General features: G+C 41.9%; 3 protein-coding genes across 13 annotated transcripts in view; 1 reads left to right on the top strand and 2 right to left on the bottom strand.

Moving 5' to 3' along the window:
- Positions 1–28,694: 28,694 nt before the first annotated feature.
- ESR2 (estrogen receptor 2) lies at positions 28,695–88,557 on the top strand (the record flags this gene model as incomplete). Its single annotated transcript, XM_081229156.1, is given in 11 exon segments — positions 28,695–28,723; positions 40,639–40,708; positions 40,712–41,082; positions 42,722–42,894; positions 52,102–52,218; positions 61,581–61,880; positions 64,614–64,752; positions 65,629–65,682; positions 70,592–70,725; positions 86,452–86,632; positions 88,371–88,557. Coding segments are annotated over 10 exon segments (1,692 nt in total). The 5' UTR covers positions 28,695–28,723; positions 40,639–40,672.
- LOC308614165 (BUB3-interacting and GLEBS motif-containing protein ZNF207-like) lies at positions 59,241–61,050 on the bottom strand. The gene has a single exon (XM_081228353.1). The coding sequence runs from the start codon at positions 60,927–60,929 to the stop codon at positions 59,442–59,444; it is 1,488 nt and encodes a 495-aa protein (XP_081084479.1). The 5' UTR covers positions 60,930–61,050; the 3' UTR covers positions 59,241–59,441.
- Positions 88,558–97,419: 8,862 nt separating the features above from the next.
- SYNE2 (spectrin repeat containing nuclear envelope protein 2) overlaps positions 97,420–144,179 on the bottom strand; it is a 351,205-nt gene continuing 304,445 nt past the window's right edge. For 9 of the 11 annotated variants that reach the window (XM_081228103.1, XM_081228111.1, XM_081228104.1 and 6 more), the window contains 20 exons: positions 141,888–142,043; positions 139,590–139,748; positions 138,716–138,882; positions 119,105–119,267; positions 113,326–113,513; positions 112,686–112,836; positions 112,151–112,333; positions 110,585–110,722; positions 109,390–109,584; positions 108,577–108,859; positions 107,994–108,062; positions 106,938–107,077; positions 104,984–105,098; positions 103,838–104,040; positions 102,660–102,860; positions 101,564–101,692; positions 100,221–100,412; positions 99,389–99,472; positions 98,831–98,880; positions 97,420–98,548 (listed from right to left, as the gene is read on the bottom strand). In XM_081228103.1, coding sequence (XP_081084229.1) covers positions 98,326–98,548; positions 98,831–98,880; positions 99,389–99,472; positions 100,221–100,412; positions 101,564–101,692; positions 102,660–102,860; positions 103,838–104,040; positions 104,984–105,098; positions 106,938–107,077; positions 107,994–108,062; positions 108,577–108,859; positions 109,390–109,584; positions 110,585–110,722; positions 112,151–112,333; positions 112,686–112,836; positions 113,326–113,513; positions 119,105–119,267; positions 138,716–138,882; positions 139,590–139,748; positions 141,888–142,043 — 3,189 coding nt within the window. In that variant the 3' untranslated portion in view covers positions 97,420–98,325. The remainder of the gene's footprint in view (positions 98,549–98,830; positions 98,881–99,388; positions 99,473–100,220; positions 100,413–101,563; positions 101,693–102,659; positions 102,861–103,837; positions 104,041–104,983; positions 105,099–106,937; positions 107,078–107,993; positions 108,063–108,576; positions 108,860–109,389; positions 109,585–110,584; positions 110,723–112,150; positions 112,334–112,685; positions 112,837–113,325; positions 113,514–119,104; positions 119,268–138,715; positions 138,883–139,589; positions 139,749–141,887; positions 142,044–144,179) is intronic. The other 2 variants (XM_081228110.1, XM_081228112.1) reach the window with 2 other exon arrangements.

The following is a 144,179-nucleotide window of genomic DNA, read 5'->3' as shown; positions in this document are numbered from 1 at the left end:
GCAGGCAGACTCTCAACCACTGCGCCACCAGGGAAGCCCTACTGTCTTTTTATTATTATTGTTTTGGGGTTTTCCTTAACAGCTCTTGGCTGGACACAAACTTACTGAGGTGACTCCATCCTTTATTATGCTGCATTCAAATGCAGGGATTCTAAGCAGCCCCGACTAGATCTCAAGGAACTGGTATTGCAAGTGTAGCAGATAGTTTTGGTTCCACACCCAATAGCCATTTCCTTTTTTTTTTGCGGTATGTGGGCCTCGCGCTGTTGTGGCCTCTCCCGTTGCGGAGCACAGGCTCTGGACGTGCAGGCTCAATGGCCGTGGCTCACAGGCCCAGCCGCTCCGCGGCATGTGGGATCTTCCCGGACCGGGGCACGAACCCGTGTCCCCTGCATCGGCAGGCGGGCTCTCAACCACTGCGCCACCAGGGAAGTCCAGCCATTTCCTTTTTGTTTGCTTCTAGAGCCCCATATATGTTAGGGTTCCACCCTTTCTTTGCAGTCCTATGCTCAGAGAAGGGATGAATCCTAGCAGGTATAAGCTAGTCAAAATGGCCCTTTCCCTTAGCCAGTGATTGGTTTAGAGGTGTGAGTATGAACCAGTTTGGTCAAGGAATCATGAGAAATATGCTAGAGAAACTCAACTTTTCCTTGCTCTCAAAAAAAGACAGAGGGAGGAGATAATCCTTTTTTCTACTGAATGTCATGCCTTAATGTGACCCTTGAGCTGCTGCTGCTGTCTAGAATTGTGGATGGGCTCACCTGAGGGCAAAGTGGGGTGCACCAAGGATGGCAGAGCAGAAGATGGAAAGAACAGACCCAATGACGATGTTGAGTCTCTGATTTAGAATGAAAGTTAGAGCTGCCCTACACCTAGGCTTGTTAAGTGATGTTACGTGTCCCTCTGTTTAGTCATTCAGTCAAGATTCTCTATTACTTGAAACTGAAATGGTCCTGTGAAGATAATGTTATACCACCCTTGGCTTATGTAACATCTTCCACTTAGAAAACATACTTTTTAAAGCAGTAATGGATATCAGTCATGGGGTCTCTCCTTGTGTTCTTTAGGGAGTCTAGACATGCTAAATAAGTCCACTTTTACACCACTGTGGGGAAAGAAAGAACTTGGCAATAATAGTTACTATTTACTGAATCCTGTACATTGAGCACTGTGCCAGATACTTTAAATTCTCACAAAATGCTTAGGTATTATTTCCACCATTTTTTTCCCCCCACAAATAAGGAAACTGAAGCTCAGGAAGTTTAAACCACTTGCCCAATGTAAAAAGCTAGTAAGAGGTAGTAAAGAACTGAGCAGAAGTCTCTTTTTAATAAAACTTGTACTCCTAATTTTGCTGATTCCATTTTATTGAGCATGATATACTGGTTATTAAGGATAAAAAGAGATAAAGTCAAAGTTGTTTTATAGCTTTAAAAAATCCTCAGGACTTTCACCCAAAAGAAAACAGTTCATGCCAAAGAACTATAGAAAGCAGGCCTTTAAGGATGTGGTTGCAGTTGTTTCCGGATTACATGTGATGGTGCAGAGGAGAGGTAACTGTGATGGGAGAAGTCACACAGGTTGATGGTTAAAGAGCCTGAGCTCTGGGCCAGCCTGCTTGAGTGAGCATCATTAAGCTCTTTTACAGTGTATGGGCCATCAGGTTGGAGAACAAGGATAAATGACTATTGTATCTAGTGCTGCTAAGAACATTGTGGTGCGTGTATCTTTCTGAATTAGAGTTTTCTCCGGATATATGCCCAAAAGTGGGGATGCAGGATCATATGGTAACTCTATTTTTAGTTTTTTAAGGAACTTCCATATTGTTCTCCATAGTGGCTGCACCAATTTACATTCCCATCAACAGTGTAGGAAGTTCCTTTTTGTCCACACCTTCTCCAGCATTTATTATTTGTAGACTTTTTGATGATGGCCATTCTAATCAGAGTGAGGTAATACCTCATTGTAGTTTTGATTTGCATTTCTCTAATAATTAGCAATGTTGAGCATCTTTTTAAAAACTATTTATTTATTTATTTATTTATTTTGGGCTGTGTTGGGTGTTCATTGCTGAACGTGGGCTGCTTTCTCTAGTTGCAGCGAGTGGGGGCTACTCTTCGTGGTGGTGTGTGGGCTTCTCATTGTGGTGGCTTCTCTTGTTGCAGAGCACGGGCTCTAGGTGCACGGGCTTCAGTAGTTGTGGCATGCGGGCTCAGTAGTTGTGGCTCATGGGCTTAGTTGCTCTGTGGCATGTGGAATCTTCCTGGACCAGGGCTTGAACCCATGTCCCCTGCATTGGCAGGCAGATTCTTAACCACTGCACCACCAGGGAAGTCCCTTTTGAGCATCTTTTCATGTGCCTGTTGGCCATCTGTATGTCTACTTGGGAAAAATGTCTATTTAGATCTTCTGCCCATTTTTTGATTGGGGTGTTTATTTATTTTGATACTGAGCTGTATGAGCTGTTTGTATATTTTGGATTAATCCCTTGTAGGTCACATCATTTGCAAACATTTTCTCCCATTCTGTAGATCTTTTCATTTTGTTTGTGGTTTCCTTTGCTGTGCAGAAGCTTTGAAGTTTAATTAGGTTCCATTTGTTTATTTTTGCTTTTATTTCCTTTGTTTTAGGAGACAGATCCAAAAAAATATTTCTGCAATTTATGTCAAAGAGTATTCTGCCTATGCTTTCCTCTAGGGGTTTTATAGTATCCAGTCTTACATTTAGGTCTTTAATCCATTTTGAGTTTATTTTTGTATATGGTGTTAGAGGATGTTCTAATTTCATTCTTTTTCATGTAGCTGTCCAGTTTTCCCTGCACCGCTTATTGAAGAGACTGTCTTTTCTCCATTGTATATTCTTGCCTCCTTTGTCTTAGATTAATTGAACATAATTTTGTGGATTTATTTCTGAGCTTTCTATCCTGTTCCACTGATCTATATGTCTGTTTTTGTGTCAGTGCCATACTGTCTTGATTACTGTAGATTTGTGGTATAGTCTGAAGTCAGGGAGCATGATACTGTTACCAATTTCTAGCTCATATGCTCACCACATGACAGGCAAATAAATCGAGAGATGAGTTGTTGGGGCAAGGAATAGTGACTTTATTCGGAAAGCCTGCAAACGGAGAAGATGGTGGACTAGTGTCCCAAAGAACCATCTTTCTTGAGTTAGGATTCAGGCTTCTTTCTTTCTTTTTTTTTTTCTTTTTCCTGTACGCGGGCCTCTCACTGCCATGGCCTCTCCCATTGTGGAGCACAGGCTCCGGATGCGCAGGCCTAGTGGCCACAGCTCATGGGCCCAGCCGCTCCGCGGCACGCGGAATCCTCCCGGACCGGGGCACGAACCCACGTCCCCTGCATCGGCAGGTGGACTCCCAACCACTGCGCCACCAGGGAAGCCCCAGGCTCCTTTTATACTAAAAGGGGAAGGGGTAAAGTCAAACATTTCCTGGTTCCGGTCAGACTTCGGAGGAGATGTGTTCGTTTCTTCCTTCCTGTAGCCATTCACAGGTGGACCTAGTCAGGATGTTTTCTGTGAGCTAAACAAAGGTATTTTACCTTAACACTCACTACATGGGAGTCAGGGTTCCCAGAGGTGGAACATTTTGTATAATTTAAGCTTATAGGCAGCATACCTTTGGTGATTAACTTGTAGCAAAAGCAATAGAATACAAATGTTAAAGTAAAAGAAACAGATCCAATACGGAGTCAGATTTGTTCTTCCCTATTACAATACCTCCAGCTTTGTTCTTTTTTCTTAACACCTTATTGACCAGAGATGTACTAATATGTCTTTTGTTACCTGAACGTTATTGACCGGAGACATTTCAGTATTCATTTACATAACAAATTGCCAGCCACAGGCATTAGTTTCTGCAAAAATCCCCTGGTTAATAATGAGTTAAGGTTACTTTGGCTGTTTGGAGTGTTCTATGGTTCTAAATAGGAATTTTAGGATTATTTGTTTAGTTCTGTGAAAAATGACATGGGTATTTTAATAGGGATTACATTAAATCTGTAGATTGCTTTGGGTAGTACAGACTTTTTTTTTTTTTTTTTTTTTTTTTTTGTGGTACACGGGCCTCTCACTGTTGTGGCCTCTCCCATTGCGGAGCACAGCCTCCGGACGCGCAGGCCCAGTGACCATGGCTCACGGGCCTAGCCGTTCCACGGCATGTGGGATCTTCCCAGACTGGGGCACAAACCCGTGTCCCCTGTATCGGCAGGCGGACTCTCAACCACTGCGCCACCAGGGAAGCCCGGTAGTACAGACATTTTAACAATACTAATTTTTCCAATCCATGAACATGGGATATCTTTCCATTTCTTTGTATCATCTTCAACTTCCTTCATCAGTGTTTTATAGTTTTCAGAGTATAGGTCTTTCACCTCCTTGGTTAAGTTTATTTCTAGGTATTTTATTTTTTGATGTGATTTTAAATGGAATTGTTTTCTTGCTTTCTCTTTATCTCAGTTCATTATTAGTGTATAGAAAAGCAACAGATTTCTGTATATTAATCTCATACCTGCAACTTTACTGAATTAATTTATCAGTTATAATAGCTTTCTGATAGAAATTTTAGGGTTTTCCATATATAGTATCACATCATCTGCAAATAGTGACAGTTTTACTTCTTTTTTTCAAATTTGGATGCCTTTTATATCTTTTTCTTGTCTGATTGCTGTGGCTAAGACTTATAATACTATGTTGAATAAAAGTGGTGAGAGTGGGCATCCTTGTCATGTTCCTGATTTTAGAAGAAAAGCGTTCAGCTTTTCATCATTGAGTATGCTGTTAGCTGTGGGTTTGTCATCTATGGTCTTTATTATGTTGAGATATGTTCCCTCTATACCAATTTGGGGTTTTTTTTTGTGTTTTTTAAAACATCTTTATTGGAGTATAATTGCTTTACAATGGTGTGTTAGTTTCTGCTGTGTAACAAAGTGAATCAGCTATACATATATCCCCATATCTCCTCCCTCTTGTGTCTCCCTCCCAGCCTCCCTATCCCACCCCTCTAGGTGGACACACAGCACCAAGCTGATCTCCCTGTGCTATGTGGCTGCTTCCCACTAGCTCTCTATTTTACATTTGGTAGTGTATATATGTCCATGCCACTCTCTCACTTCGTCCCAGCTTACCCTCCCCACTCCCCGTGTCCTCAAGTCCTTTCTCTACGTCTGTGTCTTTATTCCTGTCCTGGTTCTTCATAACCATTTTTTTTTTTTAGATTCCATATATATGTGTTAGCATACGGTATTTGTTTTTCTCTTTCTGACTTACTTCACTTTGTATGATGGTCTCTAGGTCCATCCACCTCACTACAAATAACTCAATTTTGTTTCTTTTTATGGCTGAGTAATATTCCATTGTATATATGTGCCACATCTTCTTTATCCATTCATCTGTCGATGGACACTTAGGTTGCTTCCACGTCCTGGCTATTATAAATAGAGCTACAATGAACATTGTGGTACATGACTCTTTTTTTTTTTTTTTTTTTTCTTTTTGCGGTATGTGGGCCTCTCACTGCTGTGGCCTCTCCCGTTGCGGAGCACAGGCTCCGGACGCGCAGGCCCAGCGGCCATGGCTCACGGGCCCAGCCGCTCCGCGGCATGTGGGATCCTCCCAGACCGGGGCACGAACCCGTGTCCCCTGCATCGGCAGGCGGACTCTCAACCACTGCGCCACCAGGGAGGCCCGATGACTGTTTTTTAATTATGGTTTTCTCAGGGTATATGCCCAGTAGTGGGATTGGTGGTTCATATGGTAGTTGTATTTTTAGTTTTTTAAGGAACCTCCATACTGTTCTCCATAGTGTCTGTATCAATTTACATTCCCACCAACAGTGCAAGAGGGTTCCCTTTTCTCCACACCCTCTCCAGCATTTATTGTTTGTAGATTTGTTGATGATGGCCATTCTGACCAGTGTGAGGTGATACCTCATTGTAGTTTTGATTTGCATTTCTCTAATGATTAGTGATGTTGAGCATTCTTTCATGTGTTTGTTGGCATTCTGTATATCTTCTTTAGAGAAATGTCTATTTAGATCTTCTGCCCATTTTTGGACTGGGCTGTTTGTTTTTTTGATATTGAGCTGTGTGAGCTGCCTGTATATTTTGGAGATTAATCCTTTGTCAATTATCAATTAATTATCAATTATCAATTAATCCTTTGATAATTGCTTTGTTTGCAAATATTTTCTCCCATTCTAAGGGCTGTCTTTTTGTCTTGTTTATGGTTTCCTTTGCTGTGCATAAGCTTTTAAGTTTCATTAGGTCCCATTTGGTTATTTTTGTTTTTATTTCCATTTCTCTAGGAGGTGGGTAAAAAGGATCTTGCCGTGATTTATGTCATAGAGTGTTCTGCCTGTGTTTTCCTCTAAGTTTTATAGTGTCTGGCCTTACATTTAGGTGTTTAATCCATTTTTGAGTTTACTTTTGTGTATGGTGTCAGGGAGTGTTCTAATTTCATTCTTTTATATGTAGCTGTCCAGTTTTCCCAGCACCACTTATTGAAGAGGCTGTCTTTTTTCCATTTTATATACTTGCCCCCTTTATCAAAAATAAGGTGACCATATGTGTGTGGGTTTATCTCTGGGCTTTCTATCCTGTTCCATTGGTCTATATTTCTGTTTTTGGGCCAGTACCATACTGTCTTGATTACTGTAGCTTTGTAGTATAGTCTGAAGTCTGGGAAACTGATTTCTTCAGCCCCATTTTTCTTTCTCAAGATTGCTTTGGCTATTCGGGGTCTTTTGTGTTTCCATAAAAATTATGCAATTTTTTGTTCTAGTTCTGTGAAAAATGCCATTGGTAGTTTGATAGGGATTGCACTGGATCTGTAGATTCCTTTGGGTAGTACAGTCCTTTTCACAATGTTGATTCTTCCAGTCAGAGAACATGGTATATCTCTCCATCTGTTTGTAACATCTTTAATTTCTTTTATCAGCGTCTTATAGTTTTCTGCATACAGGTTTTTTGTCTCCTTAGGTAGGTTTATTCCTAGGTATGTTATTCTTTTTGTTTCAGTGGTAAATGGGAGTGTTTCCTTAATTTCTCTTTCATATTTATCATTAGTGTATAGGAATGCAAGAGATTTCTGTGCATTAATTTTATATCCTGCTACTTTACTAAATTCATTGATTCACTCTAGTAGTTTTCTGGCAGCATCTTTGGGATTCTATATGCTCTATACCAGTTTGGAAAAGAGTTTTTTTTTTTTATCATGAATGGATGTTGAATTTTGTCAAATACTTTTTCTGTGTCTATTGAGATGATCATGTGATTTGATAATGTGGTCTATCACATTGATTAATTTGCAGGTATTGAACTATCCTTGCATCCCTGCAATAAATCCCACTTGATCATGGTGTATGATTCTTTCTATATGTTGTTGAATTCAGTTTGCTAATATTTTCTTGAGGATTTTTACATCTATATTCATCAGAGATATTGGGCTGTAATGTTCTTTTTTAGTCATATTTTTGGTTTTGGTATCAGGGTAGTGGTGGCCTCATTGAGTGAATTTGAGAGTGTTTCCTTCTCTTCAATTTTTTTGGAATAGTTTGAGAAGGATAGGTATTAGCTCTTCTTTATATGTTTGGTAGAATTCCTCTGTGAAGCCATCTAGTCACAAACTTTTGTTTGCTGGCAGTTTTTTGATTACTAATTCATTAAAAAAATTGAATTCTATAACTAATTTAATTCTATTATTAATTGAATTACTAATTCAAGTAATCCCTTGAATTATTGATTGGTCTGTTCAGATTGTCTATCTCTTTCTGATTCAGTTTGGAAGGTTGTATATTTCCTGGAAATTATCTGTTTCTTCTAGGTTTTCCAAGCTTTTCATAGTATTCTATTATTATTTTATCTCTGTGATATCAGTTATAATTTCTCTTCTTTCATTGCTTATTTTGTTTGAGTTCTCTCTCTTTTTTTCTTAATGATCCTGGCTAAAGGCGTATCAATTTTGTATATCTTTTCAAAATACAGCTCTTAATTTCCTTTATCTTTTCTATCATTTTTTTGTCTCTATTTTATCTCCTCTTTGATTTATATTATTTTCTTCCCTCTGCTGACTTTGGACCTTGTTTGTTCTCCTTCTTCTCATTCCTTTAGATGATAGGTTAGTTATTTACTTGAGATGTTTCTTGAGGTAGGCCTGTATCGCTGTGAACTTTTCTCTTAAAACTGTTTTTATTGCATCCCGTAAATTTTGGAAAGCTGCGTTTTTATTTTCATTTGGCTTGAGGTGTTTTCTGACTTCCTCTTTGATTTCTCTGGACAGCTCCCAATCCACTGCCTCTGTGAGTGCCAGTAATGGCCACCCTCACCCCCTTCACATGCAATACCAGGTCCAAGCCTGCTCTGGCTGCCACAGATGAGCACTCTCCTTGGCACTGGCAGCCTTTAGCCTTCACCCTAATGGGGAGCTGCACTGGAATAAGAGGTGTCAGGGTGGGCGCTCAACATGGGCTGGGATATGCACTGGGGTGGTCATGGGAAACTGGCCAGAGCCCTGGGCAGTTTCAACCTGCCTCCTCCGCCTTGTTACTGGGAGTAAGCAGGCATATGTCCATTTGTCACGAGCTGAACCTAGGTTTCTTACAGCCCTCCTGTTAGTCCCACTGTTTTTCAAACCAGCTAAGGGTACTGACTCCTCTTCCTGGTGCCCGATCCCAGGGCTACAGTGCCCAATATGTGGTAAAATTGCTCATGCCCCAGGGAGAATCTTGAAGCCCATCTAATCCCCCTCCTCTTCTGTGTCCCCTCCTAGGCGCACAGGTCCCTCCCCGATGTATTCTCTTCCCTTCCTCCCTGACTCTGTGTGCATGTTTCTATACAGCCTTGGTTGTATAATAGTCTTTCTGCCAGTCTCCAGTTTGTTTTCAGTGAGGATTGCTCCACCTGTAGATGTACTCTTGATGTGTTTGTGGGGGGAGGTGAACTCAGCATCCTCCTGCTCTGCTATCTTGAGCTTCTCCCCAAATTAACTTTTAAATTTGTATATAGGTAGGTCTAGACATAACATGCATGCTTCTTTACTGAATCAGCCAGATAGACATTGAGTTATGATTTATTTTTATAAAATATTTCATATGATGTAATTAATTTTAAATTAAGTTTAAATAATTTTAATTTAAAATCTTTATATTTTTAAATTGCCTTGTATTTTGCCTGTTAATTTTCATAAGCAGTTTTTAAAAGTAATTTAGAAGAAAATAGCTCTTTTGAAAGCATTTAAAAACAATTTTAACTTTTCTATTTTAATATTTTAATTTACTTTTTGGGGTAAATATATATCCATATTTTGTTCCATTTGAAGTTCCAATTTAAAAAATAATTATACTATATTTTTTATTTTTTAGATAAAACACAAATTATATAAAAATTCAATTATAGCAAAATAATTGGTGGATTTCTGAAACAAAGGCAAGAAATATAACTGCTATGGTCTAAATGTTTGTGTCCCCCACCCCCCCCCCATCAAATTCATGTTGAAACCTAATGCCCAAGGTGATGGTTTTAGGAATTGAGGCCCTTGGGAGGTGATTGATCTTGAGGGTAGAGCCCTCATGAGTGTGATTAGCACCCTTATAAAAAAAGACCGCAGAGAGCTCTCTCCCCTCTTCCACCTTGTGAGGACACAGTGAGAAGTCAGCAGTCTGCACGCCAAAGGAGGGCTGTCACCAAAACCTGACCATGCTGCACCGTGATCTTGGATTTCCAGCCTCCAGGATGTGAGAATAAGTTTCTGTTGTTTATAAGCTACCCAGTCTGTGGTGTTTTGTTATAGTAGCCCAAAAGGACTAAAATCACAACTTTTAGGAAGTAATTGTGAATTATGTATGTTTTCACCTTATTACTAATTCAAGTGTTTTTATTCATCCAATCATTGTTGCCCTGTCAACAGAACCTAAACATGCACGATAATAATTAAATTTAGTCATGTTTGATATTTTGCCAACCTTCAGTCCTAGCAAACCTTACCTTTACACATAATTTTCAGTTTTGTTATTTCAAAGGTATATTTGCAAAATATATTTATTCAATAAAATACATTTTATTTAACAATTTATTAGCTTATTTATGTTTAAAATTTTAAACTGTGGCATGTGAGCTTTCATTTGTATGCTTGTGTGAGGTCCTGAAGATGTTAGGGACAGCCTGAAGGAGGGACTTTTTCAGGTCTTGAAGCTGCTTCTGTGGTCGCTGTGGAAACACCTGATCTGAGCCAACCTTGGCTAGTCTCCTTCCTTTTCTCCCTCTTGTTTTTGTTGTTGAAAACTGGGCAAGGAGGAGAAAGAATCTCCTGGAGATCAGTCTGTATGCTTTCTCTTCCCAAGAAAGACTCACAGGGGGTGAGCAGCCTCTGGAGTGGCCAAAGAGGCACTTGGGAAGACCTTCCTGTATGCATCGAGCTGCAAGGGAACCGGCTGACTTCCTAGTCCCCATCCAGTTCTCCTCAGTGCTGGAGGATGCATAAAATTCCACGCCTAGAACTTTATCTTCAATTTCAATTATTCTCTATCTTTTAGCATTTTGGTTCTTCCTGCGAACAAGTTTGATTTTGGAAAAGAAGCAGAGAGGATCTGTGTTTCCAGGGCAACAGGGAAAAAGAACCACAGAGTATAGTGGAGCTGAGATAGAGAATGAGGGGAGATGTGATGGAGATAGTGGAGTTGGAAGGAGGTGAGAGGAGGTGGATGGAGATGAAGGGAGCGGGGGTAGAGTTGGGAAGGGAGATGAGAAGGAGAAAGTCCAACTGCCCTTTCAGCTATTTCGCCTAGGACTGAAAGGAAGGGGAGTATTTTGGAAGTCAGGTTTTGGCAGTGAGAGGGAGCTAGGCATTCTGTTGAACAGCTAAGAGGGGACCTTGTGTATGCTGATACTTGAAAACATGGACTTCTGAATCAGACAGATGGGCTCAAATCCATCTGACAGTTTTTAGCTATCTGACCTTGGGCAAGTTGATTAACCTACTTGGGTCTCAGTCTTCTCATCTGTAAAATTTAGCAGAATAATTAGGACCTATTTCATAGGATTATTGTGAGGACTAATGAGGTGTCATTTGAGAAGTATTTGCTAGTGTGCCTAGCACACTCTAAGTAAATTACAGTTATTGGATAATTTACTCTCTTCTCCAGACCAAGTCATCTGACTAAAGATTCCACAAATCATCTTTAACCTGGGCTCAACCAAGCCTATTTCTGTTGTTACCCCGAGGCATTCTGACCCTAGATAACAGGTCTTCGAAGCAGGAAAATTACCAAAAGTGGTCAGACTCTACCTTGCTCTAGTATAGACTTCCTTGAATCTTCCCCTCAACATTGCCACTAGAATGATCCTTTAAAATGTGAATCTACTTGTTACTTTCCTGCTAAAGTCTTTGAATGGCTTGTTGCCTCCAGAACAGAGTGAAAACTCTTTAGCTTGGCATAGAAGGTCCTCCTTGACCTGGCCTCTGATGACCTTTCCTCTATTGTATGTGTATGTGAATTTCCTCCCAAGTAACTGAACACAGGACTTGCCTCATTCATTTCTGTCTTACTAATTTTCAATGTTTGTTTGGTTTTGATTAGGACATATCTTTACATGGTTCACAATTTTAAATATATGAAAGGAATACGGTGAAAACTCTTTCTTGCCTTTATTTTCTAGATACAGTGTTACCTTTCTAGGAGGGAACCAAGTAATATTAATAGTTTTAAAAATATTTTTTGGGAGATATTTCATGTGAGAGAGAGTGTGTGTGTGCGTGTATTCTTTCTTCTCCCTTTATAAACAAATGGTAGCATATTATTCATACCATCCTGTACTCTGAATTTTTCTCCTTAATATATCTTGGCAATCTTTCTATCTCAGTATATAGTGAGTATTCTCAATCTTTTTTGCCACTGCATGGTGTTATTCATATCTTTATACCTTAACATCTGGCACATAGTTAAATAAATGATAAGTATTGAGTGAATGAAAACAAAAGGACACTTTTGTGCTGCTTTTAGACATTAGCTGAATAAGCTACTATATGTTGTTCCAACACATGTTACATATATCACACATGACATAGACAAATCATACAAAGTCTTATCTAACAACACATAGAAATCTGACTTGTCTTATTCTTTCCTATCCATTAGAGGGAGACATGAACCTGTTGTGTAAAACCAACAATTAGATTCTCTAACTAGAAAATCTGAACCAACTCTACAGCACGTGGTCCTTTGTAGAATTTGAGCCCTTAATAAAGCTATCCAGGACTGCAGGATCTGGGATGATAAAGGAAATTAATTGCAGGAGGAGAAAGCGGAAGACTAGGAGTGAGGACACAGTTGAACTCTGCTCAGTTACTAATAGCAAGACAAATTCATCACCTTTGCTTGGTGCTGTGCTAGTAAACCAGCTCTCAAAAAAAAAAAATCCTGCTTGCTTGTCACTGTGCTGCAAATCTTTATAGCCTTTACAATACGGACTTCTGGGTATATGTTATACTGATTCTACTCTCTGCTTTTATCCTTTGGAGACTGGGAGACTCCCCATAAAGGTAAATGCTATCAAGAGTAGAACTTGGTAGCTGTAGATTAGTTACGTTTAAAACGCCTACTTGCAAGTCTTGCTTCTTTGGGATATCAAGATGTATTTTGTGATGTACTAAGGATACTGGTCCCAAAGTCTACCAAATATTATAGTGCATTTTAGCCTAATTCATTATCTGTATGAAGTTATAATAGTAGCTGTAGATGACTAGGAATTATGTCATCTGTTTTAAACCCAGATCTATTTCTGAGTATGTGGTTCATGCTGTTGTGAAAAATGTTTTACCTTTTACCTTTGTCAGTTTGTAACGAGAGGATTTCCTTTACCCTTTGTAGCTCAGAGAGCACCTGATGTATCATCTCAAACACAATAAACATGCTCCTGAAAAAAACAAAAAAATCCTGCTTGTTTATAGTGTTTACAGATTCCCTAGAGAAAAAGATAATACTCAAAGTAAGCCATGAGCCCAAAACCAGAGAACAGTCAAGAAGTGTTCATCAGTCAAGTACTGTGTTGTTCTGAAGGAAACAGACCTGAGCACCCCTAAGCGCCTCTCTGACCAAGGGACATAGGGTAACTACTCACCGGGCTGATTTCAAGCTGTGTTTGGCTTAACAACTGAATTGCAAATTCCTTGGGTAATTAACAATCAGCTCTCCTGAGTGTGACCAGGCTCCAGCATACTGCTGTGCCTTCTTGGGCTGTAGTTACCTTACCTGTAAAATAGGGACAATAAATCACCCATTATGCAGATTCCATTATACAGTGGACACTTTAGCACTTTGAACACTTTAAAGCAATATTCCCCAAACATCCGAATTATAAAATCACCCAGTGGCTTGTGGAAACTGCACATTTCCAGGATCTGTCCCAGAGCTCCTGGTTCAGAGCCTGCTGGGGAGGAGGGACCTGTGAATCTGTATTTTATTTAAATTTATTCTAATTTTTAATTGAGTTATAATTAACAAACAATATTGTATTAGTTTCAGGTATATAACATAGTGGTTCGATATTTATATACATTATGAAATGATCACCACAATAAGTCTAGTTACCATTTGTCACATTGTTGCCACAATGTTATTGACTAAATACTCATTATGTGTACATTACATCTGCATGACATTTATTTTATAGTGGGAACTTTGTACCTTTTAATCCCCTTCACCGATTTCATCTGTCCCCCAAAACCCCATCCTTATGGCAACCACCAGTTTGTTCTCTGTATCTATGAGTCTATTTCAGTTTTGTTTGTTCATTTATTTTATTTTTTAGATTCCACATGTAAGTGAGGTCATACTGTATTTGTTTTTCTCTAACTTACTTCACTTAGTATGATATCCTCCAGGACAATCCACGTTGCTGTACATGGCAAGATTTCATTCTTTTTTTATGGCTAATCTATTGTTTATCCACATCTTCTTTATCCACTCATCTATCAATGGACATTTCAGTTGCTTCCATATCTTTGCTATTGTAAATAGTGCTGCAATGAACATAGGGGTACATGTAACTTTTCGAATCAATGTTTTCATTTTCTTTGGATAAATACTCAAAAGTGGAATTGCTGAATCATTTGGTACTTCTATTTTTCGTTTTTTGAGGAACCTCTATACTGTTTTTCATAGTGGCTGCACCAGTTTGCCTTCCCACCAGCAGTACATGAGGGTTCCCTTTTCTCTACATCCTTGTCAACACTTGTTGCTTTTTGTCTTATTGATAATAGTCATTTTGACAGGTGTGAGGTGGTTTTTCATTATGTGTTTTTTTTTTTTCTTAGGCTGTGCCCCATGGCCTGTGGGATCTTAGTTCCCTGACCAGGGATTGAACCCATGCCCCTGTGGTGGAAGTGCAGAGTCTTAACCACTGGACTGCCAGGGAAGTCCCTCTTATTGTGGTTTTAATTTATATTTCCCTGATGATTAGTGATGTTGAGCACCTTTTCATGTGGCTGTTGGCCATCTGTATGTCTTCTTTGGAAAAAATGTCTATTCAGGGGCTCTGCCCATTTTTTCAATGAGTTGTTTGTTTTTTTGATATTGAGTTGTAAGAGATCTTTATATATTTTGGACATTGACCCCTTATTGGATATATCATTTGCAAATATCTTCTCCCATTCAATAGGCTGCCTTGTTGTTTTGTTGGAAGTTTCCTTCACTGTGCAAAATCTTTTTAGTTTGATGCAGTCCCATATTTTTACTTTTGTTGCCCTTGCCTGAGAAGACATATCCAAAGAAAATATTGCTAAGATGGATGTCAAAGAGGTTACTGCCTACTTTTTCTTCTAGGAGTTTTATGGTTTCAGGTCTTCAATCCATTTTTAGTTTACTTTTGTATTTTGGTATAAGAAAGTGGTCCAGTTTCATTCTTTTGCATGTAGCTGTCTGGTTTTCCTGACACCATTTATTGAAGAGATTGTATTTTCCCCATTGTATTTTCTTGCCTTTTTTGTCATAGATTAATTGACCATATGAGTATTGGTTTATTTCTGGGCTCTCAATTCTGTTCCAGTACCATACAGTCTTGATTACTATAGCTTTGTAGTATAGTTTCAAGTCTGGGAGGGTGATATATCCACTTTATTCTTCTTTCTCAATATTGCTTTGGCAATCAGGGTCTTCTGTGGTTCCATACAAATTTTAGGATTATTTGTTCTAGTTTTTTAAAAAATGCCATGGATACTTTGATAGGGGTTGCACTGAATCAATAGATTGCTTTGGGTAGTATGGACATTTAAATGGTATTGATTCTTCTAATCCATGAGCACAGTATATCTTTCCATTTATTTGTGTTGTCTTCAATTTCTTTCCTCAATATCTTATAGTTTTCAGAGTACAGGGCTTTCACCTTCTTGGTTAATTTTATTCTTAGGTATTTTATTATTTTTGATGCAGTTGTAAATGGGATTGTTTTCTTTACTTCTCTTTCTGATAGTTTGTTATTAGTGTATAGAAATGCAAGAGATTCCTGTGTATTAATTTTGTATCTTGCAATTTTACTGAATTCATTTATTAGTTTGAATTGTTTCTTTTTTGGTGGAATCTTTGGGGTTTTCTCTATATATTGCAGTATCATATCATCTACAAATATAAATAGTAACAGTTTTACTTCGTCTTTTCCAATTTGGATAAATTTTATTTGCTTTTCTTGCCTAAGTGCTGTGGCTAGGACTTCCAATACTATGTTGAATAAAAGTGGTGAGAATAGGCATCCTTGTCTTGTTCCTGATTTTAGAGGAAATGATTTCAATTTTTCACCATTGAGCATAATGTTAGCTGTGGGTTTGTCATACATGGCCTTTATTATGTTGAGGTATGTTCCCTCTATACCCACTTTGTTGAGAATTTTTATCATAAGTGGATGTTGAATTTTGTCCCGTGCTTTTTCTACATCTATTGAGGTAATCATAAGATTTTTACCCTTCATTTTGTTAATGTGATGTATCATGTTGATTGATTATGGATTTTAAACCATCCTTACATCCCTGGAATGAATCCCACTTGATCATGTGTATGATTCTTTTAATGTATTATTGAATTCAGTTTGTTAATCTTTTTTTTTTTTTTTTTGCGGTACGCAGACCTCTCACTGTTGTGGCCTCTCCCGTTGCAGAGCACAGGCTCCGGACGCACAGGCTCAGCAGCCATGGCTCACGGGCTCAGCCGCTCCGCAGCACGTGGGATCTTCCTGGACCAGGGCACGAACCCGTGTCCCCTGCATCGGCAGGTGGACTCTCAACCACTGTGCCACCAGGGAAGCCCTGTTAATCTTTTGTTGATTATTTTTTCATCTATGTTCATCAGTGATATTGGCCTGTAATTTTCATTTTTGTGTATGGTGTCTTTGTCTGGTTTTGGTATCAGGGTAATGTCAGCCTTGTAAAATGTGTTTGGAAGTGTTCTTTCTTCTTCAATTTTTTGGACTAATTTGAGAAAAATAGATATTAACTCTTCTTTAAATGCTTGGTAGAATTCACCTGTGAAGCCATCTGGACCCAGACTTTTGGGGGAATTTTAAAAATTACTGATTCCATTTCATTACTAGTAATTGGTCTATTCAGATTTTCTATTTCTTCATCATTCAGTCTTGGAAGATTATATGTTCTGATGCATTTAGCCATTTCTTATAGGTTTTCTAATTTGTTGGCATATAATTGTTCATAATATTCACTTATGATCATTTGTATTTCTGTGGTATTGGTTATAATTTTTCCTCTTTCATTTCCAATTTTATTTATTTGGGCCCTCTCTTTTTCTTGATGAGTCTGGCTAAAGGTTTGTCAATTTTGTGTATTTTTCAATTTTCAAAGAACCAACTCTTAGTTTCACTGATCTTCTATTGTTTTATTTTAGTCTCTATTTCATTTATTCCTACCCTGCTCTTTATGATTTCCTTCCTTCTACCAACTTTGGACTTTGTTTTTTCTTTTTCTAATTTCTTTAAATGTGAATTTAGATTGTTTATTTGAGATTTTTCCTGTTTATTGAGGTAGGCCTCTATCACTGTGAACTTCCTTCTCAGAACTGTTTTTTTTTTGCTGTGTCCCATAGATTTTTGGAAAGTTGTGTTTCCACTTTCATTTGTCTCCAGGTATTTTTTCATTTCCTCTTTGATTTCTTCAGTGGCCCACTGATTGTTTAATAGCATGTTGTTTAGTCTCCACATGTTTGTGTTTTTTCCAGTTTTCTTCTTATAATTGATTTATAATTTCATACTGTTATGGTCATAAAAGATGCTGGATATGATTTCAATCTTCTTAAAATTATTGAAATTTGTTTTGTGACCTAATATGTGATCTATCCATGCGCATTTTAAAAGATTGTGTATTCTGCTGCTTTTGGGTGGAATGTTCTGTGTATATCTATTAAGTTCATCTGGTTTAATGTGTCATTTAAGGCCAGTGTTTTCTTTTCTTAACCATTTTTAAGAATTGAAGTCTAATTAATTTACAATGTTAGATTAGTTTTAGGTGTACAGCAGATTCAGTTATACATATACATATATATTCTTTTTCAGATTCTTTTCCATTATAGGTTATTATAAGATATTGAATATAGTTCCCTGTGCTATATAGTAGGACCTTGTTGTTTATCTATTTTATATATAGTGTGTATATGTTAATACCAAACTCCTAACTTATCTCCCCCCACCCACTATCACCTTTGGTAACCATAAGTTTGTTTTGGAATTCTGTGAGTCTATTTCTGTTCTGTAAATAAGTTCATTTGTATCATTTTTTTAGATTCCACATATAAGTGATATCATATGATATTTGTCTTTTTGCTGACTTACTTCACCTAGTATGGTAATCTCTAGGTCCAACCATGTTGCTGCAAATGGCATTATTTCATTCTTTTTATGGCTGAGTAATATTCCATTGTATATATGTACCACATCTTCTTTATCCATTCCTCTGTCAATGGATATTTAGGTTGCTTCCAGTCTTAGCTATTGTAAATAGTGCTGTAATAAACATTAGGGTGCATGTATCTTTTCAAATTAGAGTTTTGTCCAGATACATGCCTACAAATGGGGTTTCAGGATCATATGATAACTCTACTTTTCGTTTTTTAAAGAAGCTCTATACTGTTTTCCATAGTGGCTGTACAAGCTTACATTCTCACCAGCAGTGGAAGAGAGTTCCTTTTTTCTCCACACCCTCTCCAGCATTTATTATTTTTCAACTTTTAAATCATGGCCATTCTGACTGATGCGAGGTAATACCTCATTGCAGTTTTGATTTGCATTTCTGTAATAATTAGCAATGATGAGCATCTTTTCATGTGCCTATTGCAATCTGTATTTCTTCTTTGGAGAAATGTCTGTTTAGGTATTCTGCCCATTTTTTGTTTGGAGTGTTTATTTGTTTGATATTAAGCTGTATGAGCTGTTTGTATATTTTGGAAATTAATTCCTTGTTGGTAGCATTGTTTGCAAATACTTTCTCCCAGTTTGTAGATTGTCTTTTCATTTTGTTTATGGTTTCCTTTGCTATGCAAAAGTTTTAAAGTTTAATTAGGTCCCATTTGTTTATTTTTGTTTTTATTTCCATTCCTTTAGGAGATAGATCCAAAAAAAGATTGCTGTGATTTATGTCAAAGAGTGTTCTGCCTATGTTTTCCTCTAGGAGTTTTATGGTTTCCAGTCTTATATTTAGGTCTTTAATCCACTTTGAGTTTATTTTTGTATACGGTGTTAGAGAATGTTCTAATTTCATTCTTCTACATGTAGCTGTCCATTTTTCCCAGCACCACTTATTGAGGAGACTGTCTTTCCTCCATTGTATATTCTTTTTTTTTTTTTGCGGAGCTGAGCTCATCTCCTCCCAGGGACATGCAAAATCTACACCTACATACACAGTAATTCCTCCTGAAGAAGACCTGAGGGCTGGTTAAACATTTGCACATAGGAGAACCTCACAGTAACCTGTAGAAAAGATGGAGACACATTCTCCATGGGAACACCCCCCTCACATGGAAAACTGCAGTAAGGAGGGATATTGCTGAGGGGCCCAAGTGCAAGCTTGCCAACCCTGTGACACAGCAAAAAAACAGCAGTTTAAAGGGTACCTAGATGATACTGGAAGGAAATTCATTTACTAACCCTAGAGCTTCTGCTAAACAGGCAGGGAACTGCTGGAGCCCTCTCTGGGGTCAGAGGCGCTGGCAAGTGCTACTGTTTAAGTTCCCCCAGGACCCCCTCATGCCTGTTCCAGCTCCAGATGTCCTACTAAGGCAGCCTTGGGTGCAGTGCACCCCAGGACAGCCCCAGGTCTGCACTCACTCCAGCTCCAGATGTCTCCCTAAGCTGGCCTCAGTGCAGTGCTCCCCAGGGAATTCCCTGGGTTGCATCCACTCTAGCTCCAGCTGGTCTGCTAAAGCCACCAGATACAAGCAGTCTATACAGGGGACGCTCTTACACAAGGCCACTCCTTCAAGTTAATACAAAAGAACCAACTTCCATAACAGAAACACAGTCACAGATTGAGAAATCATACTTACGGCTACCAGAGGGGAAAGTCAGCGGGAGAGGCATCAACCTGGAGTTTGAAATTGGCATACCTACCCTTACGTACAGAAAATGATTAATGAATAAGGACCTGCTTTTAGCACCTAGAACTTGACTCAACACACTGTAATACACGAAGAAGAATATGTAAGCTTGCTAGCAATCCACACAGAAATACAGAAACGTCTCTGCATAAGGGAAGCAAATAGGAGTTCACCAGAAAGGAAAACAACACTTAACTCATAGAAACAAAAAAGTCAAACAAAAGGAAGAGATAGAGGAATATGTTCCAAATGGAAGTACAAAATAAAACCCCAGCCAGGGGCAGGGTGGGGGGGGGTAGGAAGCCCTAATGAAGTGGAGATAAGTAGCTTACCTGTTAAGAGTTAGAAGAAATAGTCATAAAGATGTTCACCAAACTTGGGAGAAGAATGGAGAAACCCAGTAAAAACTTCGACAAAGACATAGAAAATATCTAGGAAAGAGCCAATCAGAGCTGAAGAATACAATAACTGAAATTAAAAATACACTGGAGGGCTTCCCTGGTGGTGCAGTGGTTGGGAGTCCGCCTGCCGATGCGGGGGACACGGGTTCGTGCCCCGGTCCGGGAGGATCCCACGTGCCGCGGAGCGGCTGGGCCTGTGAGCCATGGCCGCTGAGCCTGCACGTCCGGAGCTTGTGCTCCGCAACGGGAGAGGCCACAACAGTGAGAGGCCCGCGTACCGCAAAAAAAAAACAAAAACAAAAACAAAAAAACACTGGAGGGAATCAACAGCAGATTAGATAATTCAGAAGAACAGACAGGCAAAATGGAAGACAGAATAGTAGAAATCACTCAATCAGAACAGCAAAAAGAAAAAAAATTAAATGACGAGAATTTAAAGGACCTCTGGAACAACATCAAGCATACTAAATTCACATTATAGGGGTCCCAGAAGAAGAGAAAGAGAAAGGGACAGAAATTTTATTTGAAGAAATAATGCCTGAAAACTTCCGTAACCTGGGGAAGGAAACAGATATTCAGGTCTAGGAAGCACAGACAGTCCCAAGCAGGAGTCCCAAACAAAATGGTGTGGATCCCCCAAAGAGATCCACACCAAGACATATTATAATTAAAATGGCAAAAGTTAAAGATAAAGAGAGAATCTTAAAAGAAGCAAGAGAAAAACAACCAATCACATACAAGGGAAACCCATAAGACTATTAGCTGCTTTTTCAACATAAACTTTACAGTCCAGAAAGAAGTGGCAGGATATATTTATGTGATTGGCTCAGGGTCTTCCTAGCTGATATCTCAGACCTCTGCTGGGGATCTGTATTTTAAACAAGTGACCCAGGTAACTCTTATGATCCAGGAATGTGGGGAAACACTGCTCTAAATTAGTCTTACAATTTGGTCACCTGTCAGTAGGTCTTTTTCTGACTTACTTTACAACTGGGTTTGCCTGAAGAGATGTATTCAGAGTTCTAGGACTAACTCCAGGCAGGGCATATAATTTCTCTACTACCCCTCCACCCTCCGATCCCAAACATCTCATATCAGAAAACTGGCTCCTTGCCCTTTCCTAGGCCAAGTCTTCCTTATATCTGTGAAGCCCTTTGTTCCAAGGACTGCTGTATTGTTTTATTTTTCTTTTCTTAAATTAAAAAAAAAGTTATTTATTTATTTAGGTCTTAGTTGGGTCTCAGTTGTGGCACGCGGGATCTTTGTTGCGGCATGCGGGATCTTGTAGTTGTGGCACACAGGCTTCTTAGATGCGGCATGCGAACTCTTAGTTGCTGCATGCATGTGGGATCTAGTTCCCCGACCAGGAATCGAACCCAGGCCCTCTGCATTGGGAGCTCGGAGTCTTACCCACTGGACCACCAGGGAAGTCCCTGTGTTTCTTAAAGTTATCATTTATTGAGAATTTACCAGGTGTCAGGCATGTTACAATTCATCCTTTCTTTTCATCCTTACAACAAACCTCTGAAGTAGATTCTTATATTCTTCCCATTTTACAGAGGAAGATCAAAGAGGCCAGAAAAGTGTTCAAAGGCAAACAACTGGTAAGTGGTCGGGCTGAAAACCCAACCCAGGACCCACTGACCCCCAAGCCTGGGCTCCATCCTGCTGTGGGCTCTTGTGGTCTGCCTGCACTGGTGCCTTTGTGCTTACTGTCCTATCTGTGGAAGCCCTGTGCTCTGAATGCAGATTCCAGAGGCCAGAGTGGAATAGTGAGGGATTCTGAGGGAACAGTGCAAAGCTGGGCCTGGGCACCTGTAGAATTCGGAGGAGCCCCCAGGGGAGATCAGTGCTCTCTCTGTGTCTGAAATTCAGCCAGCTCAGGTAGTGAGCTCTGGGGTGGGGTCGGGGGGTTAATGTAAATCTCTCTCTAAGAGGAACTCAGACACACAGGACAGTGACTTCTTGTCCTCTGAATGCCCGCAAAACTCCCGGTCTCCACCATTTATTTGTCCCTTATCATTTTTAACAGGTCTTGTAGGTCATTTCTTAGGCATTTGTCTTCTCTTTTTAACTAAAGTGTAAAGCCTCAGGGAGATCAACAGTTCAGAGAGAATGGGCATTAGACTGAAACAGATCTGGTTTGACCCCTCTGCCCATACTTTACTAGCTATGCGATATTGGGCAAGTTACTTAAACTTTCTGAGCCTTAGTCTTCTCATTTGTTAAATGGAAACTTAAATTGTATCTACCTTGTGAGATTGTTTTGAGGTTTAAATGAATTAGTGCAGATAGAGGGTTTACAAGCAATTGTTGAATGAATGGAAGTCCTCCATCTCCTCCATCCTCCTCCTCCTCATCTGTGAGTAGACATCTTCACATGCTGTTGTGTTTCAGGTAGGCACTTAAAGCATTATTGTTTTTTAGCGTTAATGGGGCATTTTCACAAAGATGTAAATGCATAACATCAAGAAGCATTCTCAGAAAAAGAGTGTTTTATGAAAGAATAAATGTAATGTCGAGTGTCAGAATAATTTTAAGGTGAAAAAACACTAAAGAAGCTGTCGATAATGTTCTCCCTTGAATGGTATTTTAGACTGACATAGGGTGGGAAGGGTAGAGGGAAGGTATGGGGTCAGGCTGACATAAGCCTAGGGATACCAGCAGTAACATTATGAAGGACATTCCGAGACCCCAGTGCTTGGAATGCAGGAAATGAATCTGTCGAGGGGAGGCATGTATGGATCTACATGACGTGTCAGATGACCTGGGTTCCTGTAATTGTAAGCCTGGAGAATTCACTTAAGTTTCTTTATCTGCAAAATGGGGATAAAATCATTGTCACAGAGTTGGTGTGAAAATGAAGCATTACATGGCCACGTAAGTGATCTGTTAACTGTAAAAGTCAATGTTCACCTAGGGTGGCAGTTCTTAGTAAGCTGTGGTGGGTGGGTGGGAGCAAGCTGAGGGAGCCTGTGGCCTGGACATGGGCAGAACCATGAAGGAGAGATTAGTGAGCAAAACTGCCTGGACGGATAGGAAAAAAAATGTAGATCCGTACAAAGAAGGGAAAATGCAGGAGTACTAGTACGTTAGACAACACTGGCGATACCTCGGAGGCTTTATGAACTATCTGGAGAAGTTTATTTCCTGGCTGTAATTCCCAGCAAAGGAGGGGATTGAATACTGCAGAAGACCATTTATTTCTCCAGTTAGGCTCATCAGTTCAAGCAGTAACATATGTGAAAGAAGCACCTTCTCTCTGTACACAAAAGACAGGGTCTATATACATATATATATATATATATATATATATATATATATATATATTATTTTTTTTTTGCGGTACGCGGGCCTCTCACTGTTGTGGCCTCTCCCGTTGCGGAGCACAGGCTCCGGACGCGCAGGCTCAGTGGCCATGGCTCACGGGCCCAGCCGCTCCACGGCACGCGGGATCTTCCCAGACCAGGACACGAACCCATGTCCCCTGCATCGGCAGGCGGACTCTCAACCACTGCGCCACCAGGGAAGCCCAGGGTCTATATTTTTTATAAAAGCTACTAATGCACTTTTTTATACAGCAGAAACTAACACACCATTGTAAAGCAATTATATTCCAATAAAGATGTTAATAAAAAAGCCACTAATGCAATGTGCGTCACTGGAGTGTTAGTTGATGTGGGTCTAAAGGACAATGTGAGACATTTCTAGTAACTTTCCACGATATGAACAAAGAACTTGAGAATGTCAAATACATTTACAAGTAAAAAAAAATTAGTTTTTTTGAATTCTAAACTCTTTGGAATCAGACAGTCTTATTAGAATCTGTGGTCCCTTAAGCCATGTTTGTCTATACCCTATCTCCTTTTTGACCTTATTTCTGGGAATATTACACTGTCTGACCTGTTATTAATATTATATTATTCTGTGCCAGAATAGGTAAGGAAGCTGCATTTTTGGAATTGCATTTGAGTCATTTGTGAAATTGCATATTACAATTTCCCACCATTTCTAACAGTTCTTTAACATTTTCTTTCTCAACAGGGTATTCAAATTCACATCAGTAACCTCTAGGGGCTAGTTGCTTCTGTAGCTCAAGAGAGAATTTCTTAAATCAGAGTTGGGGCTGAGGACAGGAACGTATATTCTTCACACCGTTCAGTTTCAGTGGATAGAAAATTAGAAACTCAAGGTATGTGAGAGATCTGTGCGGAATTTAAGTACTTTCAAGGATCAGTAGAAGGAAAAAAAGTTATTTTACCTGTATGTTTGCAAATGTCAAAGACCAAGACTGAAAAAAATAAGGATGACTTATAAGGAGTTGGCTGCACTTGCTGGCTGCCCAGGTGGTTCATTTCAACTGAGGGTCAGAATAACCTTGTCCTGTGGTCTGGGTGCCCAAGTATCAGGTTAGGTCTACCTTGCTGCTCATGTCCTTGGTCACCTTACTAGAGGCTCCAGTCAAACACATGTCAGTAAAGAATAAAGTTATGTAAATATGCACACAGGTGGTCAGACCTAGACAAGAACTTGGCAAAAATTCATTCAGCAATAACCAGGCTCTACAGGACAAATATGCCTCAGTTTACATAACAAATAAGAAAAACATCACAGGATAACAGCAGAGAAAGCAAAGGATTAGCAGGTAGACAGATGACACTGGGTTGGAACTTTCACTCTGCCACATGCACATTCTCTGTGCCTCATTTTCCCAATCTATAAAGCAGAGATGGCCACAGGGTTGTTATGAGGATTAAATGAATAAAATGAACCAATCTGTGCAGGCCTACCTATTGTGGTACTGGGGCCAGAAAGATTGCATAAATATTAGGTTCATTTTTATTTCTACAAAAGACATGATCCTGAAGAGCTCTACCCAAATTCAAATATCAAATTCTATTTTACGAACCCTGATTCATGAGTAGCTGAGATAACCTCTAATACATTGCATTAGTAATACCACCTTCCCAATTCATCAACATCAAATAAATGTGCTATTGCAGGTGCAATCAATCTTTCCCTTCTCTTTTATTAATTCCATAACTTTAGGGTTTTATCTCTCAGATCCTCTTAAAACAGCAATTTATACCCACATAATATGAAGAAGGATCCTGATCTTGTTATACTTTGGAGCAGGTAGGAGCATCCCAGGACCTAAATCCTCCCACTTGGCCTCAGCCTGAGAAGAGGAAGAGTGATAGTCCCAAGCCATCCTATACCATGACACTCTTCTAGTCATTTGTAAGACTCCTTCACTTATATACTTTTGCACATCAGCTTTTGCTTTCTTGTCTTCAACAGGATTTTATTTATTTAGCCTCTTGCTAGTTTCTTTGCTACAGAAAATCCTTCCCCTTTCCCTCTGATCTTTCCAAGTTGAAGCCTTCAGCAGGTATTTGTTGAATGCCTGAGTTGTATTAGGTGGGTGCTATGGGCACCATGCTACCATGGGGGTACTAGAGACACAAGACGTGCACGGTGCAATCACAGTGCAGGCGGTGTTGACAGGCAGGCTGACCACTGTGTGGGGAGGCAGCGTACACGTTCTGCTGGGCTGTCACAGTCTTCACTTTACTTAGGCTCTTGGCTTCTCAAGACAGAAAAGGGGTGGGATGAAAAGATGAGGAAGGCACACCCCAATGGAGATGCTTTCCTTTCTCCTACAGCAAAATGTGCCTTTCTTACTCTGACTTCCTTTGATTTCCCAGGTGACATTTAGCTCATCTTGCAAGCTCATCTCATGAGTGTAATTATAAATGCTAGTAAATTAATATTACCCATCATATATAACATAACTGAATTTTAACAATCCAATGCTTTAACCCCAAAGGATGACTGAATGGTGAGGACTTCAGTCCTTGTTGTAGGATATTTGGGGGAGAGGAAAGCCTTTCAATGTCATACCATGTGGGTGCTTCCTTAGGCAGGTCATGAGTGAGGTGGAAGTGAGGCTGGGACCCTGCTGAACAGAGGCACATCCTCAACACTAGATTTCAGGTGCTTTTAGGCCTAGCTAATGGTACTTAACTGTTTCAGGAATCCCTTCTTAGTTTTCGTCTTGGTTTGAGGGTGTTGGAATAGTCACCCTCCCCACACTCTGCGTTCAACCTGGCAAAGTTTCCATCCCTAAGGTGCCATTATCTTTCTCCATCCACAGGGTGAGTCAGAAGGAAATGTACTCACTCCCATTCATTCTCTTTGCTTAATATTTCCTGCAATGAGGTTTCCTTGTGTAACAAACAGCTTCTGTGGGTGTTTGAGGGTCTTTAAAAAGAGAACATGCTGTTCCTGTGAGTGGAATGACTTCTGAAGGAAGCACTACAGCAAACAGGGAGCTCTAGTTCCAGGGTTGAGCAGAAGCTTTTCTCACAGGTGGCAGGAGGCTTTAAAGTGGGGCTTGTCTGCAGGAGATATAATGACCTGACATTCAAGCCATTTTCATTTCCAACTGATTGCAGCTGCGGTATGGAAGGAAACAGTCTTGGGCTCTGGCCTAGGTTCAAGTTCTTCTCAGTCACTGACTGGCCATTTTCTCAATCATAAAATGGGGTTAATTAATAGCAGAATTGACTCAGAGGCTTGTTGTGTATAAAATGAGATAATATGTAGAAAGTGGAGCATGGCTAAATGCCCAATAAGTGGTAGCTGTTTATGAAAGCATTGTTGCTACTGGGTTCTTTCCTCACTATGCATGGCTTCAGGTAGCTGATATAAGCTCTGTGAACCTCAGTTCCCTCATCTGAGAAGTGGGGTCAATGAGGATTAAATGAGATGCTGTGCAAGCACTTAGCACACTCTCTGGCATGATGCAGATACTTAATAGATGTCAGTTTTCTTAACCCTCACATCGTCTTTGTCTGCTTGTTGGCTCATGACTGAAATTCCTTCATAATAATTTCCATTGCAGGGGTATCTTGTTGACAAGTAGTACCAAATGGAACTGATTTTTAAAAACCATCCTTTAAATTTTTCTCCTTAAGGTGGAAAGAAGGAAAAAGAATACGGGTATTGGGCACCTGGAGAAAAACCCAGGAAAGGGAACAGGGGAGCAGAGATTGGCAAAGATAAGCATCTTGTCTTCTACCATCTTCCACAGGGTGGATCTTGTCAGCTCAACACCCTCCTGTCCAAACTTCTCAGCCTCAAGGATCAGGAAACTCTGCCCTACAACTTGTAAGAATCCAGGAGTCCAAGCTTTAATGAACCTTGGAGGTGGGGGGGGTACAAATTTTTGATAACCCTTGTTTATAAGGTAGGTGGCTCTCCACATTTGGAGACTGTCTCCGCTACCTGTGGACTTCACTCTTACAAACCCAGAGCACACTAGCGTCCCTCTAGGCTATTTTGGTTAAACCCCAACACTTAACGCTGTAAAAGTTTCCCTCCATATGCCCCTTTGGTCTTCCTGCGTCAGAGATCTGGAGTCACAACCGCATCAAGAACCGTAGTTTGATGATTAATTAGGCACAAATGTGGCACTAGGGTCTCACAATGCCCTGTGGGACAGCTGCTACGTTCTTTTCGGTTTTTGCCATCAAGATGCCAGTTGCTTCTTAGTGACTATCAAATAGTCTTATTAGTCCTCACTCTGGGCGCCACTGCTGGGTGGGGTGGGTGAGGAGAGCTTAGGGACCGTGCAGACCTGGGGAACAGGAGCTGCCACCAGGGGGCGCTCGCCTGCGGAGAGAGTTTGACGGAGGCGGAGCCAGGGAAGAGGGGCGCCTCCACAGAGAAGCACGGAACCACCTCCTCTCCCTCGTCCTTCACCCACGCGCTTCCTTGCAGTAGGTGAGTTTGAGGAGGTTCCTGGGATCTTTGCTCTAGGGCGAAAGGCCTTCCCCGCCAGCCCTTGAAAGATGAGAACCCACACCCTCCACCTCCCGACCATGCCGCGCGGCTTTGCCTCTCCCGCGGCTCGAGGCTGCGCTTGCCGCTGGGGATTGGGCAAATAGTTTCACCTGTAGATGCTTAGTCAGACTTCTGTATTTAATGATGCCAAAGCACCCAGTTCCTCTCAGACTCACGTGGCTCAGGGTCTGGGGAGCCGACCCTCAAAGCATGGCCCCCAGCCCGGCAGCATCAGTTTCAGCATCACCCCGGACCTGGTTAGGAATGCACATTCTCAGGCCCCGCCCCAGATCTCCCAAATCCAAGACCGGGGGAGGGGCGCCGTCTGTGTTTTGCTGCTCCTGCGGGTGGCTGTGAGGCGCTCGACGGTGACAGCCCCTACCCTGGGGCTTCCTACGTCGCTCAGGTGAGTATGGATCGCGAGGCGGGTAGTCCGCCTCCTCCAGAGATCTCCCGGCCACTGGCTAGGTGGTCACGTGGGCTCTGGGCTTCTTTCCCCCCTCCCCCTCCCGCCCCTCGCGTCTTTAAAAGGAAGGAGAGGCTCCTCGTTACGTCGTTTGTGATCTTTGCAGTGTCTCCGGCTACTGGACCTTCTGACACCCACTCCCTCGCCCCTGCTGCTAGGCCGCCGGGAGGGCGGAGGCTGCGACAGACGCCTCTGGAAACTTGCAGGGCAGAGAAGAGGCGGCGGGAGCTGGACCAGAGCGGGACCGTCCAGGGCTGCGACTGGCATCCGGTGCTGCGTTTGGGATCTGGGCTGCGCGAGGTGCGCTCACTCTCCGCAGCTGGTGCCGCAGCCGGGTGCGGGGAACAGAACTAGTCCGGGAAAAGCAAGTGCCGCGTTTCAGTGGTTGCTAGGCGGGTGTGTACAAGTAGGGTAAGTGCCCCTTAAGTCAAGGCGCGATTTGTCTGATTTAATGTTTGAAATCCAGCGATGGGAAAACAGTAATATTGAGAACAATAAAAGACACCCCCCAACCCCCCAACAAATCCACCAGTCTGGAAAACTACTGGAAACAGAAATTTCATGTTTTGACTAAATATTTTCACTCAAGACGCTGGCAAGTTAACTAATTAGTTTGTGCCTGTAAGCTCCGGGTTGACTGTGCTAATAAACATGTTTTTTCAAAGGCAAAACTCCTCTGTATTTTCTACGGATTTCCCAACAGTGGATGAAACGGTGACAGTAGGAAAGTTGACCAGGGCACTTCATGCTTGAGTTTTGTGGGCCTGGGAAGATGTACATGTATCAGGCAGGTGACTAGTATTTTTAAATGTATTAACTGGCAAACCTTAATCATATCAGAAAGCGGAGTTACTTGTTTCCTGGGCGGATTGAGTAAGATTGAGATTATCTGGGCTGTTTTATTTGCTGAAGAGGAACCCCAGCCGCTGTTCTCTTAACCTGTTGTTTTCCCGTTCCTGCCTAATTAATACTGGATATAAAATTAAGTCAAGGGAATCTGTGTGTGTGTGTGTGTGTGTGTGTGTGTGTGTATATATATATATATATATATATATATATATATATTGTGTGTGTGTGAAAAGCAAAACTTTGGATTTGGGTGAATTTCTATTTAGGAAAATAAGATTGACTCAATTTTACTAGCTTTTTAAAAAGCAACTTTGTGCTTTGGTGTGGTACACAACACTTTTGAGGAAAGATTTTGTTTTGTTAGATTTCTAGTATTTGCATGGGCATTCCATTAGGAATTTTTATTTTTGTTCTAAGTTTCTAAACTCACAGTGGCTGTTTTTCTTTGTGTGTGGAGAAGGATGTTTGTTATTTAAAAAGTGAACGTGTGGAAAGAAAGATTTGTGCTGTGAGTATTGTGAAAAGTAAATGTACTCTGACTATGAAAAGAACCTTGCACACTTATTCTTTGGCTCTTTTTTTTTCCTGCAGAAAATCTATGTTTTTGCATACATTCTAGAAGAGGGGGAAAGGTTAGGATCTGTTTATCAGCAGGTGTTAAAGCATAAACCTTAGGATTCCATTTTATGTGCAAGCATTTTTTTTCAGTTGAATTACTGAAACATTCTTATTTCAGAAGTCGCCAGTCTCCTGTAACATTTAAGTCCTATAAGTCTCTGAAGTCAATTAAAAACACATTTAGGACATCTTTCATAGTGGTTCTGAGGGATGTGAATGAATCTAATCATCATTTACATTTCTCAGTTTATTTATAATATGGAATAGGTAAGATTTAGTAGTCAATTCAACCCTTAAAAATATAATTAGCATTTAATAGATATTGATATGTTCATTTTAAAGAATATTACATGTAGTTTTCTATATATGTGTATCCAACAGGTAATGATTCAAAATACATCTTGTAATAATGTTAATTCATGTTTTGAATCATTTTATAATATCTATAAATAATAAAGTAATTATATAGAATGCTGAAGGCTGAACTTGAACCATTTACTGGTAAGTTTTTTGATAATTATGTCTAGAGCCCTTGAGAAATGTATACTTGAATTTAGACTTCATTCAGTGCCTAGCACACTGTTTTAGACATAATAACATTTTTGAAAAGTCAAGCTTATTGCAGTGTAATTTACATAGAGTAAAATCTAGCCTCTTTAGGTGTATCGCTCTGTGAATTCTGAGAGTTGCACACAGCGGTATACTCAGTCACCTCCATGATCAAGACATGGAACAGTTCCATCACCCCCAGAAGTCCCCTTTGTAGTCAGCCCTCTCCACTCAACCCCAACCCCTGGAAATCACTGTCTGTTTGTTGATTATATAGTTTTGCTCTTCAGTATATTCTTACTTAGAAATAATTGTCTTCCTTCCCTTTTCTCAAAAGAAAACCTCAGTTCCCTTCCTTTTTTGGGATGAGCCAGGTTCTGATATTTTTGTTTTAATCCTATACTCTTTGGGGTAAATTGAAGAAAAGACAAAACTATTTTGCATATGGGAAACCAGAGGCTTGGAATACGTGTTAGATTCATATTGGGCTAATAGATTTAATTTTTAGCAAATTTGGGTCCCATTGTGGTATAAGCCTTTGGTTATGGTGTGCATCATTAGTTATCCCAAACTGAAATACAAGGGCATTTAAAAAAATATTTGTTATTTATGTAATATGAGTAGAATATGTGGTTCCTTTATAATCTTGGCATTTAAGAGATACTTTTATTATATTTGAGATTAAGAAAGCTACCTGAGGGCTTCCCTGGTGGTGCAGTGGTTGGGGGTCCGCCTGCCGATGCAGGGGACATGGGTTCGTGCCCCGGTCCGGGAGGATCCCACAGGCCGCGGAGCGGCTGGGCCGGTGAGCCATGGCCGCTGAGCCTGCGCATCCTGAGCCTGTGCTCCGCAGCGGGAGAGGCCACAACAGTGAGAGGCCCGCGTATGGCAAAAAAAAAAAAAAAATAGAAAGCTACCTGAAATTACATATTATCAAATAGTGAGAAGCCTAGGAACGATTGAAAATGACAATTTGTAGACATTTAAAATGAAATATAGAGTGATTGTGGCTACTTAAGTTAAAATACTCTCTTTAATAGGAGCTAAAGTCTGTGCCCAATTTATTTGTAGATGTCAGTTTTTTTCATTCCTGTGCCCATGTTTTGAAATCTAGATTTTCCTGTAGGACATAGATGTAAAATCTTTTATAAACCAATATTTTTTTTTTTTTTTTTTTTTTTACTGTTTAATACATTATTCAATACAGTAAACACTTAGGAGCCTGTTATTGCTAGGCACTCCTAATGAAGATATGTCAGATTGATGTCGTTTGCCTTTTTCCTTTGGGCTATGAAAAACAAGAGCCTGTCTTTTAAATACATACACAACGTACCTTTCAGAGAACTACAGTGGCAGTAACTAGGATATGCAGAGTGGCAAGTTTATGAGGCACCAGCAAACTGGATAGCTGGCATTTCCAACTGGAACAGTTACAGCTCTTGATAATAATTAAGGGCTTTAGGAAGGGAATCTTTGTGCAGGTGTACTTGAGAGAGGACAGAAGAATGAGGGTCACCTGGAAAGACAAATTACTGGACTCATATATATTTCCTCAAAGCAGGACTGCAAAGTTTTGTTAGTGAATGTTTTGTGTTCACTGTCAAACCCCAGACTGGCTGTCAAGTTGAATGTATTCCGTTTAACTTCTGCATCGGTCATGTCCTTTTGAATCTCTTCACCCACAACTCTCCCTCACCCTGCCCCAAATGAATATTTGAATATGGTTCTGTTTCCTAAAAGTGGAGCATTGTCACTGGCTTGATGTTGGGAAGGAGCAGAGACTTGCTGATGAAAGAGAAGATTGATGGGCTTTCCTTCCACACTGCTGCCTCAGAGTGTGATAACCCTGGGGCTGAGGCTTTATCCTCTTCCCAGATTCAAGCCCTCAAAATTCTGTTTCCTAACCAGCTCAGTAGGCTATTAGGGGAGTTAGTTTTCTCATTTTGGAAAATACATGTACATGTTCTTAAGAGTTGTATGTAAGTCAATTATTAACGATCAGTTCTGTGATGATTTTGGAGTGTTTTTTCTTTATTTCTAATTAATATTAAACTGAGACTCTTAATATTTTTCTTACTATTTAAGGCTAATGATTGGCAAATAGCTACTTATACACATCAAGGACGCTTGACACCTAAGACATATTTTTTATCTTTTCCATGAACTTCCTTCTATTGTCTGCTTTGGGAATGTGAATTTATGACTTCTGAGGGGCACACAGGTGTGGGGTGTTCGAACTGCATGCTTGGGGAAGTGTGATGGGCAGGCTTAAGAATACAGCATAGGAGAATGTGGCATTTTGTGTTCCACACAGGCTACGAGCAGCTCAGCTTTTTGGACAGTGGTGATGGATTGTCAAGAAGAAGTTAAGAGAGTAAAATTAGGCAAAAATCTTCAGGGTGGCCATAATGGTGTCTTAATCTAAATTGTCTGGAAATCCTGCCTAGCACTCTAAGCATATTCAGTGGCATGCCGATAGACTGACTTCACCCTCTTGCATATGTAATGATACCTTGCAGAATGTTTTCATGTACATCATTTCACTTCATCCTTAAACACTGTGAGAAAGGGGAACCCATATTAGGTCCCCGTTTCTCCTGAAGGAGATGTAGGAACTCAGGGAGTTTACCTGATTTGTCTAAGATCACCTGGGACCTGGTGTCCTGCTCTGTCCACTGGGCAAGAATATACATAAAAACAGGCCTGGTGGTGACTGCCTTCTGATTTTTTTAAACTAGATTTGATAGGCACTTTGATAATATCAGTCTGTTCTTTCTAGAATGTCTTTCTGCCATTTCTAGGGCATGCCTTTTTCTTCTTCAAGGAATCACTGTCAATATTTGGAATTTTAAAAACTTTTTTTTTTAATTTAATAGCCATAACGTATTTCCCAGCCAGTACATTAGAACACTACATATAATCCCATGTGTACAAAAAGCTTTCCCACTGGACATAGATGTGACCCAAGAGGGCTCCACACAAGTGTGTGTGCTGGGGGAGTGTGAGAGAGACATCTTTGGGCAGAAGACAAGGGCTGTTCATCATGAAGGATACAGGCCAACTATTTTAGGCTCTGATGAGTAATTAAAGAAAATTGGCACGCAAAGAAATGATTAATTCTTAGAATCAGGATGTCCGGGTACATGTTCTTTTGTTGGCCAGGTGAAATTCCATGCCTTCCAGGCCCAACAATTAAATTGTTCAGAGACTCTTTTTCCCTGTTATACCAGAGATTGTGGTCATAGAGGCAATGCTTGGGTGTTCAAACGAATGTGTGGGAAAATCTGTAGTACAGTGCTGGAGAAATATATTCTTCTTGGAATTCTTTCGTTCGATCGGTTTATATCACTGTTTTAGAGCAGAACTACTTAAATGACCACAGGTTGTTTATTCACTTTTCTAGACCTCCAGTGGAGAAGACTTTCCTTTTGCTATGTATTCTCTGGTCTCCCAGGTCTACTGCAGTGATTTAAGTTCATTACTCCTTGTTGTGTCTTTGCTTAAGAAGGAAAAACCCTTTGCATTGGCTACCAAGTTATTAGTTACCCAAGACTCCACTGACAAATAGTTGTCATGTGAACCTGGATAATTTAAAAGATACCCAACCAAAAAACAGTATATCCTCTTAATCACTGTCCAGCAACCAGTTCTCTCACATTAATTATCATGGTACTGGGGATGTGTGGAAATTCTAGAGAAGTTGGTATATATGTGTGAAATGCATATTTTCTAAGCAAAGTCACTGTGGTACCTGATTTATTGCCTGGATGAATCCTGGCATTTGCCATTTGGCAGTATATGTCTGACAGGTCATTTCAGCATTTCTGGGCCGAGAATGAACATTTCAGTTGTAGGTGAAAATGAGTGATGGGATTGATTCTCTGCTCCTGAGAGAGAGATGATCTTCATTTTAAATGGTGTTTTCCCTTTCCAACTGGATAATGGGGAGTGTTATTTCAAGTTCATGAATTTCCATGCTACTATTCATTACTTTGTGTCTGTAGAAGCTTTACGTTTTTAAGAGGCCTAATGAAAGGAAAAGATAGTGGTGGTTTTCTGATAGTTTGGCTTTTCTACTGATACTTAAGCCGAAATGCCAAATACATTTCTTTTGGGCAATGTAAAGTTGAGACAACATGAAATTCAGTAAAACCTTGATTGGTCAAAATGTTCAGAGAATGATTTTTTGTTTAAACAATTCAATTGATTTTTAAAAATTTATTATTAAGTTGAAGTCTCTTGTTCAAATTCTTATTCTAAAATCCACCGCTTTCCTGCTTCTTAATTTCCTGAATATAATTTAATCTTCATTTGATGATTGAGAGTGTAGAGTTTATCCTTATGTAAGTTTACCTTGAGCAGTGCTCTGTATAGGAACATTGGGATACTCACCATGCTGATTACACTAACATTTGGTATGCTTTTTATTTATTAAATTGGATAAGCCATCTTGTTTTCTTTTTTTAAGTTTAAGAAATATAAAATTTAATACTGTAAATCAACTATACTTCAATTAAAAAAAGAAATATAAAATTTATTACCTCCAGGTTACATTATGCATAAATACAATTTGTTATGCATGTTACCTTAAGTATTTTGTTCTCAATTGTTACATACTCTTTAAGTTGTGCTGTTAAAGTACTTTAGATGTCTTTTGATTAAATATTTGGCTACATGAGATATGCTCAGATCATTTAGCAAAAATAAAGCACTAAAATCCAATCACCAAGGTACAATATTGAAAGCATAAGCACAGTGAACAGGTGTATGTGTAGGTGGATTGAAATAGGAGAGGTGTTTTCAGGACAGATTGAGGGACAAAAGCCTCCTAATAATCCTGTCAGTTCTCGAGCTGACATCTAAAGGTTACTGATGACCTAATTACCAACTCCTGTATTCAACCACTTGCTCTAACTTCGATCATTTCCATGTTTCTGTAAATGTTTTCAAGCATCTGTATTTAAAACCCTTCCTTGATAGACAAAATGTGGCGTATACATACAATGGAATATTATGTAGCCTTAAAAATGAAAGAAATTCCGATACATGCGACAACATGGGTAAACCTTGAGGACATTATGCTAGATGAAATAAGCCAGTCACAAAAGAACAAATAGTGTATGATTCTACTTATATGAGGTGCTCAATAGTCAAGTCTGTAGAGACAGAAGTAGAATGGTGGTTGCCAGGAGCTGGGGGAGAGAGGAACGGGGGAGCTGTTTTTAACAGGTGTAGAATCTTAGTTTTGCAAGATGAAAAGAGTTCTGGAGATTGGTTGCACTACAGTTAAAATGTATTTAACACTACTGAACTGTACATGGTTAATATGGTAAACTTTATTATGTGTATTTTACTACAACTTTTTTAAAAAGTTTGGAAATTGCTAGTTAGCATTATATGCTTTATCCTGCATATTTTCTATTAGGAATCAGGGATTGTATATATTGATTGGGAATAAGTAGTTGAAATATGGAATCCTATCCTCATGATTAATAAATGCATTTTTTTTGAAACTTCCTTGATCTTATATTCATCTCCAGCTACCATTCTCTCTCCTGTCCCTTGTGGTCAACCAATGTTGATTGGAAGTGGTAGCACCTTTGTATTCATTCCTTGTTATTCTACCTGGTCTGCCTGCCTCATTTACTGGGCATAGTGACTCCCTGAAGGCAGAGTGCATGTCTTGAAACTTCTTTAGATCCCCTGTCTCAGCTCAGTACCATGGCTACTGCAAGTGCTCCATCTTTGATTCATACTCTATACTGGATGAAATCATATATTTTCAACACATTTCTTCATATTCTTTTCTTACAACAAATATTTATTGTGTTGTAGTGGAAGGTGAATAAAATACAGTGTGTGCCTTCAGGAGCTTAAAATCTAATTGTACTTACTTCTTACTCTCCCATCCCACCTTTACCATTTCCAAAAAGGATTTGGTGTAGTTCTCTTCTAATAAGGAGGGTTACATTTCTATGTAAGTAACTATAGGGGTGCTAGAGTGAAAAAAGTGATAAGGCATGAAATGCCAACCGCTTCACAATGCACTTTGCATATTTCTTATGAACGTGGCAGGTTTTCTGTAGGAAAATATCAGGAGATTAGAGTGGAATGATGAGTTGGGACAACATAGTGGGATGCCTTGAATGTTAAAAGAGCATGACTTATTAAGAGGCTGGTGGGAAGCAGGGGGCTGCTCAGAGCTGGGTTTTTAAGAATGTGAATCTGGCTGCTCTGTGGCCCTGGAGGAAGAGCTAACTGGAGGCAAGGAGCAGTAAGGAGACTATTTAAGGTGCACAGATAAGAAGTAACAAGAGCTTGCTCCAAGGTTGACGAAAGACATAACCATGGGGAAAGGCACCATGGAGAGAAAAACCCAATGTGCCTTGGTGATGAAAGGTAGCTGGATGAAGGGGAGAAGTCAGAGATAACTGTAATAGCCTTCGTCATTAACACAAATAGGAAATGAGTGGTTTGGGGGAGGAAAATGATGAATTTTGCCTTGGATATTATATTAATTATCTACTGCTCTGTAACAAATTGTCATAGAATTTAGCAGCTTAAAACAACAAACATTATCTCACACAGTTTCTGAGAGGAATCCAGAAGCAGCTTAGCTTAGATGTTGGCCAGGGCTACAGTCATCTGAAAACTCGACTGGGGCTGGAGGATCTGCTTCCAAAATCTCTCTTTCACTGTAGTTCCTTGCTGGCTGCTGGCAGGAGGCCACCGTAGGGCTACTTGAGTGTCCTCACAATATGGCAGCTGGCTTTCCCCAGAGTGAGTGATCCAAGAGAGCAAGCCAGGAAGAGGCTGCAATGCCTTTTATAACCTAGTCATGGAAGTACATGCCATCCCTCTGCCATAATTTATTCATTAGAAGGGAGTCACTATATCTAGCCCATATTCAAAGGGTAGGTCAGGCACCACCTTTTGAAGGGAGGAGTATTGAAGAATTTATGGACATTTTAAAAAACCATCATAGATATATTGTGTTTTGAGGACAAATGGAATGAGCATTCAAAGGAAAATGTCAGGAGAAAGGAATTGGGAGCTTTAGAGAGCCAAGTTGCTTATATATGGAAGTAGGTGACAGCTGGAGCAGAAAATATTGAAGATGGAGAACTTCTCCAGGCTAGATTCTTAATGATCTCTATCAACCAGTCTCATTATTAATGGTTATTGTTCCCTTCCCCAAATTATATTATTCCATATATTTTAACTTTTTTAAAAAAGGTTTCCATTTTTATTTTCTTATTTTATTTGTTTTCCTTCAAAGCTTCTTATCAGGAAAAATTTCAGTTACAGAAAAGTTGAAAGACTAATATAATGTCCGTATGTTTACCATCTAGATTCAGTAATTGCTGACAATTTGACTTATTTGCTCTACCTATGTATCTATGTATGTATCTACCTATCTGTCTATCCATCTGAATATTTTTCTGAACTATTTATTAAGTGTCATTCTTTGGTAAAGAAGGGTTTTCCCTCTACATTGGGATAAACTACAGGTTCTCTTAAAAAGGCAGAGTACAGGTTTAATTCTTTTCCCCTAATTACTAATTTCCAGAGTGAGGAACTGATAACAGTGGTAGCAGATGATTCTCTTTTTCTTTTCCTCTTTTTTTTAAAACATCACTATGGACTCATAGTCCAAAGGGTAAAAAGCATATGTAATTTTGCTATTTATTGCCAAATACCCATGGAAGTTGTGCCATTTTGCACTCTTACCTGCAATGTAGGAGCAAGTTCATGTTTTTTCCATAACCTTTCCAAGAGAGTCTGTTGTCAAACATTTGAATTTTTGGCAAACATAAGTGAGAAATGGTATCTTGGTGCAGTTTAATTTGTATCTCTTAATTGAACAAGGTTGAACATACTTTTTTGTGTTTTAAGAGCCATTTGCCTTCCTTTTCCTGTGTTCTGTTTGTGTTTTTTGCCTATTTTTCTAATGAATATTTGGGGGTTTTTTTCCATCTTAATTTAAGAGTTCTCGCTATATACCAGAGAAATTAGCCCTTTGTTTCTAATATAAGTTGGGAGTATTTTTTTTCCAGTTTGTCATTACTCTTTTGACTTATGGTGTTTTTATGATATGCAGATATTTACTTTCATGAGTTTATGTACTTTTATGTACATTTTTAAATTGCATCTGGATTTTGAGTCATAGTTAAGAAGACTGTCCCCACACCCATGTTATAATGGGATTTATCTACATTTGCTTCTAGTACCTGTGCAGCCCCTGTTCCTCCCCCATTCCTGTCTTACCCCTTCTCCTCTCCTTTTCCCTCTCCTTCCTCTTTCCAGTTCTCTCAACATTCGGGTCTTTAACATTTGGAGTTTATTCTGGCATGCAATCTTTTTCCAGTGATAATTCTGTTGTCCAATGTTTCCCTAGTGATTTGAGATACCACCTTTACCCTATGACAAATTTCCAAAAACTTTTGACTTTTTAAAATATTTATTTATTATTATTTTTGGCTCTGTCAGGTCTTAGTTGCGGCATGTGGGATCTTTCATTGTGGTGCACGGGCTTCTCTCTAGTTGTGGCGAGTGGGCTCCAGAGCGCACAGTCTCAGTAGTTGTGGCGCATGGGCTTAGTTGCCCAGCAGCATGTGGGATCTTACTTCCCCAACTAGGGATTGAACCTGCATTCCCTGCATTGGAAGGCAGATTCTTTTTTTTTTTTGTGGTACGTGGGCCTCTCACTGTTGTGGCCTCTCCCATTGCGGAGCACAGGCTCCGGACGCACAGGCTCAGCGGCCATGGCTCACGGGCCCAACTGCTCCGCGGCATGTGGGATCTTCCCGGACCAGGGCACGAACCTGTGTCCCCTGCATCGGCAGGTGGACTCTCAACCACTGCGCCACCAGGGAAGCCCTGGAGGGCAGATTCTTAACCACTGGACCACCAGGGGAATCCCTTGAGTTTTTGAATTTGCTGTTTTGGGATTTTCTGTTCTATTGCATAACAGTCTGGGTCCAATCAGGAGATAGAAACTACGCAGTAGGTTCAACAGGGGAAGTCTAATGTAAGAATTACCAACTATGATGAGAGTTTAAGTATAAGATATAAGAAACTCTACATGGAGCTGAGGTAGACTACCCAAAGATGGACAAACTTGGGGGATTCAGACCTCCTTGGAAAAAAATGGTTTGGCCACTAATTAGCAGAAATGTTAACAGGTGTAGATGGACAAAAGTGGTCTGGAGTTGCAGGTGGGGAGCGGGCGATCAGCAGCTGGTGGTGTGGGCGTGCCCTGGGAGTCCAGGTGCCCGTGGGGGCAGAAGACCTTCAGAGTGGGCATGTGCTGGTGATGAAACTTGCACAAGGAACAACTTCTGTGTAACTCCTCAGGCCATAGTCTGAACAGGTGATTGCAGAAAGGTTCTCGCCATGCCAGGGCTACAAGTTTGCAGTGGGACCTCATTCTGGACTTATGGCTGGCCCAGGCTCCACTGGATGTTCTCACACCCACAGTGCCAGCCTCTGCCCCTGCCAGAAATCACTGCGGCCTCTTCCTCCTGCAGTGTCCCTGCAGCGCCTCAACTGCGAAAGCTTAGCACTGGGCCCGGTTTAAATGCTTAAGGAATTCCATTGCTATAGAACATATACTGAAGAGTGTATTAGGTGAAAGGCAATAAATTGATCATTGATACAGGTACATTGGCCTGTCTATTCCTTTTTTATTATTGGCTATTCATAGTGTGTTTGAAGATCTGTTATTGCTAGTCCTGCTCATTGATCTGCTCTTTCAGGGTTTTCCTGGTTATTTTTCTGTAAGAATTTAAAAATGAACTTATCTTGTTCAAAAAAAAAAAAAAAAAGAAAGAAAAAGAAAACTGGTGGGCATGGCATTTTGATTTAATCCTGTTTTTAAATTTAATTTTTATTTTTTAATTTTAATTAATTTATTTTTTGCCGTGCCATGTGGCTTGTGGGATCTCAGTTCCTAGGGATTGAACCCAGGCCACAGCAGTGAATGTCCAGAATTCTAACCACTGGGCCACCATGGAACTCCCTGTTTTTTAAGTTTTAAAAGCACTTTATATTAAATTCTCATGGTAAAAAAATTATCATGGTTAACAACAAAAGCATTATGGAAGTGAATGAAGTAGAAAATGAGTTCCATGCCTTACCTTCCTACCCCTCTGAGGTTAATATTTTTGTGTATATTTTTCAGGATGTATTTCTAGGCCCATATGTGTGTGTGTGTGTGTGTGTGTGTGTGTTTAATAAAAATATGTCAACCTTTTTAATAGTATGCTTGTATCTGTAACTTAGAAATGTCTTCTTTTTTTTCTTCACAGCCATACCTGTCTATGATTCTTTGAGAACATTATAATGTCCCTTTGTGCCTCTTCTCACAAGGAGTTTTCCTAGCTGTTACCTATTCAAGACATGGATATCAAAAACTCACCATCTAGCCTTAACTCTCCTGGCTCCTACAACTGCAGTCAATCCATCCTACCCCTGGAGCCAGGCCCCATATATATACCTTCCTCCTATGTAGAGAGCCACCATGAATATTCAGCCATGACATTCTATAGCCCTGCCGTGATGAATTACAGTATTCCCAATAACTCGGAATGTGGGCCTGGTCGACATACCACAAGCCCAAATGTATTGTGGCCAACTCCTGGGCACCTCTCTCCTTTAGCCATCCATTGCCAGTCGTCACTTCTGTATGCAGAACCTCAAAAGAGTCCTTGGTGTGAAACGAGATCATTAGAACACACCTTACCTGGGAACAGGTAAATCCAGTCTTCATTCTGAATTGTACTTCATGGCCATTCAGATTGCTTTACGATTTAGTGAAATGAAAGATATATGTTATACAAGGTCTTCATTATTACATAGATCAAATAGAGCACCTAAAACACCTGATATTCTGAATTCTAGAGTTCTGAATTCTAGAATATCTAATCTGATATTCTAGTTCTTACTAAAAAGTTGAGCTTACAGATCTGTGTTTTGGGGGAGAATTCACTATCATGACTACTGTCTTTAGAAAGAATTTAACTTAAATCACTTTCTTCTTGATGAAGTGATTTGGGTTTGAAAAAGAAATTTTTACTTTACTTTCAAGTTAGATCCTTCTTATCTTGCAGTGAAATCACAATTTAGTGTTCATGACAAATTGTGTCCAAGATAAAAGTAACTGTCAGTATTACAACTTACTGAAATACTAGACAGGTGAAGCCTGAAAAGACAGACAAACATTGGTACAAGCTTTTAAACAATGAACTAAAATAATAACATTTTATAAAGATTGATGGGAAACTATTTAAATGTGGACTTTAGTTGAACTTTCTTAAACTCTAAGTGCAAGATAATATAATGGGTTATTTCCATTCAATTTGTAATTTTTTTTTTTTTTTGGCTTCTCTGAGTGGCTTGTGGGATCTTAGTTCCCTGACCAGGGATCAAACCCAGATCTTTTTAATGATAATTATGGCTACGGAGAGCAGAGGTAGTATAGGGAGAAGCGTGAAGGGGAGATAAATTTCCAAAACAACCAAAGTACTAAGTTACAGCATATTTGATATTGAAATGTATTACTTTCAAATATCGTAAAACCTTGAGAAAGCCGTGTTACACAGTAATTTTATTTTTATTCTTTAAAAAAATACTTCTTGTTTGTTGGTAAAAGAGAATATGAAAATTGTAGATAACTTTTTAAAAATAATGTTTTCTCATTCAATGTTTAAAGGAAGAAATATTTTGTTTCTGAGCACAAGTTCTAATCAGAGTTCTGCTAATATTTGGGTAAATTAAACCATAGTATAATTACCTTAATTTATAAATAATCGTACTTCTACTATTTCCTTTCCAAAAGAAACATGCCGTAGCAAAATTAGGAACTAACCGGGTGTTTCTGGTGCCTGTTGGTGCTCCCTTGTGGGCTGTCCCTTCCTCTGTGGAAGCCCTGCCCCTCCCTCTACCCAGCATTGAACACCTTCCTCCAAAGCCTTCTCAAAGGACAGGTACATGTTCACGCTCTCCCCTTCTCTTCTCTCTTCTTCCTTTCTCCCCTTTTCTTCTCCCCACCATTTCCACCCAGACTGGATCTGGTCACTTATTACACTCAAAGTTGTACACCCTGATGGCTACAGCTGGCCATCCATGGTTACTGGTGCTCATCAGCACTGCATGGATGGGCATAAACTTGCTTAACCACTGTTAAGCATCAGTCATCCCAACAGGGTGACTCTTCATAGATCTGATATCAGTAACAAAGGTTTTGCTTGATCAGATTTCTTGGAATATATTTATCATGAACCCTTGAGGGCAAAGAGATAAATTAGGCAATGTTCATGCTGTTTGTTTTCCTAGAAAGGCCCTGTTTTACCTTTAATGCTCTTTTACAATGAATGTTTTCTTTGCCCCTAGAGAGACATTGAAAAGGAAGGCTAGTGGAAGCAGTTGTGCCAGCCCTGTTACTAGTCCAAGTTCAAAGAGGGATGCCCACTTCTGTGCGGTCTGCAGCGATTATGCATCGGGATATCACTATGGAGTCTGGTCGTGTGAAGGATGTAAGGCCTTTTTTAAAAGAAGCATTCAAGGTACAAGAGTATTGTTAGCTGCTTCTTTAGTTTTCCACTTTTGCTTTTAAACAAGTTTTCAGATGACCTGGCAGAAATTTCACCTTTGGCCTGCTTTGTACACAGAGTACTTGATGAGCAGTTCAGAGGATCATGTGTGTTTGCGGGTGGGGTGGATTGTTTCAAGTGTAGAGTACTTTATCTTTCATTGCAGATCTCTACCCCAGAACCCAAATGGGTCTCACCCCATCATCACCCATCGCCGTCTTCTTGGGAGAAGACGTCTACCTACAACCCTTGTGAAGATAAACAAAAAAATGTGTGCTCATTAGGAACTGCAAAGATTGTTTCTTCCTTTGTCTTATGTTTAATATCTGGCATAAGTAACAGTCATGATGGTGGGCTGGCTCCTGAGGAAGAGAGAATAAACATGTTTTATGGAAATGATCAGAAGTCAGTAGTTCAACTCCAGTGGTCTTTGAGAATTTATCTAGAGGCATGTCTTGCCCTGAACTAGTGGAACCTCCTTCACAAATCTGTTTCCTGGTCTGGGTTTAGACTATTTCCCTACCCTTCTCCACATTTCTGCTGGGCTGGGTTTTTGTTTGTTTGTTTGTTTTAGTGGCCTTTTTAATCAATTTCAAACTGTGCACACCTGATTTCAAGGCCAGTCAGCCCCTTACCACACATGTCCTTGCTGGCCCTAATTTGCTGAAGGCACTTTCCTGCTTACTCGATCTCTTAGCTGTCTCTCTGCCCCTTAACCCCTCCCTCGCCAGCCCTACTCCCAGACAATGTCCTGTGTTCTCATCTCAGAGCTCCCTTCCCTTTTCTGCCAAGGCCTCAGTGCCCTGTTCTTATCCGGTTAAGGAAAGCAACCTTAAAGCAATTCATAGTGTGCAAGTGGCAAATGGTAATTTACTGAGTTAATTCACCCAATGATAACTCTAGATTAAGAGAGCATTTTACCTCGAGCAGAGAAGCTGATGTAATCCAGAGGGAGGTGAGGGGTAGAATGTTGGTAGATAAGGAATCACCTTCCTCAGAGTCCCCTGAAATTCACCCTTCCTAGGTGACCACCTGTTTATCCTGGACCCTCCACTTAGTAGCTCTGTGGCTTTACTTCCCAGCCTGTTTGCTCATCTGAGAAATGGAGATACAGAGTTGTTCTAAAAAGGAAATGAGGTTGCTTATGTGAAAATATTTGGTCAGTTATAAACAACCTACAAATTCAAGTTATTCTAGTTTTTCTTTTAACTCTTCTGTTTTCAGTTCAGATATCAACATCTTTTCTTTCTTCCTTGTATTTCTCTTCTAATCCTAATCTCATTTAAACTCTCCTCCAAAATCTTCATAGTTAGGTGGAAGAGGGCCCTCTGCCATTTCCAAACTTTTCTTACTGAAAGGAAAAACAGCACAGATAAAGGAAGCTGATGTCATCAAATATTATCAAAACATAAATCATGGTTGCTTATTTTTGCTTTTACATACACAGAGCTTTTCATTCTATGTTTAATATATTCAGTCCTTAAAATTTTTTGTTTATGATCATTGTACTAGTAGATTATAAGGCCAGGTCCAGTTTCCTGCGATATCTGATAAGAACAATTCAGATTTTCTGAAATTCAGAACCAAACTCTTGATATGATGACAATTCTCTATCTTGTTGAGGTTCTAGTATTTTATCTCCTAAGGAAATTTTGACCCCAAACAACTAACTACATCCTTAAAAAAGAGAATTCTTATTTGCTGTTTGGGAAAAATCTCTGCATGGAATATCTTTCATGATACTTCATGAACCCTGAGACTGTAGCTGAAAACAATAAAAAGTAAGTTTCCTATGCTTTCCCCATGTCATTCTTTCCTACTGCATCAGCAGAGGAACTGCTGAGAAAGGGAAAAGGAGTGTCATATCCTAAAAGTGCAAATGGGAAAGAGTTAGTGCTCTTACAATTGCTTCATGCCTAAATGATGATTTCTTTGGACTCTTCATATTTTTGGTGCCCTCTGGTATAAATGCATTGCAATAACTGAAAGTGGCTACTCAATTTTTTTGGTATGTTGAATGAAATAAGAATGAAATATATTTTCATAAATTGTCAATTTTATCCACATTGTTTTATTGAATAAATCCATTTTCATTGTTTTTTTTAAATATAGGAGCTTAATTTTTTGTTTGAGATATAATTTATATACAGTAAAATTCCCCTATTTTATTTTTATAGTTTTATGAATTTTGAAAATACATGTAGTCATGTAACCACCACCATAATTAAGATATGGAGCAATACTATAACCACAAAATATTCCTTCATGCCCATTGTAGCCAATTTCACCCCAACCTCCCAGGCTCTGGTGACTCTTGATCTATTTTCTGTCCCTATAGTTTTGCCTTTTCTAGAATGTCATATAATTGAATCATAAAGTATGTAACCACTTATGTATGGTTTCTTTCACTTATCATGATGCTTTTAAGATTTATCTGTGTTGTTGGATGCATTAGTAGTTCATTCCTTTTTGTTACTAATATTCCAGTAGGTGTGCCCCATTTTGTTTATTTGTTCATTTGAGTTGTTTCTAGTTTTGTGCTATTTTAAGTAAAACTGCTATGAACATTTATGCATATCTCTCAGTGTAGACATCTTTTTGTTTCTTTTGGGTAAATATCTATGAATAAAATGGCTGGTTGTATGATAAGCTAATGTATGTTTAGTTTTATAAGAAACTAACAAACTGTTTTCCAAAGTGGTCGAACAATTTTGTATTTTCAACAGCAATGTATGAGAGTTCCAGTTGCTCCATGTCCTTATCAAAACTTGATATTGTCAGTCTTTTAAAGTTTAGCCATTCCATTTATATTGGTATGTAGTTCTATCTCACTGTGGTTTTATTTTGCATTTTCTGATTACTGACGATTTTGAGAACCTTTTCTTGTGTTCATCAATTTTTTTCTATGTGTATGATATATATTAAGTTCTCTATATACTAGTGTTTAGTCTGTTCTGTTGATCTATCTCTTCATTCTTGTATAAGTACCACATTATTTTAAGTATTATAGTTTTATAATGAATTTTAATACATGCCAGTATAAATTCCTCCTATTTTAAAAATGTCCTGGCTATTTTCTCATGTTTATTTGTCCACAGGAACATTATAATAATTTTATTAAGTGGCCGCCCATCCTTAATGTTAAGAAAAGTGGATATTTTATTAAACCTAAGAATTATTTTGAAAAGAAGCTCTGTAATAGTCTTCACATCAAGAAACATGTTGACTCCATTTATTTAGGTCTTTTACATCTCTTATAAAATTTTGGGGGTTTTTTGATATGTATTTGGCCCATTTCTTCATGTTATTTCCATAAAGTTCATCCTTCTGGCTATTTTATATCCACATATAATAGTAATGATACTACTATACTCTACTATGCACTTTCATTTTGGTATTTATAATAACCTTTTATCATTGTCATTTGAAAGTTAAAATCCATTTGACTGCTGCTCATGAATCGTCAACTCTTTGTTTCTTAAGACATTATAGGCTAAGCTTTAAATGGGAAGCTGTAGCAGTCCATAGGTTGTGTAAAAGATTCTTACCTTCAAGGCATATATTCCATTACTTGAGACTTATTTGGTCTTGAACTCAAGAACGATATCCTGAGGGAAGAAACCACAAGGTAGATGCTTGCTATTGAAGTATAAGAGTGCCAGGGAGGGTATGGGTAATAATTGCTCTGTTTTTTTCTTTTTTTTTAAGAGCTACATTATTTTATTTTATTTTTTTTAATGTATTTGTTTATTGGCTGCATTGGGTCTTTGTTGCTGTGTGCGGGCTTTCTCTAGTTGTGATGAGTGGGGGCTGCTCTTTGTTGTGGTGCATGGGCTTCTCATTGCTGTGGCTTCTCTCTGTTGCGGATCACAGGGCTCTAGGCACACGGGCTTCAGCAGTTGTGGCACGCGGGCTCAGTAGTTGTGGTGCACGGGCTTAGTTGCTCCATGGCATGTGAGATCTTCCTGGACCAGGGCTCGAACCTGTGTTCTCGCATTGGCAGGCAGATTCTTAACTGCTGCGCCACTAGGGAAGTCCCTAATTGCTCTGTTTTTAAAATAAGAAAACCGGAAGGCTGAGCTGATATTAAACTCAGGTCTTCTGATTTCAAATCCAGCGCTGTCTCTTCCCTCCATGCAGTTGGATATGAATGATAATACGTATTCAGACAGTCTCAATAATTTTGCAGAGAACAAAGATAACCTTTTATGTTTTGTATTATAAAAAGCATATTTTCCTATAAAGTTTTATATCTTAACTAAAAGAATTAGCTGCATATTTTGCCTTTAATTTTGCTTTGAACTTTTCTCTTAGTTCTGTTAGTGTGGAGTAGCAGACTGTTGCATGGAACAAGAAAGCCATTTTATTTTTTTATTTTTATTTTTTTGCGGTATGCAGGCCTCTCACTGTTGTGGCCTCTCCCGTTGCAGAGCACACGCTCCAGACGTGCAGGCTCAGCAGCCATGGCTCACGGGCCCAGCCGCTCTGCGGCATGTGGGATCTTCCCAGACCGGGGCACGAACCCGTGTCCCCTGCATCGGCAGGCGGACTCTCAACCACTGCGCCACCAGGGAAGCCCAAGAAAGTCATTTTAATACATGGGGCGTTTGGTGCAGTTCAAAGAGGACTTTTTTCTTTTTGCCAGAAATGAAGTGAATTACCATGACCTTCTTGCATAAGACATTTTCTAGGCTATTTTATTGAGTGTGTTCATATTATTGTGCTTTCTGATCCTTTTTTAAAAGTAAAATGATCTTTTACAGTAAACTCTGAGAGAAAAATAAAAGCCAACCTCTACTTGTCCCTTAAATGCTTATTGTTATGAACCTCCTTATAAAACCAATAAGGATGACATCATGTATAGTTCTTAGAGGTTTTAGAAGATACTTAAAAGATTGCTTCTGCTACGGAAAGTACTGTGGGATTACGTTTATCTTCTAAGTATAAAGCATTATATTCTAAAGTACAATAGAAAGTTTCTGATTAGAAATATATTTTGGCTTTTAAAATTTATTTTTGAATATTATAAGTGAGGATAAAAGCAATAACAAGATAACAAGATTATCTCTTCCTTTTAATTTCTTTTATAGCACACCTTATATTACCACCTATTCTTGAGTGTGTATGGAACCTGTAAATATGATGACAGAGTCGCTCCCTTGGTTAGGTTACATTTTATGGCAAATGGTGTTGGGATAGTCTCTTGTGATTAGTCTCTTGTGATTATGCTGTGATTATATAAGACTCCATCATAGCAGACTGGGGAGAGACTGGAAGTCAGAGAGATGTGCTCCTCCTGGCCTGGAAGGAAGCAGACATCATGTTGTGAACTGCTTCTGGGCAAGGAACTGCAGGTGCCTCTAGGAGCTGAGAGCAGTGTCCAGCCTATAACTAGCAAGAAAATGGGAATCTCGCTCCTACAACTGCAAGGAATTGATTCTGTCAACCACTTAAATGAGCTTGAAAGAGGACCCTGAGCTTCAGATGAGACCACAGCCCAGTCAATAGGTTGGTTGCAGCCTTGTTGGGACCCTGAGTAGAGTAAGCTGCGTCTGCACTCTTTATTTGCAGAAACTATGAGATAATAAATTGGTTTGATTTTAAGCTTTTAAGTTTGTAGAAATTTATTATGCAGCATGGAAAACTAAAACAATAACTTTAAGGAGATTATTGAACTGAGCTTAAGTGTTTTCATTTGTAAAATGGGGATTATAACTCTTTATAAGGGAAGTTATAGGACTAAATGAAATGCTGATGAAAACTACCCGGAAATCAGTAGGACATCAGGAATGTTGGTGTGTCAGGCTAGGAAGACATTGCTTCCTGTACATGGCCAGGATGGAGGGTCACTTGAGAGAGTGGTTTTTGCATCGCTAGGGCACCTTTGCTGGTACCCAGGCCGATGCAGAGTGTGATGGTAGAGCCACAAACAACTGAATTTCAATTTGTGTTTTGTTGAACAGATGTTACTGGAATCTATCTAAAAGGGGAGAGGATTATAAAATTTAATTATGGTTCAATCATGGAACCATAGCTTATTGAAGTGTTCTTTAAAATCTGGTGAGTTGGAAAAAGGAAAGTTAATTTCACAGCTTAAAACATTAACATTTGAAATATAGATAAATTTCAATTTATCTGTATTTGCATATTTATTTGTATGTGTCTATATTTGTGTGAATTAGTTTATTGTTTGAGTAGCTAACAGAGCATTTTTAAAATGAGTCTCTGACTTACAGAAAATGTGCATATACAATTTAAAGAACCTTTTTTCCTGAAATCATGAGTTGCCAACATTATGCCCCGACACCTCCGAACACTTAACATGTATTCCAGCAGAGCCCACAAGGGTCAAATTGGGAAATTAGCATTGATACATTATTACCATCTAATGTTTAGACTTGTTCCAGTTTTCCCAGTTGTCCTAACAGTGCCCTCTACAGCAAAAGGATCCAGTTTAGAATCACACTCTGCATTTAGTTTTTAGGTCTTTAGCCTTTCTCTCTCTGTCCAGAACAGTTCCTCAGTTGTTCCTTGGTTTTCATGAACTTGACAGTTTGGAACCTTATAGGCCAGTTATTGTGCAGAATGCTCCTCACTGTGGGTTTGTGTGATGATTCCTCATCATTAGATTCAGCTTACACATTATTGGCCTATTGGAATATCACAGAAATGATGCTATATTCTTCTGACTGGCTCCTTTCATGTAGTGCCTGATTTCAATTTGTCCCAATACTAGCAATGTACACTTTGAATATTTGGTTAAGGTGATGTCTGTGAGGCTAGTGATGTCCCTGCTCCCATGCTGTCTCGGGGGATAGAGTTAGGGACTATATTTATTCCAGTATATATAATTATTTATTTGGGTGTCCACATTATCCCAGATTTGGCCAGTAGTGTTCCCTTAAACTGGCTTCTGTATCTTTTTTGACATGTGCCCCTAACTCTTTAGACACTTCTTTACTTCCTGGCACAACAAGATGTTTCAGGCTTATCTTGTACTTTCCCTGCCCCAGTGGGATAAGCTGGAATAAACTGTTTCTCCAAGGTTCCCAGTTTCCTATGAGTGGTGAATGATATTCATAAACCAAGATCTGGTTGTTAGTTTATTCATTGCTGTTGGGATATCTCTGCTTCCAGTCTGTCTCAGAGCATAGAGTATTTATTCTAGTGTGTGTATATATATATATATATGAAATATGTATATGATATATATATATACACACACCCATATATAAAATATATATAATGTATAAAATATATAAAATTTCATATTTATATTCAGTTTAGAAAAGAAGTATAGAGCAACCTCCTCTGTGACTAGTGCTCAGGCCATGAAATAAGATATCTCTAGAAACCCTCTGGGTGGTCCTTTCAGTTACAGCACCTTCTCCCCCTACCGAGGTAAGACAGTTCTAACTTCTGCCTTCCTTGCCATGTTTTTACCGCCTATGCATGTAACCCTAAACAATATAGTTTTTTCTATTTTTGAACTTTATATAAATGGAATCCTCTCCTTTATGTTCTTTTGTGACTTCTTTTATGACTTGCTTGTTTAATTTATCATTGAGATTCATCCATTTTCCACATTGAAATTATGGCCATTATAGGTTTTATCGTAAGAAGTTCAGGCCCTATTGAAAGACTCAGTTAAGAAATAAAGGCACCATAATACCCTGTGCACTTCCACTTTTTATATATTTTAATTTCTGTTCCTTAAATCTCTCAGGTCTCTGTATTTATCTTCATCCCCCCTACCATTACCAATCCAGGCAGGCAGCCTCCTTTCTGGTTTGCACAGCAACAGTGGGTTCTTGCTTGGTCTCCTGGCCTTCATCAATTCTGCTGCCTCTAATCTATTTTCCATACAGCATCTGAAGTAATGCGTTTGGTGTTGTTATTTTTTGTTTTTCTTTGGCTGCGTTGGATCTTCATTGCTGCACATGGGCTTTCTTTAGTTGTGGCCAGCAGGGGCTGCTCTTCGTTGCAGTGCGCGGGCTTCCCATTGTGGCTGCTTCTCTTGTTGCGGAGCATGGGCTCTAGGCGCATGGGCTTCAGTAGTTGCGGCATGTGGGCTCAGTAGTTGTGGTGCGTGGGCTTAGTTGCTCTGCAGCATGTGGGATCTTCCCAGACTAGGGATCGAACCCTGCATTGGCAGGCAGATTCTTAACCACTGCTCCACCAGGGAAGTCCCAGTGCTGCTTTTTGAAATGGAAATTTTCTTGTTTCTTCTTTACATAATAGAAGTACCATTGCCTTAGTCAGATATTGCTATACAACTCTATTTAGGCTGTAGATTACTACAGTGAGCATTATTTTTTTAGTTATGGGTCTATGAGTTGTTTAGGGTGGCTCTACTTCATAAGGCTTGGCTCTGGGCTTTGGGTTGAGTTCTGGTCTGCACCACACATCTCCACATTCTCCTTGGACCAGTGGCTACCCTAGGCATTTTCTTCTCATGGGCACTCAAGAGGCCAAGCCAAACTTTTGGAGTATCACATCTACTTCCATACCATTGGCAAGTCCCACGGCCAAGCCCGACATGAGTTGGTAAGGAGGTGTACTCTGCCTGCTGTAATACACTGTAACGTCACAGGCTGAGGGAGGGAGTGAAGAATTAAAAACAGTAATTTAACCCACCACAACCATTATCAAGTGGCAGTTCTTTCTGTCCTTGTTTTGTTTGATGATTTCTATATTCTCTTGTTGACCAGTTTAGTTCTCTTATTTAGCTATGAATTCCTATTAAAATGTCATGTTAAATACCACAGAGGAATGTATGTAAAAGAGTACAAGCAGTTGAATTTGGTGACCTGATACAAGTGTTACTCTCAAGGAGTCCTGTGACTTGGAGCAAATCAATTTCAGGTGACTGTCTCACTTTCCATGTCTAGAGGAGACTATTTCTAAATGTATCTCTTGAGAATTCTAAGAACATGCAGAGAATAACCTATTCAAAAAGGTTTGGATATTGAAATATTCTTAGGTTTCCTTTACTCACAAACAAGGCACTGATGAGGCTGAACTTGGTTTTTATACCTGTACCTGTGGTTAAGAAGATGTCTCCTATCTCTCAGCTGGGTAGCGTTAGTTGTGTTGTTGACCAGGAAGAGATTTAGCCAAAATATTATAACAATAAACTTCCTTTTTTTGTTGTTTTTCTGTTTTTTTGCTCTGCTGTAGGACATAATGATTATATTTGTCCAGCTACAAATCAGTGTACAATAGACAAGAACCGGCGTAAAAGCTGCCAGGCCTGCCGACTTCGGAAGTGCTATGAAGTCGGGATGGTGAAGTGTGGTGAGTGTTCCCTTCCCCTTCTGTGATATGTGGGACATGCTGAGAGCCATGTCAAACTGGGGACAGTTTGAGGACCTGGAGACATGTAGCCTGGATGAGAGGAGATTTAGAACATGGTAATTATCTTCAGGTGTGTGTATGCTGTCCCATTGCAGGGGTGTTGACTTACTCTCTAAAGCTGCAGAGGACAGAGCTGGGGTGAACAGGAGCAAGTTGTAAGAGGCAGATTTTGGCCCAATGTAGGGAAGAACTTTCTACAGTTCAAGTGGTCTGACCACAGAATAGGCTGCTGCATGAATTAGAGATCTCTAGCCACTGAGGTGCTCAAATGGGCTGGATGACCATCCGCCTGAGGCCTTGAAAAGTCTAAGGATGAAGTTCAGGTAAATGTTCACGGTTAAAGCTCTGAAAAGAAAGTTGACTATCTTGTGGGCTACTTGGGATGACTCGTGCCTATCCCTCCATTAACTTTCTAAAAGTGGATAAAATATGCATAGGAGTTAGAAACATGATAGACCTGTGGAAAGCACATAGAGTATGGATTTTGTTCTAAGACAGTATGTATGCATATATATGTGAACACACACATATACATACATGAAAAAACAAAGAGAAATGAGAACATTAGTATAACAACTGACGACGATGCTTACACTCCACTCTCTCCACCTGGCTAACTTGATTCACTTGTTGTACATACTTGCTTGTTTATATACAGTCATATCAGCTCTGCCTGTACTTTTCTTATTCTTCTGCCAGCCAGTATTTTAGCAGTGGTTTGTTGTTATTTCTCTCTTTGTAACTATTTGAAAAATTAAAAAAAAAATCCTCTCTCTTTTCTCCCTGACAGTCTCTTAGTAGCTCTGCCCCTTGAACATTCTCTGTTCCCTCCCCTAGTTCAGAATTAGAGCAGAAGTTCTCTTAATTTAATCACAGTTCTCTGGCTTCCTAAAATCACTTGTGTTTTCCATTTCCTCTGTAAAATATCCTGCCTATGCCCATGACCTCCCAGTGGGTATTGGTTACTTTCATAAACGCCACTTCAGTTATATCCTTATCAGTAACCAATGGGCTTCTTCCCAACCTGTTTCTACTCATTGTAATTGTTAAATCATATAATTTAATTAAAGTTTATGCAAACATATGAAATATGAGTAGGAAAAGATAGTTGTTCCTGTGAAAGCTTTGAATAAAACTGTAAAGGACTAATAGCTATTGGGTTAGGTATGGGTGAGATTGGGGCAAAACCATTATACACCTATAAAGAGTCTGCATTCAGATTGCTTTAGGAGTGCCTAAGTTCTTGCTCTGTTTTAAAGAAGCTGAAACTGAAAATCTAGAGACAGGGTAACTTGTGATTAAATTGGCAGAGGTGCTTAAAGAGAAATCCTTGGCCCTCTGACCAAAGACTTCAAATAAATGTATCATGTTTTAAGTAAAATGATATTTTAAATTGTATACTTAAAAAAAAAAGATTTCCTATTTAGCCTTAGGTTAGAAACGCTTTTAATGTACTAGAGTCTGTTAGTGGCTGTGGTTCTCCTGGTTTGGGACCAGGGCAGTAGCACATACACTCCAGCTGTAGGGGACAGTGTATGCGGTGAGAAGAACAGGAGGACTGGACCACCGCCCCCCCCCCACATAGATGGAATCTCATTTTTTTGTCTTATTACTTCTTGCTAACAGTGACTATGCTTAAACGACCTAACCTACCTGGCCCTCGGTTTCCTTATCTCTGAAACAGAGGTATCTGCTTCATTGAGTTTTGTGAGGAATAAAGACCTAACACAGTGCCTGGCGTTAAATTTTGCTTTTCCTTCCTTTCTCCCTTGTTGAAAGGCTCATATAAGTTAGGAGTTTCGATACAATACAGTTTCAGAAAGCAGAGTTCAGAGATGTTCCTGAATTTTTCCTGGAAAAGGTCATTGAATTTGACCAAAAAGTCACTGTATAGGGCTAAGAAAAAATATTTCATTATCTTAGATTACAGAAGTAATGAGATGGATTGATGTGCAAACAGATGGATATTTTGGCCCTTTACTGACCATGGGAAAAGAGGATTAGGAGTGAATTTTCTTAACTGTGCCTCCCTCCTTTCCCAGCCCTCTTCTTGTCTTCCCTCCTGAGAAAACCCTTGATCTAGATTCTTCCTTCTATCCAATCTTAGAGGATTAGGGATTCTCCCTGCATTCTGGATCCTCCTGCATAATTCCACTTCCCCGTTTTATTCAGAAATCCTGTCCCTTTTGTCATCACCTTTTTCTTCTGCATTTCCAATTCTTTCTGCTGAGGTATTAATATGGGTGTTTAAATGGTAGGAGGGTACCCTCCCAGACTAGCTTCAGGGACAAGGCTTCATTATAAGAATACACTGAAATGCAAATAGGCAGGAGACCGATCTGAATAACTGTATACCTGATCTAGATCCCTGTGTTGGGACAATAGCTCGGCATCTTTCGGATGCCATCTCTTTATTCACCTGCTGTATAGACACTTGAAAGTGATTTGATAGGGAGGTGATATAAAATTGTTGTTAAAAGCACCAGCTCTGGATTCAGACCACTGATTGGTTTTAGATACTGCTTCTGCTATTTTCTAGCTTTTCTACCTTGGGCAAGTTACTTGAGCTCTCTTGTGCCTGGATCCTCCCCTGTATGTTGGAGATAGTAATAGCACCTTTTCTCTAGGGTGGTTGTCAGGATGGGATAATCTATATACAATAATACACAGTGTCTGGCATACAGAAGCTTCCAGTAGATATTAGCTCTCACGATCATCATTTACCATTGTTGTTGTTCTCATCGTCTTTTCGCTGGGGCACTTTCTAATATGGAGCACTCCTATTTGGTACTTTCTCATTAAGCTCACTCAGAGGCACACTGAGTGACTGCTTGGATTACGGTGTCAAAGCCATAACACTAGGAATGTCCTTGGTAGAAAAATGTGAGTTCTTTGTCAATGACTTTATTTTTTGACCTTCTCAATTTCATTTTATTCCAGTGTATAGAATACAACTTGATTTACCAGTTAAAACTAGGAACTCTATCAATAGATTCTAGGGGCTTTATTTTATTGATCCTAACTTAGAATACATAGAACTTTGTTAGGGAAATTTGGTCAAATAAATTTGAATGTGTGGAATCAAAACCTTTTACTTTGTATGGAAATCTGTTTTGTAAACTCCTTATCCTCATATACTCCACAAAAGAGAAATGTGTGATCAGAAAGATACTTTCTTAACCATACATTTTGTCCCATTTTACCCTGGAGGTATAATCGACCTTTAATAATATAATAATAATATTATATATAGTGTAAATAATAATAGCACTTTATCTGATTACTAATAAAATGAATTACATTTTAGGCTTTTAATTCTTTTCATGAAAATTTTGATTCAGTTATCCCTAGATGAATAGAGCCCTTTCTTCTACTGCAATTAGCCAAGGATAAGGGAAATTCAGATAAATTTTCTTGGAAGCAAATAATTTAAATTTGCTCATACCTCCTAACTAATATTTCTTTGTATAAATGTGGACAATTGAATTTCGTGAAAAAACACAATGGTGGGAGTATAGAAACTAGGCATTCTAATTTTAACTTTTAGTTTTTTTTAGGGAAGATTCATATAAATGTTGTGCCCATGCTAACAACATCTTGACTTACGTCTTTTTTTTTTTTTTTTTTTTTTTTTGCGGTACACGGGCCTCTCACTGTTGTGGCCTCTCCCATTGTGGAGCACAGGCTCTGGACACACAGGCTGAGCAGCCATGGCTCACGGGCCCAGCTGCTCCGCGGCATGTGGGATCCTCCTGGACCGGGGCACGAACCCGTGTCCCCTGCATTGGCAGGCGGACTCTCAACCTCTGCGCCACCAGGGAAGCCCGACTTATGTCTTTTTAAATTCCATCTTACATTTTTGTCTTTAACCAATGAATATTTAGAAATATTTTTGTGCTCATAGGACTTTGGAAGTTATATTTTTGTTACTGATTTCTATTTTTATTGTGGTCAGATAATATGTTCTATATGATATCAGTTTTAGTTAAAGTTTTATTAATGGCTTGTTATGTGATAATTTTTGCAAATTCCATGAGTTTTTATAGCTTAGGCTTCTTAATTGTGCAGTTCAAATGTTCTATATTCTTTTTCCCCATCTATTTTGTTAGTTGCTGAGAGAGATACATTAAAACATCCCATTATATTGATAATAGTGTATTTGTCAATTTCTCTTTTTCTTTCAATCACTTTTTGGTGTTTTGTTTGTAGGCTGTGTTTTCTTGTTGTTGCTTAGATATATATGAGCTTAGAATTATTTACCTTCCTTTTATAATCTACTTATGAGACCTTAATAATGATTTTTGCCTTAAAGTTTATTTTGTCTGATATTGATAGTAACTCCAATTTATTTGGTTAATTTTTGCCTGTTGTATCTTCTTCTACCCCTTTACTTTCAGTTTTTCTCCACGTTAGATGTATTCCTTATAACCAGTCTATGTCTAGATTAAAAAATATGTCTGATCTCAGAGTTGCTCTTAATTGATTAATTTAGTCTGTTTATGTTTATTGTGATCGTTAGTATTTGGGTTCATTTCTATCATCTTATTTTGTGCTTTAAAAAAATTAATGACATATTTTCTACTTTTTTTCCTTTTTGGAGTTGATCATATTTTCCTGGTTCCTTTTTTCTCTTCTGCCAGTTTTGAAATAATACATTCTGTTTTAATTCTTTTAGTGACACTATTTCTATTTTTAGCATGCATTCCTGATGAATTTTAGAATCAAGCCACTCTCTCTAATAGATATCTCTTTTCCTAAATAAAAATTTTTCGAATGTTCTAGTCAAAATTATTCCTCTCTCATCTTATATGTTATTGTCTGGTATTTTGGTTCTACCTTGTTCCTGTACCTCGAAAAATTATTATTATTTTATTCAGTGTTTTTCAGATTTACTCACATATTTACCAGCTTATTTTCTTACCACTGCTTCTTGACTTCCTTTGCTTCCTTCAGGTTCATTTTTCTCCATCCCAAAGAACATAGTATTTATTTCAAAGGGGCTGTGAGTGATATATGTTCCCAATCTTTTTAAACTGAAAATGCCTTTAATTTATCCTCACTCTTGAATGATAGGTTAGCTGGGAATATAATTCTGAATTGAAAGCTTCTTTCTTTTTTTCTTTTAAATTTATTTATTTTAAGTAATTTATTTTTGGCTAGTTGGGTCTTTGTTGCTGAGTGCGGGCTTTCTCTAATTGTGGCGAGCGGGGGCTACTCTTCGTTGCAGTGCCCGGGCTTCTCATTGTGGTGGCTTCTCTTGTTGTGGAGCATGGGCTCTAGGCACATGGGCTTCAGTAGTTGTGACTCACGGGCTCAGTAGTTGTGGCTCACAGGCTCAGTAGTTGTGGCTCACAGGCATCAGTAGTTGTGGCTCATGGGCTCTAGAGCGCAGGTCCAGTAGTTGTGGCACATGGGCTTAGTTGCTCTTCAGCACGTGGGATCTTCCCAGACTAGGGCTTGAACCTGTGTCCCCTGCATTGGTAGGTGGATTCTTAACCACTGAGCCACCAGGAAAATCCGAAAGCTTCTTTCTTAAAGACATTATCCCACTGTGTTCTGCTATATAAACTTACATAACTGAAACGTTTTGGTACCAGCACAGGAATAGAAAAATAGATCTATGAAAAAGAGTAGAAAATCTGGAAGAAGATACTTTTATACACAATTATTTATTAAATGACAAGGCATTTTATAAAAATCAATGGGAAAAGCTTACTTAATAAATGGTATGTGGAAAGTTGTACATCCATTTGGAAAGGCATAAAATGAAATATCAGTATGACATAATAGAAACATACATAAAATTTCAAATAGGTTTGAACCACAAAAGTGTTTAAAAAAGATATGGGAGAATATTTGTGTAATCTTTATGTGAAACAAAAAGACAGATGTGACTATGTACTAAATCTTCTTATGACAGAAGACACCATGAGCAGAGTTAAAAGATATATTAACAACTAAGACAAATATTGAATACAACAAAAGTTATCATTCCTATATAAAGAGCCTTTGTAGGTAATTAAGGAGATAAAGAGCAAAAGAAGCAAATAGGCAATATACAAGTAAGAGAAAATGAAGGGCAAACATTTTAGTCAACCTTGCTAGTAATTGAAAAGATACAAAGTAAAATGAGATTGTTTAGTCACTTGCCAGATTAGCAAAGATTAAAAATGATTTTTAATGTCCAACGGTGTTATAAGAAAATAGGTAGCCCTTAAAGTATTATTTAGATTATAGATTTTAAAATAGTTTTGAAGGGCAATCTATCAATACGTATCAAAATTTTAAATTTTAATTTAAACGAGCAACTTGGTTCAGCAGCTTGACTTCTTTCTCTTTATTATAAGGGAGTAATTGGATACAGGTACAAAGATGCATTTTCATTGTAATGTGTAATATAGTAGCAAAGAAATTGGAGCCAACCTAGAGTTCCATCAACAGGGGACACTTTAAACAAGTGTTGCTATACTCAGAACAGAATGCTATACAGATTTTTTAATTGTTATAAAATGATATATTTTTAATAAAAAAGAAAAGGGAGGTTATACAATTATATACACACATATATAAAGTTGTGTACAAAATATGGAAAAGTATAAAAGCATTAAAAGAAAACTGACTTTGGGGCTTCCCTGGTGGCGCAGTGGTTGAGAGTCCGCCTGCCGATGCAGGGGACACGGGTTCGTGCCCCGGTCTGGGAGGATCCCACGTGCCGCGGAGCGGCTGGACCTGTGAGCCATGGCCGCTGAGCCTGCGCGTCCGGAGCCTGTGCTCCTCAACGGGAGAGGCCACAACAGTGAGAGGCCTGCGTACCGCAAAAAATAAAAATAAAAATAAATAAATAAATAAATAAAAAAGAAAACTGACTTTAAGCCAAAATTTGTGCTCGTCTATATTTTCCAGATTTTTTCAATTACTTTATTTTTTTTTATTTTTTTCTATTTTTTATTTTTTTTAAAATTGCAACTTCAGGAAAAGTTCTTGCTTTATTATTCCAAATAAACTTTCCCATGTAAAATAAATGTCCAATAGTTCCTGGTATGTGGGAAGATAATGTTTGTTAAAGTCACAATGAAGCCTTATTGACGGAAGCTTGGCTATATAAACAGCACAAGTTGAGAAAAGGTTTAATCTCCAAACCTATCAGACTGGATGAAGTAAGATCAGTAACGGCCACCTTGCGACATTATAGGAGGTCTCATTCCCATCGGAGGTCGAGGAGGCCCACCTTGGTAAGGGGGCACCATTGGCGGTCCCTGCCCATATGGCGGCATAGCACCAGGAAGATAACCTGGCATGCCTTGATGATGACCACCATACTGACCATGAGGCGGCATTGGGGGTCTCATTCCTTGTTGCTGTGGAATGCCTGGCTGTGGTGGCATCATACCTCCAATTGGTCCAACAGGTGGATTACCAATGGGAGCCTGTCCTGGTCGAGGAAGATTACGTTGATACTTAGGTAACTGTGCTCTTCTCTCTTCCAGCGATATATCCTCATCTGGATGGATCAACTTACTGGTTGCACTGGTCGTCGTAAGTGTAGCAGGCTTACTTGTTATTGAAGCTGCTGGTTTAGCTGCAGTGCTATTTGTTGTACTAGTGGTTGAAGCTGTAGACTGTGTATATGCAGGGAATGTAGGCTTTGGGGGTTCTGTAGTTGTTGCAGGAGTACTATTTAAGGGCTTGAAATCTGTACCAACAGGTCCTTGGACAGCTGCCTGAGCTTGTGCTGCGCTAGGAAACAGAGCTTTAGAAGACGCAGACAGACTTTCTGAATTGGATGAAGCTGTACTTGAGCTTGTTACAGGTGTCCCCATCTGTCCTGCACTGGGGAAAAGAGGCTTAGTAACTGGAGGCTGTGGAGCTGGAACTGTTGCTGTTGGTGCAGGTGGTCTGTTAAGAATACCTGGTGCTGAAACAGCCTGTGCTTGAGTCATTGGAGGAATTCCAGGTCGTGGAACAGGAGGGGGCATACCTGCTGGCATACCAGGCATCAGAGGTGGTATTCCCGGTCCAGGTGGCATCATTCCACCCATTGGCATCATTATGTTTTCACCGCAAAATGACTGGGTGTATTTTCTCTGATGATGCAATCCAGGTGGCATTCCTGGCATAACTGGTGGCATTCCTGGCATCAGAGGAGGAACACCTGGCATTAATGGAGGTATGCCTGGAGGCATTCCTGGTGCTCCTGGAACTGGTGGTAGTCCTGGTTGTGCCATTGGGGGGATATAACCTTGTTGAGGTTGAACAGGCTGTGGCTGAAATGAAGTTGAAGCTGCAGAGTCATCATCATCATATTCATCAGAATCCTCTTGTTGCTTCTTTTTTTGACTCTCTGCTTGTGTTTTCTGTTCAAGAAGTCGTCGTCTTTCATCCATGTCTTTTTCTGGAATACCTTCCATACCATATATTTCCAACTCTATGTCTGTTCTCCCAGGTATTGCATTTGGTACTGCATCTATTGTCTCTTTATGCACCTGCATGCAATGAATAGCTAAACCAGGTCCTGTATACAATTTCTTATGACATATATGACATTTAAAATGCTTTGCTTTTTGGTGCTGTATAAGGATCTTCTCATCATCAAAATCTCTATTACAATACCAGCACCACGGCTTCAGCTGCTTCTTCTTCTTGCGACCCATAACTGCGCTCTACCGACAGAAAAAAAAAGGAGGAGAAAACAAGCAGGAAAAACTAGCCGAAGAGTCTCCCACTCTCCCGACCCAACCGCCACCACCGCGTCCCACAGGAAACAGCCACAAAATGTCAATTACTTTATTGTTTGAAATAAACTTATTTGTGTTAAGTATGTAAAAAGAATACACAGACACACACACACACATGCAAAAGAATTTAAGGATGTATTATTAAAAGTGCATTATTTATATTCAGTTCCTAACTTTTCCTTATCTTCTTCCTGAAGAAGATTCCTAATTTCATGGTTTGGAAACTGAGGTATACCAGCACTCTTTAAAAGAGAAATGGATTTAGATTTAGAAATAGAATAGATGATCTTGAAATGGAAACCTAAAGATCATTTGGGCTATTGTCCCTAAAAAGTCATTACTGATTTTGCCAGTACAGTCAGTCACAAATATACTAATCTTTAGTATGTGCCCCACAAGCTCCAGAAATAAAAGTCAGGCTCCTGTTCTAAGGCACATTCTGTGAATAGACTCAGGTCTTCCAGTGATATCACTGCTTCATTTTTACCCTGGCGACTGGGGGAACTTGACTGCTGGGTTGGAGAAGAGACGGGAAAGCAGTGTGTTATCATCTGCTCTCTGCTTTAGGCTCCCGGAGAGAAAGGTGTGGGTACCGCGTAGTTCGAAGGCAGAGAAATTCTGATGAGCAGCTGCACTGCCTGAGCAAAGCCAAGAAAAATGGTGGGCACGTGACCCGTGTGAAGGAGCTGCTACTGAGTGCCCTGAGCCCAGAGCAGCTGGTGCTCACACTCCTCGATGCCGAGCCGCCCCACGTGCTCGTGAGCCGCCCCAGCACGCCCTTCACCGAGGCCTCCATGATGATGTCCCTGACCAAGCTGGCTGACAAGGAACTGGTACACATGATCGGCTGGGCCAAGAAAATTCCGGGTAGGGCTTTCTGGGTCTTAGCTTTAAATTTATTTGTGGAAAGGGCCGCCTCTAACATTTATGGGGCAAGAATACAAAATGGAGGTCCACATTGTGTCTTGGGTATTTAGCAGTTTGAGAGCTTGATTTATAACCTTTAAATGAAATATGTTCTTTCTTCCTATTTTGACATGTGTGCCTTCAACACGTCCTGGAAGGCCAGGTTCCAGTTTAGAATTCTTGAATTCTTCTGAGTTCTGTATCAGACAAGGCAGTGCAGAAAGAGTTGTATATGGTGGACCCCTTCTCTTCCTGACTCTCTGCCTTCTTCTCCCACTCCTGGATCCATCCCACACCACCTTGCACACACCCCATTCTACCTGTCCACATCTCCTACAGATACTAGCCTGTTGGCCACATCTCATGCCTAGATCTGGTCTGGGATGATGGACCCAGGGAGGAGACCCACCCAGGCTCTGGAAGTGGATATGAGGCCATTTAGGCAGGAAATTCTAGGGTCCTGGGACCCGGAACATGGTCTAAAAGGAAGGGATCTGGGCTCCACCTTAACCCATCTCTTGGCTGTGGACTTCTCACTTTGGGAGGAGGGGTGGGGCCCAGTATGACCAGTATGAAAGTGAAACGTTTCTCAGATGCTAAATAGGAATTGTAAAATTTTGTTCCAATAGAGAAAGAATCAGTAGTATGTACATATATGTGGATAAATAGAGTAAATCAGCTGTAGAAGTAACATGAATCATCAATAAACCTGGAATGCTTTTTAACTTGATAGAGTTAAAAATGGGTTTGGTTGTTCATAAATTGTCATTTAGAACATTCATTTTCTATCCTATAATGTGTCCACTTTCCAAGACCAGTTTGTAACAAATACTGCATTGTCACCATCTAATTATTATTTGAGTTGGTGTTTCTGTGAAAGAATGAATCAAGGATTCTAACATAGAATGACAGCAACCCACCATTCCCCTGGAAGGGCTTCTCCATGTACGTCTATACATTTGTCTAAGAAATGAGGTCTCTCTCCAGGTTCTAAGCCACTAGGGACAATTTCTATGGCCTGGAGGTCAGCAACTGCATTAAGCACATTTTAAAGATTGAGAAGGGGGCATGAAGCTGGGTGAAGAGCAGCTGGGTGTAAGAGCCTCAGGTAATAGTGTCCATAGGGGGTCATTTGTTTGCTTCTGAGCTTTCTGAGAATTTCCGGGTTTTCCACTATGGTTTTGATAATCTAGCATCTTCACCTTTGCCAGAATGCTGTTTTTTTTCTCAGCTCTTTCCCATAGGAGACAATACTGACGCAATTTCCTCTAGCTTTTGCTCTACGTGTATTCCAAGCCTAGTTTTCAAGATCCCACGTGGAGAGTAGTGGCGAAATTAATTACTCCTGAGAGCTGTGCAGCTTCTTTGTGCCAAAACAAAACCAGACTCTTAAGCTGCATTAGTCCCTCTTCAAGCCTGGTATTTTGGAAAATTTTCAGAAAGCTTAGGCATAGTCTGAAGCTGTGGGATTCCCCCCCCCCTTTCTCAGCTAATATAGTCATTGTCTAAACCAAAAAAAAATTGGAATATCACCTAGCCTTGGTTTTGTTGAATATCTACAAGTATGAAAAGCTTGATCTCCTTTGGGTAGGCTTATTGTCTATAACTGTGGGTGAGATTGAAACGTGTACACATATCAGGAACCAGAATTGAGTGTAGGATGTGGCTTTGGAAAGGATTTATCCATCTTTCCATTCATTACTCTATTAAATTCTCCTTTGTGAAGATTTGTGTTATAATTGTTCAAAGATTTGAGCCATGTGTGTTCTCTGTGCCATGGTTTCCTCATCTGTGAAATGAGGATGATGAGAGATCCTAGCTGTAGGAAATTCTCAGAGATAGGACTTGTTGCCCCCATTTTTCCTGTAAGAAAACAAAGACTTAATAAGAGATTAAGTAACTCGCTGGGATGAGGCCGAGCAGGGTTCTAAGCAGAATGCATTGCACTCCAAAGCCATTTGTTTTTATTTACTATATTTATATTATACTGCCTCCTCCTCTTACGGTGGCTTATGGAGGAAACACCAGCGATCTCTCCTTCTGAAGTGCTCACCTCCCTTAGGGACCTGTTTCGGTTGTTACCTATCCTCTTCAGCGTAGAGTAGCTTAGAGACAGCACACCTACTCAGAAGAATGATTCTAACGCTAGATGGGAAATGTTAAGCAATGGATGAAACTCTTTCAGCTGGAGCTCTGACTTTCTGCAGGGGTTGGCCCTGCTCTCTCTGCAAGCCTCCCATCCGCCACCCCCACTATCCCATCCCCCCACTCCTCCTAGCCCCAGTCATGGGCTGGGCCAGATTGGCAGCCCCTCTGACTGGCAGCTGAGCTCTGTCTTTCTCAGTAGTGCAGAGGGATTATTAGGATATAACCAACAAAGGTCAGGGCCAGCTTTCTGTTCTTCCCTAGCATCTGTCTGGGGAGCTGTATAAGCCCAGGTGACAGTCCTTTAGAAATTCTGAATGAAGTACATTTCTCTCTAGAAGGGGTTTGAGACTAGAAAATAGTGAGTACTCACTTTGAGTTCAAGATTTTCTCACTTGTCAGCATTTAGCAATGTCTTTAAAATATTGACTTTTCTCCCCTGTATGATTTGTGTTTTCGTAGCTTTTCAAACCTTGCTCTTCTGTTTTTATGGAACGGGGAAGCTGAGGAGGAGGGTGGGGTGTGCTCACGGCCTCTTGCTTTCCCCAGGCTTCGTGGAGCTCAGCCTGTACGACCAAGTGCGGCTCTTGGAGAGCTGCTGGTTGGAGGTGCTCATGGTGGGGCTGATGTGGCGCTCCATCAACCACCCCGGCAAGCTCATCTTTGCTCCAGACCTCGTTCTGGACAGGTGAGAAAAAAATACTTTGTGTTTCTTCTCCAACTGGTTTGAGTGAGGCACTGAGTGAAGTGGGAACAAGGTCCTGGGTTCTGCAATTAAAACCTTACTCCTGAGAGGGTAGGTAAGAGGAGGATGATGTCATGAGTTCCTTCACTGGGTCAAGAACCCAAGAAGGAGAGCATGGGCACAATGATTAAGTGTCCTGTGACTCATTCTTACCTATTCTTTCAGTGTGGCCGCATTCACTGGCCAGACCACAACAGGGGCCTGTGTCCTGCAGGGTATGTGGCCACTAAGTGTACACATCAACTTAGATTTTTCTGCACTAAAAAACTCCATTTTCAGGTTATCATTTTAAGCTGTCCTGCTGTTCTTTCCACTGGTAGGGACCCTGTACATCTCCAGCTATTTGGACAGGTGATGAAATTCTTACAAATCTACCAAGTTTATTTTAACATGCTTTAACTCACTCTAACTACATGTACTATATAGCATTTTTGGCAATAGCCGTGGAATGAATGGCTATTAAAACCAGATGAAAGTTAACGGAAACTGGGGAACGATAGTGTTAATGTGATAACTTGGTTGCATTTGGTTTTCTTTTAAAGATGGTGCAGAAAAGGAACCAATTTTTAATTGACTTAGGTGAACTGTTCATGGAGGGAAAGCTGGAATGTACAACACTCAGGCTCTTTAGGAGAAAAGTAGAATGCTTTCTTGGAGTAAATTTGAACAGTTTGAAAATCTCCATGGAAATTGATGTCCACATTCCTTATATTGAAAAAAGTGCTAGTGTTGAATATTCAGTCACATTTGACTCTGCACAAAGAAGGATGCCTAGTGTTATGAATGGAAAGGATCTGCCCCTTGGCATTGCCTCTTTAGATCATCAGAAGATCCCCATGCACACCTTACTCAGGTGAAAAGTAATAGCCCTGGGAATTAGCACCCATTCTGTCTGTTGTCATGGATGACAGCATTGACAAAGAACACTGTTCTAAGTAACAGAGGTGTGTTGGTGGAGAACAGGGCCGTTGGGAAGAGCTGGAGCGTGGACTGTGGCTCCAGTAGGAGCAAGCCCAGAGGGAGGTTCTGGAAGCCCAAACCCTTCAGTAGCAATCAAAATAGCTAACTTATTGGCTTCCATGCACCATCCTAAGCACTGATATGTGTTAAGTCATTTCATCTTCACAACAGCCCTTTATGGGTAAGCACCATTATTATCCCTGTCCTTCAGATATGGAAACAGGAGGTAGGTAACTTACCTGCAGTTAGCAAGTGATGGAGCTGGGCACAGGGGCTGGCTGTGAAGTCCACACTCTTACCTACAACAGTACATGCCTCCCAGCAGGATAGAGAACTGGAAGAGGAAAGAGGAGGAGGCCAAAAGGCAAAGTAACTTTCTACTTTATTCTTTTATCTTAGAACAACTCTGTTTTACTCTCTGTGCACCTCAGAAGCCTGCTCCTCCTCCTCTCATCTCAGGGTACCATGTTGCAAGGCAGGCTGCAGGGCCAAGCACCCAGCCAAGCCATCAGTCTCATTCATTCATTCATTCATTCACTCATTATATTCCACTTGGCATTTAAATAAAGGCACACACACACACAAATATACACATAAAATTCCCTAGAAGTTAGTGCTAGGAAGAAGTTCTATTCTTTGGTGAACCAATAAATTTGCAGACTTTGGGATTGGGTTATTTTATTTTTTGTCTTGATTTCTAAATTGATGCCACATTTAGTGTTTTTTTTCAGTGACTATTTCATTCCTGGTTTTTAGTACAACTAACTTACCTCTTTGTGTGGGTTCTTTAACTCCCGTGTGTATATAAATTACTGTAAATTGACACCAATCCCAGATAAATTTTAGGCTTACCTGTTGGTTAAGTAATAGAAGAAAAAAAAGTAATTTTTCTTATATGTTATTTTAATAGACTCACATTACTTTATAAATTTTTGGATGTCTTATTTTTTACAACGTAGAAATTGAGTATATTTGAGGATAAAAGAGGAATTCTTGGGAATTGTAAATGCATTCACGTTGAACAGGCATGTTTTTGGAGTGCCTACTAGTGGTTATTTTTTGTTGCAGTCCCTACTTGATTTGAGCACTCTGTAAAGTATAGAATTTCAAGTCCGAGACTCTTAGTGCATCTGTTATACAGATAAATACATTTTAATGTAATGGGTATGTTTCTGGAGGAGTTGCTTATTCAAAAATGTTCAAAATGTGACTTATTCCAAAAGTCAGGGATCATGCACCATAAAAGTGTTCTATTGTGAATCTTTTTTGCAACGTGAATAAATAATTTTCACACTACATGAAAATAATTGTCTTTTGGTAGATTGTCCTGTCAGAGTTCCTTTAAGTGGTGGTATGACCATGTAAGCAGTGAATACAATTAAATTAGCCTATTTATTTGTGGAGACTGAGACTATAATTTGTTTCCCTTTATTCTTGTTGAGGCTTCTGCAGCGAGAAAACTTGAACCTACTGAGGATGAGAGGAAAATCCGGGTATCTCAGCTTATTTCTAACAAGGTAGTTCTTTTAGTAATCACTAGAATCCCAATTCATGTGAAGATCTACCACAGAATCTGAACTTCTACTTGCTCAAAAAAGCATATATGCTAAGACATTATGTGTCCTTAGCATCAGTAGGAAACTGTCAAATGTTATTAAAAAGTCAGAGGAAGTGGATGTTTATGGAGTTCTGTGGACTCACAAGTGTAAATGTACTGAGTTTGCATTCACCTCAGGTATTTGTATATTGAATTTTCTTCAAGAGACTGGCAGAATTTTCACTTTTGAATTTGTATTTCCCTTTTGTACTCAGATCATTTCACCTGAGTTCAATATTTAAGTCCTTCCCATGTGCTAAGCTCTCCCAACCCTATTGCCACCCACACAAAGATAGACAAACTGTGGTCCATTAGCCACATGTGTGCTGCCAGCGGATATATATATGTCAGTACAAAACAGTGAACCCCAAAGGGAAGCCCACTCTTTCAACACATTGTCCTTGGTATCAAACAGAATATTTTTCTTTTATAAAGGGAGTGATTATCAAATATAAGATAGTCCACATGGAATTACTACTTTTATTTTTATTTAGCTCTGGTTTATGGGGAAATGGAGTGTAAAAGTAAATTTCCATGAGTAGTTTGGTTTGATTGATATATTGTTTCAGTATTTTAACATCCAACTCATATACCCACTAGGTTAAATTCAGATCTTTTAAACCTGTCTTAATTTCTTACTCGTAATTCAGTGTCAATCATAGTTACTTACAGAATAAATGAAATAGGTCTCATTGATTGTAAAGTCCTTCCTCACTCTGTTCTATATAACTCATTGTAAAGTAGAACTCTATTAAGGTGTCCTTTATAAGATATTGTACCTTATTGCCCCTATATTTCTCATTTATTTTCTAGAAATGTATTTGTTTTCTACAGCCTGTGAAGTGAATAAAAATATTCTAACCTTGCCACCCCTTGAATGAGATGGTTGGCTCTCACACCTGCTGGAGAAAGCAATCAGACCTAGCTCTTTACAGCTGGTTGAGAAATTCACTTTTTCCATGCGGTGCATATGTTCTGATTACTTTGAGCTACAGCGTTTATCAAGGCCTAAGATACCCTAAAATATAAACTCTACCTCCATTAAAAAAAAAAAATTTAGTTATTTATTTTGGCTGCACCGGGTCTTAGTTGTGGCATGCGGACTCTTAGTTGTGGCATGCGGGATCTAGTTCCCCTGACCAGGGATGGAATCCGGGCCCCCTGACTTACCCACTGGACCACCAGGGAAGTCCCTCTACCTCCATTTTTGAAATATGAATTTACATTTTAAATTGTATGTATTTCGATGAGGAAATGGTGCTAACTTCAGTATTTAGAGATGTGTTTTTAGGCACAGGTGGCAGCTTCTGCAAAATAGGATTGATTTCAAATGAGTCCCCTTGTCATACTACTTGGGGAGGTGTGTGTGTGTGCGTGCCTGTGTGTGTGCGTGTGTGCGTGCGTGCATGCATGTGTGTGCATGCACACATGTGCCCGTGACCCCACCTCTGAATCTCACAAAAGAGTAAAGAGCCAAACTATTAAATTGTCAATGCAGGACTTGTTGGATTTTTTGTTTTTGCCCCCAGAGATATTTTAAAACTAGCTTTTCTCAGTATCAGATGTCCTTAAGCCCACCAATTACAGTTTCCAATAATTAATTGTTCTAGGCTGAGTGATTTGATGATTGGCTTGAGGGGCATTCAAGTGAATAAGTGAATAAGTATTTCTTGTGCCTCTGCTATGTTCACGGCTTGCATGTCCTTACTGGACACTAGCAGCAGGCTGCCTGGGAAAACCCAGAGCAGGGGAGGTGGGCGGATGGCATATGGAGGGCTGGGGCTTTCCTATAGATTTTGGCACCCTTTGCCCAGGGCTCTGATTCTCCAAGGTGGCCTTTCCCTTAGGAGTGACTTCTAGGGAGCACTGACATTTTATCACTTAACCTGTGCGCTTTCAGAAAGTCTAAACTGGTTTCCAAAGTTACCACGCTTGTTTGCCAGTGAGCACAGTTTGTATACTTGTAGCTTTGTGTAGTGAGCTTGTGGGGGTGTGAACGCTGTGGACTGCAGGATCCTGGTAAGCGGGCATCCAAGCATAGCACCAAATAGGAAAGGCTTTAGCAGGATTGGTAGTACCCACTGGTGTCAGTTGATTTGAACTCTACAGAGGCCCTTTCTCCAACTACTACCATCACTGGAAATGTCCTGGCTTGGGGTTGGGAGAAGGAGGAGGGACCAGCCAGTTCTTTGAAGATCTCAGGTCTCCTTCAGGGGCTGCTACAGAGACTGAAAATGAAACTTGCAGAAACTCATGGCCACCATAGCTGCCCTTTGCTGTGTACTGCAGGCTTTTAGAAGCAAATGAATGTTTCGTGACGAAATCATCTAACTGCTTGCTTGTCAAGGACTTCCAGTAGCTCTATGACTGATGATAATGGAAGTTGTTTTGGGAGCAGTGAGGTGGAATAATGTGTGTCTGGCTGGAGTGAATTGAAGCTGGTATTTTCTAGGTACAGTTCAAGTAATTTACTTCAAAAGTATGCTTAAACATTCATTTCCGTAAGGAGTGCTCAAAAGAATCTCGATTACATGGTCCAAAGTTTGTCTAAAACTTTTGCTTACAAATAATCTTTGGCACATCAAAATTACCATGTCTCCATTTCTACCTTCCTTTCCTGATTCTAATCCATCTTCTGTAATTGTGATTTCTTTGTATGTCATATTAGCTTTTCTTCAAAGTGCATTTAAATGTCTCTTAGTTGCCCCACCAGTTTCTAGTTGACCACCAGGATGTGAGAGTTAAGCCCTAGATATAAAGTAATATTTCTTCTTGGGATATTTGCTTCTGTAATGTTCAGTCTTTCCTCATTAATACTTCAGAGTTTTTTGATGAGAACATGGACTATATCATTTTAGTAATATGTGTCATATTGAGATCTGGTTGGCTGACATAGTTTAGATCAAAAATAATGAACAGAAATGGTATTCCTTTAAGAAAACATTTGGTGAATAGGTAGGAGGAAAATGTACTTCCAGTGCACACTGTTGCCTAAAGAGTATATGTTCAAATGTTTGCTTTATGGACTTCTAGGAAATGCCCTGTCTTCCTTATATAAAAATAATTCTAGTAATTTCACATTTCTGGGTGTGGTCTCATTACTATCTTGTTATAGTTAAAGGGTGTACAAGATGAAACTTGAGATTAAAAAGAAAATACTCCTTATTGCTTTCGATGGTTACCGGAAGCTGTATGTTCCTTACATTTCTAAATGGACTTTTGTAGGGATGAAGGGAAATGTGTAGAAGGAATTCTGGAAATCTTTGACATGCTCCTGGCAACGACTTCAAGGTTTCGCGAGTTAAAACTCCAACACAAAGAATATCTCTGTGTCAAGGCCATGATCCTCCTCAACTCCAGTAAGTAACCACACAGCTGGGCCATGTTTTATGGGGGAGAGATGCTGTTTCTAGAGCTGGCATGGTGTTGAGGAATACTGAATTTCTTTCTTTTTTTTTTTTCTGAATTTCTTATTTTATTTAAAAGGGAAAATGGCTTTCTTTCGGACTTTTCTGTTTCATTTTATAGGGATTTAAACTGTAGTAAACTTTTGGTAATTTGAATATAAATTATTTGTTGGGTGAATTACTGGTAGTAATTTTAAAAGTAGCTGAAACCACTCTACTGGAAAAGGAAAAAGCGAACTTCAAAATGTTTACCTGTCATCCTTTCTTCTTTTTTTGACATTTTAATTTATTTCATTGTGATGTAATTGACATATAACACTGTATTAGTTTCAGGTGTACAACATAAGTGATTTGAATTTTTTTATAAATTTATTTTTATTTATTTATTTTTGGCTGCATTGGGTCTTCGTTACTGCATGCGGGCTTTCTCTAGTTGCGGCAAGCGAGGGCTACTCTTCGTTGTGGTGCGCGGCTTCTCATTGTGGTGGCTTCCCTTGCTGCGGAGCATGGGCTCTAGGCACGCAGGCTTCAGTATTTGTGGCACACGGGCTCCAGTAGTTGTGACTCGCGGGTTCTAGAGCGCAGGCTCAGTCGTTGTGGTGCACGGGCTTAGTTGCTCCGTGTCATGTGGGATCTTTGCAGACCAGGGCTCGAACCCGTGTCCCCTGCGTTGGCAGGTGGACTCTTAACCACTGCGCCACCAGGGAAGTCCCAGATGATTTGAATTTTGTGTATATTGAGAAATGATCACAAAAAGTCAACACCCATCACCATACATAGTTAACAAAACGTTTTTCTTGTGATGAGAACTTTTAAGATCTGCTTTCTTAGCAACTTTCAACTATGCAATACAGCATTATTAACTATCGTCATCATGCTGTACATTATATCCCCGTGACTCATGTATTTTATAACTGGACTTTCAGCCCCTTTTCAGTGTTTATACGGACCTTTTACATGCATGGTTAATGCATGGTTAACATGCATTTATATTTACTATTTTGGGTTCTGCTTTTACAAGTTCATTTATTCATTCATTTCATTCATTCATTCACTAAAGATATTGAGGATATATATATTCCTGCCCTCCCATGGCTCATAGGGAGAGAGAGAAAACAAATTCGTTAAAAAGAATGATCTCAGTGCTATCACAAAGTGTGTACAGAGCACTGAGTACTCTGGGAAGACAGGAGGAGAAGTGCTGAAGTGGTTGCAGAAGGGAACATGTTTGGGTGTTGAATGAGTTGATGGGCAGGTGGGAGGGGTAGGCAGGGAAGAATGAAAGTACGGGGGTAAGCCAGGAGCTGCAAGGCATGCAGTGGAAGAGCAGGGGGAGGTGGACAAGGTTGTAAAATGCAGTGTTGAAGATTACTGAGTGTACCTCCCATTGAGAATTGTTGCCTGGGGCATTGAGCAGCCCTAGAAGAGGGTCAGGCAGGGAAGTATCATGGACAGATAGGCATTCTTTTTTTTTTTTTTTTTTTTTTGCGGTAAGCAGACCTCTCACTGTTGTGGCCTCTCCTGTTGTGGAGCACAGGCTCTGGATGTGCAGGCTCAGCGGCCATGGCTCACGGGCCCAGCCGCTCCGCGGCATGTGGGATCTTCCCAGACCGGAGCACGAACCCGCGTCCCCTGCATCGGCAGGTGGACTCTCAACCACTGCGCCACCAGGGAAGCCCCAGATAGGCATTCTTGAAAGGTCACTCTGGCTTCCATGCGGAGGACTGACTGGAGAGGGGAGAGACTGAGGCAAGGGGCCTAACAGGAGTTATTAGGAACCATGAGAGCCAGAACTAAGTTGGTGTGGAGGGGCCTGGGAGGAAGGGACCGGACTTGAGGGAAATATATGGGTTACAGGTGGGAAATGAGGAAAGCATCTAAGATGTGTGTATGTTGTAGCTTTGCTGTTTTTTTCTTATTATATAAATAATACCTGGTTATTATAAACATTCAAACAAAAGAAAAACATACAAGGAAGAAAATAAAAATCACTAGGAGTCCCCCCTCTCCGCCCTAGATAACCACTATATCTTTGGTGACTGTTCTTTAACAGCTCTTGATAGAGAGATAGAGATAGATATGTACACATATGCTCATATATAAAATTTTACATAAACAGCATAGCATCTTGTATTAAAAGTTAATGGAAACTTTGAAGGAGGCTTGCTTTGATTCCATTTTTTCTTAATCCTTCCACCCAGACACCAAGTAGCTAATCTTAACAACCAGAGGGTAACCTTTATACCTTCTTCCATCCTCTAATAATCATTTTAAATAATACCTCACCTCCGATATATACACAGACCTTTTTTCCCCCATTTAAAAAACTTGGGACACTACATACAAATACCTCTTTGCATCTTGCTTTTTTCCTTTTCAGAATGCTGTGAAATCCCTTCAGGACAGTGAGGAGAGATCTAACTCAGTCTTTGAAGCAAGGGCATTGTCTACATCGTTCAGCCTTTTCTCTATTGATGGGCCTTTGTTTATTATACATTTTCTATTTTTTTTTTACCATTATAAACATTGCTACAATTAATAGAGACGTATTATTTTGCACACATTTCTAAGTTTCTGTGTAGTTTTCATCCTGTTCAGTTTGCTGTCTACTTGGTGGTATTCAATCCAGCTTCTGTACCAGGTGTTGATTGCTTTGCTTAGCTGTTTACTCTTGTTGGGCCTTTAGGTTATTGTTTTTTTTTTTTTCTTTCTTTCTCAAATAATATGTATGTCCAGGTTTTAATTCTCAAGTGATGACTTACAGACTTCATTTGGGCAATGTATGGGGCTTTATCACCTAGATTTTATCCAATTTTAGAGCTTAGTGTTTGAAACAGCAGAAATCTGTGAGATGGTATTATGCTACTTTATTTTACATCAGACCAAGCAGCAGTTCCTGAAGCCAAAACTCAATGCAGAACCTGTGGCCACATGGGTCGCTGGCTGTCTCCTGATGTGGGAGCAGCTGACCTCTCCCCCTCCATCCTATATTCATTTCCTCTCTAATAGGTACTCTTGGACATTGGCACTAGTTTTGATGAAAGGGAAACACATAGAACAGTGCTTCTCAAACTATCTGTGGTGAAGCACCAGGTTTCTTTTTCTTTTATAATTTCCAAATTGTTATAGTTACTTTATTTTTATTTTTATTAGAGTATAGTTGATTTACAGTGTTGTGTTAGTTTCTGCTGTACAGCAAAGTGAATCAGTTATACATATATCCACTCTTTTTAATTTTTTTTAACATTTAAATATTTAAATATTTATTTATTTATTTGTCTGCACTGGGTCTTAGGTGCAGCACGGGGGATCTTCGTTGCTGCGTGTGGGATCTTTGTTGTGGCATGCGGGATCTAGTTCCCTGACCAGGGATCGAACCTGGGCCCCCTGCATTGGGAGCACAGAGTCTTAACTACTGGACCACCAGGGAAGTCCCTATTCACTCTTTTTTTAGAGTCTTTTCACATATAGGTCATTACAGAGTATTGAGTAGAGTTCCCTGTGCTATACAGTAGGTCCTTATTAGTTATCTGTTTTATATATAGTAGTGTGTATATGTCAATCCCAATCTCTTAATTTATCCCTCCTCCCCTCCTCCCTGGTAACCATAAGTTTGTTTTCTACATCTGTGACTCTATTTCTGTTTTGTAAATAAGTTCATTTGTATCATTTTTTTAGATTCCTCATGTAAGCGATATCATATGATGTTTGTCTTTCTCCATCTGACTTACTTCACTTAGTATGATAATCTCTGGGTCCATCCATGTTGCTGCAAATGGCATTATTTCACTCTTTTTTATGACTGAGTAATATTCCATTGTATATATATACCACATCTTTATCCATTCATCTGTAGATGGACAATTAGGTTGCTTCCATGTCTTGGCTTTTGTAAATAGAGCTGCTATGAACATTGGGGTGCATGTATCTTTTCAAATTATGGTTTTCTCCAGATATATGCCCAGGAGTGGGACTGCTGGATCATATGGTAGTTCTATTTTTAGTTTTTTAAGGAACCTCCATACTGTTCTCCATAATGTTGTACCAATTTACATTCCCACCAACAGTGTGGGAGGGTTTCCTTTTCTCCACACCCTCTCCAATATTTATTGTTTGTAGACTTTTTGATGATGGCCATTCTGACTGGTGTGAGGTGATACCTCATTGTAGTTTTGATTTGCATTTCTCTAATAATTAGTGATGTTGAGCACCTTTTCATGTGCTTTTTGGCCATCTGTATGTCTTCTTTGGAGAAATATCTATTTAGATCTTCTGCCCATTTTTGGATTGGGTTGTTGGTTTTTTTGACATAGAGCTGTATGAGCTGTTTGTATATTTTGGAGATTAATCCCTAGTCAGTTGCTTGCAAATATTTTCTCCCATTCTGAGGGTTGTCTTTTTGTTTTGTTTATGGTTTCCTTTGCTGTGTGGAAGCTTTTAAGTTTAATTAGGTCCATATGTTTATTTTTTGTTTTTATTTTCATTACTCCTAGGGGGTGGATCAAAAAAGATATTGCTGTGATTTATGCCAAAGAGTATTCTGCTTATGTTTTCCTCTAAGAGTTTCATAGTGTTGGCCTTACATTTAGATCTTTGATCCATTTCGAGTTTATTTTTGTGTATGGTGTTAGGGAGTATTCTAATTTCATTTTTTTACATGTAGCTGTCCAGTTTTCCCTGCACCACTTATTGAAGAGGCTGTCTTTTCTCCATTGTATATTCTTGCCTCCTTTGTCATAGATTAGTTGACCACAGGTGCGTGAATTTATTTCTGGGCTTTCTGTCCTGTTCCATAGATCTATATTTCTGTTTTTGTACCAGTACCATACTGTTTTGATTACTGTAGCTTTGTAGTATAGCCTGAAGTCAGGGAGTCTGATTTCCTCCAGCTTCAATTTTCTTTCTCAGGATTGCTTTGTCTATTTGGGGTCTTTTGTGTATCCGTTTAAATTTTAGAATTTTGTTCTAGTTCTGTGAAAAATGACATTGGTAATTTGATAAGGATTGCATTGAATCTATAGATTGCCTTGGGTAGTATAGTCATTTTGACAATATTGATTCCTCTAATACAAGAACATGGTATATCCTTCCATATAGATAGTTACTTTTGTAAAATAAAAAAGTACTAGAAAAAGAAAAGTGCAAAATATAAGCCCTAGTATTTTGTTGTTACATTCAACTGATCTAAACTTACTCTATCAATTACTGTAAAAGTTTCTGAATGCTTAGTCTCAATTTCCTCTTCTCTCTTTGTGAACTGGTAACAGATGGTACTTTGAGTAACCCTGGTATAGAGCATGGAGAGCTGTCCGGGAAATAGCTGGATCAGGAGGGGGGGGTGGGGGGAGGAAGTTAGGTCTTGAAGGAGAGGAGAGGGAGAATGAAGAAGGAATTTGAAGGTCATGTGAGACTCGGAGACCCTGAAGACAACCTTTGGGTACTTCCTGGTTGGATCTCAATTTGGCCTTACTTGCCTGGCAGGACATTTACCCCACACCCAGTACACTCCCTACCCCAGTTCTAGAAAGCAGACATTTGTGAGTAGAAATGGTAAGTTGTTGGACAAATGAAAATTGTAGGGAAAGCCAAGAAGACTCCTAAATGCTTTGGAGCTTCTGGCACCTTCTTGACATTGATTGTTACCATTCACCTTCTATAAAATAATATGAGGGCCCAGCTTACATCAGTGATTAAGTTGATGTGCATATAGGAAATGTCCAGGTGGGACATTTGAAGCTGATTGTGGAAGAAAATCAATGTTTTCTGACCTTCTCTTTGAATCTACCTACAGACGTTACCTCAGATTTTTGCTGTCATTTGTCTTTGTTAAAGGAAAGATTTCCCTGGAAAGTTCATTCCCACCTTGGTACAGGAGGATCATCAAATGCCAGATTATGGGGCTTCTCTTACTTGCAGAAATAATTTAGAACTCTTTTCTGTGTAGCAAAGTGCTCCTTGGAAAGCAGTTTGCTTCTTGTTACACCACTTTGCAGTGTAAAGCCTTATGTTTGGCATGGCTCCTCACAGTCATTTTAGCCTCTGGACGTCATATTGTGTTGTTGGGAAACTAGAAACATCTGTGCAAATGGGAAAGCCTAAGGCTACGGCATTCCTCCTGCAGCATCTGACAGAACTGCCATGTAGAGAGAATTACAGAGGGTGAGGTAGACATGTGATGTAATTACCACTTGGGACAGTAAGTGAGTAGGATTTGTTTACAGTAAATCCAAATTTAAGAAATCTTTTCTTAAGAAATTTTTTTGGCTTGGTAGTCATAATGGCATTCAAAATGAATTTATTCTGTTCAGCATTGCTGTTAGGAAAATGGGGTTCTGTTTCTGTTGGAAAATTTCCACTGCCAGGAGAGGTGAGTCTTTTCCATGCTAGATTTTAAGCATCTCAAGTTACAGGCTTTTTTCTTTTTGATTATTTATAGTATTAACTTGAAAACAAACACAGGGACAGAATCCACTTAGCCACCTTGAATTTAAACAACCCTACAGAATATGTAAAACAGACATTGGACATTAGACAATGGCTCCCAAGAGAATAGACACAAGGTGATCCCTTTGACCAGTTTACTGCCTGGAGCCAGTTTCCAGGTTGCAATACAGGGAGAAGTAACACAGATAGACACCAGTGGTCTCCCTGAAATGAGGGAGCAGAGTTGTGAATTTGGGGAGGCTAGGATTTTCAGGGGAGAGAACTGGAGAGGAATGAGCCGGACAGAGAGGCTTTAGAGACCCGCAGAGGATCCCCTTCAGGTGTTCAGCTGAGCATTAATTTCATGCTTATGATACTAACTGAGGACAGGGAAAGAACCACCAGAAAGGAGCAGGCAGAACAACACTTGGAAGTTCACACAGGGCCAGGAATAGTTCATGTTCTCACCAGCCACAGGGGAAAAACCTTCTACTCTACTGGATGTTGGCTGTAGTACTCAGAAAGGTATTGCCTCAGTAGTGAGGTAACATAAGCCCTAGACTAAAGGCTGCCCTGGTCCTACCAAATGAGACTTAAAAAGCAAGTCTGGGGGCTTCCCTGGTGGCGCAGTGGTTGGGAGTCCGCCTGCCGATGCAGGGGGCACAGGTTTGTGCCCTGGTCCGGGGGGATCCCGCATGCCGCAGAGCGGCTGGGCCCGTGGGCCATGGCCACTGGGCCTGTGCGTCTGGAGCTGTGCTCCACAACGGGAGAGGCTGCAGCGGTGAGAGGCCCGCGTACCGCAAAAAAAAAAAAAAAAACAAACAGAAAAAAAGCAAGTCTGAAGGATCAAACTATTGCCAAGTAACGTAACTGCATCTTAACTGCATAAAGCTCAAGACTATCTAAAGGAATGGAAGAATATCCAGCACTTAACAGGGTAAACCAATCACGTTAGCAAGCATGGAAAGAAGCAGAAAATATGACCTATTATGAGGAAAATGACAATAATTGGAAAAGACACCAGGTGATGTAGATGATAGAATTAGTAGACAAGAGCATTAAAACAATTACTGTAACTGTATTCCATATGTCCAAGGAGTAGAGGAAAGCATGAACAGGTTAAGGAGAGACATGGAAAATATGAAACACACACAAATTAAATTTCTAAATATGAAATTTAAAAAAATGAACAGAGTATTAAGCTGGAGTGGCTACATTAATATCAGAAAAAATAAATTTTAGAGCAAAGAATATTTCTAGGAATAAAGAAGGTAATTTCATAATGATAAATGAGTCAATTTGTTAAGAAGACATAACAATCCTAAACATTTATGCACCAAATAAGAGAACCTCAAACCTTATGAAGTAAAATCTGATAAAACTGCAGGGAGAAATGGACAAACCCCTTATTATAGTGGGATATTTTAATACCCCCTCTCAATAATTGATAGAATAAGTAGACAGAAAATCAGTAAATATAGAGAAGACTTGAATAACACTGCCAGCCAACTTTACCTAATTGGCATTTTAAAAACCCTCAACCCCAAAACAGCAGAAGACACATTCTTTTCAAGTATTCATTGAATATTTACCAGGATAGACCATATCCTGGACCATGAAACAAGTCTGAATACATTTAAAAGAATTTAATTCATACAAAGTATTTTCTTTGACACAATGGAACTAAATTAGAAACCAATATTAGAAAGATCTTGGAGAATTTCCAAACATTTGGAAACCAAGTAACATATATCTAAATAATCCATGGATCACAGAAAAATAATCAAAATTAAAATTAGAAAGCATTTTGAACTAACTGAAAATGAAAGTAGAACACAGCAAAATGTTGGGGTTGCAGCTAAAGCAGTAGCTTGAGTGAGGGCTTCCCTGGTGGTGCAGTGGTTGGGAATCCACCCGCCAGTGCAGGGGACTCAGGTTCAAGCCCTGGGCCGGGAGGATCCCACATACCGCGGAGCAGCTAAGCCCGTGCACCACAACTACTGAGCCTGCGCTCTAGAGCCGGTGAGCCACAACTACTGTAGCCCGTGTGCCTAGAGCCTGTGCTCCGCGACAAGAGAGGCCACTGCAATGAGAAGCCCGTGCACCACAACAAAGAGTGGCCCCAGCTCGCCACAACTAGAGAAAGCCCATGCACAGCAACGAAGACCCAACACAGCCAAAGATAAATAAATTAATTTTAAAAAATAGTTTGAGGGAAATTTATAGCATTCAAGGCCCATATTCCAATAAAAGGAATAGCTCAAGATTTTTCTTGAGGTAGGCTTGTATTGCTACAAACTTCCCTCTTAGAACTGCTTTTGCTGCATCCCATAGATTTCAGATCATGTGTTTCCATTTTCATTTGTCTCCAAGTATATATTTATTTTCTCTTTGATTTCTTCAGTGACCCATTGATTTTTTTCGTAGTTTGCTATGTGTTTGTGTTTTTTGCAGTTTTTCACACTGTTGTAGTCAGAAAAGATGCTTGATGTGATTATAACCTTCTTAAATTTATTAAGACTTGTTTTGTAGCTTAGCATGTGATCTATACTGGAGAATGTTCCATGTGCACTTTAAAAGTATGTGTATTCTGGTGTACATGTACACCAATGTTCACTGCAGCATTATTTACAGTAGCCAAGATATGGAAGCAACCTAAGTGTCTGTCAATAGATGAGTGGATAAAGAAGATGTGGGGTGTGTGTGTGTGTATGTGTATGCACACATACAATGGAATATTACTCAGCTCTTAAAAAAAGTGAAATCCTGCCATTTACAACAACATGGAAGGATCTAAAGGGTATTATGCGAAGTGAAGTAAGTCAGAGAAAGGCATATACTGTATGATCTCACTTATTTGTGGAATTAAAAAAACAAAACAGACAAAACAAAAATAGACTAATGAATACAGAGAACAAACTACAGAGAACAAACAGGTGGTTGCTGGAGGGGAGAGAAAGTGCATGAAGTAACTGAAGGGAATTAAGAGATACAAACTCCAGTTATAAAATAACATTTAAGGAATAAGTAATGCCAAGCTTACACGTATTATTGCAGAAAACTGAGGAGCTGGCAATACTTTCCAACTCATTACTCTGATAGGAAACCCAGACCAACATATTGGGAGAAAAGAAGACAGCAGACCAGTATCTCTCATGCATACAGACGCAAAAATTCTCAAATTTTTTAGAAATAGAATCCAATAATATATTGTGAACAAGTGTGATTTTCCCAGGAATACAAGTTCTTTAACTTTTGAAAATCGATCAACAGGGAATTCCTTGGTGGGCCAGTGGTAAAGAATCCACCTTCCAATACAGCGGACGCGGGTTCAATCCCTGGTCGGCGAACTAAGATCCCACATGCCACAGGGCAACTAAGCCCAAGCGCTACAACTACTGGGCTTGCACACCTCAACTAGCCCGTGTGCCACAAACTACAGAGCCCCTGTGCTCTGGAGCCCATGTGCCACAACTAGAGAGAAGCCTGTGTGCCACAACGAAAGATCCCACGTGCTGCAACTAAGACCTGATGCAGTCAATAAATAAATAAATAAATAAGAAAAAAAAACCTGTCATATTCATTAAAAAAAAGAAAATCAACATAATTTACCATATTAACAGAATAATAATGAAAAACCATATGATTATTCCAATATGTGCAGAAAAAGCATTTGACAAAATCTAATGCCCATTCCTTCTAAAAACTCTCAACAATCTAGTAACGGAAGGAAACTTCCTTTACCTAATCAGGGGCATTAATGAATAATCTACAGCTAATGGTATACTTGCTTGTTATCAGGAATAAGGCAAGTATGTCCGCTCTCATGAATTTTATTCAATGTTTTACTGGAAGTTTTAGTGTCATAAGTCAAGAAAAGAGAATAAAAGACATCCATCCAGATTATAAAGGTAGAAGTAAAACACTTTATTTGAAAAATGTGATAATCTGTGTAGAAAACTCAAAGAGTCTACAAAAAAGTGAGTTTACCCAGATTGTGGGATATAACGGAAATATATAAAAAATAATTTTATTTCTATATGGTAGGAATGAACAATTGGTAATTCAAATAAAAAATCAATACTATTTACAATAGCATCAAAAATTGTGAAACCTTGGGTTAAATTTGACAAAACATGTGAGACCGCACACTGAAAACTGCAAAACATTGCTGACAGAAATAAGAAATCCTAAATAAATGGAGAGAGATGTTAATGGGTTAGAAGATTCAGTATGTTAAGAAGTCAATCTTCCCCACAGATAGTCTGTAAATTCAACTTGATCCTAATAAAAATCTTAGCAGCAATGAACTAGATACAATGCTTTTGGTCCAGAATAGGGATATACACTCTTACAGTTAATGAGGGGTCTGATCCTTACCAGGCTTAGAAGAGCATGTTCCTCTCTGTTGGGGAGAGATGGGGTGAGGGCAGCACCATCCAAACTTCCCTCTCAGCAAATCCTCTTCCACGGTGTATAGGTAAGATGTGAGGGTGCCTGGTATTACTGTATTATATATACTCAGTCTTTGATATGGCTCCTGAGACTCAGACACAACAGAAAATCTTGCATTTAACACAACCTATTACAATATTTGTTAAAGTGTTTTAGAAACTCCAGGGTGTTATGTGAGTGTTATACTTAATGTAGCAGCGTATCCAAATTAAGAGTCCTGGGACCAGCCATCTTGTCACCCAGAAACCTGGAGACTAGGGAAGTCCTCCCTTGGATAGAATTAGAGGCTACTGAATCTAGGAAACGGAGTGGAATCAATCTGCAAATAATTAGTCTTTTAAAATATTTAAAATTAGGAATAAGATCTATGTATCTAAACAATTTTAGGGCTTTGCAAACTTTTGTGACTTTTCATTACAAAGTTTTCATATGGATGAAACTTTTCATTAAATGAAAGAAATAGTTAGAACCAGATAATCCTACTTTACTTGAAGAAAATTATTAAGAGATCAACTCAAGCCCTGGTTCACTCTGAGTTTTAGGGAAGGGTTCCCATGATGTGGGTGGGCGGAGAAGGCCAAGATACAAAAGGACACACAGAAGGATGCTGAAGAGGCCAGATGGGTGCTTTTCTGTTGATGGACAACATGGGGGCCAAGCATTGTACGCACCAGCCTCCTGGGTCCATGTTACCAACACCTCTCCAACATCAGTCTGTTATGGTGCTGGGTTAGGAGGTGGTGATAAAGGGGATGGTCATAGCTAGAGGTTCTTTCCTCAGAGCAAACAGGCAAACAAAACCCCACATACACCTCCCAAAAGCCAGACCATTTTTCCTTTGGTTAGTATTCTGGAATTTTTATTAAACACTTTATCTCTTCTGATTTATTTGCTTTCAGTTGTGGTGAGCTTATATCTTCATCCTTTGAACCCTTAGGACGTGGCAGATGTTGGGGGGTTGCCCATCTCTCCCCATGTGCTGCTCAGAAAGTCATCAGGTGGGCTGGTGAAAGGAGCACGCAGCTGTTCCCAGGCGATAAAGAGGAAAGGAAATTGTGTCCTTGATTTTATTTTACTTTCTTTGGTATGTGTGTGGTGGTGTGCCAAGATCTTGACTTTTTTACTGTATTTCTTTAGTTTTAGGCAAAGTCATTTAATTTGGTTCTAAAATGAAATCTGATGTTCTTAGCTCTTGGGAGCTGGAAGGAGTTAATCCTTACCGTTTCCTGTGTGTCTGGGCAGTGAGCATCCTGGGGGCTTTGTGTCTTGTCTCTTGACCCTCCTGGGGACTGCCCCTTAGCGATTACCCTGTACCTACGTGTCTGATGAGCAAGAGGGTACGTGAATGGGCAAAGTGCAGGCACAGCACTGCTGACTGAAAAGAGAGGCAGGCAGCGGAATGGGTATCCTACAGCCCAGTTCCTTCCCAGGATGATTTTATATAGGTTAATCTTTTTGTACGTAAAATCTTTCCCCATATGTAAAATTGATACTGCACATGCCTTTACAGAACTGCAGTGTCCCCTATCCCCAAACCCCTCATCAGTGATGGACCCTGAGCCCTGTATGGAGCTGTGCTGACCCCACAGCCTGTAGAAGATCCAGGGCTCACCCTTGGCAGTGACTGCTCGTTTATGAAGAAGGTGACCCAATAGCCAACACAGGTTATCTGAGGGGAGCCTTGGTCAGACATAAGGAGGTACTGAGGAGCTTTTATGTTACTGCAATTTGGGTTCTGAAGATTCACTTTATTACTTTTAAAAATTACAGCTTTATTGTGATATTCATATGCCACTCAATTCACCCATTTAAAGTGTACAATTCAGTGGTTTTTAGTATATCCGTAGACTTGTGCAGCCATCATCAAAACCAACTTTAGAACGTTTTTCACCACCCTAAAAGAAATCCTGTACTCCCCAATCTAGCTGTCACTCTCCAATCTCCGTCCCACCTATAGTCCTGGGCAACCACTAATCTACTTTCTGTCTGTATAGATTTGCCCATTTCGGACAGTTCATATAAATGGAATCATAAAAATGTAGACCTTTGTGGCTGGCTTCTTTCACTTAGCATGATGTTTCTTCCAAGTTGTAGCATGTGTCAGTACTTTTTTCCTTTTTTTTTTTGACATTCTGCTTTTTATTTTTTTATTTTTTATTTTTATTGGGGTATAGGTGTTTTACAATGTTGTGTTAGTTTCTGCTGTAGAGCGAAGTGGAGTTCCCTGTGCTATGTAGCAGGTTCTCATTAGTTATCTATTTTATACATATTAGTGTATATATGTCAATCCCAATCTCCCAGTTCATCCCACCCCACCACCCCTTTCCCTCCTTGGTGTCCATATGTTTGTTCTCTACATCTGTGTCTCTATTTCTGTCTTGCTTCATTCCTTTTTATGGCTCAGTAATCTTCCATTGTATGGATATACATTTTGTTTATCCATTCATCCGCTGGTGGACATTTAGGTTGTTTCCAGTTTGGGGCTATTATGAGTAATATTGCTGTGAACATTTGTATACTAGCCAAATATTTTTATATTTTCACTTTTTGTCACCTTAGACTGACATATGTACAGGTGCATAATTTTGACTCCTTTTAGAATCCAAAAATGTAAGATTTCTTTATGGCAGTAGAAATACATGGAACACATTTCATGTAGCAGAATAGACTAAAGGGTAGTTAAAGAAAGTACTTGTTAATGCAGCCAGGGTCAATCTTAAGGGAAAATAAGCTTAAAATAATTTTCTCTAAGCTTTCATTTGATTAATAATTTTCTGTGTATGTACCTAAAATATGCATCAACATGCATTTTTATCATTTCAATTATAACGGTGTGATTGGCTAAATGTAAATTCAGTCTAATTCTTCCATTTATGAGTGCTTACTCCATGTCAGTCATTGTAATAGGTGGTGGGTATATAATGGCAAACAAATAGACAGGGTCTGTGCCTACACAGTACTTATGTCCAGTCTCACTGAGGGTCAGAGCGTGTGTATGAGGACATCCAGCGTGTAGGACAACGTGCTACCCTCAGCTGGGGAAGCACAGGGCACCTTTGGAGCTTCAGAGGAGGGCCCAAACCAGAGGGAAGTCAGGGAAGCTTCCACAAGGAAGTTCATAACCAGGCTGGAATCTAAAGGAGGAATGGATGTAGGTAAGCAAGAGGAGGGGATGTGGAGAAGAGGAGGAGATGGGTGGAGGAGGGGAGGGAAGGAAGAGCATTCCTCAGCAGAAAGCTCAGTATGCTCAGGGCATCACCTGTTAAAGGAATTGAAAGTAGTGTTCAAGGTGAGGTGTGGGGGAACTGAGGATGCAAAGAGCAGAGGCCTGGTACGTTGACAACCGCACCAAGTGGTTTGGACTCTACCCCAAGAGCTGGGAATTCACTGAAGGGCACCACATGATCTGCATTTTTCATTTTGGACACTCAAGGGCATGTTGAGTGGAAGGTGGGGGCAGTGAGAGGGCAGGTCATTTGCCATGGGGGTCAGTGGGAGGCTTGACCCCAGCATGCCAGGGAGCCTGGAAGAGTCACTGTGAGGAACAGGTGAGCAGATGGGTTAGAGCAGCAGCTTCTGGGCCAAAGATGAATATTTGAAATCTGCATCATCAGACATCATGGAGGGACATGACCCTAGGGATGTGGCAAAGCGCTGCACTGGCATGGTTGTGGTTCATTGTGTCCCTTGCCTTAACTGAACTGAGTTGAACTGAGTTGCATTAATTGAACTGGAAATGCCAATAAAAGTAGAGAACAAAAACTGCCCAAACCAATTCTGTGGATGATAGAGCGCCAGCCATCCTTCGTTCTCATTACAGTCAAAAGTCGGCAGCTCCCCCGTTGACTTCACGTATTTGCTATTTATTCTTTGAAATCGAAAGCCTGGAAGAGAAGCTAATTAATTCCCTGCTGCCAGGAATCAAGGAGTCAGGGTTGGTGGGCGAGGGGGTAGTAGGGCAAGATTTACCCGAGCGGTTGTTTTGCAGCCTTTGGGAGGCCAAGTACCTCAGTCCCGAGAGTCACAGGGGAAGTAAACACCGGGCCAGGCAGGAAGGGGGAAGCGACCTACCTCGTGGGGAGGTAGACATGTGCCTGTAGGCTTTGCTCAGTGAGGAGCTGAGGCTGGAGGAGCTGCGTGACTGGTCAGGGGTCAGAGAGCGAGACATGGAGGATATAGAGTAGGTCTGTCTGACTCCAAATCGGTGGTCTTCCTGCTCCAGCAAGGCATCACCTGAAGTGAGATGCTGAGGGCCTGGACAGAGGTGGCAGTGGCCCTGCCGTGGCCGTCTGCACGTGGCACACAGGGGTTGGGGGAGGCGGCATAGCGGTGGTGATTAGTTTATGTTTATTAAACTCCCCGTAGATGAGGGGCCCTCTTAGGGACTAGGAGTTGAGTTAATCTCACTTTCTGACCATCTCCATGTGGGTATTTGTTGCTGCAGCTGAGATACACCATGTCATGGTTTGAGGCAACTAGATACATTTCCTGCTTGGCAAGGCCACACTTTTGGGCCAGGGGGCCCTCTGAGAGGCCGTTGAGTCTGCCTGCGTTCATCCGGCATTCAGCTGGAAGGCTTTCCCTTCCAGCTCAGTGACAGGGCTGGCTCTTGGGGGACAAGGGCACCGTGCACAGGTGAAGCCATGCTTTTAAGGTTTCACCAGACATGCAGATGTCAGAGCAACCCAGATCGCTTTGGCCTCCCTCCTGGAGAACCTATGCATGCCTAATGGCTGAGCACACGACTTCCGTTTTCTCCTCTCAGGGCAGTGACTCACGGTTTTTTTATGCTTTGTCCAGGTGTGTACCCTTCAGCTGAAGCACCCCAGGATGCTGACAGCAGCCGGAAACTGGCTCATCTACTGAACTCTGTGACGGATGCTCTGGTCTGGGTGATCGCCAAGAGCGGCATCCCCTCCCAGCAGCAGTCCGTCCGCCTGGCTAACCTGCTGATGCTCCTTTCTCACGTCAGGCATGCCAGGTACAGTCCCTGCGGGGGCCGCTCCATGGGGTGCGTGGTGGGAGGGGGCTGTGCACATGCCCAGAGGAGGGTGAAGAGCTTTGGAAAAAGGGTTTTGCAACTTTGAGATGGATAAGGCAGAATTGCCACCTTTAAGGGAAAAGAACCCCTGAAAGGGGAATGGGGTGCATCATCAGTGCACACACCTGTAACCAAAGACTGGCCACAGCGAGCACTGAATGTGGCATGGTCCTCATAGGAGCTTTTTATGGTGTCCTGTGTGGCTTATCTGTTTTTCAGTTGCTGGGGCTTTTAGCTTGTTTATGGAGCTCTGAAAGGGGCAGTTAGTTCCTCTCCTACAGTGAACTGCCACCTCTTTCTGCACTAGCCAGGGCTGGGGTCCTGAGGTCTTTTCCTGAAGAGGTTAAACCCAGCTCCTCTAGATCAGCTCTGAGGCTGGTGATTTGGGGAGGTACACAAAGGCTTCCCCGAGAGCTGTTCTTTTCTTACGAGAGCATCAGGATGTTAAGAGCGAGACCTAAGAGAACTAGCGAGCCCAGTAGGTTTGGGAAGGCAGGGCGTGGGTATTCAGGAAATGGACGTTGTGTGCGCTCGTGGAGGGGGATGGTGTGTGATGATGGTTTCATGCTGGTACCATGCGGCTCAGTGCTTGCTGTCACCTGGGAGGAGGGTAGCCCTGCCATGGGGCTGGACGAGGGGACATGAGGATGGAAGGTAGGTACTCCCTCGAGGAGGAGGGAAGCCTAGGGGTGGTGAGAAAGGACAACAGACCCCTCGAGAATTTTACCAAGGGGGAGGAAATGGAAATGACCTCTGCCTCTGTTTCCTCTTTAATGATTACTCAGCACATGACCATTTGCAGAGCAGAAGCAGTCCATCCTCATTAATCACAGATTCCCTGTTTATGAATTTGCCTGCTTGCTAAAATTTATTTGTAACCCCCACATCAATACTCATGGCACTTTTGAGGTCACTCGAGGCCACGTGCAGCGTGGCAAAAAATGTGAGTTACCCACACTTACGTCACCAGCAGGGGTCACACGAAGTGCTGCTCTGCCTTCTCGTTTCTGCTCTCATACTGCAAACAAGGGTCCAATACGTGGTCTATTTAGTGCCTTGTTTTGCCATTTTTGTGCTTTGTTGGGGATTTCACTGTCTAAAAATGACCCCAAGCATAGTGCTGAAGTGATCTCTAGTGTTCCTAAGTGCAAGAAATCTGTGATGTCCCTACAGAAAAAATATACGTGTTAGATACACTTTGTTCAGGCATGAATTTTAGTGCTATAGGCCGAGTTAAATGTTAGTGAATGGACTCTATGTGTTAAATAAAGTGTCTATATAACAATAACTCAGAAGAAACAAGGTTATGTATTAATGGGCTAATGAAAATGTTGGGACCAGGACCTCTCAGAACCTAACCCTGTATTTCTCCCAGTAGCAATGGTTCAGTGTTTGTGAAGACTGTGTAGACATAACTATGGTGAACAGCAGGACCCCATCGCACTATGTGCCGGTGCTATCAGGCCATTGTGGGTGGGTGGTGGGACACCAAGGTCCATAGGACATTGTACTTGTCCTTACGTGTAGATCATTGGAGGAGACAGATGCAAGAACCATAGCTAGCAAAGGGCTGGAAGAAGCGCGGGGGTGGGGGTGGAGGACCGGCTCTGTCGGGGAAGATGTCAGACTTCCCTTGGCTGCTTCAGGAAGGAATCTCAGCACCTTTTTGTCCCCCTAGTAACAAGGGCATGGAACACCTGCTCAACATGAAGTGCAAAAATGTGGTCCCCGTCTACGACCTGCTGCTGGAGATGCTGAATGCCCACACACTTCGCGGCAGCAAGTCCTCAGTCACAGGGTCCGAGTGCAGCCTGGTGGAGGAAAGTGAGAGCAAAGAGGGCTCCCAGAACCCCCAGGCTCAGTGATGGCCAAGCCCTGAGGTGTGGTCAGGCTGCAGAGGAGGTCAGAGGCTGAAGCGTGAACTCCAGCACAAACCGTGAGCCCCATCAGGAGGGGGCGGGCTTCATCGGCTTTCTGCTGTGTGACCCCTCATATGGCCCCTCAATACCATCCTTCCCCGACCTCCCTACTTCCCAGGAGTCAGGGTGAGAAAGCCAGTGCTCCTTGTCACCAGGGGGCACGTTTGAGTGCAGAGTTTACGTCTTGCTTGGCCTCATTGGATCTCGTCGTGGTCCCTCTCACTTCCCATTTCCCTCCCACCTTTTGGAAAACATCTTCTTACAGCTTTTGGAATGACTGGTGGAAATCTGACTTGGAAGCGTTGTCAAGTAGAAAGGGGAGAGAATGTGGCACATGCACAGGAAGGGGACTAAGGCTTATTGTGTCACTAAACCTGCCTGCAGAATTAGCCCTTTGTATGCTGCCTTCTGGACCACTTGATCGTAGGATTGAAAACCACGACGGCAGTCAACTAACTGGTTCCATGCACCTACCTCACAGGCCTGTGAGGACAGATGTCACATATTGCTGTGACTCTATCCAAGGCCAGAGGGAATGTGACCTGGGGAACCAGTGGTCAAGCTCAGATGTGAGCCACGTTCATCCCCCAAGACCTTGCTGCCGCCTTCATGCAGGTCCACCCCTCTTGGTTTGCATTCAGAAAGCCTACAAATTACTTGGTGTGTGTCTGTGTGTGTGTGTGTGATCACCTTCATGGAGGAGTGTGGAGATTTAAATACCCCTACCCCTGGAATTGCCCTTTGTTAAAACTCTCTTGTCCCAAGGGGCCCAGTGTGTGTGCTAGAGAAAGGACCAGTGTTTGCAGGAATGGGGTTTCTCCTGTGGGTGTGGGTCACAGCCACAGTGCTCCCCTGGGGCAGCCACAAGTGCCACATCAGCCACCCAGGGGAGACAGGGACACTTCAGGCTGTGTGTGTGAGGCATGGTATTGCACGTAAGGATGAACAGCTACACACACATCAGTGTGTCAGGTTCAGGGCCAAACCGTATAGACGGGGTGAGCTACCACTTGAATAAGATTGTGAACTCTATTTAAAAAAGAGAAATATTTAGGGTAAGTATTTATAGCAAGAAAATTCTTTTATACCCTAGGGCTCTTCTAGAATATTTTCTTATCAGAACATTTATATGGTGGGCTGGGTGAAATAAAAAGTTAGTAAAATATTAGTTCTTATTCCAAGTGGAACATAAATAGGACACGGTGACAAAGCTCCTTTGAAATTACAATTTTAACTCAATTTTTAAAAACTGAAATTTTCATACAAATTTTCAGGAACATAGTGAATGCATAAAACGAGTTACATCTATACTTTGGAAGAGAGTAGTTAAATAATCGTGTGATTTTTGCAATGTTTTTAAAAATTACCTTGTGATAGGAGATTAAACACACTTTCTTTTTGAAAATAGTAAATACAGAAATGTGCTATAGCCACAGTAAACCAAAGTCATTAGGAAGATTACATTCAATAAGGTTGGTTTCTGCCAGTGTGATCTTGAATAATTCTTAATTTTGATATCAATGCAGTTTTACTAAAAAAGTTGAGCAAAGCTGTATCAGAAACTCTTGGCCATGTACCTAGAGAACACACCATTGTCTGTATTCTGGGGTGATTTGAAATTATTCTTAGTGATTCGTTGCAGCCTCAGCAAGATTGAGTACAGCAAATATATTTGATTTTGTAGGAACGAGGGAACCAGTGTTTTTCAGCAGGTCACTTTTCTTTCTTTCCAGCCAGTTTAGGAGCCCCCATGACAAACAAGGGGATGGAAGCTAGAGAGTGGGAAGCGGGAGGCAAAGGAAGGCAGCCGTGAACAGTTGTTTGCCAATGAAATTCTCTTAATTGTATTTCTAAAAGAGACTACCAGGTTGAAAAAGCAAAAATTTAAAAAAAAAAAAAAATGAGGTCTAAGCTGCAACCCCATTACTATGTAGTGAAGTTTTGCAGGTTGGATTTTGATGCCAAGGTAGGCAACCGATTTGTCTCAGGTGTCCTAGCACCTGTCTGTGCCGCACCCTGTGTGTCATCTGCACGGTGCACGCTCTTATGAAAACTCCTCCAGTGCCCACTGCCCATTTTCCACAGACACTCCTGCATGCTTCTTGGGGCTGCTTGTTTCACTGCATTTGGATTTAGCCCATGAGGAGCATGTAACACTTTTGGTCATTTCTTCTTGGCTGTGGTCTCACCTAGGTGTGCTGAGGAAACTGGTCAGTAAGTCCAACCTGAGAGGCCGCCCTGGTGCAAGGCTGTCTCTTAGACTGGGGTCTGGGCCAAGTAGGCAGCTGAGATAATAAGGTCTATAGTTTAAAGGTGTTCTTTGTTTTGAGTATTCTAGGGCCCTTTTCCCCTTTCAGAGGAAGTGTGTGAATCTGTTCCCAGCTGCTCCAAATGTGTCCTCTAAGGATGACAAAGTGCAAAGTCAGGCTGCTGTTTTTCTGGGTTTTGAGTAGACCCTCCATGTCCATTTTAAAGATTAGCCATTTCTCTTTAATAGTGCTTTCTTAAAAAACAAAACAAAACATAGTGCTTTCTTTTAAACGTCTTCTTTTGGGGGAGGGTATCTACCCACCCAGATGGTCCATGGGCAACTTAAATTTCTCCCATAGCTAAGCACAGTGTTTTCAAGTTCAGTTTTTAAAAGGAATTAACTAGAGAGGATAGGACCTGACAACTGTAAACAAGAATTAAATTGAGTATTGGAAAAAAAATAACCCACCCAACTACACTTTATGTATTGTGGAAAAAGGATGCTCAGCTTTGCCTTAGACTCGTATGGTGAGATTCCTTTCCTACATTTTGGTTTGTAAGTGATCATTTAATAGGACAAACTTAGTTGTGGGAGATGAGTGAGATTTGAGCTAAATTCCAAAAACATGAGTGTCTAATATGGGAATCATATAGACAAATTTTAATGATAATTAACATGGAATATTCTTAATACAGAAACCACTAGTGCAGTGTTCACGCAGGTTCCTGGGAGAGCTGGCAGCTGCTGAAAAGGACCCACATGGGCCACCCCAGGAGAGCCGCACAGTGAGTTGTCCACATTCCAACTGCATCTCCCTACGTCCCCACCACATCCTCTCCTTGTGGCCTCAGGCCTGTCACATGCTCAGTGTCCACCAGGACTAACTACAAAGGATTCAACCCTAAAATAATTTTTGAAGAGATTTATCTTCAAAAATTGTGGTGGGAGCAGCAGATTAAGTTGTCAGCTCAAGAACATTTCTGGAGGGTCTTAACTATTAAAAACAAAACAATGCAAAATCAACAAAAGCTCTTCAGTGAGACAGTCTTTATCTGGATTACTTCCTCTGCTAACTCAGCTGGAAGACTAATTATTTTCAGCTTCACTTAAAAAAATATCAGTTCCCAATTCTTGGCAGAGCTACGTTATATATTCATATCTATAAGCTATGTTGAAGCACTTCTAGAATGTTCTAGCATGTGAAAACCGAGTTTGGTTGTTATTTAAATCTGCTAAGAAACTTGCATATATTGACACCTTTTCAAATTCAAAGGTGAACCTTCAGTTTCTAGTCTATTTTGAAATGAAACATTTTTATTTAAGATTTGACACATTTCTTTAAACTGCTAAAAAGTCTTAAAAAGACATAATAAAGGTTATATGAAGGAAATGATAAAAATATTGTTTAGTACCCGAAAATAGTATTTGTGGAACATTGTGTGCCAGGCACAGTGCTCAGTGCCTCATACATTCATATTTAATCCTCATACTAACTGCTGTTATCCCAGTTTTCTGGCTCTGGAACCTAGAGTCTAAGCAAACTTGCTCAAGGTCACACAAGGGAGTAAGTGACAGAGCTGAAAGTAATCATGCGGTTTAAAAAAACTAAAGAATACTTCTAGACTGCAGAATCCATTCGTCAAATGCAATCTGACATGCGTGGCTACTCTGGTTTAAATGGCTCCGTTTCCAGAACACCCTGTAGAAGAGAGTTCAGTCCCATCTTTTGTACACGTGTAAATTAAAGCCCGGAGGGGTAAATGGACCTGCTGAAGGTCGTAAAACTACTTAACGGCAAAACTGGGACCAGAATTGAGGTCTTCTGCCTGCCTGGCCAGCACTGCTCCTGCTACAGACTTGCTTCCGTAGGAGTCTGCTGCTTGAGCTGAGTCTCGGTGCTTAGAGGAGAGACGGTTACATTATGGTTGCATTCTACTCTACCCTCTGCCTCCTCAGCTTAGATGGGGTCTGTGTGAACCTTTACAGAATAGCAGCCATGACAGGTGGGAAAAAACAAGATGAATTATATCATTCCTACCCTCCCATCCTGGGCTCAAAGCTCGTGGGTGGCACTGCCGTCACCTCCTCCTCTCATCATTTTCCCCAGATGTGTTGCTGTGAAGTAGATTCACTGGAAACTTACCTGTGTAAAATTCTCACACCTTTTAGGCACTGATGCTTCCCCGTGGAGTCTAGTCTACTGCAGGGCAAAACACATGCATTTATTCCTTACAGCTCTCCAAGTTGCTGGAACTTTGGCTCAAAGTGGTAGCTCAAAGATGTGCATTCTCTGCAGTGTTATTCTTATAACCCTTTTTGTTGCGTTGGAGTCAAGGATCCTTTTTCTTTTCTTTTTTTTTTTTTTTGAATGCTGAGGGTCCTGTTCACTTGTGGGGCCAGTCAGTGTTATGTGGTGGTGGGCTTCCTTTAAGGGAAGGACAAAGCTCTGACGATACGCTAGCCCAGAACAGTTCCTGTAACTCTACAATCTGTGCTGCTGTGTTTCTCTTTCTGTGCTGGGTGTCTAAGTGCCATGACTGTAGGTCCTGTAACGTTGTTATTCAGTGGTCCTGTGTACCTCAGAGCCCACTGGCTGGCTATAACTTGTCATGTTTTTCAGATGAATGCTCTGTACCATTAAGCAGGCTTTTAAATTTGGGCCTTTGGACAAATGAACGTCTGCTGTTGTGTGAAAGCAGATTTTGAAACCTGCTTTCCATTCCTCCAGGTACTACTTTTTCTTTGCTGTGTGCCTTTAATGTCTATGGAACTGTTGCAGAAAGAAGTTTAATGTGACATAAGCTAAATAAAGTGTTTTTTCATAATTTTGGTTTTAAAAATGTATTTGTTGGGAGTATAAGAACTTTCAGTAATTAGGCTAAGTAGTCAGTGTTCCCATTCTATTCTGAATTCTATTCTGTTTTAGGTTTGCAGAGCCCTTTAAGAATTTGATGAAAAGCACAGACTCTTCCTGGACAAAGGTACATAAACAAAATGCTTACATACAATTTCAAGAGTTAAGAATCTCTGACTTAAACTGCTGAAGACTTTTTAAACAGCAGCAATTTAATCTTTAGCTGAGTAATCTCACACCTGTGATTTATGACCAAAGGCATTGTATGCTCAAGTAAAATGCAGCTCACAAATATGAAAATCCTGATATGCAATGCATCAGTTTGGGGGGTAATTTTCTGTAATTACCTCATTTGAGTCAATTAGTATTATACCCCACGAGAGATGGACAGAAAAGTAATTCCTTCATACTGACGCTAACTTAATGCCAAGAGTCATTTGAAAATTTCTCTTGCACGTGGGGAATGGAAGATGCAAAATCTCTTGAAGGTGTAAAACACAGATTATTTCATAACAAGAGCTGGGGAACACACTGAGCTGTGGGTGAAGGAAGGCTTCCCTGGGGTAGAAGCCTGGAGTACAGACTCAAGACTCAAAGGCCTCTATCCTGAGAGTTGGTGTGCATCATTAGACTTGAAAATGCAAATGACACTCTCCTTTCTCTGCAACTTGGACTTGCCCCAGAGTCCCTCCTTACAGGCAGAAAAGGTCTCTAGAGTAGTCACCTCCTTTGGGCTGGAAAGAAGGGAAGGAGGTAGAGATATTCTGCCTTTTGTCTCTGGAGAACCTGGAGCAAGGACCTTCTAACCAACTCAATGGCTCAAAGAAAAAGTTTGGGTAATATTTTCACTTAAATTTCCCTCTATGGTTATTGTAATCCATGAAAAGAGATGGATTATTTCAGAGTTAAAAGAGACTTTGAGGTTGCATGGTAAAGCAGTACCTTTGTGTCCATATCACTTCCAACAATTTGGTAAAGACAGTTCTCTTCAGCTGGTCCCTTTACATAAAGCTACTGGTGAATTGCACACTTTCTGGGGTGTCTGACCCACAGAAGGGCCACCAGTGCTGAAATCTGGCCTTCATCTACTGACAAGCTTCCTTGGCTTCCCCAAGGTTTGCACTTTGCAGAGAAGGAGAGAGGGACCGAGATTGCTTCGAGTCCATGGTGTCTCCCGAGTGTCAAGAGATGCAGGTTAAGAGCAGGTAACTGAGGAACTGGGTCAGTAACAACTTTTTTTTTTTTTCATATTCTTTTTCATTATGGTTTTTTTTTTCTGGCTTTATTTTTAACTTAATTTTATTTTAAAATTTATTTATTTTATTTATTTATTTTTGGCTGTGTTGGGTCTTCATTGCTGCGCGTGGGCTTTCTCCAGTTGCAGGGAGCAGGGGCTACTCTTCGTTGTGGTGCGTGGGCTTCTCATTTTGGTGGCTTGTCTTATTGCAGAGCACAGGCTCTAGGTGCGTGGGCTTCAGTAGTTGTGGCACGTGGGCTCAGTAGTTGTGGCACATGGGCTCAGTAGTTGTGGCTCGTGGGCTCTAGAGTGCAGGCTCAGTAGGTGTGGCACACGGGCTTAGTTGCTCCACGGCATGTGGGATCTTCCTGGACCGGGGCTCGAACCCGTGTCCCCTGCATTGGCAGGCAGATTCTTAACCACTGCGCCACCAGGGAAGCCCCTCCATTATGGTTTATCACAGGATATTGAATATAGTTCCCTGTGCTAGACAGTAGGACCTTGTTGTTTATCCATTCTCTGTATAAAAACTTACATGTGTGAACCCCAGCCTCCCACTCCACCCCTCCCCCACCCCTCCCCCTTGGCAACCACATCTGTTCTCTATGTCCGTGATTCTGTTTCTGTTTCATAGATAGGTTCATTTGTGTCATATTTTATTTTTCAAAAAAATATTTATTTGCGCTGGGTCTCAGTTGTGGCACACAAGATCTTTAGTTGAGGCATGCAGGATTTTTAGTTGTGGCATGCAGGATCTTTTAGTGGCGGCATGCAGGATCTTTAGTTACGGCATGCGGGCTGGCTCTTAGTTGCGGCATGTGGGATCTAGTTCCCTGACCAGGGATTGAACCCGGGCCCCCTGCATTAGAAGCACATAGTCTTAACCACTGGACCACTAGGGAAGTCCCTGTGTCATATTTTAGATTCCACATATAAGCAATATATGGTATTTGTCTTTCTATTTCTTACTGCTTCATTTAGTGTGATAATCTCTAGTTGCATCCATGTTGCTGCAAATGCATATTTCATTCCTTTTTATGGCTGAGTAGTATTCCATTGTATATATGTACCACATTTTCTTTATCCATTCATCTGTCAATGGACATTTAGGTTGTTTCCATGTCTTGGTTGTTGTGAAGAGTGCTGCTATGAACATAGGGGTGCATGTATCTTTTTGAATTATAGTCTTCTCTGGATATATACCCAGGAGTGGGATTGCTGGGTCATATGGCAACTCTATTTTTAGTTTTCTGAGGAACCTCCATACTGTTTTCCACAGTGGCTGCACCAACTTACATTCCCACCAACAGTGTAGGAGGGTTTGCTTTTCTCCGCACCCTCTCCAACATTTGTTATTTGTAGACTTTTTAACGATGGCCATTCCGACTAGTGTGAGGTGGCAGCTCACTGTCGTTTTGATTTGCATTTCTCTAATAATTAGCGATGTTGAGCACCTTTTCATGTGCCTGTTGGCCATCTGTATTTCTTCTTTGGAGAAATGTCTATTTAGGTCTTCTGCCCATTTTTTGGTTGGGTTGTTTGTTTTTTGTTGTTGAGCTGTATGAGCTGTTATATATTTAGGAAATTAAGCCCTTGTCGGTCTCATCGTTTGCAAATATTTTCCCGCATTCTGTAGGTTGTCTTTTCGTTTTGTTTATGGTTTCCTTTGCTGTGCAAAAGCCTGTAAGTTTTACTAGGTCCCATTTGTTTTTATTTCTGTTGCCTTGGGAGACTGACGTAAGAAAACACTGGTAAGATTTATGTCAGAGACTGTTTTGCCTATGATCGCTTCTAGGAGTTTTACGGTGTCCTGTCTTATGTTTAAGTCTTTAAGCCATTTTGAGTTTATTTTTGTGCATGGTGAGAAGGTGTGTTCTAACTTCATTGATTTACATGTGGCTGTCTAGCTTTCCCAGCACCACTTGCTGAAGAGGAGACTCTCTTTTTCCCATTACATATTCTTGCCTCCTTTGTTGAAGATTAATTGACCGTAGGTGTGTGGGTTTATTTCTGGGCTCTCAATTCTGTTCCATTTGGATCAGTAACTTCTAATCACACTCTTTGTTTGGGTGGGAAATAGACAGTGGTGCTGGAAATGGAAAGCAGACGGCTTTGCCTGTAACGTTTGTTAAACACTATGTGTTAGTTCACTCTGGAGGGAGCTGGGAATACAAAAATCTGGGTGAAATGATCCTTTCACGTCCACCTTCCACACTGTGCTGCCCTCATCGCCCCCTACAGCATTGGAGGCTCACTGCACGGGGTAATCACCTCCTATACAGGTGTGGGTTTCTAGATCTCATAAGTTATTCTGTACAAAGATAAATAAGTAGAATATAAAGCTTAGCTCAAAATCTGTAAAACCCGTAAATCTCCTCAAATATTTAAAAAATAATTTTTGCTCTATGGAAGATTACACATAATGTTTAACTGCTTTGTAATATAATCTAGTACGACAAAAGTATGGCTTTTTTGTTTTCTTTTAATGAGAAACATCTGAGTTGTACATACCACAAACAGCTTCAAGTCTCTGGACCAACCCCCCACCCGCCCGTGGCCAAACAGTTAAACAAAACCTGAAGCACCACTTTAAATGTGAAAAGTCTTATAAAATTAACTTACAAAAATGTCCCTATCAAGTCTGTAGTTTGTTTGGCATTTACTGTACATTAGTCAAAAAGCTCAGGCTAAAATCTGATTTTTTTTAAAAAAATCAAAGTTTACATTATTCATACAGATTCTGCATTGTTAAAAAATATGCACAAATAACCACATCCATGCAATATAATTTCTTTAAAAATTTAAAGCAATATAAAAGAGCAGACCTAAGTACTGAGCAGAACATTTTGGTTTTATAACCTGTAGCTCCAAGATTGCTGCTGATTGAAGTAAAATTAACTCTAAATATTTTAAATATGATTGTTTCAGTCAATCAGCCAAGGGTGCGTGTGAGTTTCTGAACCATTTCTGAGGCGGAATCTGCTTGCTTGTTTCTGTAATATGTATTATGTGATGAACACTGCTGTTCACTGACCATATTCACTACATTTTAATAATGTGGTTTGACAAATCCGAATTCACAAAGTGCTTGGCTCTTCAGGAAACTGCAGTTTCCAGAGATCCTGAAACCAATCAACTAAGCTTTGCCAAACTGCCCGGGGTGATGGCCACCCAGGTTCCCTGCCCTGGGGGAAGGTCATTTGAAAGCCGCCCTGGGTCCTGAGAGAGCCCTCTCCGGTCATGCCCAGAGGGAGGTGTCCGCAGCAGGTGGTCCCTGGACCAATGCTCAGAGTCACCCAGATTGGTCTGGGGCTGTGAGTCGGGCACCGCGCAAAGAGGCTGGTGGGTGTGGTGCTGCGGCCGGGCCGGCTTCTAGGTGGGGGGTGGCCCATTGGTGTACCTCAGCATGGGGTAAAAGGACCTGGCAAAGTTGTTGGCCTGAGTGCAGCTGTAGTCCTCTTCGGAGGAGGGGAGCAGGCAGGCCAGGAGCAGCAGCAGCAGCAGGAGCAGCTGGAGGGGCAGCGCCGCCCTGATCACCCGCGAGAGGAAGGAGCGCTGGGGCCGTGAGCTTTCGGGGCCGGTGGGGCTGGGCACCCTGGCAACAGAGGAGGTCGAGAGCTGATTGGGAGGTTCCGGAGGCAAACCCCACTCCCGTGACCTGACCCCCCTGCTTGCGTAAAAACAAACATCAGGACCTGAGATTAAAATGGGGCCCACGGCTGGGATTCAGCTTTGGAAGGGAAGCCCAGCCCCTTCCAAATGGAAGAAAACAAGAAAACCAATTTTTCCAAAGACCTTAACAGTGGCATTAGCAAGCCTGTTGAGGGGAGAGGAGTGTGGGACAGGGAACCCACTGCTGGTGTTGTAATGCTGTTACCTGCTGGCTGTCTTGTTCTTGTCTTTTGTAGTTATCTCTGCTCTGAGCTGCTAGACAAAAATAATCCAATTAGTAAACTGAAGATAGTTTAGTCCTGTCAATGATAAAACGTTCCTCCTTCTTAAATTATACATCTTTCTTAGGTTGTCTTCCTGCCAAGCTTTTGAGCCTAGAGTAATACATTTGAGATTACTCTCTGAAGTAAGAAATAATTCAGTTAAACTAGGGAGAGTTTCACGTTCCAGCCTGTTGACCTGTTGCCACGGAGAGATCAGGAAGCCCCTTCAGCAATGCCAGGAGGGTTCCCAGCTTCCACAGCCAGCACAGTCCCACCAGGGAAGAGTACTGAGCACAAGAAAGCCTTTCCATTAGGTTTTAAAAAGTTTTTTTTTTTTTTTTTTAATCTTTGGAGTAAGCTGCTCTACTGACCAGCAGGTTGAAGCAGAAGTCTGTGCTATCATGAAATACTGGATGGGGCCTTGGAGGCCCAAGTCCCTGTCATCTCAATAACTTTCAAGAATAACCAGTGTCATTCGCCTGGCAAAAGGGGGCTCTCACCTTGGCTTGGGGAGCTGGCACAGGTGTTGCTAGAGGCTCTCCAGGGTCTGCTTCGTCCAAGCTGGGCAGAGGTGAGTCTAGGTTCTGAAATCCACACCCCAAGAGTTCAGTTCGGGGAAACAGAAGGCTCTGAATAGTCTCAAGAGCACAAAAACATGGTTCCTGCAGGTTCTTCATCGCACCGCTCATCCCTTCCCCACTGTGATCCTTCTAAAAGGAGAGGCTCTTCTGGTGCGCTCACTCCCCCCTCTAAGAGGGCCTTTCTCAGACGACAGGGGATGGAAATGAGGTGAGGCCAGCCACTTGCATTAAAAACTCAGGGCACATAACATTAGGAGGGGGACAGAAACAGCTGGACAGTGAGCTCGCGGTGGGTGATGTAATCACGTGGCCACATAGTCTGGGCTGCACGGGAGGAAAGATATATACTCTGGGATGGAGGGGAGGGGGGCTGCCCTACGTCTGGTGAGTCCATTTGTTCTGAGCTGGATCACATTTTAAGAGAAGGAGGTAGACAAATGAGAGAGTGGTCAGAGGAGAGTGACCAGGACAGGGAGAGGACCAGAAACCATCACGTGAGAACAGTGAAGGCAGAAATGACGGAGGGACCCGGCTTGTTTTCCGTAGATGGGTACTGTTGCTGCCTCCCTCTTACAAATGACAAAGCGGCTTTGAAGAGCTTTGGTAACTTGTTAGGGCCACACAGCACAAAGGGGCACGACGCCTCTCTGACCGCTGCCACATGCTTGCGGCCTCCCTCCCCAGGCAGGGCTGCCACACTGCTTTCCCATTTGCATACATTTTTATATTTAGAAGCTACAAGGGGACTCACCTGGCTTCGCTGCAAGGACACTAAGTCTTGGGACACTTGCTCAAGCAACTGTTTGAGTTTCTTCTCAATAACATGGACTTTCTCTTCAGCCTCAATGTAGTCTTCTCTGTGCCCCTTGATAAGCAGGCTGCTGGAAATCTCTTGTAAGGAGTTTACTTGAGGTTGACGCTCCACTAGCTCCTTTTCCAGTTGCTAAAAATAAAAACGTGTCAAACAGTCGCTTATCGAAAGGGAAGCTAGTGTGGCCGGAAGAAGCTTTCTCCGTGCCAGGGAAGTTCCAGGATGAGTGGTGGCTGGTACCCAACTCAGAACCACCTTCTTCTACCTGCCTGCCTGTCCTCAAGCCTGGCGTCACTTAGATAGCAAGTTGGTTACACTCTACCCCTATTTTTAATTTTATTTTATTCCTTCTCATTCTAAAGACAATAGTGATGCTGGAGAAGTTAGAGGAAAGGAGTGAGGGGGGTGGTGTGGGAAGACTAGGCCCTCATCCCCGATGGCAGGAAGTGGACAAATTGAGAAAGCGCAGCCTACGCGTACCATTGAGAAGTATAAGGAATCAAATGAATCTGCTTGTGCGGTCTTGCTCGATGTCTAACGTGGTAGCCGCTGGACAACGTGTGGCTACTGAACGTGATTAAAAGCTCAGTTTTAGTCACAGCAGCCACATATCAAGTGCTTGGGTGCTACCATGTCTAGGAGCTGTTACACTGGACAGTTCAGCTATGGAACATTTCCATCACTGCAGAAAGCTCTATTAGAGCTGCTCTGGACACGGGGGCTTTACGAAGATTTTGGAACAAAAAAATATTTTTTAAGCAATGACCAGTGTTTTGATTAAAATGTTTAAAACTAAACCACATACAAATATATGGATAAAAATGTCACCTTGAGTGCAAGTGAGAATATATGGGGGTCTCACCTTGGCTTGCTGGTGAAATAAATATATGAAAACACAACTACCCTCCCAGAAGAAAGATTGTGTATATGGCTATGGAAAACTCATACAGCTCATCATGACTGTCAGGTGACTGAACACCGTGTTTCCTCCCAAATGAGCTGTATTCACAAGGGAAAAATACTTCAAAGGGCCTTCAGTTTCTCAGGATCCTGCCAAACGCCTCTGTCACCGGTTCCTGAGAGTCTTGAAGACTCCCTGCTCTGGGCCACTTTCGTCCCCGCACTCACCCTGCTTCAGAACAGCGCAGGGATGCTCAGTAGACACCAACCAGAACCCGAGGGCAGAACACCATGTGGGCGTTGTTTCCAGAAACGCCAGGCGAGGCCACCTAAGCACTGACCTCCTGAAGAGGCCAGTGGTGGCGCAGGGCCCCTAGACTTACCAGGAGCTCCTCCCGACATGCCAGGAGGGGCCGGGGGTCTGCCTCTGGGTCAGTGACACGAGCCTCCTGCCTCCGGCTCTCGGCGCTCGCTAACCACAGCAGCAGGTTTTGACTCAGCTGGTGAAAGTCCTTAAAAACAGCAGACGTCAGAGCATGTCCCTTTCTTAGACCGTGAAGGCAAGTGTGCTGGGAAGCAGCGTGCCATTGCTAATCCATCATTGTCATTTGCTCTGCTGGTTCTTATCCAGTGAATACAAGGACCAGATTTAAACTAAACGCCAGGGCCCCCAAATGAGGGAAAGCAGGGCAGGAGAGTGCTTGGCCCTGTCCCAGGAGGCACGCTGAATTCTGCCACGTTAAAAGTGCTGGCAGAAAGGTGGGGCTTCAGAACACTCCGCCTGCTATTACTAGGAAGAGCACACAAATTATTTAACACATCTGCTGGATTCACTGGTCAAGGGAGACACCCCAACAGGACAGACTATGGCCCAAAGACAGTGCTGCATGTGGTTGCTGGTGGGCCTCTGTTTCCTAGGATGGGGTCAGAGCTCACCTGTTGGGCATTTACTGTGTGGCCGGTACTGGGTCAAGGTTATATGCATCTAGTCCTAAAAAGAACCCTGTGAGGTAGGCCCTGGAATTATTCCCATTTTCCAGATGAGAAAACTGAGGTCTAGAAGGTGCAGTGTTTTCCCCACAGTCACACGGCTACTAAAACTACAGAGCTGGGTTAAACTGCTCCTTGTTCTAGGGCCAGGTCTCTTAACACTTTGCTATCCAGTGTTCCTGGCAAAAGGACAGACACAGGGCAGTGTTCATGTGACACTTCCAACCTAGTGAACGCTTGCTGGAACCCTTACAGTACGGGTGGGTCTGGGCAACACAGTGGGAAATGCAGGGCACGTGTCGGGTCTCTGAGGCAGCAGGTGGGCCACTTTGGAAACAAATGATGAAGCACATGCTTCCTAACGAAAACCATATTTGGCTGTGCGAAAGCATCCTGAAGATGATAAACATCTCTCTTCTCCCACCCACGTGGGCCTGGCTGTGCACGGGACTGGGCCTTGGGCACCGGCTGGGTGCTGAGTTGCCGTACCTGGCACTGCATGAGCGACAGCCGTAAGCCCTCCCTCCAGCTCTCCACCGCACCCTGGGCCGCGTCCCAGCGCAGCCGCAGCTGGCCGACTCTATCCTGGAGCTCTTCGGAGTCGGTGCTCTCAGTTTGCAGAAATTCCTTGCTGCTCACGTTGACAGAAACCACTAAGGCCTTGTAGGTGTCAAAGGCTTTTAGTATCTCCTACCACAGAGGGAAAAGACTGGGTCAGGCACTCTGTAAACAGTGATGTGGGGTTCATTTTGAACCTCAGTGGGGAACGGACCTTCCAAACACTTCTCTAAGCCGTGGCCTGGCATACAAGAGCAACGTCGCCTGTCACTGGCTGGGAAGCCTCAGGTAAGGGAGCTGCCTTACAAGGTCACAACCTGGCTGGCCAGATGACTGGGCTGAGAGACGGGGCCCATCTCCCAGTGGACCAGCTACACCGCAGGCATGAATAGACCCTGCTGGCCTCTGTCTGACTTAATAACATTTCTGGATCAGATTAAAAGTCTTCTACATAAAGCACACATAGTTATCCTGCATTCGCCCCAGAGTATCGCATAAGTGTTATTCCTTAGGATGAATGGTAACCCCTGATATATCAGTGCACAAAGTAAAACAATAGTACAAATGTGAAGACTGCCTGGATACCTCAAAACTCCTATCCTGGGTCTTCTTGGGAGCCCAGGCTCATGTTCAGAGCACCCCCAAAGTGCAGGGCTCAAACTGCCCCTCCCCTGCTCCCTGGCTGTGTGGGTGACAGCTCCTAACTGTGTAGCAGAGTAACCGGTCAGGCCACAGAATCGGTCAGTAGGTGCGCTGTCCTCCTCCTCCCCCTCAGCACGCCACCCCCCGTCCTGCCTGCATACAGTTTGGAAGGGTGTTTTTAGGCTGCCTGTCCATGGCCGGTGGGGGGTCCCACAAGAGTCTAGGGGTCCCTCAGCAGTCAGATGGGAGCCACACCTCCCCAGCACTGCTCTGGGCTTTGGGATCATCTGGAGACGCTCCTCTGAATGAAAATACAAATCTTCACCTGGGTCCTTGCCAGTTACAGAAATGAAGTGCGAGAGGCTACTAACCACACAGCGTGTGCGAGCCGCCCCCGACGCGGCAGGCAGAGGATCTGATGTGCACATGCGTTCTGAAGTCCTCTCCCCCTCCACGCCCTCACTCACCTTCAGCCTCTTCACTCGGAGTTCCATTTCCTGCATACCAGAGGGAGGATTTGCCAGCTTTAATGTTTCCAGCTCTGCTTCAGTTTTTTCCAGCCACGTGGTGATGTCGCTGATATCAGAGTTCAGCTGCTGCAAGTTTTGTTTTATTCTGAGTTTACTGTGAAGTTCTTGCGCTTGGATCAACTCCCATCTATCAAAGGCACCTGGAATAAAAAGCCGCCAATAAAAAGAAGCAATAATGCAAACAGATTTCTCTGCTTCCAACTAATTCAGCGTCACAGTGATAAAACCTGCAGGGGATGCTCCTTGCAGGAGCCTTGGGGTTTGGGGGTTATCACGTCCCTCAAGTGTGGAACAGCACGTTTCCCTCGCTCTGGTTCAAGGCCTGTGCTGCTGCACTCCCACACAGGCTGGGACGAAGTAGGGAGCTGCTAGGAGGCCCAACATGTTGCCAAGATGCACTGTGGTCCCAGGTGCAGCACTCCAGTTCATGCTGTATTTAAGGCACTCTCAGGATTCCCTGGTGGCGCAGTGGTTGAGAGTCCGCCTGCTGATGCAGGGGACGCGGGTTCGTGCCTTGGTCTGGGAAGATCCCACATGCCGTGGAGCGACTGGGCCTGTGAGCCATGGCCGCTGAGCCTGCGCGTCCGGAGCCTGTGCTCCGCAACGGGAGAGGCCACAACAGTGAGAGGCCCACGTACCGCAAAAAAAAAAAAAAAAAAAAAAAGGCACTCTCCTCCCTGTCCATGAATGATCAGGTCGATGCTATGAACTTGACTTTAGGCTCAGTTGAGTCATGACTTTCCTGGTCTCTCGAGGAGACACCCGACACAACTCTTTGGTCATCATCTTCATGTCCGATCTTCACATACAAGCGAAGTCATGCAGGTAAAAACAGACCCTTTATCATGAGGCTCATTTTGTCAATATTTAGAGAATAAATAACAAACAGGAATTTGTTCATAAATACAAGTCAGCTGATTCTAAAATAACATTGGCTGCTATAGGCCAAGTTCAGCAGTTTTGGTGAATTATGTAGTTGGTCAATTCCTAATCAATGTTCTGTTGAGCAGTGTCTTAAAGTAAATGTCCAACTAACCCAAAACACAGTCTCTACCTCATAACAACGGCCCAATTTAACTGTACCTGACTGCTGCCCGGTGAGAGCAGCCAGGCCCTCGTCTTCCTGCTGTGGGCCGCCAGTCAGGACTCTTGGATCTTCTTTGCCACCTTCAGTCCCTGGAGACAACAGCAGCTTTACCTAGAATGAGACAATTTTTATGTTACCATCTATACATTTTAAAGGCGTCTGAAGAATGTCTTGGTTCATATTAACAGGTAAGAAATGAAGATATAGGAGCCCTTTCCTTCGAAGGGTAACTTGCTGGTAATACAGAGGCGCTTTAGTGTATGGGTAGCATTTATAAGCAGCAGAGCTGATGGCAGAAATAAAGCTTCAGCAAAGGCGCAGGGGGAGGGGTAAGCAGGTAAGATGTCAATATTGGGAATAAAATGGCCTGATTTAATTTGAGGCTTCCTAACACTCCTCAATCCAACCACGCAAAAAGACTTCAAAACAATCGTTGAGCTTACCAGACTCTTATTGTGTTAGCGCTTTTACATTTGCACAGTATTTTACAAAATTTTAGTTAACCCTCCCAGTCACTCCGTAGAGCTGGTTGGCGTTATTATCACTGGGAATCGGAAACAGAGCACAAACCTTCCTCCTAGGGTCATTCGTTACCAAGAGTTTATCTTTCACTGTACATATTGACTCTTGTGTTATCACAGAGCTGACTGGGCTGTTATCTCAGGACTTTCCAAAAATAAATGTATCTTTTTTTTTTAGAAAACTCGTGGTTTTTGGATTGTGTCCATATGGCCTATTTGTGTGGAATGAAAAGAAAAAACCCAAAAACCTTCAGATTGGGGGTAGCAGACACACACACACAAAGGGCTGAGCTTTTGAAGTGGCCAGATAAGGAACACAAGCATAGTTACCGGAAGAGGCCAAACCACATGGTCCTGGATGCAAAGCAAAGGTGAGGTGCTGGGGGCTCTCCCTCCAGGGCTGTCAGGTCTTATTCGGCACCACAGAGGGACAGATTAAAAATGATAACTGCTTGCTAAGCAAGAGGAAGAGTTTCCAAGTTGGGCACAGGCAGCCCGTTATCAAATGATTGGGGTCTGACCGTGTTTAGGCAGAACCTTCTCCAACTATCTAGCAACATTCACTCCTCCACACAGAGGGCACTCTGACAACCAATCTAGTGATGCTCACACCACTTCTGGTTTCTCTAAGAGATGACACTAAAAATGTGTGAGACATCTTAATTTCAACTTGCTCGTCACTAATTCTCTGTACTGAGAATGATCCGGGGCCAGCGTTAAATCCTCCGCAGGCTGGCCCGCAACAGCTGCGTAGCCAGAGCATGGCAAGGGCTCGTGTTGCCTGAGGAAAGAGCAACTAAGAGGGAACAGTCACTGGTTTAACAACAATGACAAACCATATACAGTAGTGGTAACAACAATAACAATAGTGGTGACCACTTCGAGGGCCTCCTTTATACCTTCATACACATTAATCCTAACAACAATTATGTAAGGTAGGTTTATCCTCAGGTGAGGAAGGCTTACAGAGGCAAGGTAAAGTGTTTATGGTCCTAGAGCCATTTACTGGTAGGGCAGGGAATCAAACCCAGGTCCACCACTGCACACTGTCAAACCTTTCTGAATAGGAAGTCACAATTTTCTGAATAGGATGTGTAGTCAAGGTAAACATATCAAAGGTTTGGGAGTGCAGGAGCGGCTCAGGAAGGCCAGCACTTTGTTTCTCCACTGTTTGCACGATGACTGACTCAACAGTAATAATCCCTGTCATGGCACATCAACACTCAAAGACGGTGTTTGGCCAGACAGCTATCTCTAAGTCTAGTCAGTTATGCCAGAGTTCTCATGAAGTATGTCACCATGGGAAAACCAACCCAAAATATGCCTGGGGAGTGAGCACAAACAGCATACACCCAAAGCTCTCTCCCTTTAAATATTTTAACTATTACTCATGCACTTGGGTTGTGCTCTCAGTGGGGTCAAGACTTACGTAGGCTGGTTTATAAGGGGTGCTGGAATCGGAGGGGATGGGCTGGACATTCCTGTCACCTCCCATTTGTTTGTAGCGACGCTTGCGGCAGGGAGGGCTGTCAGGAACATGCCACGAGTGGCCTTCAGAAATGGATTTACCTGAAACAAAAAAAATAGCAAGTGACAGTCCATTCTCTCCAACCAAAGCATTCATTTTTAGTTACACAAAAAAGGTCATGGGTAACATGGCATCAGGTTATAGTATAACATGAGTTCTGCAGCTTTCCTTGCAAAGCATGCATGTTTGCAAAATGTCAGTATGTCCCAGAAGGGAATGAAATGAGACTCATGCAACTGAGCGACACTGGGCCTTCACTAGATGGGTTCACAATGGAGCACAACAAACACATGATCTGCTGGGGGATGAGTGGCCTTTTGGAGCCGGGGGCTCTAGCGGTGGGGGGCGCTGGCGGCAAGGACGGGTTTGGGGGCCAAGAGGACTGAAGGTTTCTTAGGAGTGAGGGAAGAGTGAACATCAGGATGGACTAGGGGACCAAAGGGCCGCTCGTGGCTCTCCCCAACCACTGCAGGTGGGGATGGGGCAGGGAATGAAGATCAGAGCTGCAAGTCAAGGAAAGGGAGGTGTCTTCTCCTGCGGCAAAGGCAACAGTGCCCTCACCCCCCCACCTCCCCACCCTCTTCCCAGGAAATCACCGTAAGCAGGGTAGTAGTTCTAAACCAAGCCACCATGAAGAAAGCTTGGCCCATGCCACAGGGCTTGAGTGAGATGGAGAGAAAAATAAAAATTTTAAAAGGCACCTGAAAAATTCCCTTCTGCACAGGCCTGAAGGGGAGGAGAGGGATGGCGTGGAGACTGCTCTGGTCTGGGAGGGTTTTGTATGGAGCACGAAGCTATGTGTGAGTACGGCAGTGCAAATACACCATGACACAAGGACCAAGGCGCATGGTGTCCACAGAAGGCAGAGGTCAGACATGACACGGGAGCGAGGTTTAGGATGCAGTGTGCACCACAGGACGCTGCCATGTTGAGACGCATGCACGGGCAGGGGCCTACCAGAAGACGCTTTCAAAGTTTTTGTGGTCATTTTAAGATATGCCTCAGGATTTTCAGGGATTTCTACATCTGAAAAAGAACAATGTCATTTTCCTCACTGCAGGCGTCTGTAGATGAATGCCCAAGTATTAAGTTAAAACAGTAGAAACATTGTCACCTGGGAGGAGAAAAGTCACTACCCTTTATCTGTTTTATTAAAAAGCTTTAAAGAACCAGAAGGAATTTTTCAGTTAACTCCTGACCATCCGAAACAGCGGCGCGGGAGGGGAACGAACTGCGTAGAAAGGACAGAGACACTCAATCTACTGATATTCTGAAAAACTCAATTGAAAAGGCCACTGATGAGCCTCCCGTCTATCGAGAGCCATTAGCAAACAGCCTTCATGTCCCAACGTGGACTTTGTTTATTTTTCCCTTTCATTCCACCAGGAATAGGAATGAGCCAGCCCTCAGGTAGGTCAAAGGTGGGCAGGATAGACACAGGAAGCCACAGGAAGTCTGGGTCAGCCACAGCCTGGACTCTGACCACTGAGAGCTGGCCGTGTTGCTCAGGTGCTAAGGACTTAGCCGTGTGGGTCCATACCTGACAGCGCACTGTAGTACGGGCCCTCCTCGTCTTCTTCATGAGAGGAGGAGCCCCCCACGTCACCTGTGTGATCCCACTCCAGCGGGATGGAATCCACGCTGACGGGGGTCTCACAGCCGGAGCGCTCGGGCCCTGGCGCCGGGGGCACCAGGTGACAAAGGGACTGAGGGGACGAGGGCTCCTCGCTCTCTCTCCTTTTACGCCAAGAGTCGTCCTGGATCTCTCTGGGGTCTTCCACATCCGTTTCATTCTCAGAGGCTTCCTTTTCATCTTCCAAGCCCTAGAACGGGGGTATCCAGTTTTCAGAATTAACCACTGGGAACTGGCGGCTTCTGAGTAAGTATTGGCTCTATGTTAGTAAGTGTGGAAAGAGCACTTTTCAACTCAGCTTTTTAAAGCAGACTCACAGATACAGAGAACAAACTAGGGGTTACTAGTGGGGAGAGGGAACTGGGGAGGGGGCAGTATAGAGGTGGGGGACTAAGGTACAAACTATTCGGTATAGAACAAGCTACAACGATATATGGTACAACACAGGGAATACAGCCAATATCTTATAATAACTATAAATGGAGTATAATCTTTAAAAATTGTGGATCACTATACTGTATGCCTGCGACTTATATAATATTGTACAGCATCTATCTATACTTCAGCAAAACAAAAACATAGTTTTTTTTTGTTTTTTGTTTTTAACCATAGAATAAATCATTGTTAACCACGCACAGTAACTTTCCCAATTCTTTAAAAGTGGAGTCAAACATCCACTTCGGGTGGCCCAGCAGCCTCGCGTGCGGGGCAGTCCCTTACCGACGCGTGGGAGGTGAGCCTCCGGTGGAATCGGGAGACCCTGCCAAACACTTCCTGGCAATAGCGGTGCAGCTCCTCCAACTCATCCTCAATCAGCACGGCATCCAGGGGCTCACTCTTCTGAATGAGCTGCTCCCCAAAAACGATGAGCTGATCGATCTTATTGGTATTTAATGTAATTTCCTGCTGGAAACCCTATATAGAATATGAGAAAGAAAGGATTTCAAACTCAAGCTTCATCAGTTTTCAACTAAGTGACTCCAAAGATTTAAGAATTTAAAATGATCATACGTATATATTTTTTTCTTCCCCCTTCTGGGCGCTGACTTTTCCAGTTACAATGATTCTAAAGTTCTGACATGGATGAACCTTTACTGTTACTGGGTGTGAGGGACACACCTTGTCTTATTGACGCTTGGTAGAATCAGAAAATTTCCCATAGTAAGTCTCCACCGGGCATTTCTGCTGACACAGTAATAATGCTCATTGGTGCCGTTATACCATGGAAGGCAAATTTCCATTTCTCAACCTCTTGTATTATTTAGCCAAGGAGGGAATTATAGTGCAATTAAAGTGTAGTACAGACATTTGTGACAGTGGGAGAGAAGATACCTGTTCCTGGTCCCACTCTTTTCTTTTTTCTTTTTTTAAATGAGAGGTCTTTTATTTTTTTAATTTATTTCTAAAATATTTATTTATTCATTTGGTGGCGCCGGGTCGTAGTTGGCAGCATGTGAACCCTTACTTGCGGGCATATGGGAACTAGTTTCCCGACCAGGGATCGAACCCAGGCCCCCTGCATTGGGAGTGTGGAGTCTTACCCACTGGACCACCAGGGAAGTGCCCTGACCCCACTCTTGAGAGAGAGTTTCCTCCTGCTACAGCCCACAGGTTGCACTCGACTCAAGTGCTGGAGAAACAGCATCTTATGAAGTTCTGTCTGGAACCGCAAGAGCGTTCTCCCCTTGGATGATTACATACGACAAAGAGAATAAAGGGCCTCGTTCCAATACCCCTTGACTGTAAGGAACAGTATCCTTGCCTGTGATAACCTGGCAGTTCACAGGTGGATGCAGTCTGGCTCCTCTGACACTTCTGGAACCTGCTCTCAGGGTATCAGGTGAAGTCTGTACCTGGCCAGCTCTCCCCTGCCTAGGTGCACTCTTTGGGGAGGTGCTAAGGAAGCAGGCCTTACGTTCAGCTGGCGCATCTTGTCGTCGGCATCGCTCTCCGAGAAGTGCTCCACGTTGGTCAGCTGCAGGTCCATCTCCGTGAGCCACACCAGAATGCTCTCCCTGGTCCCCTCGAATTCTTCCCTTTGGTTGGTGAAATGCTGCGAAAGGGTGAAAAAATCACGTTTGTGTTGATGGCGTAACGGGAGTTCAGGCAGACAGCAAGGTCATTCTCAGAAGAGGGGAAAGGGAGCCCAGGGTACCCCCGGAGGCCCACATGGCCAGGAGCCTGGGGTCTGGTCCTGGCTGTGGGATACCAACAAGCCCCCTAAACTTCCCTGAGTCTCAGCATCTGCTGGTAAACGAGGTGTGGGAACGTTGACCGTGATCTCTAAGGTTCTTGCAGCATTTGAAATTCTAGAATTCTCTAGTCTAAGTCAGTGATTTTCCCAGTCTGTCCTCTGAGGAACATGCCCCTCTCAAAGTCCAGGCCAGGCACTTGCCTGTTTTCAACTGTTAGCCTCCTGTGGGAGCTTTTGCTTGACAGAAGGATTTAGTAGCTTCAGGATGGAGAAGTATTGATCTCGGGGTTGAGCCTGGACTAGTGCCCCATTTGCCTTCACTGATATAATTCCAAATATATTTCTTCAAACAAAGAAAACCCAGATTTATCACCTCCAATTAACGAGGCCTCTTGGGTTACCAACCTCATAGATGGGCAGCTGATTCTCAAACAAACAATAGTGCCCAATGAAGGTTTAGGCTGGTCACAGTCAAATCAAGTCAGCAGGAGATAAAGAAATTAATGCAGGGGGGTTGTGGAAAAGCTAGCCCATTTCTTCCTGAGAGGGTTAAACAAAAAATCCAGATTTTCCTCTTAGAATGGTTTCAAGAGTCCTCTGCCTTAAGAACAGAGGCAAGGATTAAAATTACTTCCTGTAGCCACAACCCATACCGGTCCTGTCAGTTTACACCTGGACTCACAAAGGTTGACACATGATGTCTTCTGAGTCACAGAAATCTAAGGTGATGGTTCACACCCCAGAATCAAACCCATCATTTGAGGTTAGAGGTTTGAGGCTCTGAAGTTGGGAGAACTGTCACTGTCCCCAACCCCCAATACAGAGCGGGGGGCTCTGTCTGTTCCCTCACAGTGCAAGAACCAACGGGACACACAAAAGCGGGCAGATGGGCAAAGGGGGCCTGGTCCCAGACTAAGAGGTACCTTCGCCAGACCCGGTGACGGCAGCACCCCAGACTCTGGGCAGTGCGTGGGCTGACGTGACACCCTCAGGGGTGACAGGAGTCAAAAAAAAGCAATGTGTTGGTAACACGATCCCTTGAATAAGCTCTGCCTGAGAAACCTATTCCGAGGCAAATAACTTCACTTTAAAAAAAAAAAAAAGGAACGCTTTTTGGCAGCTTTGGGCTTAAACAAAAGGGAAGGCTGTACTGGAAGAATGTCAAGACGGCTTAGGCCTCAAATGAAATCTTCTACCTGCTGCTTTGTTACAAGCCTGACATCACATATCAGACCCCCTCCACCTCCCCAATATCTACAAATGACCCGGTGACGTAGAGGAGGTTACTCGGAGTCTCCGCAGGATGGCTGTGACCCGCTTCTGGAGGTTGTCCCAGCGCTGGTTGCCCTCGTGCACCATCTGCTTCAGTTTGCTGGCCGTGTCGGTGCGGTTCTCGCGGGCCAGCCGCCGGTACTGCTTGTTGATGAGCTCCAGCTGCGTGAGCCTCTCGTGGATCTGCCGCTGGAAGGCCTATGGCATGGGGGGGCCCTGTCAGTGCCATAGCTGCAGGGCGCCGGGACACCCCTTCCAGGCCCCAGACCACCTGCCTCAAGCGTCCATCCCCCAGTGGAATGGCCACAGAGGGCTGGCTTCACCCGTTCTTCTGACACTACTGAAGAACAGACTTTCAAGCTCACGGCCTGCGGTTGGCATGAATCGGTAATGCCCCACAAAGCCGCTGGAGCAGCTGAGGGCGGGCTGGGGACTGGGCGGCCGCGGCCAGAGGTGGGGAATCCTGCCACTTATGGGAAGTCATTTAAGCCAGCCCTGAGCCCGCCGGATCCTTGGTTATCAGGACCACTGGGCTGGGGAGGGCCTTTACCTCAAACCTCTTCAGCTCTTCTTTGGCAACGGTGTACAGCACCTCGGAGGAATTCGGGCAGGCCGCCGTCCTCTCGGCGGACTTGAGCCAGTCCTCGAAGCGGGAGTAATCATCTAAAAACTTCTGCCAAAGCCGCCATGTCTCCTCAATTCTAACAGGAGGAAAGCAACTCAGTACAAGCCGTCCACGTCAAGTCGAGCTTTTACATGGCTTTTTCTCCCCTGACTGGTCCCAGTCCCAGCCCCCCTTGCACTGGCACTAAATATTTAGGGGGAGAGACCTTGCTACCCCTTCCAGGAAATAACTGGATACATCACTTTGTGGTCAGGACACCCCCCTTCTGGGAGCGCCAGGCCCCTCAGAGCTTCTGCTTCACAGAGGTCACCCAACAGGAGACAGGCGTCCTCCACTACTTAGAGCTGGGACACATCAGCACGGTGGCCACCCGCCATTACCCCCCAAGACACAGGAGGGCTGGGGAGAGACGTGACCCTGCCCGTACTCTCCTTGAATGATCCCCTTAATAAGGACAGGCCACACCTACTGAGCCTTCCCCGCCCGTACTTGGCACGCCCCTCAGTGAAGCCAAGAGAACACAGTCACTGTTACGTAGGCCAGTCAGGGGCAGCTTGGCCCTTACTTCATCCGCCGCTCCATGGACATGGCGCAAATGTTCCTCCAGCGCCTGTCCAGGCTCCTGGTGGTCTGCTGGACGGAGTCGCACTCAGTCTCATTGGCACAGGCATCGGAGTCGTGCAGGAGGACGTCGCAGATGTTGAACACAGACTCCACCCCTGCACTGTGCTGTTCTATGTCTCGCTGCAGGTCCTACAATGATGGGAGAGTAGGAAGCACCTTGAGGTGCTGGTGGCGGTAGCAGGAAGGTTCCCCCCGACCCTCTTCCAGCCCGGGGGGCACAGTCCTGCGTGCATTTCTACCTGGGACTCGGCAACACAGGCTGAGTCTCTCTCACCTTTGGTCAACCCCTGTGCGACAGTATCTGACACAAGGCCTAACTGCGGGCAACAATGGGATTGATCTGTTGAACTATGTGAGGGGGTAGGAGGGTGGGGATTCCCTCCCCTGAGAGCCCACCCCCAGACTCTGGGGAGGCATGCGATCTACTCCATACCACCTGATCCCAAGGGCCTCCAATTTAGACTTGGCTTTGGGGAGGTCTTCCTTGGAAAACTGACTTATCTTCAACAGGACCTAAAACTTCAGTAACAGAAACTCTTAACCTTTTATGGGTCACAGAATTCTTAAATCTCCTAAGACCTCTGTACTATCTTCTTACGCCTCCACCCCCCAAACTGTGCTCGCAGCTGCACCGGGTCCACAGCCTCCCCAGGAGCCTATCCTGGCTCCATGGGCCCAAGGGGTAGAGATGTTGCCCCCCAGCTGATGGAGTCCGGTCACGGCTGTAGCTCGGGGAGGGGGCGGGGTCTCTGGAGTCTTGTCCCATGATGGGGAGAGTGCTACTGATTCAGAAAAACGAAGGGTCACCAAGAAAAACATGCACGGTCATAGGAAAAAGTGGAAAACTTGTTTAAGTATAAACATGGCATTTTCAGTTATCACCCAGGGAGTGTTTCTTCTACACACAGGGGCAGGGCTGAGGGGAGGGCGAGGGGAGGTGCTTGTTTGTTTTGTCATTCTGGATGAGCCAGGCCTCTCCTGATATCCAAATTCTGTGATGAGTGACATGAGACTACACCACTCATCTTAGTAGCCAAATTACATTGGGAAATAGACAAAGTTAAATAAGCCGCTACTAATTATACAAGTTCCCTGGATTCAGCATAGTTCATTTTACAGGAGGGATTATTTTATAAACAGTGGCTGCCACTGTCTACAGAAAAGCAGCATGAAGTTCATTTCAGGTCACCTCAATATTTAACAATTTTGGAGATTACGACTGGATTACTAGACAGGACTAATGTTTTCTTACTTTTCTTCTGATAAATGCACATTTGGATAATTCTGTGTCCAGATGGAAATGAAAGAATAAAATGCTAACACTCCAATCAAGTTTTAAATCAAGCAGTTCTCAACACAGATCCTAACTGATGAAAAATGAGCACCTCAAAGTTATATTCAGAAGAAAATGTGCTTTTCAGTTTGTCAGCCTGTGTGTCCTATGTAGAGAGATGTGCAGGTGATTTTTTTTTTAAGCTTTGCAGTCTAGGACAAATGTCTGAAATGCTGCAATGGGGGCAGTCATCTTGGGGTCAGGGGACTAGCTTTATAATTAATAGGTTTAAATAGAATTCCAGGTTTAAGAATTCTTACCCGTTCACAGAATTGCCACAGGCTTTCCTAAAATTTAAAGGTATTGATAAACAACCTTTTTAACTTTTTTTTGCCAAAATAATAAATAAGGCATCCTAACACTGGTGCTAAATAAGTAATATTGACAATTATCATTGAAAAATGGTGCCTGCCCTCGACCTCACCTGGTAGGGTTGGGTAGGACCTGGTTGAAAAGCACTGAGAAAGTCTAGTCTATGGATAAACATGAATGCCATGTATTTTAATAGCCTCTTTGCAGTTACTCTACATTTTTTACTCAGCTTTTATTGAATGAAACAGCTAAAGAAAACTGATGAATATAAAGGGTAAAGGATGGCAAGAAATGAGCTCTCTGATAATTTACAAAAGACCATGAACACCTTGGCTAAAAAAGGAGTCCAGAGTTTTTCAAAATTTCCAAAACAAACTTCTAATACACCACAAAATGGCCTACTGATGCTGTAGTATGAACTAGTTAGTTGTCTTGTAAAATATAAAGTAGTGGACCATATTTTAAAACACAAACCACTGAAGTACTGGACAAGTGACATTTTGCAAACTGAAATGATCCCACCACAGCCCCACTGAGGCCCAAGTTTGCACAATGACTGGATTTCAAAAGTGTTCAAATGCAGAGACGAATCTGACTTAAGAAACAACGTAAAACAATGTGAAAGACTTTTGCCAACGGTTCTGGAAACATGAGTGCCTGTTTACTTTGTTTTTCTGCTCCTGAGTAGGTGACACAGAGCACTGAAGCTGGGAAAGGGCTGAGGGAAGTTGAGGATCAGTGAGAGGACAAGGGGAGAAACAGGAAACCAGAGCTGAGAATGCAGCCAGGAAGAATGAGAATACAAAAGGAACTAGAAAAAAATGAGATACAGAGGGGAAAAAAGGAAAACCAGGCTGAGAAGGCAGAAACCCATGTCATGTGTTGTGGGAACCCAGGTGGTGGCTCCAGAGTGTCTCCGTAGGAGGGGCTGGGTGTGTCAAGCAAGTCCAGCAGGGTGGTCCTGGGCAGTGGATGGGGCTTTGGCATGAAGCTGACTTGGCCACTGGGGAGGGGACTACTGGTAACTATAGGGTGTGGGGGTAACGAACCCCCGAAGCCACCATCAGGCACCCCTGGGATGCCTGGGAACCAGGCAACCAAAGAAAACTGGAGAGAGATGCTGAAGACTCAATGAAAGCGGTCCATGGTTTAAACGTGTCACAAGGTGGCCACCACTTCCTTTGCATTTTGAAGATGATCTATTCTACAGGAATAACAATACAACGCTTATTACCTAAGGAGTTTCACATAAAGAAGAGAAGCAAAAAAGACTTTTATAAGGTCTGACCCCTTCTGCACCAGGCCCCCAAGGACGTTATAATGAGGGTCCAGGGACATCATGGCACTTTATCACTTTTGGGGCCTGAGGGCTTTTGCAGAAGGCACTACTAGATGATCCCAAGAGTTTGGGTCTTATTTCTGGAAGCAATCAAGCAATTTATTATATTTAAATCAGTGACAGAAACACAGGCAAGATTTTTTTTTAAATGGCCCATAAATAATTATTTTGTGTGACACATTTTCTGTTTTTGGTGGAGCATTTAAGGTCTAGGTTTAGTTATAATTTTGTTTTTTTAATAAAAATACTACAGGTTTCCTCAGGACATCTGTGGTAGGCAGAATATTGGCATCCCCAGAACCATGTCCTTATCCCCAGAACCTGTGACTATACGAGGTTACATGGCAAAGGAGAATTAAGCGTGCCAATCAGCTGACCTTAAGACAGGTAGATTATCCTGGATTATGTGGGTGGGCCTAATGGAATCCCAAGGGTCCTTAAAAGTACAAGAAGAGTCAATCAGAGGGAGAAAGGCTCAGAGAGATGCACCATTGCTGGCTTTGAAGATGGCGGAAGGGGGCCATGGGCCAGGAAACGCAGGCAGCCTCTAGGACTTCAAGGCAAAGAAATGGATTCTCCCCTAGAGCCTCCAGAAAGGAAAGCAGCCCTGCTGACACCTTGACCTCAGCCCTGTGTCAGATTTCTGACCTCCAGAACTATAAGATGATAAATTTGTGTTCAGCTGCTAAATCTGTGCTAATCTGTGACAGTGGCAATAGAAAATTAATACATCCAACTTCTTCACAGCAAAGTGGTCCTGAATACTAACTCCATAATTTTTTTTTAAATAAGAATTCCATGATGGTGATTCTAAATTCTATAAATTGGAAACCTTCAAATCAACCAGACTGAAATTATATACCATTTCAGCACAGGAACACACATGGCCAAGAGAATGGCAGCTGCTCCAAATTGTACACTCTTGGGAATAAATTCCCTGCAATTTAATGATGTTTTGTCACACATCAGATTTATAAAATGTTAACACACATTATTAGCCCCTGCCAAATTTAGCCACGGGCTAAAGGAAAAAACGTTGTCAGCTTTTGTTCTATTTACCTAAAAAGAATCACCAGTCAGGGTAAATGGTTATTTGCAAGGCCTGTCTATGAAGAGACTATTCAAGAAATTCAACCTAATGGATCAATCTTGTAAATAAAGCTGATGATGTCCAGTAGCCCTTTACTGATAAGGGCATTAAAATCTCTGCAGTGTCCATTAACATGGTAGTTATATCAATATTCATTTCTCCACAAAGCAAAGACAGAATATAGATGAGCTCAGTGAAAAAGACATACTTAAATTTCTGAGGCTAAGTGGAAAAACCAGTATTTTTACTTTGCAGCATTGCTAAATCATACTAGTTTGAAAATCAGAGAACAGGCATTATTCAAACAGTAATTGTAATAGGATTAAATAAAGATGTCAGTCCAGAGTATTATCAAATACTTAGCTCTATTTCATGGTAGCATGAGATGTTGCTTATTATCATGAGAAGGACTGACCTGACCTCAAGAGAATTTATCATCAAGGAGTGGCCTTCTGGCCTTGATAATCTGATGAAAAAGTTTCAGCCCCCCAATTCTGTCTCCAAGCAGCTGGGATGTATGAGTGAATCGCCCCAGTGTGTTGACAGACAACAAACACCAAGGCTTTGAAGGAAACATGAAGAAAACAGATACAAGGCTGTGAACTTGGTAGCGACCATATTGCTCATATGGTTAAAACAGAATCTGCTCACAGGGTTGAGAAAAACAAGTGAAGGAAAGCTACTAAAAGAATAATATAAGCTTAGCTATTTTAAAAATAAAGAGGGGGCTTCCCTGGTGGCGCAGTGGTTGAGAGTCCGCCTGCCGATGCAGGGGACACGGGTTCGTGCCCCCGTCCGGGAGGATCCCACATGCCGCGGAGCGGCTGGGCCCGTGAGCCATGGCCACTGGGCCTGTGCGTCCGGAGCCTGTGCTCCACAACGGGAGAGGCCGCAACAGTGAGAGGCCTGCGTACAGCAAAAAAAAAAAAAAAAAAAAAAAAAAAAAAAAAAATATATATATATATATATATATATATATATATATATGGAGAAGCTCAGGCACTGCATAAGAGAATGAGCATGTAAACGTGAGCTCATGGAAGGTAGGAGAGTGGATTTGACAAGTCAGTGAGACCAAAAAGCACCTGCCAGGTTAGGGGCAGGATTCGGTGGTGTTCAAATTGTGGAATTTCCAGGGTTGGCTAAGAGGGGATATAACTGATGACAGAAATGCACAGAACATTGCAGGAGACGCTTCCTAAGCTATTGGTCCAAACATGCTCCTTCTTCCCCACCCCCCGAGTGCCCCCCTTTTCTGGAAGCTCTATCAGACCCATCAAGTGTTGTCCCATGAAAACCTTTGGTTGGAAAAATTATTTTTCTTTCAATTCATTGCCAAAACTATAGTAACAAAAACAGAGATTAAAAAAACCTTATTTACCACTAAGATTAAGGTCTGCATCTTAAACATTATTCAAAGTATTTCACAAAGAGCTACATGAATGGTGGTGGTGGGGTGGGCACTCAAGAGATGGATGCCTCACACCGCCAAGAGCACAGACAGGCGGTCAGCTTTCTCTGGAAAAAACATACCAGTATTATGAAATGTGAACCCACTAAAATGCACAGCCAGTGCGGGGATGGTTTGCATTAGCAGACCCTGTGAACACCTAGGCTCTGACAAAAGCCCATTCTCACTTCCCCACCTGCTGTTCAGCGAGCCTCTTCTGAATCTCTTGATCATCACAGACATCATAAACCACAGGCTTAGAAAGCTCAGACTCGATCCGAGCCAACCAGGTGCGAAGGTTGCTCATGTTTTTGTCTAACTGCTGAATAAAAGCGAAGGTCTCCTTCAGCTTCTTCACCCTAAACATATTTGCAGCAAAAAAGAGGTGGAAAACAAAAGCACAATGTTTAGTGGTGAGAAGAATGCACCCATAAGTGTGTTGGAGGTTAAAAAGTAATCATCACCGGTTACTGATTTTATAGCAGGGACTAATGCTCACGTCACCAGATAAGAGTTTTTATATAATATGGGACAATTTACAGAATTACTGTTCCGGCTGATTTTCAAATGGACTAAGAGATAATCTACCCATGCAAGTATGAAGTCCTATCATTCTCAGGGTGGGATCCCCTGAGACCCAGAACATCTTTCTGGGGCTCCAGAGGTGATAGGAGATGCCATTTCTTTCTTTCCAGGTTAAGATCACCACATGTGACCTGTCCAGTTTCTGTCTTGGGTATCACCAAGATCACAGCATCCAGGGACCTTTCCTGATGGGTAAAGACGTTACACATGTGGCTCATTGGTGGTACCTGGCCTGCGATGCTTCTCATGGGACCCTCTTCTTGAGCAAGTACAGAGCCTGTGCCAAATCTCACCACGTCCAGCCTGAGGGGCTGGGGGTGCCGTACACATGGAACCAGCCCACACTAGGGCAGCTGTCTCAGCCAAAAAGGGAGGGGTGGACACATCATCTACAAGCACAGTTCCAGCTCCATCTACCTGACCAATCTGCCTGGCTCAGCATGGAGTGGATCTGAACTGAGACACATGGCGTCAGTGTACACGAGAGCTCCCGGGCATGACAAAGTGCTGTCACGGGGAAATGATGCAGAGGCTGAGGAAAAATGATCTCCATAGAGATCCTGAAAGAAACTGTGAAAATCCTCAAGCAGAGGGAGTGAAGGCTTGCTCTGGTGATCTGTGGGCTTTTTAGTTAATCCCAGAGACTTGCAGTAATGGCTACAATGGAAAATTCCCGCTTACCGATACTCATGTTACAAAGTGCTATCAGAACTGCATCCCACGGTACTGGAAAGAGAAACTGGGGCACTGACTCTTAACTCACAGGAAGTGCCCCACCTTCCCTGACAGCAGCATCTCTTCCTTGACTGCCTGTGAACAGCTTCCTGCTGCCCCCCTCACCCTCCTCCCAGCTTCTGGTTCTGTAGCCGAAGTGTACAGCAAGTCTGATTCTCGCTCAAACTCTTCCACAGTCCTCGCCTACCCCGACATAGCAGTTTAACGCCCTGACCTTTCTAGTTCCTCAAGCGGTCAGTGGCCTCTCTGCCTCCAGCCCTGCACTCTGCAAAGTGGCTCCCCTCCCTTCTCCTGCAGCTTCTACCACTGTTCTCTCCAAGATCAGCTGAGGGCCCCTCGCCCACGTGCTCCTGCAGCCCTGTGTCTGCACCCCTCGTTGACTGTGCCCATCTGGACAGAGCCCACACCAGCCAGGCTGCATGGGGCTCCCTCTGCATGCACAGTACCCCCAAGACTGCCTGGTGGCTCAGAGGCCTTGACAAGCATTTACTGAATGAATAAATGTGTGTAATAATCCACTCCATGTAATTATTTAACAAAACCACAGGGTTGTGAGTGTTTATTACTTAAGTAAACCAGAGAGATTTGAGAAGATGGCGGAAGAGTAAGATGCAGAGATCACCTTATTCCCCACAGATACATCAGAAATACATCTACATGTGGAACTGCTCCTATAGAAAACCCACTGAACGCTGGCAGAAGACCTCAAACCTCCCAAAAGCCATGTGGAGGACAGGCTCTTGGTGCTCCAGCCAGGCATCAGGGCTGTGCCACTGAGGTGGGAGAGCCAAGTTCACAACACTGGTCCACAGGAGACCTCCCAGCTCCACGTAATATCAAACAGCAAAAATCTCCAGGAGACCTCCATCTCAACACCAACACCCAGCTGCACACAACGACCAGCAAGCTATAGTGCTGGATACCCTATGCCAAACAACTAGCAAGACAGGAACACAGCCCCATCCATTAGCAGAGAGGCTGCCTAAAATCATAATAAGGCCACAGACACCCAAAAAAACACCACCAGATGTGGACCTGCCCAGCAGAAAGACAAGATCTAGCCTCATCCACCAGAACACAGGCACTAGTCCCCTCCACCAGGAAAGCTACACAACCCACTGAACCAACCTAAGCCACTGGGGACAGACACCAAAAACAACGGGAACTATGAACCTACAGCCTGAGAAAAGGAGACCCCAAACAGTGAGATAAGCAAAATGAAAAGACAGAAAAACAAACAGCAGATGAAGGGGCAAGGTAAAAACCCACCAGACCTAACAAATGAAGAGGAAATAGGCAGTCTACCTGAAAAAGAAGTCAGAATAATGATAGTAAAGATGATCCAAAATCTTGGAAACAGAATAGAGAAAATGCAAGAAACATTTAACAAGGACCTAGAAGAACAAAAGAGGAAACAAACAATGATGAACAACACAACAAATGAAATTAAAAATACTCTAGAAGGGATCAATAGCAGAATAACTAAGGCAGAGGAACGGATAAGTGACCTGGAAGATAAAATAGTGGAAATAAGTACTGCAGAGCAGAATAAAGAAAAAAGAATGAAAAGAACTGAGGACAGTCTCAGAGACCTCTGGGACAACACTAAACGCACCAACATTCGAATCATAGGGGTCCGAGAAGAAGAAGAGAAAAAGAAAGGGACTGAGAAAATATTTGAAGAGATTATAGTTGAAAACTTCCCTAATATGGGAAAGGAAATAGTTAATCAAGTCCAGGAAGCACAGAGAGTCCCATACAGGATAAAGCCAAGGAGAAACATGCCAAGACACATATTAATCAAACTATAAAAAATTAAATACAAAGAAAACATATTAAAAGCAGCAAGGGAAAAACAACAAATAACACACAAGGGAATCCCCATCAGGTTAACAGCTGATCTTTCAGCAGAAACTCTGCAAGCCAGAAGGGACTGGCAGGACATATTTAAAGTGATGAAGGAGAAAAACCTACAACCAAGATTACTCTACCCAGGAAGGATCTCATTCAGATTTGATGGAGAAATTAAAACCTTTACAGACAAGCAAAAGCTGAGAGAGTTCAGAACCACCAAACCAGCTTTAGAACAAATACTAACAGAACTTCTCTAGGCAAGAAACACAAGAGAAGGAAAAGACCTACAATAACAAACCCAAAACAATTAAGAAAATGGGAATAGGAACATACATACTGATAATTACCTTAAATGTAAATGGATTAAATGCTCCGACCAAAAGACACAGACTGGCTGAATGGATACAAAAACAAGACCCGTATATATGCTGTCTACAAGAGACCCACTTTAGACCTAGGGACACATACAGACTGAAAGTGAGGGGATGGAAAAAGATATTCCATGCAAATGGAAACCAGAAGAAAGCTGGAATAGCATTTCTCATATCAGAGAAAATAGACTTTAAAATAAAGACTATTAGAAGAGACAAAGAAGGACACTACATAATGATCAAGGGATCGATCCAAGAAGAAGATATAACAATTGTTAATATTTATGCACCCAACATAGGAGCACCTCAATACATAAGGCAAATACTAACAGCCATAAAAGGGGAAATCGACAGTAACACAATCATACTAGGAGACTTTAACACCCCACTTTCACCAATGGACAGATCATGCAAAATGAAAATAAATAAGGAAACACAAGCTTTAAATGATACATTAAACAAGATGGACTTAATTGATATTTATAGGACATTCCATCGCCAAACAACAGAATACACATTTTTCTCAAGTGCTCATGGAACATTCTCCAGGATAGATCATATCTTGGGCCACAAATCTAGCCTTGGTAAATTTAAGAAAACTGAAATCATATCAAGTATCTTTGCCAACCCCAAGGCTATGAGACTAGATATCAATTACAGGAAAAGAGCTGTAAAAAATACAAACACATGGAGGCTAAGCAATACACTACTTAATAACGAAGTGATCACTGAAGAAATCAAAGAGGAAATTAAAAAATACCTAGAAACAAATGACAATGGAGACACGACGACCCAAAACCTATGGGATGCAGCAAAAGCAGTTCTAAGAGGGAAGTTTATAGGAATAAAATCCTACCTTAAGAAACAGGAAACATCTCAAATAAACAACCTAACCTTGCACTTAAAGCAATTAGAGAAAGAAGAACAAAAAAACCCCAAAGTTAGCAGAAGGAAAGAAATCATAAAGATCAGATCAGAAATAAATGAAAAAGAAATGAAGGAAACGATAGCAAAGATCAATAAAACTAAAAGCTGGTTCTTTGAGAAGATAAACAAAATTGATAAACCATTAGCCAGACTCATCAAGAAAAAAAAGGGAGAAGACTCAAATCAATGGAATTAGAAATGAAAAAGGAGAAGTAACAACTGACACTGCAGAAATACAAAGGATCATGACAGGTTACTACAAGCAACTCTATGCTAATAAAATGGACAAGCTGGAAGAAATGAACAAATTCTTAGAAATGCACAACCTGCTGAGACTGAACCAGGAAGAAATAGAAAATATGAACAGACCAATCACAAGCACTGAAATTGACACTGTGATTAAAAATCTTCCAACAAACAAAAGCCCAGGACCACATGGCTTCACAGGCAAATTCTATCTAACATTTACAGAAGAGCTAACACCTATCCTTCTCAAACTCTTCCAAAATACAGCAGAGGGAAGAACACTCCCAAACTCATTCTATGAGGCCACCATCACCCTGATACCAAAACCAGACAAAGATGTCACAAAGAAAGTAAACTACACGCCAATATCATAGATGAACACAGAGGCAAAAGTCCTCAACAAAATAGTAGCAAACAGAATCCAACAGCACATTAAAAGGATCATACACCATGATCAAGTGGGGTTTATCCCAGGAATGCAAGGATTCTTCAATATATGCAAATCAATCAACATGATACACCATATTAACAAACTGAAGGAGGAAAACCATATGATCTTCTCAATAGATGCAGAGAAAGCTTTCGACTAAATTCAACACCCATTTATGATAAAAACCGTGCAGAAAGTAGACACAGAGGGAACTTACCTCAACATAATAAAGGCCATATATGACAAACCCACAGCCAACATCATCCTCAATGGTGAAAAACTGAAACCATTTCCACTAAGATCAGGAATAAGACAAGGTTGCCCACTCTCACCACTCTTATTCAACATAGTTTTGGAAGTTTTAGCCACAGCAATCAGAGAAGAAAAAGAAATAAAAGGAATCCAAATTGGAAAAGAAGAAGTAAAGCTGTCACTCTTTGCAGATGACATGATACTATACATAGAGAATCCTAAAGATGCTACCAGACAACTACTAGAGCTAATCAATGAATTTGGTAAAGTAGCAGGATACAAAATTAATGCACAGAAATCTCTGGCATTCTTACACACTAATGATGAAAAATCTGAAAGTGAAATTAAGAAAACACTCCCATTTACCACTGCAACATAAAGAATAAAATATCTAGGAATAAACCTACCTAAGGAGACAAAAGACCTGTATGAAGAAAATTATAAGACACTGATGAAAGAAATTAAAGATGATACAAATAGATGGAGAGATATACCATGTTCTTGGATTGGAAGAATCAACATTGTGAAAATGACTCTACTACCCAAAGCAATCTACAGATTCAATGCAATCCCTATCAACCTACCACTGGCATTTTTCACAGAACTAGAACAAAAAATTTCACAATTTGTATGGAAACACAAAAGACCCCGAATAGCCAAAGCAATCTTGAGAACAAAATATGGAGCTGGAGGAATCAGGCTCCCTGACTTCAGACTATACTACAAAGCTACAGTAATCAAGACAGTACGGTACTGGCACAAAAACAGAAATATAGATCAATGGAACAGGATAGAAAGCTCAGAGATAAACCCACGCACATATGGTCATTTATCTTTGATAAAGGAGGCAAGAATATACAGTGGAGAAAAGACAGCCTCTTCAATAAGTGGCACCAGGAAAATTGGACAGGTACATGTAAAAGTATGAAATTAGAACACTCCCTAACACCATACACAAAAATACCCTCAAAATGGATTAAAGAACTAAATGTAAGGCCAGACACTATCAAACTCTTAGAGGAAAACATAGGCAGAACGCTCTATGACATAAATCACAGCAAGATCCTTCTTGACCCACCTCTTAGATAAATGGAAATAAAAACAAAAATAAACACATGGGACCTAATGAAACTTCAAAGCTTTTGCACAGCAAAGGAAACCATAAACAAGACCAAAAGACAACCCTCAGAATGGGAGAAAATATTTGCAAATGAAGCAACTGACAAAGGATTAATCTCCAAAATTTACAAGCAGCTCATGCAGCTCAATAACAGAAAACCAAACAACCCAATCCTAAAATGGGCAGAAGACCTAAACAGACATTTCTCCAAAGAAGATATATAGATTGCCAACAAACACATGAAAGAATGCTCAACATCATTAATCATTAGAGAAATGCAAATCAAAACTACAATGAGATATCTCACACCGGGCAGAATGGCTATCATCAAAATAACTAGAAACAATAAATGCTGGAGAGGGTGTGGAGAAAAGGGAAACTTCTTGCACAATTGGTGGGAATGTAAATTGATACAGCCACTATGGAGACAGTATGGAGGTTCCTTAAAAAAGTACAAATAGAACTACCATATGACTCAGCAATCCCACTACTGGGCTTATACCCTGAGAAAACCATAATTCAAAAAGAGTCATGTATCAAAATGTTCATTGCAGCTCTATTTACAATAGCCAGGACATGGAAGCAACCTAAGTGTCCATCACCAGATGAATGGATAAAGAAGATGTGGCATATATATACAATGGAATATTACTCAGCCATAAAAAGAAACGAAATTGAGTTATTTGTAGTGAGGTGGATGGATCTAGAGTCTGTTATACAGAGTGAAGTAAGTCAGAAAGAGAAAAACAAATACCGTATTCTAACACATATATATGGAATCTAAGAAAAAAAAAAGGTCATGAAGAACCTAGGGGTAAGACGGGAATAAAGGCACAGACCTACTAGAGCATGGACTTGAGGATATGGGGAGGGGGAAGGGTAAGCTGTGACAAAGTGAGAGAGTGGCATGGACATATATACACTACCAAACGTAAAATAGATAGCTAGTGGGAAGCAGCCACATAGCACAGGGAGATCAGCTTGGTGCTTTGTGACCACCTAGAGGGGTGGGATAGGGAGGGTGGGAGGGAGGGAGACACAAGAGGGAAGAGATATGGGAACATATGTATATGTATAACTGATTCACTTTGTTATAAAGCAGAAACTAATACACCACTGTAAAGCAATTATACTCCAATAAAGATGTTAAAAAAAAAAAAAGTAAACCAGAGAGTTGTGTGTATTTTTTATTTTTACTATTATCTTTTTGCACCCTACTATCAACCCAATCAACCTTGGGGAATGACTTCTAGCTCCAGCTCTACTTCCAATTAACTTTATAATTTAGAGAAAATCCTTCTACCTCAGCCCCTCATCTCTAGCAGGGCTCTCAGGTCCCTCCAGCCTCAGGGAGGCGGTAGCATCTGGGCGACATTCAGGCCAGAGCTCTGGAGGTGAGCAGACCCAGATCTAATCCCCACTGTGCCATCTCTAAGCTGTGTACCCGGCAAGGTACCTAACGGTCCTGATTCCCAGTTTCCTTGTTAATCTTCAAATTATCCACCCTTGTAGGGGGTTCTGAGACAGAAACAAGAGGATGCATGTAAAGCCTTTGGCATAAAGTAAGCACTCACTATAATACTAGTTCTTATTACTGCTGACTGGGATCACACACTGCTACAATAATGCCTCATTTACACGGTATTGGCCCTCACATAGTCCTTTTATAAATATTTTATCCTCAATAGTGCCGTGAGGTAGGCAAGCTTGGAAGGAGGCCGTGGAGCCTGGTGATGAAGAGCACACTCTTTGTGGTCAGGGTCTGGGTATGAATCCTGGCTCTATTTAATCTCATCTGTCAAACGGCGTCAACAGTGGTACCTTCCCTTCACTGGGTGGCGGAGGGCAGAATGAGATATACATGCGTGAAAGGCACTTGGCACAGCGTCTGACAGAGATAAATGCCCAGAGATTGTGGTTGTAATGATTTTAAGATGGTCTATTTTCCAAATTACATTCTTACTGCAAATATCACAAGGAGTTTCCTTCAAAGCCACAAGATGGTTTATTAAAAAGGAAGTAACAGAATCCAGGGCCAGGCCGGGATGCAGCTGTAACCTAGATACTTCCTTTGTTCCCCTGGTTTTCAAGTTATACCCTCCTCACCCCAATGTCTCGTCAGCCTGACTGCCCAGGGAACAGAAGTAACACTCCAGACAATGCCAGAGCAGCTGGGAACCCCAGGCCCCATGGGACAAAGTCTTGCATGCAGTTTGCAAGGGGCTACCCTCCTGGGAGGCTCTGGCTGGAGAAGCTCTGCCCTGAGAGCTTCCTGTAGGTGGGGAGAGGCGCTCAGGCCAGCAGCCTCTGCACAGCCCTCCTGCTTCCTGCTTCCCCATCCTTCCTCCTCTCTCCTCCCCGAATGGCAGCCCCCACTGCTTCATCGAGCACCCGACCCTAGTCCATCATAAGGCTCTCAGCCTCTTTATTTTGAAAGAAGAGGGCCAGAATGCAACTTTTTAAATGAAGAGAGCTAACAAGTAATAAAATAACCTGGGTGCAAAAATACTGAGATGCAGTGATCCTGAATCCTGTTAATCCCGAGGGGTGAGGTGTGCAGTAAGCAGAGGGGGGAGTATGGAGAAGGTGGATGAATAATTAGCTTGGCTTCCCCAGAACTATGGTACTCCAGGCCAGTGGCGTCCCAAATGTGGGGCTCAAGCCCATTGGTGGCCAAACAAATGGGGTGTGGGAAGAAAATATTAGACTTTCTACTGTTATCCCATTCTTTTAAAATTTCTACATTGGGTATGCTTTAAAATTCACAAAACTTTATTAGTAAAATGGAACATCTATAGTACATGCCGACATCTTTACGTGCCAGGCCTATTGTGCTTTATATATAAGTCAGCAACTCATTTAATCCTTACAACGATGCTGTGAGATCAGTCTAATAACATCCCCATTTGACAGATGAGGTAACTGAGGCAATGAGATTAAATAATTTACCATAGTAACATGGCCAGTCAATGGCAGAGGAAGGATTCCAACCTGGGCAGTCTGGCTGGAGCTACTGTTCTTTTTTTTTTTTTTTTTAAAACATCTTTATTGGAGTATAATTGCTTTACGATGGTGTGTTAGTTTCTGCTTTATAACAAAGTGAATCAGTTATACATATACATGTTTCCATATCTCTTCCCTCTTACGTCTCCTGGAGCTACTGTTCTTAAGCACTTTTCTTGTGGTATCCTATATAAACCTGCACATGATAGTGGACACATATGGGGGGGTGGGTACAGGATGGTTTCCAGCGCTGTCAGGGAATATGATCAGGAGTCTAGACTCACGGCTCTAGGACACACTGGCGGGTAGAAGCCCATCCTACAAGTGTGGCATTTTGGGTGCCCATTTTGCCCCTCCATGATTTCCTTTCAATAAACATTTAACCACTCACTTTGTCTTGGGTCCTGTGCAGATCCTGAGGATTTGAAGATAACTTATTCCCAGAGGTCATGATCTAATTTAGATCTAATTTAGACATTATAATATTATAGGAGGTACTCAATAAATACCTTCTGAATGAACAAGTGACATTCACACATCCCCTCAAATTTGTCTTTTTCATAAAAGAGGTGGTCATGTTACATTTTAAAGGAAAGAGGTGACGATCAGAGCACCTCCGAGCCGTCTTGCCACAATCTGATGCCACACTATGGGCCACACATGCTCCTAGACATTGGTTCCATACTGGATAAGTGAAGTACTTAAAAACAAGCATACGCATCACACGCACGCTTAGGGCAAAAAAAAAGAAGAAGGAAGGGTGGGAGGGAAAGAAAAGAAGCTACAAAACATTCATCCAGTCAGGACTTAACCTGCTTCTATGTCCCAACCTCCGACTGAAGGCGAAATATCCCCAAATGCACAGTGGCATAAATAAATGTTCCTCCTCAGATAATCATGTTACGACTTACTCTGGGAACCATCAGATGTACTGCTGAGTCTATATTGATTGTGCAGACACTAATCTAATTACCTAATCAACACCTTTCCCAGGTCAGGAAGTACACGCCATTTGCTAACCCAGGCAACCGGCCTCCTAGTTAGGCCTTGTTATTAATATTGCTCTTGGAAAATTTTAAATCTCGAGTTAATATTGGGAACAAGGAAATCCATTCAGAAACCAGACTGTTGTCACAGGGGAGCAAGCACAATTCTGCATTACATCAACCACCCAGGCAGCTTAACTAGCTCACCATCTCTGTACTGGCCCATGCTTCACCCAGGTGTGCTTGACTAATACTAATCACACATATATTTCAACAAATCATATTTCTCCAGAAAAAGTAAGCATGATTCCCTGAGCTGAATTCCAGTTCTGAGGACTGGAAAAACAAGATATTTAGCCGCAAAGAGGAAGTTTTTCACCTGTATGGACTATTGAAAGACCCAAATAAAATGAAAACATTTTTATATGATACCAAACAAAATAAGGAGTTTGACAAAGAGTATACAAATTAGCAGTTCTTTTGTGGGGCTTGCGGGTAGAAATGCAGAAAATAATCAAGGTGAATAAAGTTTTTCCTTTATCTTCATCTAGCGATGGATGGAAATTTAATACTTATGAACCCTCTTCCCTCTCCAAAACAAAAATCAAGCCAGGTTAATATCACTTCATGATTCAGGCCTAAGTCTTACTGTGTGTGAGGGAGGCTTTAAATATCAAATTCATGTATACGGAAGAGTTTACATTTCATTCCTATTCTCTCCATGCTAAAGGGACTACAGTTAAATTATTAAGGCCCTGGACGAGCGTAAGTTAAAAAAATTCCCATGCCCATGTGGACAGCGTAACTTAAAAAGGAAAGCTGAGATGGTTGAGTATCCGCATTTGTATTGAAACAAACAGATACTCAGACCTGTGGGCAGCTGTCAGTTGCTAAAAACACTGTGCAAATTCTGCACAATTGCATCTTTGTAAATGACTAAACATCTTTGTAGTAAGATAATCAATTACTCCACGATCTTGAGGCCCTGATTTGAGGGCACGGACATTACAATACATTTGAGCTAATCGCCTCTTTGAAGCATTTATGTCGCCAGAGGACTTCCATTTTCCACACAGCATAATCACTTCTCTCCCCTGCTTGTCAAAGGCTGGCTGCAGACACCACACGCATGCTGACACTGGGAAAGAACCCATCCCCCGATGGCCGAGCACACACACTCCGCAGCCACCATCTCATCGGTAATTTCTATTGTAACCAACATGAGAGCGCGAGAAAACGAGACCCACAGGGACAGCAGTCGCCGCTCCCAGATGTAGGACTGATCACCAAAATGGCACTTACTGTTGATGAGAAACAAATCATTCCTTAGGTTGAGCGAAACCTCCAAGTCCCCGGCTGCACCTCCACCTCCCAGGGACGAAGCGGCCCCTCCCCCGCCCGGCGGCCTCTCCATTCACTGGTTCAGCATCTTGCACAGGCCGCCCTCCCGCAGGCTCCCGCGGGCACAGCTCACTCGCTGCTACGGAGCAGTGCGGGTAGGCAGGGAAGAGACCTGCTTCTCCGCTAACTGCAATTTTTAATCTCAGTTTTCTTCCTTCCAATAAACAAATATCTCTAGCCCTTGCCTCTCTTACACACACACAGTCTTTGTTCTGACGCTACAGGATTGCAAGGCTGGGGGAAGAAAGTCCCAGTGTTATCTTGGCTATGGGTTATTTATGAAGTGCTATAAACGCAGGGAAGAAACACTTAAGATTTGGGGCACAGAAACGAGGATTTCTGTTCTCATCAAATTAAATGTCTCTGTTTCAGGTTTAAAAGCAATGGTGAAATCTGAAGCCCCGAGTCCAACAGGAATGGCTTCCTCCTAAAGAAGAAATTTCCCCAGGAGGTTTTCTGCCCTGCCTTTTCAATCCTGTGCATCCTGGCTTGGGAGGGGCAGAGAGTTTATTTAGTCCATTTCTTTGTTTTTTTACAATAATAATAATAATAGTAACACTACTATCTTGTAGTACAATGGAGTTCAACACTTTGCAGAGGAAGAAATTTTGCAGTTTTCCTTGCTAGTCCCTCCTAGGTTTTACCATAATTTGAGTCACTGAAAATTCCTCCACGTCCCTATCCGTGCTTCTCTACATGACCCTGAGGGGCTCTGCTTAGTGAAGCACCCTTGGTTTGTGTCCAAGCCCCTTTCAGGCTCAGTCTCAGCCTTATTTGGAGACTCAGTGATATCAGTAATTTCTCATGGGTCCCCAAAGCCCAACATTTAGCCATTATTACATCCCCACCTTGAAACACACCAAGCACATTCTAGACCAATGAAATTAGGAATAAAGATTTGGAAATAGTTCTCCCCAAAGGCAGCATCTAACTTGTGTCCACATGCTTGGCCGTCCCTGGTGCTACCCCAAGGCTCAGTATGCTGGACCTGCCTGATGCTGGACCCCAGGCTCCTGACTGCTCACTGATCCTGCTGTGATGGCTGCTGTCTCCTTGGAGAAGCTCCCCGACCCTCAGGAAGGCATTTCTGCAGGGCCCGGGAGCAAGAGCCACCTGCTCCAGAGGTGGAACGATGGGATTTGTGATGGGAAGGAAAAAGGAAAGTGGGGAGGCCGACCTCACATCTGGCTCTCCCTGTGCGACAAATCGCTAAGTGCTTCTAGTCCCACTGGATGAGGCAACCTGCTAAGACCAGAGCAAGTCAACTTTATGACTAGCGGCATTGTTTGGTCTTCCAAAGTAACCTTGAGAAAATACAGATAAAAGGAAAGCAATGAAAAACGTATCAGCTTAAAAAGGCACACATCTCTCTGCCCATTCTTCAAGGGATGGAAAAACAATCTTAACACACAGTTGCCATGGTAATAACTGCTGAGCTTAAATGACAACATTTTAATTGCTACTATTATAAAGCAGGTGGGCTTTTCACGTTGGTAGATAAAATGTGAAAATTATGCTTAGTTAAAAAGCTTTTTCATGGACTTGATCTTTCTGATAGCAAGAGAGCTATCTAGTCTGAACGGGAAGGGACCATAAGGTAGTACACCTGAGTGTGTCCCTCCTTCATAGCACTGGCTTAAGGATGCCAAGTCTATTAAATGATGCTACCACCAAAGAGAAATTAGGAGAAAGGTAACAACATTCATGACATTTCCTACGAGGAAAAAAAAGAGTTCCCGTGTTCCTTTTCCCATAATGAACATTTAGTAAATACAGATAAAAAGAAAATTAAAATCACCGATGATGCCAACACCAACAGACATGTCTTTCCACTCAGTTGTCTTATCTCTTTTAGGCACTGAAAGCTTTGACCAGATCATCCTCACAAGCTGCTAGAAAGAGTCTTTAAAAAGAGCTCCCCAACTCCATGTCTCTGAAGAGGCTCCGCCAAGATGAACAACCAGACAGTCACTCACTGAGGATACAGGGCCCCTGCTTCACGGGACAAGGTGAAGGCTTTAATGAATGAAATGGGGAGGGGGTTCTGGGAAACAAAAGGAGATGAATCTTTAAGGAGTTCAACTCCTGGGATTTTGAAATCAAAGGTACATATAAGTGAGGTTATGTGTCGAGCTGAGGCTTTCTTTGGCATCAGTCCTGTTGATGGCCAGGGACCCTCTTTTCAGAGCTTTAGTCTGTGCTGGCTGAAGCAGGTCAACTTTGCATCCTTTGGTCCATCACCCAACATCCTGTGCCTAAGCTGTTCTTATTAATAGGTAACCTAGCTGCCTCCAAAACACAGATCACACATATTAGTCGTTCTGAAAAACAACTTTTGTACTTTAGTCATCTCTCCTGCATTCAGGTTTTGCTGTGTCACTTTTCAAAGATATTATCTAAGAAAACATGGGCAAGAGGAGGAGGCAACAGTTACAATTAAAAAAAAGGTAACTCTCCCAAAAAAGAGGGGATATATGTATATGAACGGCTGATTCATTTTGCTGTACAGGAGAAACTAATACAACACTGTAAAGCAACTATACTCCCAATAAAAATTAATTAAAAAAGAAAGTTAATATAGGAAACGGCCTTTAAAAAAAGTTAACTCTTCATTTAATCTGTCAAGAAACATAGTAGGATATAATTAGTATTTGTCATCAAATCAGATTGGGTTCTATAATAATCACATCATTCCCCAAAAAATATGTAGTGCTTCAAATGGCCTTTCTGTGGAAGAAATTAATAGCATGTTTTATAAAAGTTCAGATGTCACAAATGCAAGAAGCTGCCCAAGGGCCCATGAGGAATGCTAAAAGCTCCTGCGGCAATTCTGATGGAGAGCCAGTTCTGTGCATTTTAGTGCCCACATCAGGGCCTCATGTGACCTTATGTGAGGAAATCAGCATTAAGACTGACTTAGGCACCCCAGTCCCCTTGATCATCTGGTTATTTCAGGAGATGTGTCCTTTAGATTCTTTAAGGATTTTTACAGAAGCTGAAAAACACTTTACAAGCAGAGGAAAAACAGTGGTTTGGGTCTAAGCACCCTCCCTCTCCTCCCCTATCACACAGCCATACTGCACTGCACCAGAGGCTGGCATGCGTGTGTATAGACAGACCCATCGTTGTCCTGGTACTTTTTCATCCAGAATCTTGTCCATAGTTTATCAACAAGATGACAGGCTTACAGAGCTTGCAAGACTTGGGTTATCGTAAGTGGCAAGTCCACTGTGTCGCCTCATACTGCTGCTTGTCCTAGCACTACTGGCAACACCTGGGCACTTGTTAGAAATGCACATTCTTGGCCCTACCCAGTCCTATGGAATCAGAAGCTCTGGAGGTGGGGTCCAGCCATCCATGTTCTCGGGAGCCCTCCAGGGATTCTGATGAATGTTTAAGTTTGAGAACCACTGCTCTAGAGTAAACAGTAAAGTCTATATTGAGTACTAGATTTTAGAAAAATTCTGATAAACCACATTTTCCAAAAAAAATTAATTAATTAATTTTTGGCTGCGTTGGGTCTTTGTTGCTGTGCGTGGGCTTTCTCTAGCTGTGGCAAGCAGGGGCTACTCTTCATTGCAGTGCACGGGCTTCTCATTGCAGTGGCTTCTCTTGTTGTGGAGCACAGGCTCTAGGTGCGCGGGCTTCACTAGTTGCAGCACATGGGCTCAGCAGTTGTGGCTCGCATGCTCTAGAGCACAGGCTCAGCAGTTGTGGCTCACAGGCATCTGTAGTTGTGGCTCGCGGGCTCTAGAGCGCAGGCTCAGTAGTTGTGGTGCATGGGCTTAGTTGCTCCGCGGCATGTGGGATCTTCCCGGACCAGGGCTTGAACCCGTGTCCCCTGCATTAGCAGGCGGATTCTTAACCACTGCGCCACCAGGGAAGACCTAAACCACCTTTAAAAGTCTCAAAGGAGCCAAGTACTCTTCTGATGCATGGTGCAGGGGGACAGAAAGACCTTGGCTTCGTGCCACCATGTGCAGAATTGCTTCTGCCCTTGGCTCGGTTATTTACCCTCTCTGAGCTCGGCATCCTTCTCTGTAAAATGGAGAATACTGACCTTGCAGGGTTGCTGCAAGGATGAAATGAAATAATATATATGAGCCTGGCCCTTAAAAAAATAAACACTGGGTTCTTCCCCTATCCACCAAATAACGGAGCCTACTATCTGAAATGATCAGTAAATTTTTTTTTTTTTTTTTTTTTTTTTTTTTTGCGGTACATGGGCCTCTCACTGTTGTGGCCTCTCCCGTTGCGGAGCACAGGCTCCAGACACACAGGCTCAGCGGCCATGGCTCACGGGCCCAGCCGCTCCGCGGCATATGGGATCTTCCCGGACCGGGGCACGAACCCGTGTCCCCTGCATCGGCAGGCGGACTCTCAACCACTGTGCCACCAGGGAAGCCCCAGTAAATTTAATGTGCATTTAAGTAACCTTGTCCTCCATGTCTTATCAATTCTTTTGAAATTTACCTCTGTTTTGCTGAGAATGAGCCCAAAACAACAGGTCTTTTTTCATTTTTTTTTCCAGTGAATTAAACCTGATTTATTGAAGTGTTGAACTTCTGAACACCATCCCCAACTTTTTATTTGTTTGTTTGTTTGTTTTTGCAGTACGCGGGCGTCTCACTGTTGTGGCCTCTCCCATTGCGGAGCACAGGCTCCGGATGGGCAGGCTTAGCAGCCCTGGCTCACGGGCCCAGTTGCTCCGTGGCATGTGGGATCCTCCGGGACCGGGGCACGAACTCGTGTCCCCTGCATCAGCAGGCGGACTCTCAACCACTGCGCCACCAGGGAAGCCCCATCCCCAACTTTTAAGTTAAAGGCTTGTAGTTAAAATCTTGAAGTCATGAAGCTGGATACCTGCTTCATAACTTCAAGATTGGTCTCCCTCCCAATCTTCCCTCTTGTTAACAACAGGTGCTGTGCTCTGCCACAGGAATGAAGTAGCAGAACACTGTGAGCAGGACAGGAACGGTTAAATGTGTCCAGAATTGTTTGGGCAAATGAGGCCGTTAGTATACCCTGCAGGGCTGCAGGCTCTGATCAGCATGGTTCAAATTCTGCATCCTGTGCTCTCCTGCTTTTCTGATGGCCATGCAATGAGTGTCAGCAATCAGACAAGGAGTTGATTCTATGTGAGGCCAATTTACGGCAGGTTCAAGCTTGCTGCCTCAACCCACAGATTCACCTAAAGCGTAAAGTCAACTAAGAGTTTCCTAGACTGTCAGCCATCTGTCTCACCCTGGCCTTTGCTTTAAGGTGAAACAAGTTATTCCTTCCCTAGTCCTTCAGTTTCGAAGGGATTAGGTTTTCAAAATGTTCTAGTCATTTCAATGCAACAAGACACGGGGGCCTGGGTTAGCAGGGAGGTAACACAACTGTTTGAGTAGAAATCCTGGTTGCCTCATGTGCTGACCGTGTAATCATGGGCAAGTTACTTAACTTCAGTGCCTCAGTTTCCTCATCTGTAAAATGGGATAATGATATCTACCTTTCAGAATTATAGTGAAGATTAAGTGAAATCATACATAAAAAGCACATTGTTAAGAATACAGCCGGCAGCCAATATATTTGCTATTATTTCAACTCCTTATTTTGCCAATTGCTCTTTCCAAGGAGACCACTGAAATTTCACCTGCTGTTTTTTTGTCTTTCCCACCAAGGAACTGGCTGAAGACAGGCAGTTAGAGAGGAGGGAGGAAAGCAAGCAGCCTATTAAACTCTGAAGTGATAGAACCAAAGCACAAATGAGTAAGAATGAATCATCACTCTAGTCCTCAGGAAGCAGAATCTAGATCCTACTTGTGAATGATCTGAGAACAGGTATGATGTCCTCATACTCTTGATTAGTGCCAGGTGCCCAAGAAGACTTTGGAGATAAAGACAATGACAACAAAGACATACCAGACATAATTTACCCAACAGAAATGATGACAATCTTATGTCCTGAAACATTCATTCATTTCAACAAATATCTGAAGCACTGTTCTAAGCGCTGGAAATAAGATAGTCAAAGACATTGTTCTCATGGAAGAAAGACCTCTCATGATTAGATCTAAGCGAGGGAATCCTCTTCCACTCAAAAAACATGTTACTTAGTCTTAAAGTCTTCTTAGGGAAAGACAATGATAATAACCACTCAATAAATACTGGCTCCCACATGCTGGTCCCAGGCCAAATGCGAGACATGTGTCATTCATCCCCACAGCGGCCTCTGATGTAATCAGTGCTGTGAGACACATTTTGCAGATTTAGAAACTGAGGCTTAGAAAGGTTAAATCACTACAAGTTTCCATGGTGAGTGGAAGTCAGGTAAAGTCAGGACTGGCTCAAAATCTGTGCTCTTAATCCTTGCTTGGGTTACCATCACGGATTTCCATAGATTTTTTTTCCCCCAACTGGGAGTAGATAGAAGTTGAACTCAGCCCAGCTTGTGCTGCCAGCCAAATCACCCTAATATTTATCTTCGACAGACCCTCCCTTCTAAAAAAACCGTGAAAGACTCAAACTTTATTTAGGAGGACAAGTCTTCAGTTGAGATTTAAGCTCTTCTAAGACTTAGCCTCAACCTACCTTTCTAAAAGCTTCATCTCCTGCACTTGAGCCAATGGAGCTTCTTATAATTTCCTGGACAGTTTCTATTCTGCACTACCCTGTACCTTTTTGCTCACAGCATACGTTTCTCCCCCTTCTGCCACCAGCAGCGCTGGGATCCCAACCCCTTATTCAGGACCATCTGCTCTTCAGGACACTGCTCTTCTATCAGGCAGGCCCCTCCCAATCCCCAGCCCCACTCCAGGAAGATGAGGTTTGAGCTCTCAGACCACTTGGCTTTACACCTGCCCGCATGTCTGCTTCCATTAATGTAACTGACTCATCTTACTTCCTGGGCTGTAATTCTCATAGCACTTAGCCTGGTGCATCTGCTGACTGAACTAGGTTCATTTGTGGTTTACAGTAAACAATGAGGTAAAGGAAATGCCAAATTATTAAGAGTATTTTATTTTCAGTACTCCCTGATTCTTCGTTTACCTTGCAGGATTCTCCTGTATAGTCCACGTTATATATGTGTTCAAAATTTCCAAGCACTCTGTTATGTAAAAGACTCGCTCGGCCAGTGGAAACAAAGCTGCATGAACGGCCCCAAAGCCAAGAGACTGCTCTCTGTGTGCCAGGTTACAACTGAAAAATACTTTGGTTGGGGTCTGTCTTTGGACAGAGAATTTGAAGATGGAAGACATTTAAAAGTTTGAGTGGCACTGTCATCATTATTTTGTGAGGGGAGATAAAATGATCAGCCTTGTTTCTGACAAGCACTGGATAGCCTTGATTTATAGGCACAGCTGTGCCTCCTTAGTCCACATCTTAGGACCAGATGCCCACTGGGGACCTGGCACACCTGGCAAACCTGCAGAGAAGCCTTGTCTTGGCTGAGTGTGCCCAGCCCCCGTGGTGGTGGTGATGGGGGTGTGTGGGGGGCAGTCAGGGACCTCCAGAAGCAGCACCTAGAAATCAGGCCTATGCCCTGGCCTACCTGCACTTGTCACACACAAGGAGGAGCAAGCAGGCAGGATTTCATCTGGGGGACACGCAAGTCCTAAGGCAGTGTGAGAACTGCTAAATAATACCTCCATAAGGAACAACTCTCACTGAAACCTAGTCTAAGTCATGTGAACTTTTAAGCTAAAGAAAAACAAATTAAAGTGAGGTATACTAAAATATAATCTTCCTATAATGTTGAAATAAGAATTTCCATTTTTACCAAGCTTTGCCTTTATCTGTAAGTTTATAAAATTTCTGGGTTACCTTAGAGGAAGATGGGGCTCAGTTTCTAGATCTGTGAAGTAACCACTGTACCTAGGGAGTAGGAATCCATTTTTAGGCCACTTCTTACCTTGATCCAATGACATCAAAAAGATGTTGCCAACGGTCATTAATTTTGTTGAGCTTGTCATCGATCTCAGCTGCTCTTGTCTTGTTGCTGGCCTTGATCAACCGGTCGCCCATTTGTTTTAACTGTAACTTGTTTTCACTAAACGAATTTATTTCTTCCATGCAGTCCTGGCATAGGGCACCAAAACACAAAGCCGGAATCACTACCGAAAACTTACTTCTTTGTCAGCTACAAACACACAGTTGTGCCTCTTGAAATTTCTTAAAAAATAAAAACACTTCTCACACCTGTTAATGCAACTCTTCGGAGAGCAGCTAAAAAGTCAAACAACGCCCATTCAGCGCATGTGTGATATATAAGGCGGTAGTTACTTTCTTAATTCAAAAGCCCTGGTTTCCCTCACAGAGTTCTTCTAACCTAAGCTACTTGGGAGCGGAGGACTACTGAGTCTAACTAAATTAGCCTAATATATCAGCAAGAGTTTTCCTGAGGGCTAACTGAGCGGCATTTGGTGTGACCGTGGCCGGAAGGCTCTTTCTTCCTTTCCCTGTGGGAATCAGCGACCTTTTCACAATTATGAGCCCCACTGCTGTTGGTCTTTCTCCTTTGGCCAGGGGAGCTCCTTAACAACACAACTAGAGAAACCGTAACTCACCTGGGATGTGAACTGAAGCTTAAGGGGACACGAGCCCCTTGTCTGGCCAGACTTCCTAACCAAGAGAAAGCAACCCCCCTCGGTACACACCACCATGCCCACCTTTCCCATCTCATTGGAAACGGGCCTACGACATCATACAGCTCTGAGCCTAGGAGTGAGGAAGGCAGAGGATACCGTGGTGGTCATAACCGTACCCGTCTAGGGGCTCCTGCTTACCTTCTGAAGCTTTTCAATCATTTCTTCAATACTAATATCTGCTGTCTGGAGAACTTTGTTTTCCATCTGCACCAGCCATGCACACAACTCTTTATTTTTTTCATTGAACACAATCCATGAATTGAGTCTGTCTTCTATCTCCTGTTTGCGTATAGCCACCTGGAAATGAAAATGCATTTGGCAGCTGAGTATAGGCAGGAAGGAAGGAAGGAGTTTCTCTTCCCTTCTCCCCATCAAAAGGACTATGAATTTCATTCATTTTAATCAGAGGTCCTATAGACTTACATTATTATGTTTTTGCCTTTTAAAGACCTAGGGTTTAATTTCAACAGAAGTTCCTTACACCTTTGATAAATGCCATAAAAAGCAACAACAATGACAGTAACAACAGAAGACTGTACCTGAAGTGTAACTGACCAAAAGGTTTCAGTATTATCCAATATATATCTATTATTACTGAGGTATATCAAAAGTTAGAAACATGAAGGTTAGATGAGTGCATTTTAAGCATCACCCAAATTTCTTCTTTCCTTATTCTTTCAGTATACATTTATTTATTGCTTGCTACAATGCTAACTTATAACTTTATGGCCCCAATCCTTTCTTTTTTAAAAATGATCAAGTCCTTATTCTTACTTAAGGTCAACGTCCTGCCTATTTAATTTAAAAACTACCATCTTGATCACAAATCTAACATTTGTAATGCAAATGGTCATGGAAATTAAAGTCATTTAAATGTCTTACTGGTAATTTCAAAAACAAAGCAAAATAAAATAAAAAAACAATACGCATCACTCATTTAACCCACCTTCCCAATATGCACTATGGCTTTGGATGGAAACCATGGAAATGGAATCAAATACTGGTCTGCAGTGAGCAGGCTGATCCCCAAATACCCAATGCTCCGTTACGCATAAGCTAACATCAGCAAAGGCACTTCCTCCTTACAGGGTTTAACTTTATTACTTAAATAAATATAAATTTAAAGAATGCAAATCAGCCTCTCCAAATGTACAAAGGTATTCCCAGGTCTTAGAAATCTTTAGAATTTTAGAGATAAAAGGAGTAGCTAAGAGTTCTTTCGGTTAACTTTTAACATCCCACTTTATAAATGGGGAAACCAAGGTTGAACTCCTGGAGATTTTTTTGCTATGTACAAAAAACAAAACAAAAACAACCCTCTGCTCTTTTCAGAGTGAGGCAAAAATATCTAATGCTTGTACATCCACCCACGAAATGTGTTAAGAAGGCTCAAAGAACTATTCCTAAAACATCAAGTTTTGTGTTTCTGTTTTTCAGAGCATCTATTTATTTCAGCTTTTTAAAAGCCTGGCATTTTGCACAGCATCATTCTGATTAGCTTCATAATGGTAACAATTAGGAACATCTGGGCTCCAGTCTGCTTTTTCCTTAACTTTTAGAATACCTTTCACATATTCTAAATATTTTCTTTTATATAAAATTTGAATAAGAATTCTAAAAGGACGTTTAAAATTATGGGTATATGGTGAATATTAAATACTAAAACGAAGGAAAACATTTTTATTTTATTAAAATGCATTCAAAACTGTGAATTTCAACTTTTAAGTATATCTCTTCTTAATTCACAAAAATGAGTTTAAGGACTTTACTTTTCTTAGAATTAAATTGTTCTTAAAACAAAGATCTATTTGAACCCTTAATTCCATCTTGATCCTGTCACCTTAACCACAATCCAGTTCTTAATACGTAGAAGTGATCTGCTGAGATACTAAGTGTAGCAGCTGATCATTTCTTTCAGAGAGTTTTCAAAGCCAGCTACTTGAAGTAAACACTGGATTGCATGAGAATGCAGAGTTCTCAGATATAATGACCCCAAGCCTGGCACTAAGTACATCTCCCACTGTTTGTTGGGCCCAGAACAGATACTGCAGAGATACTGCTCTTAAGGCCAGCCGAGACCTCTTTGCTGAAGTCCTGATTCTAAGACAACGACCGGTGCTTGTCATCCATACAAGACAGAGGGCAGAGTGCACGCAGCTGCTCAAGACGGCAATCCTCCCCTCCCCCACCACTTAAGGTGATTTTTAAAAATGCTCATTAAAAGTGTGCAAAGTTCCAGCATTGAGCGCTGGAGAAACAAAGGGTCAAATCTGTTAAACAATGTTGCTGCCTTCTAAAGGAGCAGCGGCCGGCCTGGGCTCCAACTGAAAAGGGCCTCCCGGTTCAATGAAATTAAGCTTCTTTCTACTTTGTCGGGCCTTCGGAGACATTTCAATAAACTTCAGAACAGCCGTGCCCTGCGGTGAACTGACTTACTCTTAAGCAGAGGTCCTCCCATTGTCTGTGCAAATGCTCTATTTGCTCTTTCAAAACCATCACGTCCTCCACAAGAATGTGCTGGGTTAGGTCGGTCTTCATAGCGTGAAGTTCTTTCAAGTTCTGAGTCCAGTTAGCCAAAGACTTCTCTAGTTCCTGCATTTAAACACAAGAAAGAAAGGGAAAGAAAGAAAGAAAGAAAAAAAACTCTTCAACTCAAGCTGCTGTTGTTTCCAAACCTGTAGGCTAATACTTTGATTGGACTCTGGGGGAGGGGAGGCCAGGAAAGGGGGCGGGACCTTCTGAATGAGAAACAGCCCAGGGCTAGCGTCTGCAGCTGTGGTTGGCCAATTCCTCACCACCTATTTTCTCAAAAGAAAACTCTTTTCTACCTTTATTTTCACCTCCTCAGGTATTTCAGACTTTTATGTACTTAGTTCTATGTTAAACTCAAGTAGGTCTTTACCTTTATTTTGAGGAAAGTATTTTCGGAGTCTAGCAACAATCTCTCTCTCACATACACACTCACTTTTAATCCTGAAACTGTGTTACAGAACGTTGTATAAAATGTGATTTCCCATTTTTTAAAATACCTTAAGAAATGCATTGTTGCTATGTGGCAATCATATAACAGCTTCTGTTCAAAGGGAATTCTTTTGGTTAACTCTCAAAAAGAATGAATGTAAGTGAAGAAAAAAAATTGTTCCCTAATAATTGCCAGAGATGGATTAGCAGAAAATTTCCTCTGGCCCTGGAAACACTTATTTTTTAAAAAATTAAGTATTGGTCAAATTAAAACGTTTTTGAATTCCAGGACTTAATCAAGATAATCACTTTCACAAGAGAGAAGGTAAAATGAAACAGCCCAAACACTCAAGAGATCTCCAGATTTTTATTGTGCTTCCAATTCTTTCTATTTTGGCACATTTTAAGGGTCTCTATTCATACCTGTCTATTGAAATCTGAAAGAAGAGAGTATTTCATTTACATCAGAAATCAGTCTGATTTCTGATTAATCAGTTAACTCCCATTGCTCTTCAGAGTTCTAAATGCTACATTGGCATGATTTCATAACTTGCCAACAAGGATTTACATTTAATAAGATGTAAATTCGGAGGATTCTTTTTAAAGGTTGCATGGAGATTCAGAAATAGCACCTTTATCAGAGGAGAAAGCATCACTTTAAATTTTTGTTTCCTACTTTTAGCTTCATGATTGTAGTAAAGAGGACGAGAGCAGATTCTGCAGTGGAACACTTTTACCAGCTTCATAACATAAAGGGGGCAAGTCACACACAGAGGCTGACCGCTCACTGACTCTACAGACCAGAAGGCCGCTGAACTTCATACAGTGTTTCCTGCTCAGAAGTGTGGGCTCAGATGCCTGCACAGAGGGAGGCGTCTGTAAGTTATCCACCGCTGGGTTTAAATCCATTTTGGTTTGGATACGCGGTTTCCTCCCATAGTTGAAAGGATAATTAACAGGTGTAGAACTTTTGAATATGGATGTTTTATGATTCTTAATAAATACTGCCAAATTGTGTCCTCAAAGGAATGACTATATTTTTCCACATCCTGTTTGGTGTCGAGTTTTATGTATTTGGGGGGCAAGTTTATAATATGTGTAATGACTCCTAGTTATTGTTTAAATTTGTTGTTCTTTAGTTACTAGCCTGAAATGCTACCCAGTCCTTCACCCTGATGCTTCCCCAGATATATTTAGTTAATTCCTACCGACACTTTCAGATCTCAGACCAGGTAATTCCTCAGAGGGGTCTTCTCTGAGTCATCGGATGAGATTGGGACCCTTGTTTTGTGCTCTCACAGCCCCCTGTCCTTTTCCCCTCTAACACTCACCATGCTTACAGTTATTCACACACATATATATGTACGCATACAGTGTGGGACTCTGGTTAATGTCTGTCCCTCCAGTAGCCTAGACTATCAGCTCCACACTGGCTGGGGCCATGACAACATTGCTCACCAATGCATTGCCCACCAAGCACCTACTGTAAGGCCAACTGGCCCGAGGCAGGGGAACGCAATCAGATTCACAGGTTGCATCAGACCGAAACTCTCCGGACCACCCAGTTCCAGGAACTGACCTGGGGACTTTCCACCCGGCCCAGCCTTCCCGCCTTTCGAGGGGCGGGACTAACGGTCCCAAGACTGATGCAACCGGCACCAGATATCGCCACGATACCCGAAGAGACCACCAAATAAGGCCAATAAGGAATACCCTGTGCCCTCCCAGATTCACCACACCCCTTTCCCTTCTTCCCCTATAAAATCT

Source organism: Mesoplodon bidens, assembly GCF_964165515.1.
Source record: "Mesoplodon bidens genome assembly, chromosome: 3".
Taxonomy (NCBI): domain Eukaryota; kingdom Metazoa; phylum Chordata; class Mammalia; order Artiodactyla; family Ziphiidae; genus Mesoplodon; species Mesoplodon bidens.
This window is presented reverse-complemented; position numbering and strand designations above follow the sequence as displayed.

Bases quoted from the DNA above. Each gene is read 5' to 3' on its own strand.
- LOC308614165 (XM_081228353.1), bottom strand. From the start codon at position 60,929: ATGGGTCGCAAGAAGAAGAAGCAGCTGAAGCCGTGGTGCTGGTATTGT.